A 113231-nucleotide genomic window follows, 5' to 3' on the forward strand; every position below is an offset into this window, starting at 1 on the left:
TGGAACAATGTGTTCTAGAACCAATTGAGCAGGACAAGAAGAAGAGGGCAGGCCATACTAGATTTAGTGATGAGTAATGAGCCAGACTTAGTTAATAATCCAACAGGAAGGGAACATTTATCTGACAGTGATCACAATATCATCGAGTTCCATGTTAGATTTGAAAAGGAGAAACGTCACACAGTTACTTAGATTCTAGATTTTGGGAATGTTAACGGGATGAGACAGAGACTGACGACGGCAAACTGGTCAAAACTGTTATCGGGTAAAACTACTGATGAACAGTGGGAGGTGATCAAAAATAATTTCGCTTAATACAGGACCAGTGTATAAGCCTAAAGGGCAAGAGCTCTACTTCCCAAATAAAACAGCCATGGTGGACAAAAGAAGTGAGAGATAACATAAAACGAAAGGAAGGAGCATATAAAAGTGCAAAGAATCTCATAGATCCAGGGGCCTGGGAGAGACAGCAAGAACAGCAAAGGAAGACAAAAAAAGATAGTGAGAGCTGCAAAAAAAGAATAATAAAAGAAACTTGGGAGGGATATCAAGATTAACACAAAAAGTTTTTACAATTATATTGGAAGAAAAGGGGTCGTCAATGGTAACGTGGGTCCTTCCGAAACAGATGTGGGTAATGTTGCAAATGAAAAAATAGAAACGGCAGAATTGTTGAATAATTACTTTTGGCATAATTTTAGCTCCGAGCCGGGAAGGTGGGTGGAGGCGCTGGGTTGGTCGAATTGCGAACGGGAAACCCGGAAATACGGGTTTCCAAGATGTCCTTATGATTTTGACGTCAGGACATTTTTTTTTTTGTCTTTTTCCCGTCTCTCAGACGAGACTGATTGACAGGCTGGACTCAATCGGACGGGAGAAGAGCAAGGAAGAGGTAAGTGAACAGATAAATCTTAGATTGTGTGGATGGGGGGGCAGCATGGTGGGGGAGTCGCGATCGTCGGGGGGAGGGGGTCGCAGTAGGTCGGCCTGTTGGGTCTGGGGGAAGCACTCCTGCTTCTCCGTGCGCACAAACTGTGCGATAAAGGAACTTACCTGCAGTTTCGGGTGTTCTCCTCCTCCTCTCACATGGCCTGAAGGAGAAGGCCTGGGAATCCTGGCCCCCAGAGGTTGAAATCGCAGAACCTTTCAAAATGGAGGCCCGCAGCCTCCTTGGAAGGTTTTAGTGACCAACCCGCCTCCTGGGAATGGGTTGGTTCCCCGCCCCTCGTCCCGCCCCTTGTCCCGGCCCCGTGAAAACCAGAAATGGGCGAGTTGGAGGTGGGTCTGAAATTGTTACAATTTTCAATGCCCCCCCGCCCCCAGCCCACCCGTTTTTCCCACTTAATATCCTGCACTTTGTATCAGTCTTCACAGTAGAGGAAGAGGATAATATATCTGACATTCCAGGGAAACTAAAAATAAGTCAAAGTCTGGAACTTACCAAAGTTAACATAAGCAAGAAAATAGTATCAGCAAATAAAGCTCCCATCTACACAACACTGCACGAAAGGCTGACAAATCCCCAGGACCTGATGGTTTCCACCCCAGGGTTTTAAAGGAAGTAGGTTAGGAAATTGCAGATGCTTAAGCCATAATCTTCTAAAGTTCTCTCCATTCAGGAATTGGATTGGAACATTGCAAACATAACTCTATTATTTAAGAAAGGTGAGAGAGAGAAACCAGAATTGGCCTGATAGTCTAACATCTGTTGTGGGGAGGCTATTGGAATCTATAATTAAGGACAAATTGAGTGAACACTGAGAGAAATTTGAGCTGATTAGAGAGAGGCAACATGGCTTTGTAAAGGATTGGTCATGTCTAATTAACCTAATTAAATTTTTTCAGGAATATCTATGGATGTAGGTTATATGGACTTCCAGAAGGCATTTGATGAAGTTCCTCACAAGAGACTGGAAGCAAAAAGTAAAGCTCATGGAATTGAAGGCGAATTATTGACCTGGTTAGGGGATTGGTTCGGCGGTAGAAGAGAGAGGGCTCTAAATTGGGTCGTGTAGCGCCCATTGTTTCGGCACAACACGGCCTCTCCGACATCCAAGATGGCGTCTTGGATGCGCACGCACGTTTCCAGCATGACATGCACCAGATGTCATCTTGGTATAGGAGTTTGCACAGGCGCAGATGGCGAACACTGAAATCATGTAAAGTAGGGAGAAAATGGATAAAATCAGTGTGCAACGCTGATTTAAAGTGATAGACACCATTTTGTGACTTAACGCTCAACTCAACGCACAGTCTTAACCCCGACCATCTGAACGTATCGTAGAGTTCCTGGAGGACCCCCCATCGGCGCTATTTAAAAGAGACCTTGCAGGATTTACAGGTTTGTGGCTAGATTTTTGCTTCTGGCTGCCGAGACATTTTAAACTGTTTTTAGAGGTCTCCTAGACTTGAATACTAGGACGCGGGGACATAGCCTAACATTTAGAGCCAGGACGTGCAGGAGTGAATTTAGAAAATGCTTCTACACACAAAGGGTGAGAGACATTTGGAACATTCTTCTGCAGATGGTGATGCTAGCTCACGAGTGAAAGTTAAATCTGAAATTGATAGATTTCTGTGAACCAAGCGTATTAAGGGATGGAGCTAAGGCGGGTATATGGAGTTAGATCACAGGTCCACCATGATCTTATTGAATGGCGGAACAGGCTCGAGGGGCTAAATGCCACTGCCACTTGCTGCCTCTTGATATGCGCCACCTTCTCCTGCAAGAATGCGTGTTGTCTGGGTGATGTGCCTGTTATGGTTGAATAGCTGCCAGCTTGTGGCTTGTGAGTTGTGGGTGGGCGGCTTGAAACAGTGGTAATGTGTGAAGGTGAGAGGAAGCATCTGGTTGGAAGAGTTGAGTACTGATGGAAAGAGTTTGTTGGTGTGTGGGTGATGGGTGTGTGGTACATTGTGCAGTTGGTAGGAGACACTACTTAAAGTTGACCTCACTCACCTTGACCAATCATGTCAAAGCACTGAACTTCTTCCTGCACTGCATCCATGTTCATGATGCTGTGCGCCTGGCACTGACTTCGTCCCCTACTGCCTCCCACTGCCGTTTGGGTGTATGTCTAGAGGGACTATTGCCCCCCTCCCTCCCCCCACTGCAGATATAGGATGCCCCTCTTTTTGTCCAGCTCTTGCACCAACGCCCTTGGTGCATCAGCAGAGAACTTTGGTGCACACCATCTCGCAGGCCTCGTACAAACTCAGATCAGCAGATTGGTGAGGTCTGGCATGCAGATTGGAGGATGTGGGATTTAGTGGTGCACATCCTTTATTCAATGTGTTAACATAACTCAGTGTGTAAACATAGGGACGGGACCTGCATCTGTGCTTTACGTGTGCGATGCCTGATCTCCGTTCAGACTCCGTGCAGACGTTATTTTCAGCAAATAAGAGGTACCAGCTACATTGAAGAGCTTTCTAACAGACAGTCTGCCTTTAAGAGATTGAGCTCCCCCGGTGGTGGAAAGTGTGAATTGCACTGATTCCATGAGCAAGGCCCGGAATGGAACGCTGATTGCAATTGAGTCCACCGCGCCAGGAAACTTGCGTCCTGCCTGCGCAGGAACCATTGGGCGCGGGGTAACAGCACATCATGCTATCCTGGCCCAAAAACGGCCACTGTCCAATTTGTCCCCCAGAGAGTCTTGTAATGTGTACTCGAATTGGAAGAAAATGACTAGTGGTATCCCAGGGATCTCTGCTGGGGTCTTAACTATTCACTACATTTATTAATAACTTAGAATACAAGTTAGAGAGCCATATATCCAAGTTTGCCAATGAAACAAAGATGGGTGGCATAGTAAGTAGTGTAGAAGGGAGCTTAAAATTACAGAGACATTGATTGATTAAGTGAATGGGCATAACTGCGGCAGATGGATTTCAATGCAGGAAAATGTGAGGTCATCCATTTCGGAACAAGAAAACATCGATCTGAGTATTTTTTAAATGGTGAAAATCCAGGAACAGTGGAGGTTCAAATAGATTTGGGGGCCCATGTACATCGATCACTATAATGTAGTGGTCAGGTACAAATTATAATCATAAAGGCTAATGGAATGTCAACCTTTAAAGCTGGAGGGCTGGAATATAAAGGGGAGGAAGTTACGTTACAGCTATAAAAGCCCTGGTTGGACCACATTTGGGGCACTGTGTACAGTTCTGGGCACCGCACCTTAGAAAGGATATATTGGCCTTGGAAGGAGTGCAGCGCAGATTCACCAGAATGTTACCAGGGCTCCAAGGGTTAAATTATGAGGAGAGATTACATACATTAGGCTTGTATTAGCTTGTATAGAAGGTTAAAGGGTGATGTGATTGAGGGTTTTAGGAAATGAAAGGAATCGATAGGGTCGATAGAGAGAAACCTTTTTTGCTTGCAGGGGAGTCTAGGACAAAGGGGCCTATCATTAAAATCAGAGCCAGGCCATTCAGGAGACTTCAGGAAACACTTCTTCACATAAAGGTTGGAGAAGTGAGGAACTCTCTCCCACAGAAAGCAGTAGATGCTAGTTCAATTAATAATTTTAAATCTGAGATCGATAGATTTTTGCTAGCCAAGAGTATTAAGGGATTATGGAGCCAAGGCGGGTGGATGGAGTTAGGATACAGATCAGCCATGATCTCATTGAATGGCGGAACAGGCTCCAGTGGTTGAATGGCCTACACCTGTTCCTATGTTTTCTAGTCTCTCCATGCAACTGAATTCCCGCATTCCTGGTACCATTCTAGTAAATATCCTCTGCACCCTCTCTAAGGCCTTGATATCCTTTCTAAAGTGTGGTACTCAGAATTGAACATAATACGCCAGCTGGGACCTAACTAGTGATTTATAAAGGTTTAACAGAACTTCCATGCTTTTGTATTCTATGCCTCTGTTTATAAAATCCAGGAACCCATATGCTTTTTTAACAGCCTTCTTAACTTGTCCTGCCATCTTCAAAAGATCCCCAGGTCTCTCTGTTCCTGCACCCCCTCCAAAATTGTACCATTTAGTTTATATTGTCTCTTCTCATTCTTCCCACCAAAATGTATCACTTCACACTTCTCTGCTTTAAATTGTCTCTGCCATGTGTCCACCCATTTCACCTGTCTCTCTCTGTCCTCCTGAAGCCTTTTACTATCATCGTCACTATTTACTACATTTTCGAGTTTCATGTCATCTGCAAACGTTGAAATTATATCCTGTATACACGAGTCCAGGTCATTAATATAGATCAAAAAGAGCAGTGGTTCTGATAACGACCCCTGGGGGACATGGCTGTGTACTTCACTCCAGTCTGGAAAACAACCATTCACCAATACTCTCTACTTTTGTCTCTTAGCCAATTTTGCATCCAAGCTGCCACTGCCCCTTTAATCCCATGGACTTCAATTTTGCTAACAAGTCTATTATGCGGTACTTTATCAAACACCTTTTGAAAGTCCAGATACACCACATCAACCGCACTACCCTCATCAACCCTCTCCGGTACTTCATCAAAGAACTCAATCGAGTTAGTCAAACAGTATTTGAGTTTAACAAATCCGGGCAGTCTGTCATTTATTAACCCATATTTTTCCAAGTGACAATTAATTTTGTCTCAGATTATTGTCTCTAAAGGTTTCCCCACCACCGTCATTAGGCTGACAGGCCTGCAGTTACCGGGTTTATCCCTCTCCCCTTTTTTGAACAGGCGTGTAACATTTGCAATCCTCCAGCACCACTCCCCTATCCAAGGAGGATTGAAAGATTGTGGCTAGAGCCTCAGCTATTTCCACCCTTACATCCCTCAGCATCCGAGGATGCATCCCATCCAGACCAGGTGACTTTTCACCTTTCAGTGCTGCCAACCTTTTCAGCATCTCCTCTTTATCTATTTTTATCCTATCCAATTTCCCTACTATCTCCTTCTTTACTGTGACATTGGCAGCATCCTCCTCTTTAGTGAAGACAGACGGAAAGTACTCATTTAGTACCTCAGCCATGCCCTCTGCCTCCAAACGATGATCTACTTTTTGTACCCTAATCGGCCCTACCTTTCCTTTGACTGCCCTTTTAGTATTTATATGTTTACAAAAGACTTTTGGGTTCCATTTTATGTTGTCCGCTAATCTATTCTCATACACTCTCTTTACCCCTCTTATGTTCTCCTCTGGTTTAACATTTCATCTGAAAGACGTTACCTCCGACAGTGTAGCACTCCCTCAGTACTGTACAGGAGTATCAGACTGGATTCCGTGTTCACGTCTCTAGAGTGGGACTTAAACCAATGAACTTTCAACTTCGAGGCGATAGTGCTAACTCTGAGCTAAGGCTGGAACCGAAAATTCGGAGAGACCTGAGGAGTCCACGGTTTTAGATCTTGCGGATAATGAGCATGACCACAAGGAGATGATGACCCTTGATTTAAACCCAGTGCAGATTGATAGAGCGGAGGGAAGAAGAATGTACGGGTCATTAAGGTAAGAGGAAGAAGAGATGAATAACTGTAAATATATTGACACAATAGAAGACAAAAGAAAGGCTACAACGCAGAGAGACAGAGATAGAGAAGGAGGTAGAAATAGAGACAGTGGCAGATAGACTACACAACAGAATGGTCTTCTCTTTATAAGACAATAGGCTCCTGCTAGGATCCTCTTATTAGTTTGTTAGAAAATAAGTTTGTGTGTGAGCACGTGTGTGAGAGAGCGTACCAATGTCTGTCTGAGTGTATGAGCGTGTGTGTGTGTGACTGAGTGCTTGAGTGTGTGAGTGAGACTGCTTGAGTGTGAGTGTGTGTGTGTGTGAGAGTGCATAAGTGTGAGTGTGAGAATCAACCGTGTGTAACACTGGAACTCTTAACTTTGTTTTGTACGACCCTACAGGAAGTGAGAGCGCAAAATCATTGGCAGTGTGAAAATACCGGGGGATAAATTCCTCTTGCGCGGTGGCACAAACCGAGTGATAGTGAATCGGCCGCCCGTTTCACGCCACGCTCGTTTCACACCCCGCCATTGAAGACGATGGAAATGAAAACACTACTGCTAAGCCGAATTAATTCCTCACCATGCCGAGGGAGTCTACGGGATGATATTTGACCTGCCGCCAGTCCTGAGCACCCGTTATAGACACCGCCCGATACCACTCAGATGGTGAAGACAAAATCTACCCAGCGGGGAAATTCCACTTCTTTGCTCCTGTGCACACAGTTCTTCATCCATTTATTTAATGAAATCAAACATCGCAGGCTGACGAGTACAGGATCGAAATATCTACCCCATAATCATTGGTCTAATTAAAGTGATATTATATTCTCACGGTACGATGAACTCTCACCTGTTCCTCTTGACTAGTGATCACCACAAGATGGGATTTGTTCCCACTGCAATACTTGGCACTTGCAGTCCAATTTCGTCGTTCAGTTGAAAAAAAGTAACAACTTCCGTTAAAAAAACTTCCATTCCTTTGGACAAAATATCTCATCACACTCTGTAAGACAACAGGTTTTGTTGGCATATTTCACTAGAGATAGAGAAACAATTGGATTATATAGAACGATAGATAGAGAGAGAAATAGATGGGCAGATAGAAATGAACCCTAGTGCTTGATTTGCCTTTTTTAAAGCCTTATTAACCTGCGCTGTTACTTTTAATGATTTGTGTATCTGTACCCCGTGATCCCTTTGCTCCTCTATCCCATTTAGACTCTGATTATGCAAGCAGTATGTGGCCTCCTTATTCTTCCTACCAAAATGCAGCACCTCACACTTACCAATATTGAAATTCATTTGCTAATTACATGCCAATTCTGCACGTTTATTAATGTTCTCTTACATTTTGATGCATTTTTCCTTTGTATTAACTACACCCCCCAATTTGGTTCATCCACAAATTTTGAGATTGTACTTCCAATTCCCGAATCCCTGTGGAACACCACTTCCAACCTTCTGCCAGTCTGAGTAGCTACCCTTAACTGCTGCTCTGTTTTCTGTTTCGTACCAACTTGCTATTCATTCTGCTACCTGTCCCGTGGCTCTACCTGCTCTGACCTTAGCCATGAGTCTACAATGTGGCACCTTATCAAAGGCCTTTTGGAAATCCAAATATATTACATCCACTAAATTACCTTTGTCTACTCTTTCTGTTACTTCTTCGAAGAATTCAATAAGGTTGGTCAAGCATGACTTTCCCTTCTGAAATCTGTGCTGACTATTCTTTATTATATTTTCATTCTCCAGATGTCTTTCTATTACATCTTCAAGTAAAGATTCCATTATCTTTCCTACCACCAGCGTTAAGCTAACTGGTCTATAGTTGCCTGGACTTATTCCATTTACCTTTTTAAATATAGGAATAACATTAACTGTCTCCCAGTCCTCTGGCACTACTCCTTTTTCTAGTGAATTTATATATATGTAACAGTGCCTCTGCTATCTCCTCCCTAACATCTTTTAATATTCGCCGATGCAATCCATCCAGACCAGGGGTCTTATCCTCCCTAAGTTCAATTAGTTTATCAATTAACTCACCCCTTTCTATCTGAAGTGTTTAAATATCTTTTTCGACTTCTTCTAATGTCCTGTCCACCTTGTTAGTTTCCCTGGTAAATACGGAGGCAAAGTAACTGCTCAATATTTCTGTCATTTTGCTGTCATTACCTGTGAGTTTATCTTGTGCATCCCTTAGTGGCCCTATCCCTATTCTGTTTTTCCTTTTGTTATTTATGTGCCTGTAGAATACTTTACTATTTGTTTTTATATTTTTTGATAAATTAATCTCGCAGTTCCTCTTTGCTTTCCTAATTGTTTTGTTTTACTTATTTCCTAACCTCTTCGTATTCCCTTTTGTCATCCTCTCCTTCATTGTCTATGTCATTTGTGTATGCATGTTTCTTTAGTTTCAATTTTACCCTTATTTCTTTATTCATCCATGGTGTTTCATTACTGGCGAGTTTGTTCTTGCTTTTCAGAGGTATATATTTCTCCTGAACTCTATTGATCACCGTTTTGATTTTCAGAGGTATATATTTCTCCTGAACTCTATTGATCATCGTTTTGATTATTACCCACTGCTGTCCCATTTCTTTGTCTGTCTAATTTTTTTCCAGTTTACCTTCCGTAGTTCCACTCCCATCCCCTCAAAATTCGCTTTTTTCCAGTCAATTACTTTGGCCTTTGTCTTATTATGTCTTTCTCAATCATTACTTTAAACTTTATTATGTTATGATCATTATTGCCAAGATAGAACCATAGAATCATTACAGCACAAAAGGAGGCCATTTGGCCCATCGAGCCAGTGCTGGATCTTTGTAAGAGCAATCCAGTTAGTCCGATTCCCCCGCTCTTTCCCCGCAGCCCTGCAAATTATTTCCCTTCAAGTATTTGTCCAATTCCTTTTTGAAAACCACAATTGAATTTGCTTCCACTACCCTTTCTGGCAGTGCATTCCGGATCATAACTATTCGCTGAGTAAAAATAAATTTCCTCATGTCGCCTTTGGTTCTTTTGCCAATCACCTTAAATCTCTGGCTCTGGCTCTTGACCCTTCTGCCAATGGGAACAGTTTCTCTCTATTTACTTTATCTAAACACTTCATGATTTTGAACACTTCTATCAAATCTCCTCTCAACCGTCTCTGTTCTAAGGAGAACAACCCCAGCTTCTCCAGTCTATCCACGTAACTGAAATCCCTCATCCCTGGAACCATTCTGGTAAATCTTTTCTGCACCCTCTCTAAGGCCTTCACATCGTTCCTAAAGGGCGGTGCCCAGAATTGTACACAATACTTCAGTTGTGGCCGAACCAGTATTTAATAAAGTTTCAACTTAACTCCGTTGCTTTTATACTCTTTGCCTCTGTTCATAAGCTCAGGATCCCGTATGCATTTTTAACTGCTTTCTCAACCTGTCCTGCCACCTTCAAAGATTTGTTCACATATACCCCCAAGTATCCCTGTTCCTGCACCCCCTTTAGAATTGTACCATTTAGTTTATATTGCCTCTCCTTGTTCTTCCTGACAAAATGTATCACTTCGCACTTCACTGCATTAAATTTCACCTGTCTTGTTTCCGTCCATCCCACCAGCCTGTCTATGTCCTCTTGAAGTCTATTACTCTCCTCCTCACTGTTTACTACACTTACAAGTTTTGTGCCAAGCGTAAATTTTGAAATTGTGTCCTGTACACCCAAGTCCAGGTCATTAATATATCAACAAAAGCAGTGGTCCTAGAACCGACCCCTGGGGAACAACACTGTACATCTTCCTCCAGTCCGAAAACTGTTCACCATTATTCTCCATTTCCTGTCACTTAGCCAATTTCGTATCCATGCTGCCACTGCCTCTTTTATTCCATGGGTATCAATTTTGCTGACAAGCCTATTATCTGACACTTTATCAAATGCCTTTTGAAAGTCCATATACACAACATCAATCGCATTGCCCTCATCAACCCTCTCTGTTACCTCATCAAAAAACTCAAATCAAGTTGGTTAAACACGATTTGCCTTTAGCAAATCCGTGTTGGCTTTCCTTAATTAATCCACACTTGTCCAAGTGACAATCAATTTTGTCCCGGATTATCGTCTCTAAATGTTCCCTACCACCGAGGTTAAAATGACTGGCCTGTCTTAGCCGGGTATATATTTACACCCTTTTTTGAACGAGGGTGTAACATTTGTGTGTTGTGAACATTGTAAGATGTTCCCCAATTCTTACTTTCCTTATCTGTTCTAGTTCATTTCCCATTAGTAGATCCAGCAGCGATTCCTCTCTTGTTGGGCTTCTCACATACTGGATAAGAAAGGAGTCCTGTACACACTGTAAAAACTCTATTCCCCTTTCTCCTTTCCCTGCCTCTCTTCTTGCCAGTTTATTTAGGGGTAGTTGAAATCTCCCATCATTATTATTCGATGCTTTTTATTCATTTCATAGATTTGCGTACATATTTCTTCCTCCACTTCCCTTCCACTATTAGGTGGTCTGTAGAATACCCCTATTAACGTGATCGATCCCTTCTTATCCTTTGTCTCAATCCATAAGGATCTAGTTTCTATCCTAAAGTTACTTATGTCCCTTTTTTCTATTTCCATTATGTTGTCTCTAATTAGTATGGCTACCCCAAACCCTCCCACCTTCCTTCTCTCTCCTTTCTAAATACATTATACCCTGCAATATTTAACTGCCATTCCTGTTCCGTTTGTAACCATGTTTGAGTTATCCCTTTCACATCTGGCTCCTCGCTATGAATTATTGACTCCAATTCCCCCGTTTTATTTCGGACACTGTACACATTGCTGTACAGGCAATTTAATTTGTTTTCAGTAATTGTTCCCATCCCTTTGTTTCTAAGTCATTTTGCACTCATGTTCTGTAACTGTATTTGTTCCCTGACCGTTTGTTACTGATATTCCTTAACTTGGTCTGACCTTTTCTCTCATTTCCTATTTCTTTTTCCTTCAGACTTATGTTCTCTTCCCCAGATCCCTCCTCCCGTCCTACGAGTTTAAAGTCCTATTGATAGCCCTATGTATCCTTTCCGCTAGGACACTGTCTCATTCCGGTTCAGGTGGAGCCCATCCCAACGGTACAGCTCCTTCTTGTCCCAGTACTGGTGCCAGTGTCCCATGAAATGGAACCCCTCCTTCCCACCCCAGTCTTTCAGCCACACATTCACCTTCCTGATCTGTCTATCTCTATGCCAATTAACTCATGGCTCGGGTAGTAATCCCGGGGTAACCATCCTTGAGGTCCTGCTTTTTAATTTAGTTCCCAACTTCTGACATTCTCTTAGCAGGACCATATATACATACATACATACATACATAGATTGATAGATACATAGATGGATAATAGATAGACAGCCAGACAGACAAAAAAACAAGTTAATAACCAAATGGGTGTATATGTATGGATAAGGGAATGAATCGGTGGGGACATGGATGAGTGGCTGGTTACGTCAATAGGTGGAAGGATGAATAGATTCCTAAAATATGAATAATTATTATACATACCTGGAGCACGATTCTGATCACAAAACCTCATCCAAAGTTGCATGTATTTTTCCTGGAGGTGTATAAAATTGCCGTTCACTTTCTCAAGTTCCTTGTTAACGAAATAGCCTTAAAATAATGAGAAACTCTTTACAATGTCAAAAATAACTCACAATTAACGTGAAATAAACACGGAACCTAAGATAAACTATAAAACAAGCTTGGTGATATATTGGGGCAGAAATTGCTTGTAAAATTATTGTGAGCTCAGTAGCACTCTCCGTTGTTAGTGGTGAAATGGAGGAGCAAGTTTCAGTGTTCACAGATGCACAGTGAAGCGTGAAAATCCAGAACTTACTCCTACTGGTTCGCCGGCGATAAGACAGCTTTGAATTAAAGGTATATCGCCCGCTGCAATCAGAGAAATCATTGAAAATGCGCCAACTTGATTATCTGCCCAGCTGGAAATAAACTAATATCGCTACAAAACAGGTACGCTTAAAAATACCAGATCTAAACTAAGTTTTAACAGTGCAGTAAGTCTTAATGACTGCCAAACAACTAAAAATTAACTTTTAAAAATGTGGAGTCTCATTAGTCCTTATTTTCATAGTTTTTGGTCACTAAAAAAAAAACTTTATTGTTTTTACTTTTCCCTTCTGTCTCTTATTTAATTAAATTGTTTCTTACGCTCTCTTTTTTCGCTGATTATAACAATTCTACAATGATTTTAATGTTGCACCTTTCACTTCCTGGTTTTCAAGTTGGAAGGTAGAGCAGGAATCCCCTGGGGCCATCTCCCTCTCAAACAGATATTCTGCTTTGGATACTGTTGGGGGAGATGGCTTATCAGGGGAAAGCAGCAAGAGCCAAGTTTGGGGCACCACGGGTGGCTCTGCTGCACAGGAGGGGAGGAAGAAGAGTGGCAGGGCTATTGTGATAGGGGATTCAATTGTAAGGGGAATAGATAAACGTTTCTGCTGCCGCAAATGTGACTCCAGGATGGTATGTTACCTCCCTGGTGCTAGGGTCAAGGATGTCACTGAGCGGCTGCAGGGCATTCTGGAGAGGGAGGGTGAACAGCCAGTCGTCGTGGTCCATATTGGTACCAACGACATAGGTAAAAAAAGGGATAAGGTCCTGCAAGGTGAATTTAAGGAGTTAGGAGATAAATTAAAAAGCAGGACTTCAAAGGTAGTGATCTCAGGATTACTACCAGTGCCACATGCTAGTGAGTATAGGAACAGGAGAATAGACAGGATGAATGCGTGGCTGCAGGGATAGTGTAGGAGGGAGGGATTTAGATTCCTGGGACATTGGGACCGGTTCTGGGGAAGATGGGACCTGTACAAGCGGGACGGGTTACACCCGAGCAGGACCGGGACAAATGTCCTCGCGGGGGTGTTTGCTAGTGCTGTTGGGGAAGGTTTTAACTAGAGTGGCAGGGGGATGGGAACCTGAGCGGGGAGTCAGAAGGGAATAAATTTGAGAGCAGCAAGAGAGGGGAATACCCAGGGGAAATTTATAATACAAATAGTTAAAAAACATTTGTTCAAGAACAAGTGAAGGGGAAAAGCGTAGAGCAGCGGAAAGAAAGTGTACTTTAGGCACAACAGATAAAATTAAAACTAGAAGGCGTAAGGTGATTAACCCAGCATCAAAGCTGAAGGTCAGGCTTGGGTGTAGCCCAACTAAGAATTCTATATACAAATGCACGGAGTATAAGGAATAAATTAAATGAACTACAGGTTCAAATTCAAATTGGAGGGTATGACATGATAGCTATTACTGAGACATGGCTGCAGGATGGTCAGGATTGGGATCTAAATATACCGGGTAAAAAGGTCTACAGGAGAGATAGGGAAAATGGAAGAGGGGGAGGAGTAGCCTCAATGACTGGAGATGAAATCACTTCAATGATAAAGGGGGATATAACGAGAGGTAAGCAGCCAACAGAGACCTTATGGGTTGAACTGAGAAATAGGAAAGGATCTAAGACTATAGTGGGAGTTGTATATAGGAGCCCTGGCAGCAGCTCTGAAGTGCTAGATTGTATAAATGCAGAGATTAGACAAGCGTGTAAGAAAGGCATAGTGGTCTTAATGGGGGACTTTAACATTCACATTGATTGGGAAAAGCAGACTAGCAACTGTCAGAAAGGTAGTGAATTTCTTGAGTGAGTCCAGGATAGTTTTCGACAGCAGTATGTCCTAGAGGCAACAAGGGGGCAAGCCATACTAGATTTAGTAATGAGTAATGAACCAGATTCAGTTAACAGCTTAACTGTGCGTGAACATCTATCCAATAGTGATCATAACATGATCGAGTTCAATGTAGTGTTTGAAAGGGAAAAAAGTGAATCAGCTGCTAAGATTCTAGACTTGGGCAAGGCCGACTTCAATGGGATGAGACAGAGACTGTCCACAGTAAACAGCAAATCTGTTAATGGGTAAAACGACTGACGATCAGTGGGAAATGTTTAAAGAAACATTTAACGTGATACAGAATCAGTTTATACCCCTGAGGGGCAAGAACTCTACTTGCCAAAAAAAACAGCCATGGACAGTATAAGACATAAGGAAAGGGCATACAAAAAGGCAAAAATGGCACAGATCCTGGCGAATGGGAAAGATACAAAGATCAACAAAGGGTCACAAAACAGATAGTAAGGGTTATGAAAAGAAACTCGCAAGGGATATCAAAACCAATACGAAGAGCTTTTGTAGTTATATTAGGAAAAAGAGGGTGGTCAGGAGCAGTGTTGGCCCCTTAAAAACTAAAAGTGGGGATATTGTCATTGACAATGGGGAAATGGCGGACATGTTGAACAATTACTTTACGTCAGTATTTACAGTCGAAAAAGAGGATAGCATGCCGGAAATCCCAAGAAAACTAATATTGAATCGGGGACAGGGACTCGATAAAATTAACATAAGTAAAGCAACAGTAATGAGGAAAATAACAGCACAAAAGAGTGACAAATCCCCAGGACCAGATGGTTTCCATCCCAGGGTTTTAAAGGAAGTAGGTGAGCACATTGCGGATGCCCTAACTACAATCTTTCAAAGTTCTCTAGATTCAGGAACTGTCCCTCTAGATTGGAAAATTGCACATGTCACTCCGCTTTTTAAGAAAGGAGAGAGAGAGAAACCGGGGAATTATAGACCAGTTAGCCAAACATCTGTTGTGGGGAAAATGCTGGAGTCTATAATTAAGGATAGGATGACTGAACACCTCGAGAATTTTCAGTTAATCAGAGAGAGCCAGCATGGATTTGTGAAAGGTAGGTCGTGCCTGACAAACCTGATTGAATTTTTTGAAGAGGTGACTAAAGTAGTGGACAGGGGAATGTCAATGGATGTTATTTATATGGACTTCCAGAAGGCATTTGATAAGGTCACACATAAGAGATTGTTAGCTAAGATAGAAGCCCATGGAATCGAGGGAAAGGTACGGACTTAGGCTGAGCGAAAGGTGACAGAGAGTAGGGATAATTGGAAGGTACTCACATTGGCAGGATGTGACGAGTGGAGTCCCGCAGGGATCTGTCTTGGGGCCTCAATTATTCACAATATTTATTAACGACTTAGATGAAGGCATAGAAAGTATCATATCTAAGTTTGCCGATGACACAAAGATTGGTGGCATTGTAAGCAGTGTAGATGAAAACGTAAAATTACAAAGCGATATTGATAGATTAGGTGAATGGGCAAAACTGTGGCAAATGGAATTCAATGTAGACAAATGTGAGGTCATCCACTTTGGATCAAAAAAGGATAGAACAGGGTACTTTCTAAATGGTAAAAAGTTAAAAACAGTGGATGTCCAAAGGGACTTAGGGGTTCAGGTACATAGATCATTGAAGTGTCATGAACAGGTGCAGAAAATAATCAGTAAGGCTAATGGAATGCTGGCCTTTATATCTTGAGGACTAGAGTACAAGGGGGCAGAAGTTATGCTGCAGCTATACAAAACCCTGGTTAGACCGCACCTGGAGTACTGTGAGCAGTTCTGGGCACCGCACCTTCGGAAGGACATATTGGCCTAGGAGGGAGTGCAGCGTAGGTTTACTAGAATGATACCCGGACTTCAAGGGTTAAGTTACGAGGAGAGATTACACAAATTGGGGTTGTATTCTCTGGAGTTTTGAAGGTTAAGGGGTGATCTGATCGAAGTTTATAAGATATTAAGGGGAACAGATAGGGTGGATAGAGAGAAACTATTTCCGCTGGTTGGGGATTCTAGGAGTAGGGGGCACAGTCTAAAAATTAGAGCCAGACCTTTCAGGAGCGAGATTAGAAAACATTTCTACACACAAAGGGTTGTAGAAGTTTGGAACTCTCTTCCGCAAACGGCAATTGATACTAGCTCAATTGCTAAATTTAAATCTGAGATAGATAGCTTTTTGAAAATCAAAGGTATTAAGGGGTATGGGCCAAAGGCAGGTATATGGAGTGAGATCACAGATCAACCATGATCTTATCAAATGGCGGAGCAGGCACGAGGGTCTGAATGGCCTACTCCTGTTCCTAAGTTCCTAAGTCTGCAGAGAGAGTCACGCGACTTGACAAAAGTGCTGTGATCTGACAGGGCGAGGGGAGAGATCGACCCTCTTGCTTCTCCCAGGGTCGGAGCTTCGCTTGAACTGACGCTGGACTCTTCTCCACTTCCTATTCGAGGAAGTGCCCGAAGAAACGACGGCGGTAAGTTAGAGGGTTCGTATAAATCTATGGAGCGGCGAGCGCTGTTGGTTCGCCGCTCCGAGCAATTTCTGCTCCAAAGCTTCACTGTTTCTGAAATCCTTTGAAATTATATAACATTGCAAATATTGAGAGGCATTTGTGGACTTCAATAATACGATAGCAACAGTTGGAAAATGTTGTGGGGAAAAACTGTATCTCGAGACTTTACATTGCTTCTAACCTGCTTTACAGGACACTGTAATGAAGATGATAATCTGCATCTAACCCGTGCTCTACCTGATAAGGAACGATTGTTGAGGAAATTTATTCCATATTAAATCTGAAGTGTATCAGTCTGGGACGCATTTCACAGGGAAACTGTTTGGATCGAACATGTGGTGTAGTGCCCTGGGAGTGTTTGATGGAGCAGTGTAGAGGGAGCTTTACTCTGTAATTCGTGCTGCAGCTGAGCTAGAAGTGTTTGATGGGACAGTGTAGAGACAGCTTTACTCTGTATCTAACCCGCAATGTACCTGCCCTGAGAATATTTGATGGGTTAGTGTAGAGGGAGCTTTACTCTGTATCTAACCTGTGCTGTACATTTCCTGGGATTATTTTGATGGGATAGAGACAGCTCTAATGATCCCTCCTCCCCCGTTGGGCCAACAGTGTGAACCAGGATGAATTAGGAATGAGTGATGAAGAGAAAAATAATAAAATTAATTTTACTGACCAGTTATTATTTGTGAAACAAGTGCTGCTTTTAGAGCAGAACAGATGACCAGAAGGACTATTGCCAGCACTTTCCAGGAGGCAGGTTTCTTGGTATCTAAAATTAGAAATGGTTTGACGAATGAAAAAATACAACAAATACTGGAACGTACACGGCTCTGGGCTGATCATTTAAATCAAAGGAGTTTAGGAAACTTTCAAGAGCAACTAAAATAATTAGCATCAGAAATAATTTGTTGGTGACGCGTATCACAAACTATTTGTGTGAAGGAGGAAGTGAGCACTGAACTTATCATTTTAAGGCCATGGATTTGGTAATCAGGAAATGTTTTGTCCCGTATTGAGAGACGGTGTTTGATGAAGGACAGTTGAAGTATTTGGGTGTGAGGAGTTTATGATTTTCGGGAATGCTGGGGATACTGGGCTTGATCTGTTTGGAAAAATCCCAGGGGGTAATTTTAACTTTTAGCGATGGTGTAAAACGGGTGATATCAGATCCACCGCCCATTATACATCATCGCTGAAATTTAAAATGACCCCCCAGACTTCGAGATATTGGGGTACATTGTCAACTTGCCACTCGGGCGTAAGTTGAAAAGGGGTGATTTTAACCCACGTCACCCGGCGTAGTTCACCTTCTGTCCTCTCTGCTTATCCTCATGTGCCTCGGTCACATTCTCCCCTTCCCAGTTCACCGTAATGGGCCACAATTCACTGTAGCCAGCGAACAAACGGCGTCCATCGTTCATTAGACTTGCCTGTGCCCGTTCCGTTTCCATGAGCTTTTGTACAGCAAGTTGCTGTAAGTGAGAGAGCCAAACAGCGCGGCGCCCTCTGCAGGGCACGTGGGACCTCTGTGAACAGGACAAGCAACTGTGTATCTCCTTAATCAATCGGATTAAAGCATCGTTAATGAACAGTGCAGAGTCTGAACCAGGAAATGTAAGTGAGAATAGTGAATTCAATGTCAAATCAGTTACAGAAAGTGAAATAAAGAGGGAAATGAAAGATTGGACTAAGAGAGAGAAAAAAAGCAAAACAAAAATTTAATTTAAAAAAAAATCTCCAACAATTAAAAGCTGAAAGAATGAGACTCCACACTGGTAAAAGTTAATTTTCAGTACCAGAGAGGTAGATTGGCAGTAATTAAGACTTATCACGCCATTAAAATCGGTACTTAGACTGAAATGGACAAGCCCTAACTTTCTGTGGTGAGTTTAGTTCCTATCACCCACACAAATACAGGAACTTCACGCTGTTCAATGTAACTGTCAGTCAGACAGCGAGATGCTGTTTCGTGCTGCATCTCGGACAGCAACTTCCGGATCTTCGTGTTTAACACTCGAGGGTCGCTCTCCAGTCGGATCAGCAATTTGTTTTCGGTACTGTTCCTAAAATAATATTCTAAGGAATATCCACTGATGCGGACTCTTTAATCCCCTGCCACCCCATATGTTAGGGAAGAGTTTGCCAAGAGAAGTTGGGGTTGTGCTCCTTAGAGCGGGGAAGGTTAAGGGGAGATTTGATAGAGGTGTTCAAAATCATGAGGTGTTTTGATAGAGTAAAGAAGGAGGAACTGTGTCCAGTGGTTAAAGGGTCGGTAACCAGAGGACGCAGATTTAAAGTAATTGGCAAAAGAGCCAGAGGTGAGTTGAGGAAAAATGTTTTTACGCAGCGAGTTTTTATGATCTGGAATGCACTGCCTGAAAAGGTGGTGGAAGTAATTTCAATAGTAACTTAAAAAATGGAATTGGATAAACACTTGAAGGGGAAAATTTTGCAGCGCTATAGGGAAAGAGCAGGGGAGAGGGACCAATTGGACAGCTCTTTCAAAGAGTCGGCACAGGCATGATGGGCCAAGTGGCCTTCTTCTGTGCTGTATCATTCTATGATTCTGATCCAAGCATCTGCCCCTCACCTGCAGTTGCTGTGCGATTTGCACATAAACAACAGTGAGAGTCATTAACCTCACCATTATTCTGACAGTAAATTCTGACCGTAAATTCTGACCCATTACCTTTCTATTGCAATTTCTCAACTGCCAAGTTCACGCTCTCCCTTGTCTGGTTCATCTTCCCAGCTGTGCACATCACATCCTCACTCATCTGGCTTATCTTCACATCTGTCTACTGCACCACCTCATTTATCCTGTTCTGCTTTTCACACGCCAAGGAACATTGTCACTTTCCCAGTTCAGCTTATGTCCAGCTCACCTTCTCTCATGTATTAGTTGCCCTTCAGAGATGTCCAGGTCATCCTCTCACCTGTGAAGTCCATACTCACTTTTGTCTAGTTCACCTTCTGAACATTTATGCCTCACCTTTTCATCCAACCAGTTCACCTTCTCACTTCTCTATGTCACCTTCCCACATACCTTTTCTCTTGTGTACTTCCATCTTCTCATCTGTGTATCTCACATTCGCACTTGTATGAGTAACTCACCTTCTCGTTCTCCTGCCAACCTATCAAATTCACCTCATCACCTGTTCAGTTCAGATTCCGGACTTACAAATTCACCTTCTCACCTGTATAGGCCTCCTCCTCCCTCATCTGTTTCACCTTCTCACTTTACTAATTCACTATCTCGCGTGTAGACCAACTGCCCTGTTCACCATCGCACTCGTCTTCTTCACCTTCTCACCTGCTAATTCACCTTTTTACTGTCGGGTTTATCTACTCACCTGAACAGTTCACATACTCACCTGTTAATTCACATTCTCACCTGCTTAGCTCATCATTTCACCAGCCTATTCAATCTTATCTCTTGTCTAGTTCACCTTCTTACCTGGCTAGTTCACTTTCTTACTTGTCTTGTTCAACTTCTCACTCATCCAGTTGACTTTCTAATTGGCCCCTTGGGTTGACAAGTTAACCGGTAGACACACATCCAGTCACTCAGCCACTTTCTCCAGCATCGACCTAATCTAGAGATTTCAGCTAAGACTGTGGATTGGGTGAAGGAATTCCCACGAGTCATGTTCAATCACCCCAGAAATGCGATGCAGGATTACTCTGATGCGCCAGGTGATGGACATGAACAAGAAGATATGGTCATCAGATCTTCCGCTTCCAACAAAGCTTGGCCTGTATTAAACTTGCATCATTCCAATTCTCCTGTATACATCAGAGACTTGAACTGTCTCGCAAGCACACCAGGCAAACATTGATATACAGTGAACCAGTGGCGTCAATGCTGCATCTACTATATTCAGTGGTGTGACATAGGACGTTAGTCGCAGTTTGGGCATGTGGTCAGGCTTGACGGCACGCGGCACATCCAGGATACTCACAGCCTGTCGTCCGAAGACCTGGAAATGTTGCCGAAAAGTCTCAGAAGCACCTGGCTCTCTGACCGTTACAGCTGACCTCAGATCCCAGAATATAGGGCTCATCTCCGCCATGATGAGAGCTGAGGACTGAGAGAGTTGGAGACGTGCGATCCACCAAGCAACACTCCGAAAGAGCATGTTCCAATCACCATCGTGTTCACCATCTCAGCTGTGTAATTCACCTAGTCACCAGTCAAAGTTCATCTTCTTAGTTAATCTGGTTCAACATCTATTACATCTGATTCACTTTCCCACTTTTCGAGCTCACTTTCTCACCGGCCAAGTTTTTCTTCTCATGTGTATGATTCACCTTCTCATATGTGTGGGTCTCAAAATCAAATGTTTAGTTCACCTTCGCACCTGGTTAGTTTAGTTTAACGTTTATCTGGTCTCTTTCATCTTCTCACCTATCTGGGTCACCTTATCACCTGAATCATTAATCTATCCCCTGCCTCATTCACCGTCACACCTGAATCAATCATCTCTCACTTGTCTGGTTCACCCTCTCACCTAAATCGTTAATGTCTCACCTGCCTGGGTCACCATGTTACCTGTCCAGGTCACCGTCTCACCTGAATATTTAATCTCTCAATTGTCTTGTTCATTGTCTCACCCGTCTGGGTCACCGTGTCACCCGTCTGGGTCACCGTGTCACCTGTCTAGTTTGCCTTCTCATCTGTTTACTTCATCTACTCACTTCTCTTCCTCACCTGTCAGTTGAGCTTCTCTTGTGTCCAGTTCACATTCTCCCCTATCTAGTAAACCTTTTCATCTGTCTATGGCACCTGATTATTTGTCTCGTTCCCTTTCTATCCTGTGTGGTTCACCCTGTAACCTATATTTTTCAGTATCACGTCAGACAGTACATTTACTGGATGATAAGCGGGTAGCAACATTATTGTTCTTAGAATCATAGTATGATACAGCACAGAAGGAGGCCATTCAGCCCATTGTGCCTGTGCCAGTTCTCTGAAAGAGCTACCAATTAGTCCCACTCTCCTGCTCTTTCCCTGTAGCCCTGCATTTTTTCCCTTTTAAATATATATCCAATTCCCTTTTGAAAGATACTATTGAATCTGCTTCCACCACCCTTTCAGGCAGTGCATTCCAGATCATAACATCTCACTGATTAAAAAAAATGTCTCCTTATTCCCCCCTGGCACTTTTTTTGCCAATTATCTTCAGTGTCCTCTGGTTACCGACCCTTCTGCCAATGGAAACCGTTTCTCCTTATCTACCCTACCAAAACTTTTGAACACCTCTATTAAATCTCACCTTAACCTTCTGTGTTCTCAGGAGAACAATCCCAGCTTCTCCAGCCTCTCGACATAACTGAATTCCCTCATCCCTGTAAACATTCGGGTAAATCTTCTCTGCACTCTCACCAAGGCTGTGACATCCTTTCTGAAATGTGGCGCCCAGAGTTGGACACAATACTCCAGCTGAGGTCTAACCAGTGATTTATAAATGTTTACCAGAACATCCTTGTTTTTGTACCTTTTCCCTTTATTAATAAACCAAAGGATTTTTTATGCTTTGTTAACAGCCTTATCGACTTGTCCTGCCACCTTCAAAGATTTGTGTAAGTGAACCCCCAGGTCTCTCTGTTCCTGCAAACCCTTTAAAATTTACTTTATGCTGCCTCTCCTTTTTCCTTCCAAAATGCATCACTTCACACTACTCTGAGTTCAAATTCATCTGCCTTGTGTCTGCCTCTTACACCGGTCAGTCTATGTCCTCCTGAGTCTCTTACTATCCTCCTCACTGTTTGCTACATTTCCAAGTTTTGTGTCATCCGCAAACTTTGAAATTATGCCCCCTTTACCCGTCCAGGTCATTAATGGCAAGAGAACCATGAGAAAAAACTTTTTACACAGTGAGTGGTTATGATCTGGAATGCACTACCTGAGGGGGCGGTGGAGGCAGATTCAATCGTGGCTTTCAAAAGGGGATTGGATAAGTACTTGAAGGGAAAAAAATTGCAAGGCGACGGGGATAGGGCAGGGGAGTGGGACTAGCTGGATTGCTCTTGCACAGAGCCAGCATGGACTTGACGGGCCAGATGGCCTCCTTCCATGCTGTAACCATTCTATGATTCTATGTGTATCAAAAAGAGCAGTGGTCCTAATACTGACCTCTGAGGGAGAACAACATAGACTGCCCTCCAGTTTGAAAAACATTATTCACTATTGCTCTTTGCTTCTGTCTCTCGGCCAATTTTGTATCCATGCTGCCAGTGCCCCTTTAATTCCATGGGCTTGAATTTTGCTAACAAGTCTATTATGTGGCACTTTATCAAATGCCTTTTTTAAAGTTCATATGTACCTCATCAACTGCACAACCTTCATCAACTATCTGTTATTTCCTCAAAGAATTCAATGAAGTTAGTCAGGCACGATTTTCCTTTAACACATCCGTGTTGGCTGTCATTATTTTTTTATTTGTTCATGGGATGTGGGCATCACTGGCAAGGCTGGCATTTATTACCCATCCCCAATTGCCCTTGAGAAGGTGGTGGTGAGCAGCCTTCTTGAACCGCTGTCGTCCGTGTGGTGAAGGTTCTCCCACAGTGCTGTTAGGTAGCGAGTTCCAGGATTTTGACCCAGCGACGATGAAGGAACGGCGATATATTTCCAAGTCGAGATGGTGTGTGACTTGGAGGGGAACGTGCAGGTGGTGTTGTTCCCATGTGCCTGCTGCCCTTGTCCTTTAGGTGGTAGGGGTCGCGGGTTTGGGAGGTGCTGTCGAAGAAGCCTTGGCGAGTTGCTGCAGTGCATTCTGTGGATGCTACACACTGCAGCCAAGGTGCGCCGGTGGTGAAGGGAGTGAATGTTTAGGGTGGTGGATGGGGTGCCAATAAAGCTGGGTGCTTTGTCCTGGATGGTGTCGAGCTTCTTGAGTGTTGTTGGAGCTGCACTTATCCAGGCAAGTGGAGAGTATTCCATCACACCCCTGACCAGTGCCTTGTAGATGGTGGAAAGGTTTTGGGGAGTCAGGAAATGAGTCACTCGCCTCAGAATACCCAGCCTCTGACCTGCTGTTGTAACCACATTATTTATGTGGCTGGTCCAGTTAAGTTTCTGGTCAATGGTGACCCCCAGGATGTTGATGGTGGGGGATTCGGCGATGGTAATGCCGTTGAATGTCAAGAGGAGGTGGTTAGACTCTTTCTTGTTGGAGATGGTCATTGCCTGGCACTTGTCTGGCGCGAATGTTACTTGCCACTTATCAGCCCAATCCTAGATGTTGTCCAGGTCTTGTTGCATGCGGGCACGGACTGCTTCATTATCTGAATGGTTGCGAATGGAACTGTAACCCATGTTCTTCCAAGTGACAGTTAACTTTGTCTCGGGTTATTGTCTCCAAACGTCTCACCACCACGGACTTTAGGCTGACTGGCCTGTAGCTAGCGGGTTTACCTCTCTCCCCTTTTTTGAAAAGGGGTGTAACATTTAGAACCCTCCAGTCTTTCTGGTACCACTCCCATATCCAAGGAGGATTGACAGATTGTGACCAGAGCCTCTGCTATTTCCACCCTTACTTCCTTCAGCAACCTCGGATGCATTCCATCCGGACCGGGTGACTTTTCTACCTTGGGCGCTGCCAAACTTTTAAGTACCTCCTCTTTATCTATTTTTATCCGATCTAATTCTTCTAGCCCTCCTCCTTCTCTGTAACATTGGCACCATCCTCTTCTTTGGTGAATCCAGATGCAAAGTATTTATTTAGAACATCAGTCATTCCCTCTGACTCCACAAGAAAATTTAATTTTTGGTCCTTAATCAACCCCACCTTTCCTTTGACTATACATTTGCTCTTTATGTGTTTGTTTCCCACTAATCTTTCCTCAAATATTATCTTTGCCCCTCTTATTTCCTTTTCCAGTTCTCCTCTGCTCTCTTTGTATTCAGCTTCATTCTCTACTGTATTGTGAACCTGACATTTATCATAAGCCTCCTTTTTCTGTTTCCTTTTAACTTCTATTTCTTTAGTCACCCAGGGAGCTCTGGTTTTGGATGCCCTTCCTTCCCCCCTCATTGAAATGCATCCATTCTGTACCCGAACTATCTCACCTTTGAAGATTTCCCATTGCTCATTTACTGTTTTATCTGCCAATCTTTGTTTCCAATCCACCTGGGCCAGATCCATTTTCAACTCACTGAAATTCACCCTCTTCCACTTGAGTATTTTCACCATTCGTTTTTCCTTGTCCTTTTCCACAGCTACTCTAAACCTAATAATATTGTGATGACAATTTCCCAAATGCTCTCCCACTGAAACTTGCTCCACTTGCCCCACTTTATTCCCCAGAACTAGATCCAGCACTGCTTCCTTCCTCATTGCACTGGAAACATACAAGAAAGTTATCTTTTACACATTTCAGGAATTCCTTCCCCTCTTTGCCCTTTACACTGTTTCTTCCCGAGTCTATGTTCGGATAATTGAATTCCCCCATTATCACTACTCTATTGCGTTAACATCTATCTGAAATTTGCTCCATCTCCTTCCCACTATTTGGTGGTCCACAGTAAACACCCAGCAGTGTAACAACTCCTCTGTTTTTCCTTATCTCTCGCCAAATAGATTCTGTCCTCGAAACCTCAAACACACCATCCCTTTCCAGGGCCGTAACAGTATCTTTGATCAATTCTTATTTGCAAAATATGAATTTTAATGAAACAGTCGTGAAATAATCAGCAGCTGGTAAGGAAAAAAATAAAACCTTCTCAGTAACGATGTTGCAACTTCCCTTTGTTCTCCTGATGCTCAGGAAACCTCTGTTCTAGACCATGACCATGTCGTCAAATCAGGAAGTCACTGCAGACCACAACAGTTATGTGAACCACCGATAGCGGCAGGTTCCTGGTTCTGTACATAAGTAACGTTCAAAACATGATGTTGAACAGGATAAGGTTCACATCAGTCACCAAAGGCTAGTGCTACTGATCCTGGGAGTGCAGAAATGAAAAGGCCATGGAAGGTTACAGGAGGACAACAGTATGCTTTGGCTCACTGAGAGCTAGCACTGCTCGAAATATAGTGCCAGGTTGAGTTACCATAGACACACACTAAAGAAAACAAATACATATGCGGATAGAAAAATCCACGATGTGCCTAAAATATCTCCCCCCTACTCCCGCAAAAAAACCCTCCTTTACCCTCACTTCAATCAGATCTGAACATTGTTTTATTGACATCGGTGATGTTTCTGGTCGCTGGCCCGAGCGGTCATTCTTCCTGTAGGAGCCGGTCAGTGAGCGTTGTCTGAATATTTAAGCCTGAGGGAATCCCGACCAATGTAGCTCCCATTAGGGCCTCTCACCCACTGTTTCCTGCCAGAGTAACTGGATGGCAAACCCGCAGCTCCAATCCTCGCTCACCCTCCTCCCTAAAACGAGAGCCCTCCGATCCTTAATATTTCGCTGTCAGGACCGTGTCCCGGATCAGCAAACTCTGAGGAGAACAGGCTTCCTACCTGGAACCTCCGTGGCCCTTTGTGACTTCGGTGCCGCTCCGAAACTCTCAAGAATCTCAGAGATAAACTGGCACGAGTTCAAAAGGTGACAATAAAATGGGACATTCCTGTCCGCAGAGCACCGCAGTGAAACTAAAATAACAGCCTGGTCACATTAAAGCTACGTTACTATTGACTGAACAGGTGGGTCAGGTACCTGCATTGCTGGGAGAAGGTGCTGGAAGTTGTTGCTTCAGAGAAGATTGAGAGAACCTCAGATCTGCATCAATTCCATGAGCTTCCATTCCACCGATCAGCCTGCAGCATCTGTGAAGCTGTATTGTTGAGGGGCGGTGTGATAGTGAACAGTGTCAGACAGGATGGGACGTTAGTCAGAGGCGGGGTTCACTATTTCTCCTTTTCTCTCCTTTGCTGAAGATGTGACGGGTTTTTGGAGGTTTTACAAGTGTCTCGAACATCTGTTGCAACAGAGACCAGTTTTGTTTCATTAAATTATAACAGAACACGGTTATAATTATTAGATTTTACTTCATTATAAACATCATGGGGGGAGGATTTTACTTGAGCGGTGGCTCAAAACCAGCGGTCTGGTTTTTATCGCCCGTTCCAGGCCCCGCCCGATATACAGTTCTATTGGCCTCGATATTAAACCCCCCGCCCACCCTCCCACGACCGGCGGAAGAGGGTCTGGGGATTGGGGGGGGGGGTTTAAAAATCAAATAATGGGGAACGTGTCCCCACCCCGCTGCGTAAACAACAGTTGTCGGTTTCACGGTGGTGGGTTTCATGGCGTCTGTGCAGCCCAACTTGGACTCCTCATTAACATATAAATAGAGGCATAGAGCACAAAAGCAAGAAAGTTAAGTTGAACCTTTATGAAACACTGGTTCGGCCACAACTGGAGTATTGGGCTCGATATTAGGAGGGCGGCGGGTTCTCAGCAGGGGGTCGACTGAGCGCGTGGGTAACGCACCCGGTGAAATCAGTGTGCTCTGCACGGAATCGCAGGCTAATTGGAGCCACTAACCTGTGCTCACAGGTTTCCCACTGCAAAGCTGCGCGTCGGGCGGACTGCGCATGCGCAGCAAGGTCTGTCAGCTGGAGGAGCTCTATTTAAAGGGGCAGTCCTCCACTGACTGATGCTGCAGAAAATAGAAAAAATTACAGCATGGAGCAGCCCAGGGGGAAGGCAGCTCCCAGTTTAATGATGCTTAACTCCAGGTATCAATGGATGGGGTGGGGAGGAGGGGGAGGACAGAGATCTTCCCCACGGCGGGCGGGAGGAAGCAGCCTGCTTCTGCCACCAGGAAGGCCTGGCTCGAGGTGGCAGAGGAGGTCACCAGCACCACCAACATATCGCACACCTGCATACAGTGCAGGAGGCGCTCCAATGACCTCAGTAGGCCGGCCGAAGTGAGTACACTTACTCATTCCCCTCCCCTCTGTCTGCCACATCACCGCCCCCACCCCACATCTCCTTCTGCACAGCCAACACTACTCTGTCACATCACCCCTCACACCCACTCAAACCTCATCCTCATCTTACCTGCACTTACTCACCTCCCAGTACTCATCCCGCCACTACCACTCAACCCAATCCTCATACAATATCATGGCTCTATCTCATTCTCACCCTCTCGTGCATCTCTTTCACGGTCAGCTTCACTCAACCTGGCACTACCTGAGCTGCAGCCACAGGGCATGCATCACATATGTGCAGTAGGAAGCGTAAGGCAAACGTGTCGTGAGCATGAAGGGGATGCACAAGGGTGTTTGAGGGTTTGTCAAGGTGTTTACCGATATTTAATTTCTAATCAACTCATATAACATATTATATTACATTGTCACCATTACTGCCACGTCTTTGCGAATCTTGTCTGGTTTGTGCAATAATGCCCTTTCCTGAGGATCACTAAGACCCACAACTGATGCCACCCATTGTGTCACTGCAGATTGGGTGTAGGTGTATTTGCAGGGCTCTTTTGTGCAGATGACTGAGAGATGTCGGCGATGTCCCCGGTGGCACCCTGGAAAGATGCGGAGGAGAAGTTGTTGAGGGCAGTGGTGACTTTGACAGCGACAGGTAAGAAGATGGTGCTCGGGCCAGCCAGGAGCAGCTCGGCATGAAGGAGGCTGCAGATGTCGAGTGACTCTGAGCCTCCGTGTGCACTGCTGCTCAGAGAGATCCAGGAAGCTGAGCCTCGGTCTGTGGACCCCGTGGCGAGGGTAGTGCTCTCTGCGACGCATCTATCTCTGCGGTTGCCCTCCATCCTGCTGTGCAAGTGGATGTGTCACAGCACTGTGTTGTGGAGCTCCACGTGTCAGAGGTGGATGGCGTGGCTGGTGATGCTGTTCGCCCTCCGAGGAGGTCATGACTGCAGCTACGGCGGCCCCACAGCTGGAAGATGTACATTTGAGGGGGTCCGCAAGGTCGGTAAATGTGTCTGGACACCGGGGTAAGTGTGCAAGTTGGTGAATTTTATTGTTAGGAGGAGGGTGGTGGAGGCCAAACTTTGTCCAAAGTGACAGAGTGGCTTCCTACAATGAGTGAGGGTCTCCCCCCTCACCTGTCAAATGGACCTTTGCAGCTGCCACAGGCTGATGGCTGCAACACGTCCATTTGAACTGGGAGTGTTTCCCCCAGTACGGGAAACAGTCTCAGTTAATTTCAAAATCCCATCCCTCCTAAAATATCAGGTCAATCAGGTCTGTAAATGACCTGAAGTACCTGTTTTAGTACTTTAAATGGCACCCCGCCGGCTTTAATTGCCGGCGGGAGTCCCACATGCGGGGGCTGCGTACGCATGTCAGCGCGTCACTGGGGAACACGGAAGTGGGTTGGAGCCGGGCTCCAGACCCGCCCCAGGAATCCCCGATTTCCGCAGCCCCCCCCCCCCCCCCCCCCGCCACGAATGCACCCGATCACGGGTGCGAAAATCGAGCCCATTTTGTCCACTGAACTTTAGGAAGGCTGTAAAGGCCTTAGAGAGGGTGCAGAGAAGATTTACTTGAATGGTTCCAGGGATGAGGGGCTTTAGTTACATCAATAGACTGGAGAAGCTGGGTTTGCTCTCCTTGGAACAAAGAAGGTGGAGAGGAGATTTGATAGAAGTGTTCAAAATCATGAAGGGGTTAGACAAAGTAAATAAAGAGAAACAATTCCCAATGGCGGAAGGGTCCAGAAGAGAGGACACAGATTTAAGGTGATCGGCAAAAGAACCAAAGGCGACATGAGGAAAAACTTTCTTAAGCAGCTATGACCTGGAATGCGCTGCCTGGAAGGGTGTTGGAAGCCCTTTCAATCGTGGCTTTCAAAAAAGGAATTCGATAAATACTTGAACGGAAAAATGTGCAGGTTTGCGGGGAAAGAGCAGGAGAATGGGACGAACTGGATTGCTCTTACAAAGAGTCAGCACGGGCTCGATGGGCCAAATAGCCTCCTTCTGTGCTGTAACCAATGTATGATTTTGTGATTCAATGAGAAAGAGCTGGGCATCGTCAGTTCTACATGGGGAATCTGACACTGTGTTTTCAGTTGATGTCACCGATGGGCAGCATGAAGATGAGAAACAGGAGGGGGCCAATGATAGATCCTTGGGGGACTCCAGAGGTAACGGTTCAAGAACGGGAAGAGAAGCCATTGCAGGCGATTCCCTGGCTATGACTGGATAGATAGGTATGGAACCAGACGATGGCAGTCCCACCCAGCTGGACAACGGAAGAGAGGCATTGGAGGAGGATGGTGTGGCCAACTGTGTCATAGGCTGTAGGCAGGTCGAGCAGGATGAGGAGGGATAGTTCACCACGGTCACAGTCACAGAGGATGTCATTTGTGACTTTGCTGAGGGCTGTTTCAGTGCTGTGGCAGGAGTGGAAACCTGATTGGAGGGATTCAAACATGGAACATAGTAACAGGAGTAGGCCATTCAGCCCCTCAAGCCTTTCAATTCGATCATAGCTGATCTGTATCTTAACTCCATCAACCAGCCTTAGTTCCCTAACCTTTAATACCTTTGCCGAACAAAAATCTATCAATCTCAACATCTTTTTGGTGGAGAGTGTTCCATATTTCCACCGCCCTTGATGTGAAGAAGTCATTTCTGACATCAGCCCTGTACGGCCTACCTCTAATTTTAAGGTTATGCCCCCTTGTTCTGGACTCCCCGTCTGCCCCGCCCCCCACCAGAGGAAATACTTTCTCTCTATCTACCCTATCAACTCCTTTGATCATCGTGAACACCTCAATTAGATCACCCCTTAATCTTCTGTACTCAAGGGAATACAGGCCTAATCTATATAACCTGTCCTCAATATTAACCCTTTTAGCCCCGGTATCATTCTGAATCTGTGCTGCACCCTCTCCAAGGTCAATACATCCTTCTCGAGGTGCGCTGCCCAGAGCTGAATGCAGTCCTCCAGATGGGGTCTAACCATGGCACTCGACAGCTATAACATAACTTCCAACCCTTTGCATTCCAGCCCTCTTGAGATAAAGGCAAACATTTACATTATTTTTAATACCTGTCCACTAAATTTTATTGATTTTCGCACTTGGATCCCTATATCTCTCTGCCCATCCACAGTTCCGAGCTTCTCACCATTCAGATAATACTCTGATCTATCTTTCTTAGGGTCAAAGTTGATGAGCCTGTACTTTCCCACGTTGAATTCCATCTGCCACCGTTTTTCCCACTCACTTAATCTATCAATGTCCTTTTGCAACTTTCTGTTCCCATCTGCACTATTTAGTGCGACCTAACTTACTGCCGTCAGCAAACTTAGATATACGGCTCTCTATTCCTTCATCCAAGTCATTTATAAATACAATGAAAAGCTGAGGCCCCAGTACAGATCCCTGGGTGACATCACTAGTCACATCCTGACAATTTGAGCACATACCCATTATCCCTACTCTGTCTGCTACCTCCTGACCAATTCCCGATCCAAGCCAATGAGTTGCCACCAATTCCATGCGCTCTCACTTCAGTTAACTTTCTCTTATGTGGAACCTTGTCGAATGCCTTCTGGAAGTCTATTTAAATATCAATAGATACTCCTTTATCGACCACTTTTGTTACCGCCTCAAAAAACTCAACTCGGTTCATTAAACATGACTTACCCTTTACAAATCCATGCTGGCTTTCTCCGATCAGCTCATATTTGTTCAAATGCTCAGTCACTCTGTCCCTAACAAGAGATTCTAGTAACTTCCCCACTACTGACGTTAGACTAATAGGTCTGTAACTTCCTAGTTTATTTCCCCTACCCTTAAACAATGGAGTTATATTGGCAGTTTTCCAATCCAAGGGAACAATTCCTGAATCAAGAGAGTTTTGGAAGATCTTGAAGCATCAACAATTTCCTCACCTACACTGGGATGGAAACCATCGGGTCCTGGGGTTGTGGGAGAGATGGGCACAGATAACAGAAAAGATGGAGAGAGAGTCTGTGTGTATAATGGAATTGGTGGAGAGAGAGTCTGTGTGTATAATGGAATTGGTGGAGAGAGAGTCTGTGTGTATAATGGAATTGGTGGAGAGAGAGTCTGTGTGTATAATGGAATTGGTGGAGAGAGAGTCTGTGTGTATAATGGAATTGGTGGAGAGAGAGTCTGTGTGTATAATGGAATTGGTGGAGAGAGAGTCTGTGTGTATAATGGAATTGGTGGAGAGAGAGTCTGTGTGTATAATGGAATTGGTGGAGAGAGAGTCTGTGTGTATAATGGAATTGGTGGAGAGAGAGTCTGTGTGTATAATGGAATTGGTGGAGAGAGAGTCTGTGTGTATAATGGAATTGGTGGAGAGAGAGTCTGTGTGTATAATGGAATTGGTGGAGAGAGAGTCTGTGTGTATAATGGAATTGGTGGAGAGAGAGTCTGTGTGTATAATGGAATTGGTGGAGAGAGAGTCTGTGTGTATAATGGAATTGGTGGAGAGAGAGTCTGTGTGTATAATGGAATTGGTGGAGAGAGAGTCTGTGTGTGTAATGGAATTGGTGGAGAGAGAGTCTGTGTGTATAATGGAATTGGTGGAGAGAGAGAGTGTGTGTGTATAATGGAATTGGTGGAGAGAGAGTCTGTGTGTATAATGGAATTGGTGGAGAGAGAGTCTGTGTGTATAATGGAATTGGTGGAGAGAGAGTCTGTGTGTATAATGGAATTGGTGGAGAGAGAGTCTGTGTGTATAATGGAATTGGTGGAGAGAGAGTCTGTGTGTATAATGGAATTGGTGGAGAGTCTGTGTGTATAATGGAATTGGTGGAGAGAGAGAGTCTGTGTGTACAATGGAATTGGTGGAGAGAGTCTGTGTGTGAGAGAGAAAAGAGGAGGCAGAATCTGAGAGAAGGGGAGAGAGTGTATCAGTGAAAGAAGGGACAGAGAGCTTGTGTGTCAGAGCGAAGGGGAGAACAAGTCAGGGTGTATGAAAGAGGTGATTTTAAACCCCAAGAACGGGTGGGTTGTGGGCGGGTGGGAGTTGAAAGTAGTTTTTTGGGTCATGACCGCAACTCGGCTTTATTTCTGGGTTTAGCGTCAGCGTGTAAAAGTACAGGCTTCCCATTGGGGATGCAAAGTCCGAAAATTTTGCGGTGGCGACCCAAAAACACAACTATTTTCAACTCCCACCAGTCCCCAACCGGCCGATTCTTGGGGTTTAAAATCAACCCCCTAGGTGTCTGTGCAAGAGATGGTAGAGAGAATCTGTGTATAAAGGAGGAGACCGAGGACCTGAGTACAACAGTGTGAGATAGTGAGTCTCAGAGAGTCTGTGTATGAGGGAGTGAGTCTTTGAGACAGACTCTCAGAGAGTCTGGATGTGGATGAGGGAGAGTCTGAGAGGTAGGGTGGGAGGGAGATATGGGGCTCGCTATTAGGAGGGAGGAGGGTTGGCAGTGGGGGGTCGACTGGGCGCGTGGGTAACCCGCCCAGTGAAATATGTGGGTTTGGCACGCGATCGTAAGTAAATTGAAGCCAATTACCTTGGCTTCTGGGTTTCATGCTGGAAAGCTGCACAGTGGGCGGACTGCGGACCCGCATCATATGCTGTCAGCTGGAGGAGCCCTATTTAAAAGGGGCAATCCTCCACTGACTGATGCCGCAGAAAATAGGCCCAGGGGGAAGGCTGCTCCCAGGTTTAACGATGCCTCACTCCAGATCTTACTGGATGGGGTGAGGAGGAGGAGGAGGAGGGAGATCTTCCACCCAGCGGACGGGAGGAAGTCGCCTGCCTCTGCCACCACGAAGGCCTAGCTCAAGGTAGCAGAGGAGGTGACCAGCACCACCAACATATCGCCCACCCGCATACAGTGCAGGAGGCGCTTCAATGACCTAACCAGGTCAGCCGAAGTGAGTACTCTTACTCATTCCCCTACACTCCGTCTGCCAATCACCGCCCCCACCCCACATCTCATTCTGCACTGCCAACACTTCTCAATCACAATACTCCTCACACCCACTGAACCCTCATCCTCATCTTACATGCACTTCCTCACTTCCCCAGTATTTATCTCACCACTACCACTCAACCCAATCCGTAAACAATCTCATGGCTCTGTCTCATACTCACACTCTCATGCATCTCTTTCACGGTCAGTCTTGCCCCACCTGCCACTACCTGTGCTGCAGCTACAGGGCATGTATCATGTATGTGTAGTTGGAAGCATAAGGCAAACGTGTCGTGAGCATGAAAGGGATGCACAAGGATGTTTGAGGGTTTGTCATGGTTTTTACTTATATTTGATTTCTGATCAACTCACATTACATATTATATTGTCATCACTACTGCTACATCTTGGCCATTCCTGACTGGCTTGTCCAATCAGGCCCTTTCATGAGGTTCTCCATGAAAACCCTTGATGACACCCATTCGGTCACCCGACAGTGGGTGTATGTGTAGTTGCATGACTACTTTGTGCAGGTGCCTGTTGCGCAGCACTGTGTTGTGTAGCTCCATGTGGCAGAGGTGGATGGCGTGCCTGGCGAGGCTGGTGATGTTGCTCGTCCTCCAATGGAGTGATGAATGCAGCTATGGAACCCCCCACCCCCATCCTGACGCTGTGAGTGTGAGGGGGTCCGCAAAGTAGGTAAATGTGTTTGGACAGCAGAGTTTAGGGTATGATGTAATAATTTTGAGTGTGGATACAACGGTGTGGCAGACAAAACTTTGTCTGAGGTGGCAGAGTGCCCTGCTGCAATGAATGAGGTATTCCCCCCAACTGTCAAGGAATCCTCTGCATCTTCCAATGGCTGCTGACTGAAACACGTCTGCAACAACAGGGAGTATTTCCCACAGCATGGGAAACACGCTGAGGATAGTCCAAAATCACATCCCTGCTAAAATCTCTTCCCAATGAGGTGTGTCAACGACCTCAAGTACCTCCCTAACTATCTAAACTGTCATCCCGCCGGCTTTAATTGGCGGTGGGAGGCCCGCACGCGGGGGCTGCGCACGCACCGATTCGCGTCATTGGGGAAACTAGAAGTGGGCAGGTTGGAGCCGGGCTCCGGACCTGCTCCGGGATTCCCCAATTTTAGGAACCCCCCCGCCACGAACGCACCCGCTCGGCCATCCTAAAATTGACCCCATGGTGTGTGTATACAAGAGTGAGAAAGGAAAAGAGAGGATACGGGAGACAAGGGAGAGAAACAGTCTGTGTGTATGAAAGAGAGGAAAGGGGAAGCGAGTCTGTTTGTGTATGAGAACTGAGGGATAGAAATATGAGAAGTTGGAGAGAAGAAATGAGAGAGAGGGAGAGAGAGGGGATGGGGAAAGGACAGAAAATTGAGAGTTGTGGTTAACAGATGTTTCTTGCACTGGAAGGGTTCAAACCGTGGTGATCCCCGGGGTCAGTGTTGGCACCATTGCTTTTCTCAATATCTGTGGATAGAAATGATCTGGACCTGGGTGTAGGGGGCACAATGTCAAAATTTGCAGCTGCCACAAAGATAAGGAGTGAGATTAACCACGAAGAGGATTGTCAACAACTTCAGGAGGAGGCAGACAGGTGAGCAGATTGGGCAGGTAGATGTGAGATAGAATTTAATGGGAAGAGATGTGAGGTGAGGAGAATGAGGAGAGGAAATAGACACTATACTGTAAAACTGTAAAAGGAGTAGAGGAGCAGAGAGATTTAGTGATTCAGATACACAAATCTTTAAAAGTGGGAGGACAAGTTGATAAAGCTGTTTTACAAAAAACCCCATGGGATCAGAGGATTTATAAATAGGGGCATAGAGTATAAAAGGAAAGAGTTGATGCTACACCTGGACAAATCATTGGTTAGGTCACAGTCAGAATACTGTGTCCAGTTTTTGGTGCATTACTTTAGTAAGAATGTCGCGGCCATGGAGAGGGGCAGAAGAGATTCACTAAGATGATCCCAAGGATGAGAGTCTTCACATAACTTTTGATGAGAGCAGAGAAGTTTAAATAAGATCTGAGAGTGGGGATCAAAATTATGAGGGGGTTTTGATAAAGTAAATGAGGGAAATCTATTTCCACTGGAGGGCATCAAATTAAGACCAAAAGAATGAAGTGAGAGGTTGGTTTTCTTTTTGATGCAGAGGGTTCTTAGGACAATGGAATGTCCGACCAGAAACACCGAGGGAAGCAGAATTTAAAAAGGAAGTGAATAAATATCTGAAAAAGAAAACCTTGAAAGGCCTTCGATAAGGTATCGCATAGTGGACTCATGACCAAGGTCAGAGCTTGTGGAGTCAGGGAACAGGTAGCAGAATGGATAGCAAGCTGGCTACAAAACAGAAAACAGACAGTAGGGATTAAAGGTAGTTACTCAGATTGGCAAAAGGTGGGAAGTGGTGTTCCACAGGGATCGGTGCTGGGAACACTGTTGTTCACTATTTGCATAAATGATTTGGACTCAGGAATCGGGAGTACAATTTCAAAATTTGCTGACGACACCCAATTGGGAGGTACAGTTAATACTGAAGAGGACTGCGACAAAATACAGGAAACCATTAATAAATTTGCAAAATGGACGTGTAATTGGCAAATGAATTTCAATGTAGATAAGTGTGAGGTGGTACATTTTGGTCGGAAGAATAAGGAGGCCGCATACTGCTTGGATAATAAGAGTCTAAATGGGGTAGAGGAGCAAAGGAATTTCGGGGTACAGGGACACAAATAATTAAAAGTAGCAAAGCAGGTTAATAAGGCATTAAAAAAGCAAACAAGGCACTTGGGTTCATATAAAAATGATAGAGGCACCGGAGAAGGTGCAAAAAAGATTTACTAGGATACCACCAGAAATGAGAGGTGACACCTATCAGGAAAAAGTGAACAGACTGGGGCTCTTTTCTCTACAAAGGAGAAGGCTGGGGGGTCGGGGGGCGGGGTGCACTTGATAGAGGTTTTTAAGATTATGAAAGGGTTTGATAGGGTCGAGGTGGAGAAGAAGTTTCCACTTGTGGGGGAGACCAGAACTAGGGGCCATGAAAATAAAATAGTCACTAATAAATCCAGTAAGGAATTCAGAAGGAAATTATTTACCCAGAGAGTGGTTGGAATGTGGAACTTGCTAACACATGGAGTTGTTGAGGCGAATAGCATAGACGCATTTAAGGGGAAGCTCAGTAAGTACATGAGGGAGAAAGGAATAGAAGGATATCCAGATAGGGATAGATGAAGTGAGGTGTGAGGAGGCTCGTGTGGAGCATAAACACCAGCACAGACCAGTTGAGCCGAATGGCCTGTTTCTGTGCTGTAAATTCTATGTAATTCTAAATGGTCCATAAATACGGAGAATAAAAGTGGGCCCAGCACTGACCCCTGGGGTAACCACTTCCAACCCTTCTCCAATCTCAGCAACTCCCATTAACCCGGACCCTCTGTTTCCGGTCCCCAGACAACTTTCTCCCCGCACTGTTCCATTTCCTTTTAAACGGCCCTCCTGAACAGACTGGGCATTACCCCGGGGATCCCCCAGTTACCTTCACACCGTTGCTCGCCATGTCCCTGATTTCACTTGACATCCTTCACAGTCTCATCGAAATGTCTTGGTGCCACCCGGCCGTGTGAACATCCAAAGAGATTTCCAGTCAGCCTCAAGTATTTTCCAGCAGATTGTTTCAAATCCGGCGCGGTTTTCCTCAAAACTCCTGGAAGTTCAGGCATGAATTTACCTGTGGAAGAAAATCACATCGTGTTAAGGGAAGGAAGAATCAACGACCCTTCTGAAGTAATCGGTGTCGGCCTTGGCTCATTTGTATCACTCTCTCACCCCTAGAATCATAAAGATTGTGGATTAAAGCTCCCCTCCAGAGACCTGAGCACAAAATCTAGGCTCACACTCCAGTGCAGTACTGAGGGAGTGCTGCACTGTCGGAGGGGCCGTCTTTTCCACGAGCCGTTAAACCAGTCCGGCCCCTCAGGTGGATGTAAAAGATCCCGTGACACTATTCGAAGAAGAGCAGGGGAGTTCTCCCCGGTGTCCTGGCCAATATTTAATCCTCCACCAACACCTATAAACAGATTATCTGGTCATTTATCACATTGCTGTTTGTGGGATCTTGCTGTGCACAAAATGGCTGCCCACATTACAACAGTGACCTCATTTCCAAAGCCCCCCATTGGCTGCGAGGCTTTGGGTGGTCCTGAGGATGTGACAGGCGCTGGAGAAATGCAAGTTCCCCCTCCCCGGGGCCGCCCTCCGCTCTAATCCCATTGCCCGTCTCTCGGTCCTGTCCCCGGGCTCGGGGACTCTCGGCCGGTCCAGGGCCCTTTAAGAGGGACGCGCCACACTGCGCATGTGCGCCGTTTATTTAAATCAAACCGCGCGATTCAAAGGAAAAGTGACGTCAGTTTCCGTCACAATAAAAACCGCTCGTTCTCAACCGAAAAAACGGAAAGTTTGTCTCGCGACACAACAGGAAGCGGTCGCTGATCCGGCGGGTGATGTGCGCATGTGCGAACATTCTCCCAGAGTGCAGCGCGGCCTGTCTCACAGATGGGGCCTTTTCTCTGCCGCTCTGCATTGTGGGAGATTCGGCCGCCATGACGGGCCCGGGTCACCGAGTTCATCCAATCACAGGTGAAGCTTCCCGGATTGGTGGAACCGACAGAGTGCAGGTGGTCTGTGGAGCGAGAGAATCTCTGAGAAGAGGGGCAGCCAATTGGGGAAATCACAGGAGGTGGTGACCGGTCATAAACCAATCGGTGAATGACGGATTGAACCAAGGAAAGGAATGAAGAAACTCGACTGGGACCTGTGGGAACAGGCGGACTAATAAATTTAACCCGTGTCCAGTTCAGGTCACCACATTACAGGAAAGATGGGATTGAACCAGAGAGGGTCCAGAGGAGATTTACAAGGATGGTCCAGGAGTGGAGAATTTTAGCTGTGAGGAAGGATTGGATCGGCTGGAGTTGTTTTCATTGGAACAGAGGAGGCTGAGGGGGGATTTAATTGAGGTGCTTAAATTATTGAGGGACAGACGAACTGCATCACTTCAAGAAGGCAGCTCACCACCACCTTCCCAAGGACAATTGGAGATGGGCAATAAATTCTGCCCTTGCCAGCGACACCCACATCCCATGAACAAATAAAAAAAGGATATTAAGGTCCTATATCCCTTAGCAGAGAGGCCAATAACCAGGGGGCATATATTTCAAATAATTGGTAGAAGGATTGGAGGGGATCTCTGGATAATTTTTTTCACCCAGAGGGTGGTGTGGGTATGGACCTTACTGGCTGAAAGGGTGGTAGAGGCAGAAACCCAATTCGCTTTTTAAAAAGTACTTCGATGTGCACTTGAAGTGCCGTCACCGACAAGGCTGCGGACCAAGACCAAGAGTGCGATTAGGCTGGATAGCTCTTTTTCAGCTGGCATAGACACAATGGGCCGAATAGCCTCCTTCTGTGCTGTAAATTTCTATGATTCTATAACTCCTAGTGTCAAATGTGACATGGCAAAAGATACTTGTTCATGATTCAAAAAAAATCTTTACAGAGAGGAAAGAAACAATGTAGAGCTCTGCCTGAAAGTGTTGTTCAGACAGACTCCATGAATTATTTTAAATTGGAGTGGTATAGGGACCTTGGAACAGAGGATCATTAAATTGGATGAGGGGAGAGGAAAGTCACCTGTTTCTGCACTGCAAGATCCTAAGCTTCATTGAGAATGAATTCTTGAAGCATTTCTACATGGTATTTTTTGCAACATTGTAAAAATATCCCAAAGTAGTTCTCCTGGTGACCTGGCCACTTTGTAAAGTCTCCCTGAAATGTTTACATGTAAATCAGACAACAGTCAGAAGAGGGTAGGATGGACCAACACTGCACTTGAATGTATTGTCATCTATTGGGTTTAAAGTTTCCAAACACTATTTATCAATAGTGTGAGGAAGCTCAGAGCGAAAGTGAGGAGGGGCCGTCTGACTGTAGTTTCCACTGGAAGAAAAATCACCTTCAGTGTGTACAGTGAGCAGAAATGAATTGCTATTGTTAAAAGTTCCCACTAACTTATTGTTATTCTACTTTAACAGAACGAGCCTGGATCTCCTGCTATGTTTAAACACTAACATTCAGTGATTATAGCTTAAGTAAAATATTACTATGATTTGATTTAAATGGAGAAGTGGTTTCCACCTGCCAAAGAATGTTGTCTGAAGCGAGGGTGTTTACTGCTAACAGCTCCCATCCTGTTTAATAGACCCCCTGAATGTCTGATTTACCAGAAAGAAAAACTCAGCTCAGTAAAGTTAAACATTCTCTTATTAATCTGAATATTTTATGAACAAATTTCAGTATTTCACAAGGCAAGGGTGTCCCAGACATGGATTGGACCCAATTCACTGTAAAGATATAAAAACAGCCAGTTTCGCGACCAGGGGACATCACCTAAAAAATAGAATCAGGACTTTCAGGAGTGAAGTGAAGAGACACTTCGACACGGAAAGAGTGGGAGAAGTTAGGAACACTCTTCCACAAAGGGCAGTTGATGCTCGCTCAATTGTTAAATCTATTATCTCAGCTTAAAATTTTGTTAAGCAACAAAAGGTAAGGGATATGACTATGGCAGGTATATGGAGTTATGTCACAGATCAACCATGATCTCATTGAATGGTGGACCAGGCTCGAGGGGCTAAGTGACCTGCTCCTGTTCCGATGACCACCCTTCAAATACAGTGAATGATAAACAATGTAATTTGAAAATAGGACGAACTACTTACAAGACAATCTTGAGGGCCTGTCGTGAGGGGAAGCTGAGGATAAAGAAACTTCAATCTGTGCTCACAAGAGGACAGGTGAAATTCAAATCCAACAGAGTTAAATCACAACCGCTGGGCTCCCCGTCCCTCACACTCACTGTGCCTGGACCCAATGGGCACAACATTGCCCCCCGTGTACATTAACCATGAAACTGAACATTTGAAATCTACCTGGAGCCCCACCCCCACTAAACAAGAATCTTTACACCAGAGGCAGAGATCTTCAATCTTGGAGGAGTTCCAAGTCCACCAACTTTCAATACTATTGGTGTTTGGACAATGAGCTCCAAAAGGGAAAGTTTAACTGGAGTTTGGAGCCCGTGTGGGATTCGAGTGATCAATGGCCACGGGACACCAAGGGAATGATTGGGCCGTCAACCAGCCGGCACCAGTACCCCAGGCCAGTCCCACTGTCCCTTCAGAGTTCATTGACCTGCACAATGAGGGCCTGGCAAGCCTACACCCATTGCTGCAGCCATCCCTGGACAGGGCCTGGAAACACTATTACCAGCCATTCTGCCACTACTTACATGGACCCATTTCAACCCATTTCACTAACAGGAGGAACTGTGGAGGAGTGCAGTGTGTTACGAACAGTATTGAGCACTTGTTGCATGCTGATTGGAACCAGATAATGAAAAATGAGCAACCAGCCATTAGAAGATATAAGTAGTCACTGCTTTATTGGTCATTTGATAACTAGTTGAACTGGGTTTGCTTGTGTTTCCTGTACAGGAACAAGGCGATCAAAGAAGCAGAGATCAGAGAGACAGCGGTCACAGTCAGGGCCAGGATCAGGACCACCTCAGACTCCACACCTAAAAAGCAACAAGAAACCAATGGTTAGTGAAGGAAATACTGAGGGGAAAATGGAAACTAGCAGTCAACCAACTCACCACCCGGAGACCTCTCCTGCATCCTTTGCTCAACCTCATTAAGGGGCTCAGTTGCCAGGTCTGTCACATCAGGATCCAGAATGACCAGGGGTCCAAGTGAGGCCTCACCCTCCCACTTCAATTCAGCATCACTCCCTGCAATATCAAACATTCCAGTTAGAGAGGGTAAAGGGTGACCTCCAACATAGAGGGGATCAATGTCCTACCAGGTCCAGATGCAAGATCCCTCCTTCCTCTGGAATCAAGTCGGAATTCCCTCGTGGCACTACAGCTGCCCAGATGACAACAGGCGCACACATCATTGGTAGATTTTTCTAATGGGGTCCAGCTAAACCAGAGAATCAGTTTATCAACCAGGTTGTCCATCACCCTTTAATACAACACATCCCTGAGCGAGAGAGGGAACTTACATATTCTGGAAAGTACAAGCTTTGTTCATTGAATCTCTCTGATCCACTGCAGCAACTTTCAGGTGACAGGTGATGAAAATCTGAGGGACACATTCAATACAAGTTGTTATTTAGTGACCTCCTCCCAACATGGGGAACCCAATGTTTGGCTTCCTCTTACCAAGGAACGGTCATCTCCAAAGAAGCGGAATGCATCCAGATCAAACTGGAGTTTGTCCAGCTCACGTTCACCTCTTGGCAACACAAAGGTTGAAAAGGAGTCCCCAGCTTTGCTGTCCAGGAGGCAACTGAAGAAAGATTAAAAAAGGGACAAAGTGAATAAAGTGAACCTATTGAGACATAACCAGCTGGAGAAAGCAGAGAGCTCCTTACCCATGGTAGTCAATGATGTTGTATCTTGGGGTGGAATCCTTGTCTGGGCTCAATGTTGCTGCACAGCTGTCAATGTAGAGCTTCAAGGGCATGTGGTTGGTCATTGAAACAGAGGCCTCAATGTGAATGAGGTCACCCAGGTAGTAGACAGTCGAGGTGCGCTCTGTAAGCCAGTCATCTGAAGTACAAGAGGACAAGGGTTGGAGACAGTGGGTGTAACTCCCAGTGGGAAACGACAGAAAAGCACTCCCCATCCACCCATCACATACCGTTCATAAGACGCAGTGAGAATGACAGAAGCCCTTCTCCAGACTTGGTCGAGCTGAATGGGATCCAGGTGGGCTTGATAGGGTCACTGCTCACATTGCCCTTCCTGGAAGGACAGTAGATAATTTCAGGACAACTTCATAGAACTGCACCTGCTGTAGACCTTACTTGCCACAGAGTAAAGATTCTTACCTAAAATAGTGGCACTCAATGGGAATGATGGCTCCATTAGTTCTCACAATGACAGATCCACGAGCATTTGGGGTGTGGTTCAGGTGGGTAGTGTAGACCAGGAAATCTCCAGCCATCTGAAAGACATCAGGTTAAGGAATGAAGAGCTGGTCTCATTGGACAAAAGCTATTTCTGGTCATTTTCCTGCCCTGTTAAGCAGCAGTTTGAGGAGTTTCAGTTGTTCCTCAATGACACATGATTGAAGCAGCTCCACCATTGGTTGAAGTTGCCTGGAGTAGCCTCTGTTACTCGACTCAGTCCACCTTCTATTACAGGGGACTTCAGGCCTGCAGTCAGAAACCCTGAAATGATTGGCACTGCCAGATTTGATGAGCATTCTTTCCCATATAGAATAGAGCTTTCACCTTAAGGGGCTTCAAGTTACCCCTGATATGGAGCACAAAACACATCACTTTTAAATCTCATCTGTGTCCATTAAAACAAGGGGATTGGCAGGTGTAATAACCAAAAGTGGAGTTCCCCTTTAATACATTGGGATACAATTATTATTCCACTTGTTTCATCATTTAAGAGCAGTCTCAACAGGAACTTCCACACTGAACATTCATTGACCACAAGTTGAGGCAACAGGCCAGAATATCCACAGGAAGGAACAGAAAAGATAAATCAATTGAGGCACAAGAGAACAGAGTGGTTTGGAGAAATGTAGGTGAAGGTTCAAGGTCAATAGAATTGAATCTCAGAGTTAGAGAGTGGTAATGACCCATTTAAGAAAGATGCAGTCCCTCAGTGACAAGTTGAAGTTCTTTTTAAATATAAAGCTAAGATTAACATGTCAATATAAAGAAAGTAGTTTCACACAGGGTGATATTTAACAGTGGGCAAGAATTTATACACTGATTTCATTCAGGGATCTCCTCAGTGGCTGGAATTTCACCTGATGTTAATGAGCTCAGAGTGGGCAGTAATCCACACAGTGAAATTGGAGCAAGAGTTGAGGAATCACATTACCTGCAATCTGCTACCACATTCATGGAGCCCATAGTCAAAGAAGACAGTGTGGTTCTGAGAGGAGATCCCAGTTGGCCGACAACCTGCTGTCCCCAGGGTCAGGTCAGCAGCTTTAATCAGGTGCCTGGTTCTAAATAAATCCATGTCTACCCTCACCAGCAGGTTCTGCTCTCCACACTGCACCATCACAGTCTGCAGTGGAGACAGACTTCTCCCCTCAGACACACTGAAATGGGAACCAAAGGGAGGGACAGGGGTGGGTTTTACTCTTCTCCATGGAAATCTCTGCCCTCTAAACTGTTGCCAAATATCAGAGCAACAAACCACTCCAACTAACACCAGCACCGAGAACAAACCTCTCACCACAAAATCCCCCATGATACCAAACAACTCAACGATCACTTTATCCACCAACCAGCACCTTTTATACAAAACCTGCAGTCACCTGACTCCAATTCAATGAGTCGCTGTTGTGATACGATTGGATGTCTTTCAGAAAAAAAACTCAATGTCTTTAGAATCCTCCTTTCATTCAATCACTTCCATTGTCCTATTTCATAAGTTTCATTCGAAAGAAAGGAAAAAAAAGAAAAGAAAAAAAGATGGAGACAGTGAGCGGTGTAACTGAGTACAGAGATACAGAGAGACACCAGCAGAGGGAGGTAGAGAGCGGTGTAACTGAGTACAGAGATACAGAGAGACACCAGCAGAGGGAGGTAGAGAGCGGTGTAACTGAGTACAGAGATACAGAGAGACACCAGCAGAGGGAGGTAGAGAGCGGTGTAACTGAGTACAGAGATACAGAGAGACACCAGCAGAGGGAGGTAGAGAGCGGTGTAACTGAGTACAGAGATACAGAGAGACACCAGCAGAGGGAGGTAGAGAGCGGTGTAACTGGGTACAGAGATGCAGAGAGACACCAGCAGAGGGAAGTAGAGAGCGGTGTAACGAGGTGCAGAGATGCAGAGAGACACCAGCAGAGTGTCCAGGAAACCAACCTTTTATCTGAAATCTGAGGCGGGATCTAAACTGCACAGTAGAGGAAGCATTACTGTATATCTAACCCGTGTTGTACCCTCCCTGGGAGTGTTTGATTTGACAGTGTCGAGGGAGCTTTGCTCTCTATCTAACCCGTGTTGTAACTGCCCTTCTACAACTGGAAAGTTTCTCCTTCTTTCCTCTATGAAAACCCTTCACAATTTTGAACACCTCTATCAAATCTCCCCTTTACGTTCTGTGCTCTCAGGAGAACAGCCCCAGTTTCTCCAGTCTCTCCACATAACTGAAGTCCCTCATTCCTGGCACCATTCTCGTAAATCTCTTCTGCACCCTCTCTAAGGCCTTGACATCCTTCCTAAAGTTTGGTGTCCTGAATTGAACACAATACTCCAGCTGAGGTCTAACCAGTATTTTATCAAGGTTTAGTATCAATTCCTTGCTTTTGTATTCTATGCCTCAATTAATAAAGCCAAGGGCCCCATTTGCTTTCTTAACAGCCTTCTCAACTTGTCCTGCCACCTTCAAAGATTTGTGTAACTACACCCCCAGGTCTCTCTATTCCCCCACTCCATTTAAAATTGTCCCATTTAGTTTATATTACCTCTCCTCATTCTTCCTACCAAAATGTATCACTTCACAATTCTCTGCATTAAATTTCATCTGCCATGTTTCTGCCCATTTCACCAGTCTGTCTATGTCCTCCTGAAGTCTGTTACTATCCTCAACATTGTTTATTACATTTCTGAGTTTCGTGCCATCTGCAAACTTTGAAATTATACCCTGTACACCCAAGTCCCGGTCATTAGTATATATCAAAATGAGCAGTGCTCCCAATACCGAGCCCTGGGGGACACCACTGTATACTTGCCTCCAGTCTGAAAAACAACCGTTCACCACTACTTTCTATTTTCTGCCCCTTAGCCAGTTTTGTATCCACGCTGCCATTGTCCGTTTAATCCCATGGGCTTCAATTTTGCCAACAAGTCTATTATGTGATTCTTTATCTTGCCTTAATCTCTCCCCGCATAGAAACTCCCCGACCCATATTCATGGCCGCCCCCTCGACCTTGCAATCACGTGGCCTCTCTACTCACGATCGTGTCAATCATGGATAAGGCCATCTCTGATCACATCCTTGTATCCCTCTCCATCCACATCGAATCAAAGAATCATAGAAAGGTTACAGCACGGAAGGAGGCCATTTGGCCCATCGAGTCCTTCCCGGCTCGATGCAAGATCAATCCATGTTGTCCCACTCCCCCAATGCACATCACAGAATGAACTCAGGAATCCCACGCCACTTTCTATGAGCGGTAACAGGCTGCGGTTATGGTGAAGACCGGGACCCAGGGCTGAGGCTGTGGTCATCAGTTACTCTGGGAGTGGCACAGTCTGTTTCATGACGAGCCGGGGGTGAGAGTAACCCCAGGGAGTCAGGCTGGTGTTTCGAAGGGTGTGGGTTCCAGCTCCCGTTCCAGGACTGGGACACATGATCCAGACTGACTGTGTCGTTCTGAGAGGGAGCTGCATCGTGAGAGGTGCTGTCCTTTGAATGAGGTGTTAAGTGGTAATTTGTGAAGAGCAGGGAGTTCTCCCGGTGTCCTGGCCAATATTCTTTCCCCAACCATCAGCACCCAACAAACAGGAGGTCTGCTCAATATATCATCACTGTTTGTGGGATCTTGCTGTACACAACTTGGCTGCTACGTTCTCTTATATAACGATAGTGACTGAACTTCTAGTGAAGTGCGTTGGGATGTCCTGAGGATGTGAAAGGTGCTATACAAATGCAAGTTCCTTGTTTCTCACAGTGGGCCGTGTCTCTTTCCTTGTCTCATTGAGACTCTCAGTTAATTGGTCCGTTCTCTCCGCAGATGGGGCCCGACCCGCTGAGTGTTTCCAGATTGTTCTGTGCGTGTTTCACTCAGACTCGGGTTTTACAGTAAATAATAAAAGGACTGCAGTCAGACACTTGGCCATGAGCTGCTGAGTGACCTGTCGGGACATTGTTGCTTGCTTCCCTTCAGCTTGTGGGACTGGGTTTTTGGTGCACTGTCCCTTCAAGTGCTGTGGTTTGCCTCATTTCTCAGTGTGATTGTGGTGCGAATTCAGAAGCAGCCACAGTCCGGACTGCAGGCAAATTGGGAGGCTGGGACTAAAAGTTCACAATTCCCACACCGGGAGTCGAACCCGGGCCGCCTGGGTGAAAACCAGGAATCCTCACCGCTAGACCATATGGGAACTGAAAAACCGACTAGCAAGAAGGGCACTGAGACTACAACCGGAAAGTTAACGGACGATTCAAAGGAGGTATTCACAATTATGAAAGGTATTGACAGAGTATTTAAGGAGAAATTGTTTCCAGTGATGGAAGGGTTAATAACCAGAAGAGAAAGATTTAAGGTAAATTGAAAGACAGTCATGGGGGGTGTGACTAAGATTGAGACCATTCATTCAGCTGCCTCTGCAGCTCCCCTCCCTTCCCCGAGCCCACCAAGTTTCTCTCCTACCTCCCCTCATGCCCTCTCTGAGCTCTCTTGACCATGAGACCCACCTCCTGCTCCCTCGACCCCAAACTGCTGACCACCCAACCTCCCTTCCTGGCCCCATGTCAGCTGACATTGTTAATGTTCTCCTCTCCTCAGGTACGGTCCACCTCCCGATCAAATCTTCCATCATCACCCTCCTTCATAAAAGACCCACCCTTGACCCCTGTGTCCTTGCAAACTACCACCCCATCTCCCACCTCCCTTTCCTCTTCAAAGTGTTGTCGCCTCCCAAATCCATGTCCATCTTTCCCACAACACCATGTTTGAAACCCTCCAATCAGGTTTCCACTCCTGCCACTGTCCTGAAACGGCCCTTGTCAAAGTCACAAATGACATCCTCTGTGACTGTGTAGAGGGAGATTTAATCTTGATCGAACCCTTGATGCACCTGCCCCCGGAATGTTTGATGGCACAGTGTAGAGGGAGCTTTACTCTGCCATGTACTGTACAGTATCAGTCTGTGATGGAGCAGAGCCCTGCTCTTTAATAGAAATTATTCTTTCGATGAGCCACTGAGCCCCTAAAGCAGCCTCCGAGACCCAAAGTCTGATTTCCATCCCACAGTTCCAGCAGTTTGCGAGGGCTGGGCCACGTTAGCAGCAGCTCTCTGTTCCTGGTCTGGAGCTGAGGTGTTGTGTATTGTCCCTGACACAGGGACCAGACGGTGAGCTGCTGGCTCCTATTGTTCTGGGATCATTCCCTGCTGCTCTGTTCTCACCTCTTCACTGGGTCTCAGATTATTACCAGCCATCTTACTGATCAATAAACAATCGGCAGTCTGACCGCGGAGATTTGAAATGTGTGAAACATTTCATGTGTCTCATCCCTGTCCCTGGACACAAATAAATCGGCCGTCATGAAATGTTCACAGTCCGTTTCTTGAGCCTTCTCCTTCTGAGGAGAATCTTTTAAACTCCTTGCTAAAGTGACCATTGATCTTAATGTCCTGTTTTGCGGTATGTTCTAGATTGTTCCAGGTCAGCATTGTAATAATTCGGGGTAGTTGAAAAGTGGGATCATTATATTATATCTCGATATTTATCACAGCCCCGCCCCCAAACATTCAAACCACCGACATTGGCTCCCAGTCCACCAACATCTCAAATTTTAAATTCTCATCCTCGTCTTCAAATCCCTCCATGACCTCGCCCCTCCCTATCTCTGTAACCTCCTCCACCCCGACAACCCTCCGAGATCTCTGAACTCCTCCAATTCAGGCCTCTTGCGCATCCACGATTTTCATCGCTCCACCATTGGCGGCCGTGCCTTCAACCGACTGGGCCCAAAGCTCTGGATTTCCCTCCCTAAACCTCCCGCCTCTCTACCTCTCTCTCCTCCCTTAAGACACTTAAAACCGACCTCACCTGTCCCAATATCTCCTTATGTGGCTCCGTGTCACATTTTGTTTGATAATCGCTCCTGTGAAGCGCCTTGGGACGTTTTACTCCGTTAAAGGCGCGATATAAATGCAAGTTGTTGTTGTTGTTGGGGTGGAGAAAGGGTTTTCTTTCTTTTTATGACTCTTTTCTATCTCTCTATTTCTTTCCTTTCTCGGACTCTGTTTTCCGGGTCTGTTTACTGACACACATTACAATCTGTGTCACTCGGTGTCTAACAATGTGAGGCAATGTGTTTTATTCCCGCTGTGTTATCTCTCTGGCGGTTTGCTGATAAATGTTTAACTCGCGGCCTGTTCCCGTTAATGGTCACAAGCAGTAACAGACAGACAGAGCGTGACTGACCGCCCTGAGATGTAGAAAAGGCATCAGTTTAGGACAAATGCATCAAATCAAATGTTCATCGGGCACCGAGAGAAACAAAAACCAGAGAGAAAGGCAGAAGGAAATAGAGAAATAAAAGCTAAATACAGACATCCTTGATGTCTCTCTATTCCATCCCCAACCGTTCAGTGTCGGGTAAAAATGTCAGTGTAAATAAATGTTCGAGAATCGGCCCAAAGAAGAAGAAACAAAATAACCCAAAACTGCCAAAACCCAAGATCGAGTGAGGGACCTTTAGATCTTCAGTCTAACGCTCTCCCAACTGAGCTATTTCAGCCCCACATCAAACTGGTCTTTGGGTCATCCTCTTGGAATAAAATATAACCCCGGGTGGAATTGCCCCTCCCGCTCATTCCTCACTTCGGGAGAATGAGACCGACCATCAAGGAGAGATTTTCTGATCCTGTCGTTGAATCTCATTTATATTAAACATTCCTTGAACTGTCTGCCGGGGGGATTCAGAGCTGGGGTTCGCCATGAACCAGCTTCCCCTCAATTCCCAGTTTTATCAGTGAATCGACCAACAAACGCACGACAGAGCTCAGGTTATGTTAATAATACAAACAGAAAATGCGGGAAACACTCAGCAGGTCAGGCAGCATCTGTGGAGAGAGAAACATCCTTTCAGGCCGATGACCTTTCATCAGAACTCTCTCCACAGATGCTGCCTGACCTGCTGAGTATTTCCAGCATTTTCTGTTTTTACTTCAGATTTCCAGCATCTGCAGTATTTAGCTTTTGTTTTACAGCTTGTATTAATTTTCTGCTGATGATATCTTAATATTATCTTGTTTTTGGGCAACTTAAATCAGGTTCATGGACAAATTCTTCCATCATCCCTTCTCCCACATCGCTTCTCTCTCTCATTCATTCTTTTCTCCTTTCAATCTAGAAGAGGGCGGGAATCAGATCTCACCCCCCGAACCCTCCGCACACAGACCCCCGTCGACCACCCCGTGTGATCCAAGAGACAATTCAATACATTGCACTCTGTCTGAATACAGGGGAGATCACACTGTTCTGGACACGGAGTGAAATAAACTGGTGTTTATAAAAAGTTACGTATCACAACACGTGTCTCTGTCTCTCTCCGCCATCCCGGCCTGTGCTGTGTTATCCGTTCTCACCCAATGTGTTACTGGTAATTTTGTGGAAGTGCATGAAGGGATACGTGACCATATTAACTCTTTATTAACTCACATGATAGGATTAGCCACAAACACAAAGTAAGCACAATTGTGTAATTGCGTTTGAGCCTTGGTATGTTGATAATTAGGCCTAGCACAGCCTGGCCTTCCTTGAGATAAGGACAGAATATAATAATAATAGAGTTGATGAATGGCCATGAAGCCTTACTTATAACAAGGAAAAGGAATGTAGAGAGAAAGAAAGTAGCTGAAATCTGCTCAGGCCTACGTGATGGCTATGGATGTTCGGGGGCTGGCTCACTACTTGATTGACCAACTACCTGAGCAAATAAAGAATGTACGTGTACGCCCATATTCTGTAACAGGTGGGCGTTGCCGAATGAATTGTATAAACATGAGCTGTTTCATTGACTCGGCGAAGTTGCACCCTCAACCATTGTTTGAGGTGCACTTCCACTTGTATACAAGTTGGGGTTCAATAAAGTTTCTCCTTGTACTACTTGTTTGGGTGTTAATGCATTTGTATAGTGTTAAGTTTCGACAGTTTTCATCAACATCTTTGACTGTGGCAGCACAAGTTTGTGAAACCGTTGAAACAGCATCCGGTTCCTTGGCTTAATAATAGAGAAATAGAGCACAAAAGCAAGGAAGTTATGTTAAACGTTTATAAATCATTGTTCAGGCCTCATCTGAAGTATTGTGTCCAATTCTGGGCACTATAATTTATTAAGGAGGTCAAGGTCTTGGAGAGGATGGAGAGGAGATTTACCAGAATTATACCAGGGATGGGGTTTAGTTGTGTGGAGAGACTCGAGAACCTGGGATTGTTCTGCTTCGAGCAATGAAGGTTAAGGGTAGAAGTAATCCACGTGTTCAAAATTAAGAGGGGTTTTGATCGAGTAAATAAGGAGAAACTTCACCCACTGGCGGGAGGGTCGGCAACCAACGGACGCAGATTTAAGATAATTGGCAAAAGAACCAGAAGGGAAATAAGGAGATTTTTTTACACAGCGAATTGTTATGATCTGGAACGCACTGCCTTAAAGGATGGTGGAGCTCGATTCAATCGTAACTTTAAAAGGAGAATTGGATAAATACTTGAGTATCTCTCCACAGATACTACCTGACCTGCTGAGTGTTGCCAGCAGTTTCTGGGTTTATTTTTGAGCTTTCACTATCGCAGTTTTCCTGACAACCTGCAACTTGCCTCAAGGGCGCAGCTTCAAGCACAACTTTCTTGTGCTCTTCTCACACACAAGATCGCACTTTACTTTCCTACACACGCGCTTTAAAATCTGCCGTTTCCGCACACAGCGTCCTGCGCCACGAGAATTTGAAAGACCTTTCGCTCATGGCCTGTACTCGCTCCTTTTTCCCCACAGGCGCTCTTTACATTTATCCTCTACTCGATTCAATCACAGGTTTCAACAGAACTATTCAGATCAAGGCGGAACACTTCCGATCTTACTGCACCGCCCCAACTTGCCAAATGTGAACCTTTCAACCGCCATTCGCAGCTCTGCAGCGCTGCCCGTCACTCACACAACTCAACTGCTGAGAGAAAAGAGCGAAAAAGCATCAAAACAAAAACCAGTTCTTCAGTTACCATCCCCTGGATCACAAGATTCCCCAAGTAAATTGCGTGTACAATCGGGCGGCTGTCTTTCCAGAGACCAGCCCTGCTTTCGTCGTGTTTGTCTGTCGAGCGGTCACGCAGATCGAAATGTATCGACTGATTTCAAGGTACAAATGAACATTGGTGCGAATGGGACATGTGCCCAATAGAAACAGCGGTCGGAGCAGAGCAAAATTAAAGGAGTGAGATCGTGAAAGTGAATGTTCGAGTCGGCAATGCCGCATGAAATGGAAGGAGGAAAGGAAAGGCGGCCTATTGACTGTGGAAGGAAGAAAAAGCTGGGAGAAGAGGCGGGTTTGAACTGTGGAACATCAAGTACAGGCATGTGAGAGAGGTGGGATTTGATGGAATAAATAGGTTTTCGACACAACAAAAAATGTTTTTCTCATGTGTTAAATATTGATATATTGTTTTATATTCGCAAGCGCGGGAGAGAACAAAAGAAGCAGCGCACACTATGCCGTGATTCGGATTCGAACCGAGGTTGCTGCGGCCACAACGCAGAGTACGAACCACTATACGATCACGGCGCCACACTTCTGTGGCTGAGTTTCTGCCTGAACTATTTAAATAGTGCCTTTAACGTAGCAAAACGTCCCAAGGCGCTTCACAGGAGATTTTTTTAAACAAAATTTGACACCGAGCCACAGAAGGAGATATTAGAAGCAAAATACTGCGGATGCTGGAAATCTGAAATAAAAACAGAAAATGCTGTAAATAATCACCAAGTCAGGCAGCGTCTGTGGAGAGAGAAACAGAGTTAACGTTTCAGGTCGATAATCCTTTGTCAGAACTGGAAAAGGTTGAAGATTAAACAGTTTTTAAGCAAGTACAGAGTCAGGAAAAGGGATGGGGGAGGAAGGGGAGGGGAGGAAAGAACAAAAGGGAAGGTCTCTGATCGGGTGGAGGGCAGGAGTGATTAAATAACAAAAGGGATGATGGTGCAAGGCAAGGAGGGTGGTAATGGGACAAGTGAAGAAACAAAAGATGGGTCTAGAGGAGCTGTAAATGGCAACATTAGAACCATAACCAGCACTTGATCTCCGAAAAAAATGTGATCAGTGTTTTAGATCTGAAGTTATTGAAATTAATGTTGAGTTCAGAAGGTTGTAAAGAGCCTGATCGAAAGATGAGGTGCTGTTTCTCGAGCTTATGTTGAGCTTCATTGGAACGGAGTCGGAGGCCGAGGACAGAGAGGTCAGAGTGGGATTGGGACGGGGAATTAAAATGGCAAGAGACCGGAAGCTCAGGGTCACGCTTGTGGACTGAGCGGATGTGTTCAGCAAAGCAATTACAAATAAATTGCTGTTTCACCTGGAAGGAATGTTTGGGACCCTGGAAGGTGGGAAGGGAGGAGGTGAAAGGGCAGGTGTTGCATCTCCTGCACTCGCATGGGAAGGTGCCGTGGGGAGGAGATCGGGTGTTGGGGGTGATGGAAGAGTGGACCGGGGTGTCGTGGAGGGAACGGTCCCTTCGGAATGCTGAAAGTGGAGGGGATGGGAAGGTGTTTTTGGTGGTGGCATCGCGCTTGGACGTGGTGGAAATGGCGGAGGATCATACATTGAATGTGGAGGCTGGTGGGGTGGAAGGTAAGGACAAGGGGGACCTACCGTGGTACTGGGAGGGAGTGGAATGGGAAAGGGCAGAAGTGAAGGAAATCGGATGGACACAGTCGAGGGCCCAGTCAACGACAGTGGAGGGGAACCCTAGGTTGAGAAAAAGGGAAGACATATCGGAAATACTGGTGCGCAAGGTGGCATCGCCAGAACAGACACAACGGAGATGGAGAAACTGAGAGAAGGGAATCGGGGCCTGACAGGAAGCGGAGTGGGAGGAAGTGTAATCAAAGTAGCTGTGCGGGTCGGTGGACTTATAATAGATTTTGGTTGACAGCCTATCCCCGGAAATGGAGAAAGAGGAAGGGAAGGGAAGGTTCGGAGATGGACCGTGTGAAGGCGAGGGGAAGGGTGAAAATTGGAAGCAAACTTGACTGGGGCGAGAGCAGGAAGTGACATCGATACAGTCATCAATGTACCGGATAAAGAGGTGAGGGAGGGGACCTGAGTAGGACTGGAACAAAGAATGTTCCACCTCTCCCACAAGTTCAGCCAGGCAGAGGAGGGTGGTGGAGGATGGGGATTGGTTGGACCTTCGTTCATGGAAGAGGCAGGGGGCCCGCAGGCCGTCCTGTTGGGGGATGGAGGTGTAGACGGACTGGACGTCCTGGGTGAAAAGGAGAGGGTTAGGGCCGGGGAACTGGAAATTGTTCAAGTGGCGGAAGGCATCGGATGAGTTGCGGATAGAGATCGGAATAAATTGGACGACGGGAGAGAAAGAAGAGTCGAAATAGGAAGAAATTTGTTTCGCGGGGCAAGAACAGGTTGAGACGATGGATCTCCTGGGACAGTCCAGTTTTTGGATCTTGGGAAGGAGGTAGAAGCGGGCTTGGGGGACTATGAGGTTGGAGGCCGTGGGGAGAAGTTCTCCACAGGAGATGAGATCTGTGATGGTCTGCGAAACGATGGATTGATGTTGGGTGGTGGGATCACGGTCCTGGGGAAGGTAGGAGGATGTCGAGAGTTGGCGTTCAGCCTCCGCAAGGTAGAGGTCTACTCACCTCACAACAACAACAGAGCCGCCATTGTCAGCAGGTTTAATGACAATGTCAGGGTTGGACTCGAGAGAATGGAGCACTGCAAGTTCAGAGGGAGGGAGGTCAGAGTGAGTGAAGGGAGCAGAGAAATTGAGACGGCCGATGTCACGCCGGCAGTTCCCAATGAAAAAAATCAAGAGAGGGTAAGAGGATAGAGGGAGGGGTCCAGGTTGAATGAGAAATCTGAAGATGGGAGAAAGGGTCCGCTGTGCGGGGGGAAGACTCCTGGCCAAAGAAATGGGCGCGGAGGTGAAGGCGACGGAAGAAGAGCTCAGCATCGAGTCCAGCTCGAAACTCATTGAGGTGGGGGCATAAGGGGATGAAGCTGAGTCCTTTGCTGAGGACTGACGTTCGGGGTCAGAGAGGGGAAGGTCAGAGTGAATGGTGAAAACACGACAAAGAGATTGGAGGGAGGGATGGGGTCAGAGGAAAGTGAAGGGGAAGAAGGATCGGGAGAGGTGTTGGTATCTAAGAGTTGTTGAAACTTGCGGTCCTTGACACCTGAAAGGAAGGAAAAAAGTTTTTTGTTGAAGCGCCGGATGAGGCGAAGGATGAAATGGAACTGCGGACCAGGACAGCTCTGAAGTAGAGAGAGTCGGTGCTGCTGAAGAGAGAGTGTTTGATCAGGTTTCTACTAAAACTCACTTTCACAGACACATCTCCTTCCTCAGCAACTGTGTCCGGCTCCGACTTATTCCACGTGGATTCCAACTTAAATTCCACCCTTCATGTTTCGGATCCACCCATGATTCCAGATATCTCCATGATATTCAGCGTTCCTCCAACCACTGCTCCCGCCGCTTCCTGAGATCCACGCTCAACGCCACGCACCACCACATGCTCACTCTCGACCTCTCTCTCCACGCATGGTTTTTATCCCATCCGCGCCATTATTGCATTTACCGTTTGATGTGTTGGTTCCTTCATTATATTCATCCAGAAGTCCTGGGTTTCAGTCCAATCCGAAGCCACGGTGGATGAATTTTGCATTGCTCACTGAACTCTGCTCAAATCAGCAAAGTCCTGATTGGCGCCCGGAGGTGTTGCGAGTGTAAGATGTGAATAACGTGAAGTATCAATCAAAGTGCACAATGGCGCCCCGGTAAAGCGAGTATCTCTCCACAGATACTCCCTGACCTGCTGAGTGTTGCCAGCAGTTTCTGGGTTTATTTTTGAGCTTTCACGATCGCAGTTTTCCTGACAACCTGCAACTTGCCTCAAGGGCGCAGCTTCAAGCACAACTTTCTTGTGCTCTTCTCACACACAAGATCGCACTTTACTTTCCTACACACGCGCTTTAAAATCTGCCGTTTCCGCACACAGCGTCCTGCACCACGAGAATTTGAAAGACCTTCCGCTCATGGCCTGCAATCGCTCCTTTTTCCCCACAGGCGCTCTTTACATTTATCCTCTACTCGATTCAATCACACGTTTCAACAGAACTATTAAGATCAAGGCGGAACACTTCCGATCTTACTGCACCGCCCTAACTTGCCAAATGTGAACCTTTCAACCGCCATTCGCAGCTCTGCAGCGCTGCCCGTCGCTCACGCAACTCAACTGCTGAGAGAAAAGAGCCAACAAGCATCAAAACAAAAACCAGTTCTTCAGTTACCATCCCCTGGATCACAAGATTCCCCAAGTAAATTTCGTGAACATTCGGGCGGCTGTCTTTCCAGAGACCAGCCCTGTTTTCGTCGTGTTTGTCTGTCGAGCGGTCACGCAGATCAAAATGTATCGACTGGTTTCAAGGGACAAATGAACATTGGTGTGAATGGGACATGTGCCCAATAGAAACAGCGGTCGGAGCAGAACAAACTTAAAGGCGTGAGATCGTGAAAGTGAATGTTCGAGTCGGCAATGGAGCAGGAAATTGTCCATGAAATAGAAGGAGGAAAGTAATGAGGCCTATTGACTGTGGAAGGAAGAAAAAGCTGGGAGAAGAGGCGGGTTTGAACTGTGGAACATCAAGTACAGGCATGTGAGAGTGCTGGGATTTGACAGAATAAATAGGATTTCGCCACCAACGCTGTTACACGTGTCTCTCCTCCACTGTTGGTGTCTCGCTGTTTCACTCACTGTACTCAGACACACTTCTCTCGATCTCCCTGCTGGTGTCTTCTGTATTGATCGAAATTACGAGAGAATATTTAATCCAGAAGCTGTTTTCTTAATGCTGCCGATCGTGAATGTGTGTCGGTGATGCAGTGAATGTTGCAGAAAGACACCACCAGAGGGAGGTGGAGAGGGGATAACTGAGCATGGTGAGTGATGCAGAGGGACCTGCAAACGGAGGGAGAGAGAGAGAGGGAAGGGCTCTGATTTGGGCCAATCTGGTTCAATAAACCCAAAAGTGTTCAGCGACTAAAATAACCGATCAAAAGGAAAGTTTTTAAATTGTGCAATCTTTAATAGAACGTCTTGGGAATGTGGAGCTGATCAGTCAGTGCCTGCAGGAGAAAGTGCCCGACTCAGGATATTGTGGAAGGGGCTCTCCAGGAATATTCAGCTCTCTGATTGACCTGCTGTTGATTTCCATCATTCTCGGGTTTTAATGCAAAAAAGGACAGAAATCATCAGGCGAGTCGGGCACTTCCGCTGTTCGTCTCTTTGTCTGATTCTGTTCAACTCACAGCGACATCCACAAAACTAACGCTGCACAAGAGCGGTTGATTTTCGTTCACAAATCCATTTCCAATGCCCGGCGCAGCAATCGTCGTTCCAGCCCCAGTTATTGGTGGTGGCGCAGTTCTCACCCTCACAGTGTGCGCTCTTGTGGTTATCTGGTTGATGGCTGCGCCAAAATCTGTACAGACCAATTAAAAATCCACACAAATAAGTACAGGGGAAATGTTCCTTTTCGTTAAATGGAAGTGAATATTTAGTTTCTCTGATTGGAATCCAGTTCCTCAGTTATAGAAATTGACCTCCTCATAAACTCAATCACTCGGCACTGTAGGTGTCTCAGGGGCTCAGTCCCCTTTCCAGGGACTAATGTGCTGCACAGGAACAGAAGGCCCTGGGTTCCAGTGCTGGCTTGTCTGGAGTCAGCTGATTGGAAAGGTTGGTGGTGGGTGATGGATTTATCCTCAGTCATCCCTGAGCACAGGGTGGATTCAGACCCCTGACCCAATCCCAATCGCTGCCCAGTGGCCTCGGCTGCAAACCAATGAGGTGAATGTTTGAGGTTCTCCGACTGCGCGGCCGTAACTTTGGTGGGATTTCGGCGGAAACCCCATTCACGTGTCTAAATGGACGTCAGGCAAAGTTACAGCAGCAGAGTGGGAACGTCTGGAGGAAATTCAGCCCCACATGTCTGAGGGCCATCAGTACAGGGGAGGGAAGGATCTGCTCCGCTGGGTCCTACGGGCAGAGCCTGTCAAAGCTCATTGCGGGGTGAATTCACCATCGACAGTGGCACAAAACGGGCGGCAGTGAATTGGGAGCAGGTCCGAGAAATTACCGAATATCTGGGGGTTTCTGCCGATCTTCTGCCGATGTTACTGGTGGCCGATCAGGAGAACCACGGAGGGAATTACCAGCAAATATGAACTACCATTTCCCATTGGTACAAAAGTATAGGGTTTATAGGGCATGGCACTGTAAAGGTTATGGGGCATGGTCTTGTAAGGTTTGAAGATACGGTAGTTATTGCTATAAGGTGCAGCAACGCAGGGGCCACAGGGGACGGCAGCGCAGGGGGTATAGGGAATGGTAGTGTAGGGGTTATAGTTTCCGGAGTGTCAAGGTTATAGGGTACGGCAGCTTTGGGGTTATAGGGTACGGTAGTACAGAACCTTCAGGGTATGGTACAATAGGGGTTATAGGGTAAGTAGTTTAGGGGTTATAGGGTACGGTAGTGAACGAGTTATAGATTACGGTAGTGTACAGGTTATAGATTACAGTAGTGTATAGGTTCTGGGTAAGGGAGTGTAGGGGTTGTAGTTTACGGACGGTCGGGGTTATCGGGTATGGAATGTATGGGCTATGGTCTACGGTAGTGTAGGTGTTATAGGGTACGGTAGTTTAGAGGTTACAGTTTCGGCAGTGTAGGAGTTGTAGCGTACGGTAGTCTAGGGGTTATAGCATATGTTAGTGTAGGGTTATGGGGTACGGCAATGTATTGGTTATAGTGAATGTTATTGCAGCGTAGGAACTATAGGATATGGTAGTGCAGGGGGGTTATAGGGTACGGTAATGTAATGGTTATAGCATATTTTAGTGTAGTGGTTATGGGCTACGGTAGTATAGTGTAGTGGTTAGAGAGTATGGCAGTGCAGGCGTTATAGGAGCCGCAGTGTAATGGTTACAGGGTGTTGTAGTGTAGGGGTTACAGGGTCCGGTATTGCTGAAGTTATAGATGGCAGCAGTGCCGGGGCCATGGGACGCGGCAGTGCAGGGGTTATAGGTTACTGTAGTGTAGGTGTTACAGAGAACGGTAGTGTAGTCGTTATCGGGTACGGCAGATAAGGTGTCATAGAGTACGACAGCATAGGGGTTATAGGGTACAGCAGTGGAGGGGTTATAGGATGCAGTAATGTAGAAGATATAGGGTACGGTAGTGTAGTGCTTATCGGGTATGGAACCGCAGGGGTTATAGGGTATGTTAGTATTGGTGTCATAGGGTAAGGTTATATAGTAGTTAAAGGGAACAGCAGTGTAGTGGTTACAGCGGACATTTATGTAGGGGGTATAAGGTACGGTAGTTTAGTTGTTATGAAGTATAGTAGTGTAGGGGTTATAGTTTACGGTAGTGCAGGGGTTATAGTTTACGGTAGTGTAGGGGTTATAGTTTATGGTAGTGTAGGGGTTATAGTTTACCGTAGTGTAGGGGTTATAGTTTACAGTAGTGTAGGGGTTATAGTTTATGGTAGTGCAGGGGTTATAGTTTATGGTAGTGTAAGGGTTATAGTTTACAGTAGTGTAGGGGTTATAGTTTATGGTAGTGCAGGGGTTATCGCATATTTTAGTGTAGGTATTATCGGGTATGGTAGCTTAGGAGTTATAGGCTACAGAAGTTTAGTGGTTATACGTAGTATGGGGGTTATCGGTTTCGGCAGTGTAGGGGCTAAAGGAACAGCAGTGTAACGGTTAGAGGTACATTAGTGTAGGGGTTATAGGGTGCGGTAGTATAGGGGATATATGGCATGGTAGTTCAGGGGATATAGGCTACGGTAGTTTAGGGGTTATATGGTATGGTAGTGTAGGGGATAAAGTATACGGTAGTTTAGGGGTTATATGGTATGGTAGTATAGGGGATATAGGGTACGATAGTTTAGGGGTTCTATGGTATGGTAGTGTAGGGGATAAAGTGTACGGTAGTTTAGGGGTTATATGGTATGGTAGTGTAGGGGATATAGGGTATGATAGTTTAGGGTTATATGGTATGGTAGTGTAGGGGATATAGGGTACGATAGTTTAGGGTTATATGGTATGATAGTGTAGGGGATATAGGGTACGATAGTTTAGGGTTATATGGTATGGTAGTGTAGGGGATATAGGGTATGATAGTTTAGGGTTATATGGTATGGTAGTGTAGGGGATATAGGGTATGATAGTTTAGGGTTATATGGTATGGTAGTGTAGGGGATATAGGGTACGATAGTTTAGGGTTATATGGTATGGTAGTGTAGGGGATATAGGGTATGATAGTTTAGGGTTATATGGTATGGTAGTGTAGGGGATATAGGGTACGATAGTTTAGGGTTATATGGTATGGTAGTGTAGGGGATATAGGGTACGATAGTTTAGGGTTATATGGTATGGTAGTGTAGGGGATATAGGGTACGATAGTTTAGGGTTATATGGTATGGTAGTGTAGGGGATATAGGGTACGATAGTTTAGGGTTATATGGTATGGTAGTGTAGGGGATATAGGGTATGATAGTTTAGGGTTATATGGTATGGTAGTGTAGGGGATATAGGGTACGATAGTTTAGGGTTATATGGTATGGTAGTGTAGGGGATATAGGGTACGATAGTTTAGGGGTTATATGGTATGGTAGTGTAGGGGATATAGGGTACGGTAGTTTAGGGTTATATGGTATGGTAGTGTAGGGGATATAGGGTACGATAGTTTAGGGTTATATGGTATGGTAGTGTAGGGGATATAGGGTACAATAGTTTAGGGTTATATGGTATGGTAGTGTAGGGGATAAAGTGTACGGTAGTTTAGGGGTTATATGGTATGGTAGTGTAGGGGATATAGGGTACGATAGTTTAGGGGTTATATGGTATGGTAGTGTAGGGGATAAAGTGTACGGTAGTTTAGGGGTTATATGGTATGGTAGTGTAGGGGATATAGGGTACGGTAGTTTAGGGTTATATGGTATGATAGTGTAGGGGAAATAGGGTACGATAGTTTAGGGTTATATGGTATGGTAGTGTAGGGGATATAGGGTACGATAGTTTAGGGTTATATGGTATGGTAGTGTAGGGGATATAGGGTACGATAGTTTAGGGTTATATGGTATGGTAGTGTAGGCGATATAGGGTATGATAGTTTAGGGTTATATGGTAGTGTCGGGGATATAGTTTACAGTAGTGAAGTGATTATAAGGTACGGTAATGTAGGGGTTATTGGATATCATAGTTTAGGGGTTATCGGGTTCGGTACTTTAGTGGTTATAGGTTACGGGGTGTATGGGCTATAGGGTGCGTAGTATAATCATTAGAGTGCGCTAGTGTAGAGGCTACAGGCTGCGAAAGTGTTAGGTTTACAGGGTCCAGTAGTGCTGGAGTTATAAGGTATGGTATTGTACGGGTTATAGATTCTGGTAGTGTATGTGTTCTGGGTACAGTAGTGCTGGGGTTATAAGGTATGCTAGTGTAGGTCATATAGAGCGCAGTAGTTTATGGTTTATCATGTCCGGTTCTGTAGGGGTTATTGGGTACGGTAGTGTAGGGGCTATCGCGTGTGATAGTATAGGGGTTTCGGGTGAGGCAGTGTATGGGTTTTAGGGTAAGGCAGTATAGGGGTTATATGGTTCTGTATTGAAGGGGTTATACGGTGGGGTAGTGTTGGAGCTATTGCATACCGTAGTGCAGAGGTTAATGGGTATGGTCACGTAGGAGTTAGAGTAAAGTTCTGTAGGGCTATAGTCTACTTCGATGTAGGGGTTATAGGGAATGGTGATCTAGGGGCTATAGGATATGGTAGTGTAGGGGTTATAGGGGACAGTAGTGTAGGTGTTATAGGGGATGGTAATGTAGTGATTAAACAGTACAGTAGTTTAGTCGTTAGATTATAGGGTGCAGCTGTTTCATGGTTATAGAGTACAGCAGTACAGGGGTTGTAGGGTACGGTAGTGTAGGGGTTATAGTTTATGGTAGTCTGGGGTTTTGGGTATGGTCGTGTCGGGTTATAGTTTATGGTAGTCTGGGGTTTTGGGTACGGTAGTGTAGGGTTATAGTTTATGGTAGTCTGGGGTTTTGGGTATGGTCGTGTAGGGTTATAGTTTATGGTAGTCTGGGGTTTTGGGTACGGTAGTGCAGGGGTTATAGGTTACGGAGTTCAGCGGTTATAGGTTATAGGTTTTGGAGTTTAGGGGTTATGGGGACAGTGGTGGGGTGGGTGTTGGGGACGGTAGTGTAGGGGTTATGTGACTGGACTAATAATCCCGAATCCCAGACTGATAATCCAGAGAACGTGAGTTCAAATCCCACCATGGCAGTTTGAGAATTTGAATTCAGTGAAAAAAGGCCTGTTAATGAAAGGCTGGTATTGGTGAAAGTGACCGTGAAGCTGGCGGATTGTGGTAACAACACAACTGGTTCACTAATGTCCTTTAGGGAAGGAAACCTGCCGCCCTGACCCGGTCCGGCCTATATGTGACTCCAGTCCCACACCGTCCTGCTTGACTCTGAAGTGGCCTCGCAAGTTACTCAGTTGTATCAAACCGCTACCATTCGAAGTATAATGACCACCACCTTCTCAGGGTAACTGGGGCGGGCAATAAATACCCACCTCGCCAGCAACGCCCACATCCCCAGATTGAATCATTTATTTTAAATATCCTTTTATCATTTCCTACTGCAGTTGATAATTCAGTCGGGAACTACACACCGTGCGGTTCATTTTCATTCTTCCCGCCCGACGGTAAACGGGTGACAGGAGATCCGCCGCCCGGCTGACATTCCGCTCGATAGTCGTTCCCATCGAAGTGAGTGGAGATTAAAATCGTACAGAATGTAAAACCACCGGCCGATTCGCTCCCGCCCGTTTTATCCCGACGGTAAAAGTGAACATTCAGCCCAGAATGGTTTCTCAGGCCCCACCCCCGGCCCAGGGGCGAATTTTAACATTTTCACAAAGACAATTGGAAAGGAAAATGGTGGGAGGTGTAGAACGGGCGGCCGATCCGATATCGCCCGTTTTACACTATCGCCTGAAGTTAAAATGAAGCCCAGACTGTTCCTTGTGCAGTCAGACTGTGCAGACTAATCACACAGTGAACACTGGAACCGACAAACACACGGGATTTTATTCCGGGAATCTGATTGGATTTGAGGTCAAGCTCCGAAGATCACTGAGCCGAGGTCTCACCACCCAGTTTCCCGGGAATATTGTTCTGCGTCCCCTCCATTCACTCACACCTCTCAGTACTCACTCAGGTTCAGAGAGCGGGCCTGCACCATCCACCCATTGCCAGGTGCCTTCCTTTTCCTCGTCCGTCAATCCAATCCAGTGTGGATCATCTCCGCCTTTAACAAAATCCTTCAGGGAATGTGAAAATATTACACAGCTTGTAAGATTATTATTAATTGAAAAACTAGGAGCAGGGCCAGTGCTTATTGTGTAACACTGCTCAATGGTTATAGACAGTAAGGAAGGAGACAAGGCAATTAAATAACAGTGAGTGTGTGACGTTTAACTCGTGTTTTAAAGTATGTTGATTGTGGGAGGAAGAGAAAGAAAGAAACCTAAGAACGACCTGACATTTATACAGCGCCTTTCATGACCCCAGGACGCACCAAAACGTTTCACAGCCAATGAAATGCATTTAAAGGTCAGTGACTTTTGAAATGAGGGGAAACTCAGCAGCCAGTTTGAGCACAGCAGGTCATCACAGTAATTCGATAATGACCAGATCAACTGGTTTAGTGATGTTGGTTGAGAATAAGTAATAGCCAGGATGCCGGAAGATCTCCCCTGCTCTTCTTCGAATAGTGCCACAGGATCCTTTACACCCACCTGAGAGGGCAGATGGAGACTTGGGGCCCGATATTACCATGGCGGCGGGGGGTCGATTGGACGCGTGGGTAACGCACCCGGTGAAATCAGTCTGCTCCGCGCGCAATCGCAGACTGATTGGATCCACTTACCTGTTCTCCGCGGCAGGTGGACTGCGCATGCACAGTAAGGTTTGCCAGCTGGAGGAGCTCTATTTAAAGGGGCAGTCCTCCACTGACTGATGGTGCAAGAAATCGGAAAAATTGCAGCATGGAGCAGCCCAGGGGGAAGGCTGCTCCCAGGTTTAATGATGCCTCACTCCAGGTATCATTGGATGGGGTGAGGAGGAGGGGGAGGACAGAGATCTTCCCCCTGGCGGGCTGGAGGAAGCAGCCTGCTTCTGCCACCAAGAAGGCCTGGCTCGAGGTGGCAGAGGAGGTCACCAGCACCACTAACATATCGCCCACCTGCATACAGTGCAGGAGGCGCTGCAATGACCTCAGTAGGTCAGCCAAAGTGAGTACACTTACTCATTCCCCTACACTCCGTCTGCCACATCACTGCCCCCACCCCACATCTCCTTCTGCACAGCCAACACTACTCTGTCACATCACCCCTCACACCCACTCAAACCTAATCCTCATCTTACCTGCACTTACTCACCTCGCCAGTACTCATCCCGCCACTAACACTCAACCCAATCTTCATACAATCTCATGGCTCTATCTCATACTCACCCTCTCATCCATCTCTTTCACAGTCAGCCTCACCCAACCTACCACTACCTGTGCTGCAGCCACGGGGCATGCATCACATATGTGCAGTAGGAAGCGTATGGCAAACGTGTCGTTAGCATGAAGGGGATGCACAAGGGTGTTTGAGGGTTTGTCATGGTTTTTACTTACATTTAATTTCTGATCAACTTACATTACATATTATATTGGCACCACGACTGCCACGTCTTTGCGAATCTTGTCTGGTTTGTGCAATAATGCCCTTTCCTGAGGATCACAATGAAGACCCACAACTGATGCCACCCATTGTGTCACTGCAGAGTGGGTGTAGGTGTATTTGCAGGGCTCTTTTGTGCAGACGACTGAGAGACGTCGGCGATGTCCCCGGTGGCACCCTGGAAGGATGCGGAGGAGGAGTTGTTGAGGGCAGTGGTGACTGTGACAGCAACAGGTAAGAAGATGCTGCTCGGGCCAGCCGGGAGCAGCTCAGCATGAAGGAGGCTGCAGATGTCCACGACGACATGTCGAGTGACTCTGAGCCTTTGTGTGCATTGCTGCTCAGAGAGGTCCAGGAAGCTGAGCCTCCGTCTGTGGACCCTGTGGCGAGGGTAGTACCCTCTGCGACGCATCTCTCTTTGCGGTTGCCCTCCCTCCTGCTGTGCAGGTGGATGTGTCACAGCAATGTGTTGTGGAGCTCCACGTGTCAGAGGTGGACTGCGTGGCCGGTGATGCTGTTCGCCCTCTGAGGATGTCATGACTGCAGCTACGGCAGCCCCCATCCGGAAGATGCACATCTGAGGGGGTCCGCAAGGTAGGTACAAGTGTCTGGACACCGGGGTAAGTGTGCAAGTTGGTGAGTTTTATTGTTAGGAGGAGGGTGGTGGAGGCCAAACTTTGTCCAAAGTGACAGAGTGGCCTCCTGCAATGAGTGAGGGTCTCCCCCCACCCACCTGTCAAATGGACCTTTGCAGCTGCCACAGGTTGATGGCTGCAACACGTCCATTTGAACTGGGAGTGTTTCCCCCAGTACGGGAAACAGTCCCAGTCAGTTGCAAAATCCCATCCCTGCTAAAATAACTGGTCAATCAGGACTGTAAACGACCTGAAGTACCTGTTCAATTACTTTAAGTGGCACCCTGCCGGCTTTAATTGCTGGCGGGAGTCCCACATGCGGGGGCTGTGCGTGCATGTGAGCGCGTCAGTGGGGAACCCGGAAATGGGGCGGGTTGGAGCCGGGCTCCCGCCCCGCCCCGGGAATCCCCGATTTTCGCAGCCCCCTCCCCGCCACCAACGCACCCGATTGCGAGTGCGAAAATCGAGCCCTGGGTTTCATTGCTTCATAGAATCATAGAACGATGCAACACAGAAGGAGGCCATTCGGCCCATTGTGCCTTTGATTGAGCTATCCGATTAGTCCCATTCCCCTGCCCTTTCCCCATCGCCCTGCAAATTTTTCCCCTTCAACAATTTATCCAATTCCTTTTTGAAAATTATTATTGAATCTGCATCCGCCATCCTTTCAGGCAGTGCATTCTAGATCATAACAACTTGCTGTTTAAAACAATTTCTCCTCATCTCCCCTCTGGCTCTTTTGCCAATTACCTTAAATCTGGGTCCTCTGGTTACTGACACTTCTGCCACTGGAAACAGTTTCTCACTTATTTAGTAAAACCCTTCATGGTTTTCAACACCTCTAATAAATCTCCCCTTAACCTTCTCTGCTCGAAGGAGAACAGTCCCAGTCTCAAAAAGAATTGAGGAATAAGAGAGGACTTAAAACTATAAATGGGAGTTGTCTACAGACCTCCTGATAGCGGCAATGAAGTGGTAGAATGTATTAATTCAGAGATTAGAGAGGCTTCGAGCAAAAACTGAGACTTTAATTTTCAAATAGATTGAGAAGAGCAGACTAGCTCAAGTCAGAAAGGTAGTGAATTTCTTGAGTGCATTCAAGATAGTTTTCTGGAACAATGTGTTCTGGAACCAATTGAGCAGGACAAGAAGAGGAGGGCAGGCCATACTAGATTTAGTAATGAGTAATGAGCCAGACTTAGTTAATAATTCAACAGGAAGGGAACATTTATCTGACAGTGATCACAATATCATCGAATTCCATGTTAGGTTTGAAAAGGAGAAACGTCACACAGTTACTTAGATTCTAGATTTTGGGAATGTTAACGGGATGAGACAGAGACTGACGACGGCAATCTGGTCAAAACTACTGATGAACAGTGGGAGGTGATCAAAAAATAATTTCGCTTAATACAGGACCAGTGTATATGCCTAAAGGGTAAGAGCTCTACTTCCCAAATAAAACAGCCATGGTGGACAAAAGAAGTGAGAGATAACATAAAACTAAAGGTAGGAGCATATAAAAGTGCAAAGAATATCGTAGATCCAGGGGACTGGGAGAGACAGAAAGAACAGCAAAGGAAGACAAAAAAAAGATAGTGAGAGCTGCAAAAAGAGAATAATAAAGGCAACTTGGGAGGATATCAAGATTAATACAAAAAGATTTTACAATTATATTGGAAGAAAAGTGGTCATCAATGGTAACGTGGGTCCTTCCGAAACAGATGTGGGTAATGTTGCAAATGAAAATAAGGAAATGGCAGAATTGTTGAATAATTACTTTAGGCATAATTTTAGCTCAGAGCCGGGAAGTTGCGGGGTGGGGGGGGGGGGAAGGGCACGGGGTTGGGGGGGGGGTTGCGTGGGGTTGGTCGAATTGCGAATGAGAAACCCGGAAATACGGGTTTCCAAGATGTCCTTACGATTTTGACGTCAGGACATTTTTTTTTGTCTTTTTCCCGTCTCTCAGACCAGCCTGATTGACAGGCTGGACTCAATCGGACGGGAGAAGATCAAGGAAGAGGTAAGTGAACAGATAAATCTTAGATTGTTTGGATGGGGGGGGGGGGGGGGGGGGGGCGGCAGCATGGTGGAGGGGTCGCGATCGTCGGGGGGAGGGGGTCGCAGTAGGTCGGCTTGTTGGGTCTGGGGGAAGCACTCCTGCTTCTCCGTGCGCACAAACTGTGCTATAAAGGCACTTACCTGCAGTTTTGGGTGTTCTCCTCCTCCTCTCACATGGCGTGAAGGAGAAGGCCTGGGAATCCTGGCCCCAGAGGTTGAAATCACAGAACCTTTCAAAATGGAGGCTCACAGCCTCCTTGGAAGGTTTTAGTGACCAACCCGCCTCCTGGGAATGGGTTGGTTCCCCGCCCCTCGTCCCGCCCCTTGTCCCGGCCCCGTGAAAACCAGAAATGGGCGGGTTGGAGGCGGGTCTGAAATTGTTACAATTTTCAATGCCCCCCACCCCTAGCCCACCTGTTTTTCCCATTTATTATCCTGCCCTTTGTATCAGTCTTCACAGCAGAGGAAGAGGATAATATACCTGACGTTCCAGGGAAACTAATAATAAGTCAAAGTCTGGAACTTACTAAAGTTAACAAAAGCAAGAAAACAGTATTAGAAAATAAAGCTCCCGTCTACACAACACTGCACGAAAGGCTGACAAATCCCCAGGACCTGATGGTTTCCACCCCAGGGTTTTAAAGGAAGAAGGTGAGGAAATTGCAGATGCTTAAGCCATAATCTTCTAAAGTTCTCTCCATTCAGGAATTGGATTGGAACATTGCAAACATAACTCTATTATTTAAGAAAGGTGAGAGAGAGAAACCAGAATAGGCCTGATAGTCTAACATCTGTTGTGGGGAGGCTATTGGAATCTATAATTAAGGACAGATTGAGTGAACACTGAGAGAAATTTGAGCTGATTAGAGAGAGGCAACATGGCTTTGTAAAGGATGGGTCATGTCTAATGAACCTAATTAAATTTTTTGAGGAATATCTATGGATGTAGGTTATATGGACTTCCAGAAGGCATTTGATAAAGTTCCTCATAAGAGACTGGTAGCAAAAAGTAAAGCTCATGGAATTGAAGGCGAATTATTGACCTGGTTAGGGGATTGGTTCGGCGGTAGAAGAGAGAGGGCTCTAAATTGGGTCGTGTAGTGCCCATTGTTTCGGCACAACACGGCCTCTCCGACATCCAAGATGGCGTCTTGGATGCGCACGCACGTTTCCAGCATGACATGCGCCAGATGTCATCTTGGTATAGGAGTTTGCACAGGCGCAGATGGCGAACACTGAAATCATGTAAAGTAGGGAGAAAATGGATAAAATCAGTGTGCAACGCTGATTTAAAGTGATAGACACCATTTTGGGACTTAACGCTCAACTCAACGCACAGTCTTAACCCCGACCATCTAAACGTTTCATCGAGTTCCTGGAGGACCCCCCATCGGCGCTATTTAAAAGAGACCTTGCAGGATTTACAGGTTAGTGGCTGGATTTTTGCTTCTGGCTGCCGAGTCATTTTTAACTGTTTTTAGAGGTCTCCTAGACTTGAATACTAGGACGCGGGGACATAGCCTAACATTTAGAGCCAGGGCGTGCAGGAGTGAAGTTAGAAAATATTTCTACACACAAAGGGTGAGAGACGTTTGGAACGTTCTTCTGCAGATGGTGATGCTAGCTCACGAGTGAAAGTTAAATCTGAAACTGATAGATTTCTGTGAACCAAGGGTATTAAGGGATGGGGCTAAGGCGGGTATATGGAGTTAGATCACAGGTCCACCATGATCTTATTGAATGGCGGAACAGGCTCGAGGGGCTAAATGCCACTGCCACTTGCTGCCTCTTGATATGCGCCACCTTCTCCTGCAAGAAAGCGTGTGTCTGGGTGATGTGCCTGTTATGGTTGAATAGCTGCCAGCTTGTGGCTTGTGAGTTGTGGGTGGGCGGCTTGAAACAGTGGTAATGTGTGAGACTTGAGTACTGATGGAAAGAGTTTGTTGGTGTGTGGGTGATGGGTGTGTGGTACATTGTGCAGTTGGTAGGAGACACTACTTAAAGTTGACCTCACTCACCTTGACCAATCATGTGAAAGCATTGAACTTCTTCCTGCACTGCATCCATGTTCATGATGCTGTGCGCCTGGCACTGACTTCGTCCCCTACTGCCTCCCACTGCCTTTTGGGTATATGTCTAGAGGGGCTATTGCCCCCCTCCCTCCCCCCACTGCAGATATAGACTGTCCCTCTTTCTGTCCAGCTCTTGCACCAACGCCCTTGGTGCATCAGCAGAGAACCTTGATTGAGAGATTGAGCTCCCCCGGTGGTGGAAAGTGTGAATTGCACTGATTCCATGAGCAAGGCCTGGAATGGAACGCTGATTGCAATAGAGTCCTCCATCCCAGGAAACTTGTGTCCTGCCTGCGCAGGGACCATTGGGCGCGGGGTAACAGCACATCATGCTAACCTCGCCTAAAAACGGCCACTGTCCAATTTTTCCCCCAGAGAGTCTTGTAACGGGTACTCGAATTGGAAGAAAGTGACTAGTGGTGTCCCAGGGATCTCTGCTGGGGTCTTAACTATTCACTACATTTATTAATAACTTAGAATACAAGTTAGAGAGCCATATATCCAAGTTTGCCAATGAAACAAAGATGGGTGACATAGTAAGTAGTGTAGACGGGAGCTTAAAATTACAGAGACATTGATTGATTAAGTGAATGGGCATAACTGCGGCAGATGGATTTCAATGCAGGAAAATGTGAGGTCATCCATTTCGGAACAAGAAAGCATCGATCCGAATTTTCTTTTAAATGGTGAAAATCCAGGAACAGTGGAGTTTCAAATAGATTTGGGGGCCCATGTACACAGATCACTAAAATGTAGTGGTCAGGTACAAAATATAATCATAAAGGCTAATGGAATGTCAGCCTTGAAAGCTGGAGGGCTGGAATATAAAGGGGAGGAAGTTTCGTTACAGCTATAAAAGCCCTGGTTGGACCACATCTGGAGCACTGTGTACAGTTCTGGGCACCGCACCTTAGAAAGGAAATATTGGCCTTGGAAGGAGTGCAGCGCAGATTCACCAGAATGTTACCAGGGCTCCAAGGATTAAATTATGAGGAGAGATTACAGACACGAGGCTTGTATTCCCTGGAATATAGAAGGTTAAAGGCTGATGTGATTGAGGTTTTTCGGAAATGAAAGGAATCGATAGGGTCGATAGAGAGAAACCTTTTTTGCTTGTAGGGGAGTCTACGACAAAGGGGCATAACATTAAAATCAGAGCCATGCTATTCAGGAGAGACTTCAGGAAACACTTCTTCACACAAAGGATGGAGAAGTGTGGAACTCTCTCCCACAGAAAGCAGTAGATGCTAGTTCAATTAATAATTTTAAATCTGAGATCGATAGATTTTTGCGAGCCAAGAGTATTAAGGGATTATGGAGCCAAGGCGGGTGGATGGAGTTAGGATACAGATCAGCCATGATCTCATTGAATGGCGGAACAGGCTCCAGTGGTTGAATGGCCTACACCTGTTCCTATGTTTTCTAGTCTCTCCATGCAACTGAATTCCCGCATTCCTGGTACCATTCTAGTAAATATCCTCTTCACCCTCTCTAAGGCCTTGATATCCTTTCTAAAGTGTGGTACTCAGAATTGAACATAATACGCCAGCTGGGACCTAACTAGTGATTTATAAAGGTTTAACAGAACTTCCATGCTTTTGTATTCTGTGCCTCTGTTTATAAAATCCAGGAACACATATGCTTTTTTTAACAGCCTTCTTAACTTGTCCTGCCATCTTCAAAAGATCCCCAGGTCTCTCTGTTCCTGCACCCCCTCCAAATTTGTACCCTTTATTTTATATTGTCTCTTCTCATTCTTCCCACCAAAATGCATCACTTCACACTTCTCTGCGTTGAATTGCCTCTGCCATGTGTCCACCCATTTCACCAGTCTCTCTCTGTCCTCCTGAAGCCTTTTACGATCATCCTCTCTATTTACTACATTTTCGAGTTTCATGTCATCTGCAAACATTGAAATTATATCCTGTATACACGAGTCCAGGTCATTAATATAGATCAAAAAGAGCAGTGGTTCTGATAATGACCCCTGGGGGACATGGCTGTGTACTTCACTCCAGTCTGGAAAACAACCATTCACCAATACTCTCTGCTTTTATCTCTTAGCCAATTTTGCATCCAAGCTGCCACTGCCCCTTTAATCCCATGGACTTCAATTTTGCTAACAAGTCTATTATATGGTACTTTATCAAACACCTTTTGAAAATCCAGATACACCACATCAACCGCACTACCCTCATCAACCGTCTCCGGTACTTCATCAAAGAACTCAATCGAGTTAGTAAAACACGATTTGAGTTTAATAAATCCGGGCAGTCTGTCATTTATTAACCCATATTTTTCCAAGTGACAATTAATTTTGTCTCAGATTATTGTCTCTAAAAGTTTCCCCACCACCGTCATTAGGCTGACAGGCCTGTAGTTACCGGGTTTATCCCTCTCCCCTTTTTTGAACAGGCGTGTAACATTTGCAATCCTCCAGCACCACTCCCCTATCCAAGGAGGATTGAAAGATTGTGGCTGGGGCCTCAGCTATTTCCACCCTTACATCCCTCAGCATCCGAGGATGCATCCCATCCAGACCAGGTGACTTTTCTACTTTCAGTGCTGCCAACCTTTTTAGCATCTCCTCTTTATCTATTTTTATCCTATCCAATTTCCCTACTATCTCCTTCTTTACCGTGACATTGGCAGCATCCTCCTCTTTAGTGAAGACAGATGGAAAGTACTCATTTAGTACCTCAGCCATGCCCTCTGCCTCCAAACGATGATCTACTTTTTAGTCCCTAATCGGCCCTACCTTTCCTTTGACTGCCCTTTTAGTATTTATATGTTTACAAAAGACTTTTGGGTTCCATTTTATGTTGTCCGCTAATCTATTCTCATACACTCTCTTTACCCCTCTTATGTTCTCCTCTGGTTTAACATTTCAACTGAAAGCCGTTACCTCCGACAGTGTAGCACTCCCTCAGTACTGTACAGGAGTATCAGACTGGATTCCGTGTTCACGTCTCTAGAGTGGGACTTAAACCAATGAACTTTCAACTTCGAGGCGATAGTGCTAACTCTGAGCTAAGGCTGGAACCGAAAATTCGGAGAGACCTGAGGAGTCCACGGTTTTAGATCTTGCGGATAATGAGCATGACCACAAGGAGATGATGACCCTTGATTTAAACCCAGTGCAGATTCATAGAGCAGGGGGAAGAAGAATGTACGGGTCATCGAGGTAAGAGGAAGAAGAGATGAATAACTGTAAATATATTGACACAAAAGAAAGGCTACAATGCAGAGAGAGACAGAGATAGAGAAGGAGGTAGAAATAGAGACAGTGGCAGATAGACTAAACAGAATGGTCTTCTCTTTATAAGGCAATAGGTTCCTGCTAGGATCCTCTCATTAGTTTGTTAGAAAATGTGTTTGTGTGTGAGCACGTGTGTGAGAGAGCGTACCAATGTCTATCTGAGTGTATGAGCGTGCGTGTGTGTGACTGAGAGCTTGAGTGTGTGAGTGAGACTGCTTGAGTGTGAGTGTGAGTGTGAGAATCAACCGTGTGTAACACTGGAACTCTTAACTTTGTTTTGTACGACCCTACAGGAAGTGAGAGCGCAAAACCTTTGGAAGTATGAAAATACCAGGGCATAAATTCTCTTGCGCGGTGGCACAAACCGAGTGACAGTGAATCGGCCGCCCGTTTCACGCCACGCCATTGAAGACGATGGAAATGAAAACACTTCTGCCAAGCCAAATTTATTCCTCACCATGCCGAGGGAGTCTACGGGATGATATTTGACCTGCCGCCAGTCCCGAGCACCCGTTATAGACACCGCCCGATACCACTCAGATGGTGAAGACAAAATCTACCCAGCGGGGAAATTCCACTTCTTTGCTCCTGTGCACACAGTTCTTCATCCATTTATTTAATGAAATCAAACATCGCAGGCTGACGAGTGCAGGATCGAAATATCCACCCCATAATCATTGGTCTAATTAAAGTGATATTATATTCTCACGGTACGATGAACTCTCACCTGTTCCTCTTGACTAGTGATCACCACAAGATGGGATTTGTTCCCACTGCAATACTTCGCACTTGCAGTCCAATTTCGTCGTTCAGTTGAAAAAAAGTAACAACTTCTGTTAAAAAACTTCCATTCCTTTGGACAAAATATCTCATCACACTCTGTAAGAAAACAGATTTTGTTGGCATATTTCACTAGAGATAGAGAAACAATTGGATTATATAGAACGATAGATAGAGAGAGAAATAGATGGGCAGATAGAAATGAACCCTAGTGCTTGATTTGCCTTTTTTATAGTCTTATTAACCTGCGCTGTTACTTTTAATGATTTGTGTATCTGTACCCCGTGATCCCTTTGCTCCTCTATCCCATTTAGACTCTGATTATGCAAGCAGTATGTGGCCTCCTTATTCTTCCTACCAAAATGCATCACCTCATACTTACTAGTATTGAAATTCATTTGCTAATTACATGCCAATTCTGCACGTTTATTAAAGTCCTCTTGCATTTTGATGCATTTTTCCTTTGTATTAACTGCACCCCCTAATTTGGTTCATCCGCAGATTTTGAGATTGTACTTCCAATTCCCGAATCCCTGTGGAACACCACTTCCAACCTTTTGCCAGTCTGAGTAGCTAGCCTTAACTGCTGCTCTGTTTTCTGTTTTGTACCAACTTGCTATTCATTCTGCTACCTGTCCTGTGACTCTACCTGCTCTGACCTTAGCCATGAGTCTACAATGTGGTACCTTATCGAAGGCCTTTTGGAAATCCAGATATATTACATCCACTAAATTATCCTTGTCCACTCTTTCTGTTACTTATTCGAAGAATTCAATAAAGTTGGTCAAGCATGACTTTCCCTTCTGAAATCCGTGCTGACTATTCTTTATTATATTTTCATTCTCCAGATGTCTTTCTATTACGTCTTCAAGTAAAGATTCCATTATCTTTCCTACCACCAGCGTTAAGCTAACTGGTCTATAGTTGCCTGAACTTATTCCATTTACCTTTTTAAATATAGGAATAACATTAACTGTCTCCCAGTCCTCTGGCACTACTCCTTTTTCTAGTGAATTTATATATATGTAACAGTGCCTCTGCTATCTCCTCCCTAACATCTTTTAATATTCGCCAATGCAATCCATCCAGACCAGGGGTCTTATCCTCCCTAAGTTTAATTAGTTTATCAATTAACTCACCCCTTTCTATCTTAAGTGTTTAAATATCTTTTTCGACTTCTTCTAATGTCCTGTCCACCTTGTTAGTTTCCTGATAAATACGGAGGCAAAGTAACTGCTCAATATTTCTGTCATTTTGCTGTCATTACCTGTGAGTTTATCTTGTGCATCCCTTAGTGGCCCTATCCCTATTCTGTTTTTCCTTTTGTTATTTATGTGCCTGTAGAATACTTTACTATTTGTTTTTATATTCTTTGATAAATTAATCTCGCAGTTCCTCTTTGCTTTCTTAATTGTTTTGTATTACTTCTTTCCTAACCTCTTTGTATTCCCTTTTGTCATCCTCTCCTTCATTGTCTATGTCATTTGTGTATGCATGTTTCTTTAGTTTCAATTTTACCCTTATTTCTTTATTCATCCATGGTGTTTCATTACTGGCTAGTTTGTTCTTGCTTTTCAGCGGAATATATTTCTCCTGAACTCTATTGATCACCATTTTGAATATTACCCACTGCTGTCCCATTTCTTTGTCTGTCTAATTTTTTTCCAGTTTACCTTCCGTAGTTCCACTCCCATCCCCTCAAAATTAGCTTTTTTCCAGTCAATTACTTTGGTCTTTGTCTTATTATGTCTTTCTCAATCATTATTTTAAACTTTATAATGTTATGACCACTATTGCCTAGATAGAACCATGGAATCATTACAGCACAAAAGGAGGCCATTTGGCCCATCGAGCCAGTGCTGGCTCCTTGTAAGAGCAATCCAGTTAGTCCTATTCCCCCACTCTTTCCCTGTAGTCCTGCAAATTATTTCACTTCAAGTATTTATCCAATTCCTTTTTGAAAACCACAATTGAATCTGCTTCCACTACCCTTTCAGGCAGTGCATTCCAGATCATAACTACTCGCTGAGTAAAAGAAAATTCTCCTCATGTCGCCTTTGGTTCTTTTGCCAATGACCTTAAATCTGTGGCTCTATTTCTTGACCCTTCCACCAATGGGAACAGTTTCTCTCTATTTCCTTTATCTCAGCCCTTCATGATTTTGAACACTTCTATCAAATCTCCTCTCAACCTTCTCTGTTCTAAGGAGAACAACCCCAGCTTCTCCAGTCTATCCATGTAACTGAAGACCCTCATCCCTGGAACCATTCTGGTAAATCTTTTCTGCACCTTCTCTAAGGCCTTCACATCCGTCCTAAAGTACGGTGCCCAGAATTGGACACAATAATTCAGTTGTAGCCAAACCAGTGTTTCATAAAGGTTCAACTTAAATCCCTTGCTTTTATACTCTATGCCTCTATTCATAAGCTCAGGATCCCGTATGCTTTTTTAACCACTTTCTCAACCTGTCCTGCCATCTTCAACGATTTGTGCACATATGCCCTCAGGTATCCCTGTTCCTGCACCCCTTTTAGAATTGTACCATTTAGTTTATATTGCCTCTCCTTGTTCTTCCTGCCAAAATGTATCACTTCTCACTTCACTGCATTAAATTTCACCTGCCTTTTGTCCGTCCATCCCACCAGCCTGTCCATGTCCTCTTGAAGTCTATTACTATTCTCCTCATTGTTTACTACACTTCCAAGTTTTGTGCCAAGTGTAAATTTTGAAGTTGTGCCCTGTACACCCAAGTCCAATTCATTAATAAATCAAAACAAAAGCAGTGGTCCTAGTACCGACCCCTGGGGAACAAACTGTATATCTTCCTCCAGTCCGAAAACAACTGTTCACCATTATTCTCCATTTCCTATCACTTAGCCAATTTCGTATCCATGCTGCCACTGCCTCTTTTATTCCATGGGTATCAATTTTGCTGACAAGCGACACTTTATCAAATGCCTTTTGAAAGTCCATATACACAACATCAATCACATTGCCCTCATCAACCCTCTCTGTTACCTCATCAAAAAACTCAATCAAGTTGGTTAAACACGATTTGCCTTCAACAAATCCGTGTTGGCTTTCCTTAATTAATCCTCACTTATCCAAGTGACTATCAATTTTGTCCCGGATTATCGTGTCTAAATTTTCCCCACCACCGAGGTTAAAATGACTGGCCTGTCTTAGCCGGGTATATACTTACACTCTTGTTCAAAAAAGGGCCTAACATTTGTGTGTTGTGAACATTGTAAGATGTTCCCCAATGCTTACTTTTCTTATCTGTTCTGGCTCATTTCCCATTACTAGATCCAGCAGTGATTCCTCTCTTGTTGGGCTTCTCACATACGGTGTAAGAAGGGAGTCCTGCACACACTGTAAAAACTCCATTCCCTTTTCTCCTTTCCCTACCTCTCTTATTGCCAGTTTATTTAGGGGTAGTTGAAATCTCCCATCATTATTATTCGATGCTTTTTATTTATTTCATAGATTTGCCTCCATATTTCTTCCTCCACTTCCCTTCCACTATTAGGTGGTCTGTGGAATACCCCTATTAACGTGATCGATCCCTTCTTATCCTTTGTCTCAATCCATAAGGATTCTGTTTCTATCTTAATGTTACTTATGTTCCTTTTTTCTAATTTCATTATGTTGTCTCTAATTAGTACAGCTACCCCACCCCCCACCTTCCTTCTCTCTCCTTTCTAAATATATTCTACCCTGCAATATTTAACTGCCAGTCCTGTTCCGTTTGTAACCATGTTTGAGTTATCCCTACCACATCTGGCTCCTCGCTATGAATTATTGCCTCCAATTCTCCCGTTTTATTTCGGACGCTGTGCACATTGCTGTACAGGCAATTTAATTTGTTTTCAGTAATTGTTCCCATCCCTTTGTTTTTAACAGTCATTTTGCACTCATGTTCTGTAACTGTATTTGTTCCCTGACCGTTTGTTACTCTTATGCCTTAACTTGGTCAGACCTTTTCTTTCATTTCCTATTTCTTTTTTCTTCAGACTTATGTCCTCTTCTCCAGTTCTCTCCCCCGCTCCCCCCCCCGCCACCCCCCGTCTTACAAGTTTAAAGTCCTTTGACAGCCCTATTTATCCTTTCCGGTAGGACACTGGTCCCATTCCGGTTCAGGTGGAGCCCGTCCCAACGGTACAGCTTCTTCCAGTCCCAGTACTGGTGCCAGTGTCCCATGAAATGGAACCCCTCCTTCCCACCCCAGTCTTTCAGCCACACATTCACCTTCCTGATCTGTCTATCTCTATGCCAATTAGCTCGTGGCTCGGGTAGTAATCCCAAGGTAACCATCCTTGAGGGGTCCTGCTTTTTAATTTAATTCCTAACTTCTGATATTCTCTTAGCGGGGCCTCCTCACTTTTCTTTTCGATGTCATTGGTCACAACATGGACCACGACAACTAGATCTTACATCTCCCCTTTCAAGCTCCTCTCCAGCTGATTCAAGATACCCTTTACACTTGCACCAGGCAGGCAACACACCCTCCTGGACTCTCGGTCGTGACTGCAGAGGACACTATAATATATATATTACATACATAGATTGATAGATACATAGATAGATATTAGATAGACAGCCAGACAGACAGAAAGACAAATAAATAACCACATGGGTGTATATGTATGGATAATGGAATGAATCGGTGGGGACATGGATGAGTGGGTGATTACGTAAATAGGTGGATGGGTGAATAGATTCCTGAAATATGAATCATTATTATACCTACCTAGAGTGCAATTCTGATCACAAAACCTCATCCAAAGTTGCATGTTTTTTTCCTGGAGATGTATAAAGTTGCTGTTCAATTTCTCAAATTCCTTGTGGGCGAAATATCCTTAAAATAATGAGGAACTCTTTACAACGTCAAAAGAATAACACACAATTAAGGCGAGATAAACAAGTAACCTAAGATAAACTATAAAACACGCTTGGTGATATATTGGGGCAGAAATTGTTTGTAAAATAACAGTGACTTCAATAATACGATAGCAACAGTTGGAAAATGTTTTTGGGAAAAACTGTATCTCGAGACCTTACATCGCTTCTAACCTGCTTTATGGGACACTGTAATGAAGATGATAATCTGCATCTAACCCGTGCTCTACCTGATTAGGGACAATTGTTGAGGAAATTTATTCCATATTAAATATGAAGTGTATCAGTCCAGGACGCATTTCACAGGGAAACCGTCTGGATCGAACGTGTGGTGTCGCTGAGCTGGGAGTGTTTGATGGGGCAGTGTAGAGGGAGCTTTACTCTGTATCTAACCCTTGCTGTACCTGCCCTGGGAGTGTTTGATGGGGCAGTGTAGAGGGAGCTTTACTCTGTATCTAACCTTTGCTGTACCTGCCCTGGGATTGTTCGATGGACCGTGTAGAGGGAGCTTTACTCTGTATCTAACCCATGCTGTACCTGCCCTGGGAGTGTTTGATGGGGCAGTGTAGAGGGAGCTTTACTCTGTATCTAACCCGTGCTGTACCTGCCCTGGGAGTGTTTGATGGGGCAGTGTAGAGAGAGCTTTACTCTGTATCTAACCCATGCTGTACATTTCCTGGGATTATTTTGATGGGATAGAGACAGCTCTAATGATCCCTCCTCCCCCGTTGGGCCAACAGTGTGAACCAGGACGAATTAGGAATGAGTGATGAAGAGAAAAATAATAAGATTAATTTTACTGACCAGTTATTATTTGTGAAACAAGTGCTGCTTTTAGAGCAGAACAGATGACCAGAAGGACTATTGCCAGCACTTTCCAGGAGGCAGGTTTCTTGGTATCTAAAATGAGAAATGGTTTGACGAATGAAAAAATGAAACAAACACTGGAACGTACACGGCTCTGGGCTGATCATTTGAATCAAAGGAGTTTAGGAAACTTTCAAGAGCAACTAAAATAATTAGCATCAGAAATAATTTGTTGGTGATGCGTATCACAAACTATTTGTATAAAGGAGGAAGAGAGCATTTATCATTTTAAGACCATGGATTTAGTAATCAGGAAATGTTTTGTCCCGTATTGAGAGACAGGGAGTTTGATGAAGGACAGTTGAAGTATTTGGGTGTGAGGAGTTTATGATTTTCTGGAATGCTAGGGATATTGGGCTTGATCTGTTTGGAAAGAAAATCCCAGGGGGTAATTTTAACTTTTAGCGATGGTGTAAAACGGGTGATATCAGATCCACCGCCCATTATACTCCCGCCCATTTTACATCATCGCTGAAATTTAAAATGAACCCCCAGACTTCGAGATATTGAGGGACATTGTCAACTTGCCACTCGGGCGTAAATTGAAAAGGGGTGATTTTAACCCACCCCACCCGGCGTAGTTCACCTTCTTTCCTCTCTGCTTATCCTCATGTGCCTCGGTCTCATTCTCCCCTTCCCAGTTCACCGTAATGGGCCACAATTCACTGTAGCCAGCGAACAAACGGCGTCTATCATTCGTTAGACTTGCCTGTGCCCATTTAGTTTCCATAAGCTTTTGTACGACAAGTTGCTGTAAGTGAAATGTCCAAAGGGACTTCGGGGTTCAGGTACATAGATCATGGAAGTGTCATGAACAGGTGCAGAAAATAATCAATAAGGTTAATGGAATGCTGGCCTTTATATCTAGAGGACGAGAGTACAAGGGGGCAGAAGTTATGCTGCAGCTATACAAAACCCTGGTTAGACCGCACCTGGAGTACTTTGAGCAGTTCTGGGCACCGCACCTTCGGAAGGACATAATGGCCTTGGAGGGAGTGCAGCGTAGGTTTACTAGAATGATACCAGGACTTCAAGGGTTAAGTTACGAGGAGAGGTTACACAAATTGGGGTTGTACTCTCCAGAGTTTAGAAGGTTAAGGGGTGATCTGATCGAAGTTTATAAGACATTAAGGAGAACAGATAGGGTGGATAGAGAGAAACTATTTCTGCTGGTTGGGGATTCTAGGAGTAGGGGGCACAGTCTAAAAATTAGAGCCAGACCTTTCAGGAGTGAGATTAGAAAACATTTCTACACACAAAGGGTGGTAGAAGTTTGGAACTCTCTTACGCAAATGGCAATTGATGCCAGCTCAATTGCTAAATTTAAATGTGAGATAGATAGCTTTTTGGCAACCAAAGGTATTAAGGGATATGGGCCAAAGGCAGGTATATGGAGTTAGATTACAGATCAGCCATGATCTTATCAAATGGCGGAGCAGGCACGAGGGGCTGAATGGCCTACTCCTGTTCCGATGTGAGAGAGCCAAATAGCGTGGCGCCTTCTACAGGGCATCTGGGACCTCTGAACAGGACAAGCAATTGTGTATCTCCTGAGTCGATCAGATTGAAGCATCCTTAATGAACAGTGCAGAGTCTGAACCAGGAAATGTCATTTAGAATAGTGAATTCAATGTCAAATCAGTTACAGAGAGGGAAATGAAAGATTGAAATGAGAGAGAAAAAAAACAGAAAGAAAAAAGTAAAACAAAAATATAATTTAATTTTTAAAGACATCGCCAACAATTAAAATCTGAAGGAATGAGACTCCACACTGGTAAAAGTTAATTTTCAGTGCCAGAGAGGTAGATTGGCAGTAATTAAGACTTATCACGCCATTAAAATCGGTACTTAGACTGAAATGGACAAGCCCTAACTTTCTGTGGCGAGTTTAGTTCCTCTCACCCACACAAATACAGGAACTTCACGCTGTTCCATGTAACTGCCAGTCAGACAGCGAGATGCTGTTTCGTGCTGCATCTCGGACAGCAACTTCCGGATTTTTGCGTTTAACACTCGAGGGCCGCTCTCCAGTCGGATCAGCAATTTGTTTTCGGTACAGTTCCTAAAATAATATTCTAAGGAATATCCACTGATGCGGACTCTTTAATCCTCTGCCACCCCATATGTTAGGGAAGAGTTTGCCAAGAGAAGTTGGAGTTGTTCTCCTTAGAGCGGGCAAGGTTAAGGGGAGATTTGATAGAGGTGTTCAAAATCATGAGGTCTTTTGATAGAGTAAAGAAGGAGGAACGGTGTCCAGTGGTTAAAGGGTCGGTAACCAGAGTACGCAGATTTAAAGTAATTGGCAAAAGAGCCAGAGGTGAGATGAGGAAAAATGTTTTTACGCAGCGAGTTTTTCTGATCTGGAATGCACTGCCTGAAAGGGAGGTGGAAGTAATTTCAATGGTAACTTTCAAAAGGAAATTGAATAAATACTTGAAGGGGAAAATTTTGCAGTGCTACAGAGAAAGAGCAGGGGAGAGGGACCAATTGGACAACTCTTTCAAAGAGTCGGCAAAGGCATGATGGGCCGAATGGCCTCCTTCTGTGCTGTATCATTCTATGATTCTGATCCAAGCATCTGCCCCTCACCAGGATTTGCGCATAAATAACAGTGAGTGTCATTAAACTCACCATTATTCCGACAGTAAATTCTGACCCATTACCTTTCTATTGCAATTTCTCAACAGCCAAGTTCACGCTCTCTCTCCCTTGTCTGGTTCATCTTCCCAGCTGTGCACATCACATCCTCACTCATCTGGCTTATCTTCACATCTGCGTACTACACAACCTCATTTATCTAGTTCTACTTTTCACACGCCAAGGAACATTGTCACTTTCCCAGTTCAACTTATGTCCAGCTCACCTTCTCTCATGTATTAGTTGCCCTTCAGAGATGTCCAGTGCACCCTCTCCCCTGTCCAGTGTGCCCTCTCCCCTGTGAAGTCCATATTCTCTCTTGTCTAGTTCACCTTCTGAACATTTATGCCTCACCTTCTCATCTATCCAGTTCACCTTCTCACTTGTCCATGTCACCTTCCCACATACCTTTTCTCTTGTGTACTCCTATCTTCTCATCTGTGTATCTCACATTCGCAATTGCCTGAGTAACTCACCTCCTCACTTGTCTTGTTCTCCTGCCCACCTATCAAATTCACCTAATCACCTGTTCAGTTCAGATTCCGGACTCTCAAATTCACCTTCTCACTTGTGTAGTTCAACATCTCACCTGTAAAGGCTTCCTTCTGTGAAACGATTGTTTCTTTTAACGACAATCTCGAAACTTTCCTAGCTATTTGTTCTGGGCCTATTACACAAATTCCCAGATTGATTGAATTAAATTTAAACAGTTAGTCCTGGTGAGATTTCAGTTCCTGGTCTCTAGGTTTCTAGCTCAGAACCATAACCACTGGGCTCCCGTTTATCTTCTCAACTGCCCTGTTCACCATCGCACTCGTCTTCTACACCTTCTCACCTGCTAATTCACCTTTTTACTGTCCGGTTTATCTACTCACCTGAACAGTTCACATACTCACCTGTTAATTCACCTTCTCACCTGCTCAGTTCATCATTTCACCAGCCGATTCAATCTTTTCTCTTGTCTAGTTCACCTTCTTACCTGGCTAGTTCACTTTCTCTTGTCTTGTTCAACTTCTCACTCATGGTGTTGACTTTCTAACTGGCCCCTTGGGTTTACAAATTAACCGGTAGACACACATCCAGTCACTCAGCCACTTTCTCCAGCATTGACCTAATCTAGAGATTTCAGCTAAGACTGTGGATTGGGTGAAGCAATTCCCACGAGTCATGTTCAATCACCCCAGAAATGCGATGCAGAATTGCTCTGATGCGCCAGGTGATGGACATGAACAAGAAGATATGGTCATCAGATCTTCCGCTTCCAACAAAGCTTGGCCTGTATAAAACTTGCATCATTCCAATTCTCCTGTATACATCAGAGACTTGAACTGTCTCGCAAGCACACCAGGCAAACATTGATGCAGTGGACCATTGGCGTCACTGCTGCATCCACCATATTCGGTGGTGTGGCTGTGTCACAAATAGTCAGGTCTGAATGACGATCGCCCAACCTTCCCCAAGTGCTATAGGACGTTATTCACAATTTGGGCATGTGGCCAGGCTTGACGGCACACGGCACCTCCAGGGTACTCACAGCCTGTCGTCTGAAGACCTGGAAATGTCCCCTCAAAGTCTCAGAAGCACCTGGCTCTCTGACCGTTACAGCTGACCTTAGATCCCAGAATATAGGGCTCATCTCCGCCATGATGAGAGCTGAGGACCAAGAGAGTTGGAGACGTGCGATCCACCAAGCAACACTCCGAAAGAGCATGTTACAATCAACATCGTGTTCACCTGCTGCACTGACTAGTTCACCGTCTCAGCTGTGTAATTCACCTAGTCACCAGTCAAAGTTCATCTTCTTAGTTGATCTGGTTCAACATTTATTGTGTCTGGTTCACTTTCCCACTTTTCTAGCTCACTTTCTCATCAGCCAAGTTTTTCTTCTCATGTGTATGATTCACCTTCTCATATGTGTGGGTCTCAAAATCAAATGTTTAGTTCATCTTCGCACCTGGTTAGTTTAGTTTAACGTTTATCTGGTCTCTTTCATCTTCTCACCTATCTAGGTCACCTTATCATCTGAATCATTAATCTATCCTCTGCCTCGTTCACCGTCACACCTGAATCAATCATCTTTCACTTGTCTGGTTCATCGTCTCACCTAAATCGTTAACGTCTCACCTGCCTGGGTCACCATGTTACCTGTCCAGGTCACCGTCTCACCTGAATATTTAATCTCTCAATTGTCTTGTTCATTGTCTTACCCGTCTGGGTCACTGTGTCACTTGTCTGGGTCACCGTGTCACCTGTCTAGTTTGCCTTCTCATCTGTTTACTTCATCTACTCCCTTTTCTTCCTCACCTGTCAGTTGAGCTTCTCTTGTGTCCAGTTCACATTCTCCCCTATCTAGTAAACCTTTTCATCTGTCTATGGCACCTGATTATTTGTTTCGTTCCCTTTCTATCCTGTGCGGTTCACCCTGTAACCTGTACTTTTCAGTATCACGTCAGACAGTACATTTACTGGATGATAAGCGGGTAGCAACATTATTGTTCTTAGAATCATAGTATGGTACAGCACAGAAGCCGGCCATTTGCCCCTTTGTGCCTGTGCCAGTTCTCTGAAAGAGCTACCAATTAGTCCTACTCTCCTGCTCTTTCCCTGTAGCCCTGCATTTTTTCCCTTTTAAATATATATCCAATTTCCTTTTGAACGATTCTATTGAATGCCATAGCATACAAGGCTACGGACCAAATGCTGGAATATGGGATTAGAGTAGACAGGGCTGATGGCCGGCGCGGACACGATGGGCCGAAGGGCCTCTATCCGTGCTGTATGACTCTATGACTCTATGAATCTGCTTCCACCACCCTTTCAGGCAGTGCATTCCAGATCATAACATCTCGCTGATTTAAAAAAATGTCTCCTTATTCCCCCCTGGCATTTTTTTTGCCAATGATCTTCAGTGTCCTCTGGTTACCGACCCTTCTGCCAATGGAAACCGTTTCTCCTTATCCACCCTATCAAAACCCCTCATAATTTTGAACACCACTATTAAATCTCACCTTAACCTTCTGTGTTCTCAGGAGAACAATCCCAGCTTCTCCAGTCTCTTTACATAACTGAATTCCATCATCCCTGTAAACACTCAGGTAAATCTTCTCTGCACTCTCACCAAGGCTGTGACATCCTTTCTGAAATGTGGCGCCCAGAGTTGGACACAATACTCGAGCTGAGGTCTAACCAGTGATTTACAAAGGTTTACCAGAACGCCCTTGCTTTTGTACCTTATGCCTCTATTAATAAACCAAAGGATTTTGAATGCTTTGTTAAAGCCTAGTCGACTTGTCCTGCCATCTTCAAAGATTTGTGTATGTGAACCCCCAGGTTTCTCTGTTCCTGCAACCCCTTTAAAATTTACTTTCTGCTCCCTCTCCTTTTTCCGTCCAAAATACATCACTTCACACTACTGTGAGTTCAAATTCATATGCCTTGTGTCTGCCTCTTACACCAGTCAGTCTATGTCCTCCTGAGTCTCTTACTATCCTCCTCACTGTTTACTACATTTCCAAGTTTTGTGTCATCCGCAAACTTTGAAATTATGCCCCCTATACCCGTCCAGGTAATTAATGGCAAGAGAACCATGAGAAAAAACTTTTTACACAGTGAGTGGTTATGATCTGGAATTCACTGCCTGAGGAGGCTACGGTGATAGGGCAGGGGAGTGGGACTGGCTGGATTGCTCTTGCATAGAGCCAGCATGGACTCGACGGGCCAAATGGCCTCCTTCCATGCTGTAACCATTCTATGATTCTATGTATATCAAAAAGAGCAGTGGTCCTAATACTGACCGCCGAGGTAGAACAACACAGACTGCCCTCCAGTTTGAAAAACATTGTTCACTATTGCTCTTTGCTTCTGTCCCTCGGCCAATTTTGTATCCATACTGCCAGTGCCCCTTTAATCCCACGGGCTTGAATTTTGCTAACAAGTCTATTATGTGGCACTTTATCAAATGCCTTTTCAAAGTTCATATACACCTCATCAACTGCACAACCTTCATCAACTATCTGTTATTTCCTCAAAGAATTCAATGAAGTTAGTCAGGCACAATTTTCCTTTAACACATTCGTGTTGGCTGTCATTATTTTTTTATTTGTTCATGGGATGTGGGCGTCGCTGGCAAGGCTGGCATTTATTACCCATCCCTAATTGCCCTTGAGAAGGTGGTGGTGAGCCGCCTTCTTGAACCGCTGTAGTCCGTGTGGTGAAGGTTCTCCCACAGTGCTGTTAGGTAGCGAGTTCCAGGATTTTGACACAGCGACGATGAAGGAACGGCGATATATTTCCAAGTCGAGATGGTGTGTGACTTGGAAGGGAACGTGCAGGTGGTGTTGTTCCCATGTGCCTGCTGCCCTTGTCCTTCTCGGTGGTAGGGGTCGCGGGTTTGGGAGGTGCTGTCGAAGAAGCCTTGGCGAGTTGCTGCAGTGCATTCTGTGGATGGTACACACTGCAGCCAAGGTGCACCGGTGGTGAAGGGAGTGAATGTTTAGGGTGGTGGATGGGGTGCCAATAAAGCTGGGTGCTTTGTCCTGGATGGTGTCGAGCTTCTTGAGTGTTGTTGGAGCTGCACTTATCCAGGCAAGTGGAGAGTATTCCATCACACCCCTGACCTGTGCCTTGCAGATGGTGGAAAGGTTTTGGGGAGTCAGGAAATGAGTCACTCGCCTCAGAATACCCAGCCTCTGACCTGCTCTTGTAACCACAGTATTTATGTGGCTGGTCCAGTTAAATTTCTGGTCAATGGTGACCCCCAGGATGTTGATGGTGGGGGATTCGGCGATGGTAATGCCGTTGAATGTCAAGAGGAGGTGGTTAGACTCTTTCTTGTTGGAGATGGTCATTGCCTGGCACTTGTCTGGCGCGAATGTTACTTGCCACTTATCAGCCCAATCCTAGATGTTGTCCAGGTCTTGCTGCATGCGGGCACGGACTGCTTCATTATCTGAAGGGTTGCGAATGGAACTGTAACCCATGTTCTTCCAAGTGACAGTTAACTTTGTCTCGGGTTATTGTCTCTAAACGTCTCACCACCACAGACTTGAGGCTGACTGGCCTGTAGCTAGCGGGTTTACCTCTCTCCCCTTTTTTGAAAAGGGGTGTAACATTTACAACCCTCCAGTCTTTCTGGTACCATTCCCATATCCAAGAAGGATTGACAGATTGTGGCCAGAGCCTCTGCTATTTCCACCCTTACTTCCTTCAGCAACCTAGGATGCATTCCATCCGGACCGGGTGACTTTTCTACCTTGGGCGCTGCCAAACTTTTAAGTACCTCGTCTTTATCTATTTTTATCCGATCTAATTCTTCTAGCCCTCCTCCTTCACTGTAACATTGGCACCATCCTCTTCTTTGGTGAATCCAGATGCAAAGTATTTATTTAGAACATCAGTCATTCCCTCTGACTCCACAAGAAAATTTAATTTTCGGTCCTTAATCAGCCCCACCTTTCCTTTGACTATACATTTGCTCTTTATGTGTTTATGTTTCCCGCTAATCTTTCCTCAAATATTATCTTTGCCCCTCTTATTTCCTTTTTCAGTTCTCCTCTGCTCTCTTTGTATTCAACTTCATTCTCTACTGTATTGTGAACCTGACATTTATCATATGCCTCCCTTTTCTGTTTCCTTTTAACCTCTATTTCTTTAGTCACCCAGGGAGCTCTGGTTTTGGATGCCCTTCCTTCCCCCCTCATTGAAATGCATCCATTCTGTACCCGAACTATCTCACCTTTGAAGATTTCCCATTGCTCATTTACTGTTTTACCTGCCAATCTTTGTTTCCAATCCACCTGGGACAGATCCATTTTCAACTCACTGAAATTCACCCTCTTCCACTTGAGTATTTTCACCATTCGTTTTTCCTTGTCCTTTTCCATAGCTACTCTAAACCTAATAATATTGTGATGACAGTTTCCCAAATGCTCTCCCACTGAAACTTGCTCCACTTGCCCCACTTTATTCCCCAGAACTAGATCCAGCACTGCTTCCTTCCTCATTGCACTGGAAACATACAAGAAAGTTATCTTTTCCACATTTCAGGAATTCCTTCCCCTCTTTGCCCTTTATACTGTTTTTTCCCCAGCCTATGATAGGATAATTGAATTCCCCCATTATCACTACTCTATTGCTTTAACATCTATCTGAAATTTGCTCCATCTCCTTCCCACTATTTGGTGGTCTACAGTAAACACCCAGCAGTGTGACAACTCCTCTATTGTTCCTTATCTCTAGCCAAATAGATTCTGTCTTTGAAACCTCAAACACACCATCCCTTTCCAGGGCCGTAACAGTATCTTTGATCAATTCTTATTTGCAAAATTTGAATTTTAATGAATCAGTCGTGAAATAATCAGCAGCTGGTAAGGAAAAAAATAAAACCTTCACAGTAACTATGTTACAACTTCCCTTTGTTCTCCTGATGCTCAGGAAACTTCTGTTCCAAACCATGACCATGTAGTCAAATCAGGAAGTCACTGCAGACCACAACAGTTATGGTTCCTGGTTCTGCACATAATTAACATTCAAAACGCAACGTTGAACAGGATAAGGTTCACATCAGTCACCAAAGGCTAGTGCTACTGATCCTGGGAGTGCCGAAATGAACAAAGGCCATGGAAGGTTACAGGAGGACAACAGTATGCTTTGGCTCACTGAGAGTTAGCACTGCTCGAAATATAATGCCAGGTTGAGTTACCATAGACACACACTATATATAAATAAATACATATGGGGATAGAAAAATCCATGATGTGCCTAAAAATCTCCTCCCCACCAAAAACTCCCCTCCTTTACCCTCAGTTCAATCAGATCTGAACATTGTTTTACTGACATCGGTGATGTTTCTGGTCGCTGGCCCGAGCGGTCATTCTTCCTGTAGGAGCCAGTCAGTGAGTGTTGTCTGGATATTTAAGCCTGAGGGAATCCCGTCCAATGCAGCTCCCATTAGGGCCTCTCACCCACTGTTTCCTGCCAGAGTAACTGGATGGCAAACCCACAGCTCCAATCCTCGCTCACCCTCCTCCCTAAAACGAGAGCCCTCGGATCCTTAGTATTTCGCTGTCAGGACCGTGTCCCGGATCAGCAAACTCTGAGGAGAACAGGCTTCCTACCTGGAACCTCCGTGGCCCTTTGTGACTTCGGTGCCACTCCGAAACTCTCAAGAATCTCAGAGATAAACTGGCACGAGTTCAAAAGGTGAGAATAAAATGGGACATTCCTGTCCGCAGAGCACCGCAGTGAAACTAAAATAACAGCCTGGTCACATTAAAGCTACGTTACTATTGACTGAACAGGTGGGTCAGGTACCTGCATTGCTGGGAGAAGGTGCTGGAAGTTGTTGCTTCAGAGAAGATTGAGAGAACCTCAGATCTGCATCAATTCCATGAGCTTCCATTCCACCGATCAGCCTGCAGCATCTGTGAAGCTGTATTGTTGAGGGGCGGTGTGATAGTGAACAGTGTCAGACAGGATGGGACGTTAGTCAGAGGCGGGGTTCACTATTTCTCCTTTTCTCTCCTTTGCTGAAGATGTGACGGGTTTTTGGAGGTTTTACAAGTGTCTCGAACATCTGTTGCAGCAGAGACCAGTTTTGTTTCATTGAATTATAACAGAACACGGTTATAATTATTAGATTTTACTTCATTATAAACATCATGGGGGGAGGATTTTACTTGAGCGGTGGCTCAAAACTAGCGGTCTGGTTTTTATCGCCCGTTCCAGGCCCCGCCCAATATACAGTTCTATTGGCCTCGAAATTAAACCCCCCGCCCACCCTCCCACGACCGGCGGAAGAGGGTCTGGGGATTGGGGGTGGGGTTTAAAAATCAAGTAATGGGGAACGTGTCCCCACCCCGCTGCGTAAACAACAGTTGTCGGTTTCACGGTGGTGGGTTTCATGGCGTCCGTGCAGCCCAACGTGGACTCCTCATTAACATATAAATAGAGGCATAGAGCACAAAAGCAAGAAAGTTAAGTTGAACCTTTATGAAACACTGGTTCGGCCACAACTGGAGTATTGGGCTCGATATTAGGAGGGCGGCGGGTTCTCAGCGGGGGGTCGACTGAGCGCGTGGGTAACGCACCCGGTGAAATCAGTGTGCTCTGCACGGAATCGCAGGCTAATTGGAGCCACTTACCTGTGCTTCCGGATTTCCCGCTGGTAAGCTGCATGGCGGGCGGACTGCGCATGCGCAGCAAGGTCTGTCAGCTGGAGGAGCTCTATTTAAAGGGGCAGTCCTCCACTGACTGATGCTGCAGAAAATAGAAAAAATTACAGCATGGAGCAGCCCAGGGGGAAGGCAGCTCCCAGTTTAATGATGCTTCACTCCAGGTATCAATGGATGGGGTGGGGAGGAGGGAGAGGACAGAGATCTTCCCCACGGCGGGCGGGAGGAAGCAGCCTGCTTCTGCCACCAGGAAGGCCTGGCTCGAGGTGGCAGAGGAGGTCACCAGCACCACCAACATATCGCACACCTGCATACAGTGCAGGAGGCGCTCCAATGACCTCAGTAGGCCGGCCGAAGTGAGTACACTAACTCATTCCCCTCCCCTCTGTCTGCCACATCACCGCCCCCACCCCACATCTCCTTCTGCACAGCCAACACTACTCTGTCACATCACCCCTCACACCCACTCAAACCTCATCCTCATCTTACCTGCACTTACTCACCTCCCAGTACTCATCCCGCCACTACCACTCAACCCAATCCTCATACAATATCATGGCTCTATCTCATACTCACCCTCTCGTGCATCTCTTTCACGGTCAGCTTCGCTCAACCTGGCACTACCTGAGCTGCAGCCACAGGGCATGCATCACATATGTGCAGTAGGAAGCGTAAGGCAAACGTGTCGTGAGCATGAAGGGGATGCACAAGGGTGTTTGAGGGTTTGTCAAGGTGTTTACCGATATTTAATTTCTGATCAACTCATATAACATATTATATTACATTGTCACCATTACTGCCACGTCTTTGCGAATCTTGTCTGGTTTGTGCAATAATGCCCTTTCCTGAGGATCACTAAGACCCACAACTGATGCCACCCATTGTGTCACTGCAGAGTGGGTGTAGGTGTATTTGCAGGGCTCTTTTGTGCAGATGACTGAGAGATGTCGGCGATGTCCCCGGTGGCACCCTGGAAAGATGCGGAGGAGAAGTTGTTGAGGGCAGTGGTGACTTTGACAGCGACAGGTAAGAAGATGGTGCTCGGGCCAGCCAGGAGCAGCTCGGCATGAAGGAGGCTGCAGATGTCGAGTGACTCTGAGCCTCCGTGTGCACTGCTGCTCAGAGAGGTCCAGGAAGCTGAGCCTCGGTCTGTGGACCCCGTGGCGAGGGTAGTGCCCTCTGCGACGCATCTATCTCTGCGGTTGCCCTCCCTCCTGCTGTGCAAGTGGATGTGTCACAGCACTGTGTTGTGGAGCTCCACGTGTCAGAGGTGGATGGCGTGGCTGGTGATGCTGTTCGCCCTCCGAGGAGGTCATGACTGCAGCTACAGCGGCCCCACAGCTGGAAGATGTACATTTGAGGGGGTCCGCAAGGTCGGTAAATGTGTCTGGACACCGGGGTAAGTGTGCAAGTTGGTGAATTTTATTGTTAGGAGGAGGGTGGTGGAGGCCAAACTTTGTCCAAAGTGACAGAGTGGCTTCCTACAATGAGTGAGGGTCTCCCCCCTCACCTGTCAAATGGACCTTTGCAGCTGCCACAGGCTGATGGCTGCAACACGTACATTTGAACTGGGAGTGTTTCCCCCAGTACGGGAAACAGTCTCAGTTAATTTCAAAATCCCATCCCTCCTAAAATATCAGGTCAATCAGGTCTGTAAATGACCTGAAGTACCTGTTTAAGTACTTTAAATGGCACCCCGCCGGCTTTAATTGCCGGCGGGAGTCCCACATGCGGGGGCTGCGTGGGCATGTCAGCGCGTCACTGGGGAACCCGGAAGTGGGTTGGAGCCGGGCTCCAGACCCGCCCCGGGAATCCCCGATTTCCGCAGCCCCCCCCGCCACGAATGCACCCGATCACGGGTGCGAAAATCGAGCCCATTTTGTCCACTGAACTTTAGGAAGGCTGTAAAGGCCTTGGAGAGGGTGCAGAGAAGATTTACTTGAATGGTTCCAGGGATGAGGGGCTTTAGTTACATCAATAGACTGGAGAAGCTGGGTTTGCTCTCCTTGGAACAAAGAAGGTGGAGAGGAGATTTGATAGAAGTGTTCAAAATCATGAAGGGTTTAGACAAAGTAAATAAAGAGAAACAATTCCCAATGGCGGAAGGGTCCAGAAGAGAGGACACAGATTTAAGGTGATCGGCAAAAGAACCAAAGGCGACATGAGGAAAAACTTTCTTAAGCAGCTATGACCTGGAATGCGCTGCCTGGAAGGGTGTTGGAAGCCCTTTCAATCGTGGCTTTCAAAAAAGGAATTCGATAAATACTTGAACGGAAAAATTTGCAGGTTTGCGGGGAAAGAGCAGGAGAATGGGACGAACTGGATTGCTCTTACAAAGAGTCAGCACGGGCTCGATGGGCCAAATAGCCTCCTTCTGTGCTGTAACCAATGTATGATTCTGTGATTCAATGAGAAAGAGCTGGGCATCGTCAGTTCTACATGGGGAATCTGACACTGTGTTTTCAGTTGATGTCACCGATGGGCAGCATGAAGATGAGAAACAGGAGGGGGCCAATGATAGATCCTTGGGGGACTCCAGAGGTAACGGTTCAAGAACGGGAAGAGAAGCCATTGCAGGCGATTCCCTGGCTATGACTGGATAGATAGGTATGGAACCAGACGATGGCAGTCCCACCCAGCTGGACAACGGAAGAGAAGCATTGGAGGAGGATGGTGTGGCCAACTGTGTCATAGGCTGTAGGCAGGTCGAGCAGGATGAGGAGGGATAGTTCACCACGGTCACAGTCACAGAGGATGTCATTTGTGACTTTGCTGAGGGCTGTTTCAGTGCTGTGGCAGGAGTGGAAACCTGATTGGAGGGATTCAAACATGGAACATAGTAACAGGAGTAGGCCATTCAGCCCCTCAAGCCTTTCAATTCGATCATAGCTGATCTGTATCTTAACTCCATCAACCAGCCTTAGTTCCCTAACCTTTAATACCTTTGCCGAACAAAAATCTATCAATCTCAACATCTTTTTGGTGGAGAGTGTTCCAGATTTCCACCGCCCTTGATGTGAAGAAGTCATTTCTGACATCAGCCCTGTACGGCCTACCTCTAATTTTAAGGTTATGCCCCCTTGTTCTGGACTCCCCGTCTGCCCCGCCCCCCACCAGAGGAAATACTTTCTCTCTATCTACCCTATCAACTCCTTTGATCATCGTGAACACCTCAATTAGATCACCCCTTAATCTTCTGTACTCAAGGGAATACAGGCCTAATCTATATAACCTGTCCTCAATATTAACCCTTTTAGCCCCGGTATCATTCTGAATCTGTGCTGCACCCTCTCCAAGGTCAATACATCCTTCTCGAGGTGCGCTGCCCAGAGCTGAATGCAGTCCTCCAGATGGGGTCTAACCATGGCACTCGACAGCTATAACATAACTTCCAACCCTTTGCATTCCAGCCCTCTTGAGATAAAGGCAAACATTTACATTATTTTTAATACCTGTCCACTAAATTTTATTGATTTTCGCACTTGGATCCCAATATCTCTCTGCCCATCCACAGTTCCGAGCTTCTCACCATTTAGATAATACTCTGATCTATTTTTCATAGGGTCAAAGTTGATGAGCCTGTACTTTCCCACGTTGAATTCCATCTGCCACCGTTTTTCCCACTCACTTAATCTATCAATGTCCTTTTGCAACTTTCTGTTCCCATCTGCACTATTTAGTGCGACCTAACTTAGTGCCGTCAGCAAACTTAGATATACGGCTCTCTATTCCTTCATCCAAGTCATTTATAAATACAATGAAAAGCTGAGGCCCCAGTACAGATCCCTGGGTGACATCACTAGTCACATCCTGACAATTTGAGCACATACCCATTATCCCTACTCTGTCTGCCACCTCCTGACCAATTCCCGATCCAAGCCAATGAGTTGCCACCAATTCCATGCGCTCTCACTTCAGTTAACTTTCTCTTATGTGGAACCTTGTCGAATGCCTTCTGGAAGTCTATTTAAATATCAATAGATACTCCTTTATCGACCACTTTTGTTACCTCTTCAAAAAACTCAACTCGGTTCATTAAACATGACTTACCCTTTACAAATCCATGCTGGCTTTCTCCGATCAGCTCATATTTGTTCAAATGCTCAGTCACTCTGTCCCTAACAACAGATTCTAGTAACTTCCCCACTACTGACGTTAGACTAATAGGTCTGTAACTTCCTAGTTTATTTCCCCTACCCTTAAACAATGGAGTTATATTGGCAGTTTTCCAATCCAAGGGAACAATTCCTGAATCAAGAGAGTTTTGGAAGATCTTGAAGCATCAACAATTTCCTCACCTACACTGGGATGGAAACCATCGGGTCCTGGGGTTGTGGGAGAGATGGGCACAGATAACAGAAAAGATGGAGAGAGAGTCTGTGTGTATAATGGTATTGGTGGAGAGAGAGTCTGTGTGTATAATGGAATTGGTGGAGAGAGAGTCTGTGTGTGTAATGGAATTGGTGGAGAGAGAGAGTCTGTGTGTATAATGGAATTGGTGGAGAGAGAGTCTGTGTGTGTAATGGAATTGGTGGAGAGAGAGTCTGTGTGTATAATGGAATTGGTGGAGAGTCTGTGTGTCTAATGGAATTGGTGGAGAGAGTCTGTGTGTATAATGGAATTGGTGGAGAGTCTGTGTGTCTAATGGAATTGGTGGAGAGAGAGAGTCTGTGTGTATAATGGAATTGGTGGAGAGAGAGAGTCTGTGTGTATAATGGAATTGGTGGAGAGAGAGTCTGTGTGTATAATGGAATTGGTGGAGAGTCTGTGTGTCTAATGGAATTGGTGGAGAGAGAGAGTCTGTGTGTATAATGGAATTGGTGGAGAGAGAGAGTCTGTGTGTATAATGGAATTGGTGGAGAGAGAGTCTGTGTGTATAATGGAATTGGTGGAGAGAGAGAGTCTGTGTGTATAATGGAATTGGTGGAGAGAGAGTCTGTGTGTATAATGGAATTGGTGGAGAGAGAGTCTGTGTGTATAATGGAATTGGTGGAGAGAGAGTCTGTGTGTATAATGGAATTGGTGGAGAGAGAGTCTGTGTGTATAATGGAATTGGTGGAGAGAGAGTCTGTGTGTATAATGGAATTGGTGGAGAGAGAGAGTCTGTGTGTACAATGGAATTGGTGGAGAGAGAGTCTGTGTGTATAATGGAATTGGTGGAGAGAGAGTCTGTGTGTATAATGGAATTGGTGGAGAGAGAGTCTGTGTGTATAATGGAATTGGTGGAGAGTCTGTGTGTCCAATGGAATTGGTGGAGAGAGAGAGTCTGTGTGTATAATGGAATTGGTGGAGAGTCTGTGTGTATAATGGAATTGGTGGAGAGAGAGTCTGTGTGTATAATGGAATTGGTGGAGAGAGAGTCTGTGTGTATAATGGAATTGGTGGAGAGAGAGTCTGTGTGTATAATGGAATTGGTGGAGAGAGAGTCTGTGTGTATAATGGAATTGGTGGAGAGTCTGTGTGTATAATGGAATTGGTGGAGAGAGAGAGTCTGTGTGTACAATGGAATTGGTGGAGAGAGTCTGTGTGTGAGAGAGAAAAGAGGAGGCAGAATCTGAGAGAAGGGGAGAGAGTGTATGAGTGAAAGAAGGGACAGAGAGCTTGTGTGTCAGAGCGAAGGGGAGAACAAGTCAGGGTGTATGAAAGAGGTGATTTTAAACCCCAAGAACGGGTGGGTTGTGGGCGGGTGGGAGTTGAAAGTAGTTTTTTGGGTCATGACCGCAACTCGGCTTTATTTCTGGGTTTAGCGTCAGCGTGTAAAAGTACAGGCTTCCCATTGGGGATGCAAAGTCCGAAAATTTTGCGGTGGCGACCCAAAAACACAACTATTTTCAACTCCCACCAGTCCCCAACCGGCCGATTCTTGGGGTTTAAAATCAACCCCCTAGGTGTCTGTGCAAGAGATGGTAGAGAGAATCTGTGTATAAAGGAGGAGACCGAGGACCTGAGTACAACAATGTGAGATAGTGAGTCTCAGAGAGTCTGTGTATGAGGGAGTGAGTCTTTGAGACAGACTCTCAGAGAGTCTGGATGTGGATGAGGGAGAGTCTGAGAGGTAGGGTGGGAGGGAGATATGGGGCCCGCTATTAGGAGGGAGGAGGGTTGGCAGTGGGGGGTCGACTGGGCGCGTGGGTAACCCGCCCAGTGAAATATGTGGGTTTGGCACGCGATCGTAAGTAAATTGAAGCCAATTACCTTGGCTTCTGGGTTTCATGCTGGAAAGCTGCACAGTGGGCGGACTGCGGACCCGCATCATATGCTGTCAGCTGGAGGAGCCCTATTGAAAAGGGGCAATCCTCCACTGACTGATGCCGCAGAAAATAGGCCCAGGGGGAAGGCTGCTCCCAGGTTTAACGATGCCTCACTCCAGATCTTACTGGATGGGGTGAGGAGGAGGAGGAGGAGGGAGATCTTCCACCCAGCGGACGGGAGGAAGTGGCCTGCCTCTGCCACCACGAAGGCCTAGCTCAAGGTAGCAGAGGAGGTGACCAGCACCACCAACATATCGCCCACCCGCATACAGTGCAGGAGGCGCTTCAATGACCTAACCAGGTCAGCCGAAGTGAGTACTCTTACTCATTCCCCTACACTCCGTCTGCCAATCACCGCCCCCACCCCACATCTCATTCTGCACTGCCAACACTTCTCAATCACAATACTCCTCACACCCACTGAACCCTCATCCTCATCTTACATGCACTTCCTCACTTCCCCAGTATTTATCTCACCACTACCACTCAACCCAATCCGTAAACAATCTCATGGCTCTGTCTCATACTCACCCTCTCATGCATCTCTTTCACGGTCAGTCTTGCCCCACCTGCCACTACCTGTGCTGCAGCTACAGGGCATGTATCATGTATGTGTAGTTGGAAGCATAAGGCAAACGTGTCGTGAGCATGAAAGGGATGCACAAGGATGTTTGAGGGTTTGTCATGGTTTTTACTTATATTTGATTTCTGATCAACTCACATTACATATTATATTGTCATCACTACTGCTACATCTTGGCCATTCCTGACTGGCTTGTCCAATCAGGCCCTTTCGTCAGGTTCTCCATAAACACCCTTGATGCCACCCATTCGGTCACCCTACAGTGGGTGTCTGTGTAGTTGCATGACTACTTTGTGCAGGTGCCTGTTGCGCAGCACTGTGTTGTGTAGCTCCATGTGGCAGAGGTGGATGGCGTGCCTGGCGAGGCTGGTGATGTTGCTCGTCCTCCAATGGAGTGATCAATGCAGCTATGGAACCCCCCACCCCCATCCTGATGCTGTGAGTGTGAGGGGGTCCGCAAAGTAGGTAAATGTGTTTGGACAGCAGAGTTTAGGGTATGATGTAATAATTTTGAGTGTGGATACAACGGTGTGGCAGACAAAACTTTGTCTGAGGTGGCAGAGTGCCCTGCTGCAATGAATGAGGTATTCCCCCCAACTCTCAAGGAATCCTCTGCATCTCCCAATGGCTGCTGACTGAAACACGTCTGCAACAACAGGGAGTATTTCCCACAGCATGGGAAACACGCTGAGGATAGTCCAAAATCACATCCCTGCTAAAATCTCTTCCCAATGAGGTGTGTCAACGACCTCAAGTACCTCCCTAACTATCTAAACTGTCATCCCGCCGGCTTTAATTGGCGGTGGGAGGCCCGCACGCGGGGGCTGCGCACGCACCGATTCGCGTCATTGGGGAAACTAGAAGTGGGCAGGTTGGAGCCGGGCTCCGGACCTGCTCCGGACCTGCTCCGGGATTCCCCAATTTTAGGAACCCCCCCGCCACGAACGCACCCGCTCGGCCATCCTAAAATTGACCCCATGGTGTGTGTATATAAGAGTGAGAAAGGAAAAGAGAGGATACGGGAGACAAGGGAGAGAAACAGTCTGTGTGTATGAAAGAGAGGAAAGGGGAAGAGAGTCTGTTTGTGTATGAGAACTGAGGGATAGAAATATGAGAAGTTGGAGAGAAGAAATGAGAGAGAGGGAGAGAGAGGGGATGGGTAAAGGACAGAAAATTGAGAGTTGTGGTTAACAGATGTTTCTTGCACTGGAAGGGTTCAAACCGTGGTGATCCCCGGGGTCAGTGTTGGCACCATTGCTTTTCTCAATATCTGTGGATAGAAATGATCTGGACCTGGGTGTAGGGGGCACAATGTCAAAATTTGCAGCTGCCACAAAGATAAGGAGGGAGATTAACCATGAAGAGGATTGTCAACAACTTCAGGAGGAGGCAGACAGGTGAGCAGATTGGGCAGGTAGATGTGAGATAGAATTTAATGGGAAGAGATGTGAGGTGAGGAGAATAAGGAGAGGAAATAGACACTATACTGTAAAACTGTAAAAGGAGTAGAGGAGCAGAGAGATTTAGTGATTCAGATACACAAATCTTTAAAAGTGGGAGGACAAGTTGATAAAGCTGTTTTACAAAAAACCCCATGGGATCAGAGGATTTATAAATAGGGGCATAGAGTATAAAAGGAAAGAGTTGATGCTACACCTGGACAAATCATTGGTTAGGTCACAGTCAGAATACTGTGTCCAGTTTTTGGTGCATTACTTTAGTAAGAATGTCGCGGCCATGGAGAGGGGCAGAAGAGATTCACTAAGATGATCCCAAGGATGAGAGTCTTCACATAACTTTTGATGAGAGCAGAGAAGTTTAAATAAGATCTGAGAGTGGGGATCAAAATTATGAGGGGGTTTTGATAAAGTAAATGAGGGAAATCTATTTCCACTGGAGGGCATCAAATTAAGACCAAAAGAATGAAGTGAGAGGTTGGTTTTCTTTTTGATGTAGAGGGTTCTTCGGACAATGGAATGTCCAACCAGAAACACCGAGGGAAGCAGAATTTAAAAAGGAAGTGAATAAATATCTGAAAAAGAAAACCTTGAAAGGCCTTCGATAAGGTATCGCATAGTGGACTCATGACCAAGGTCAGAGCTTGTGGAGTCAGGGGACAGGTAGCAGAATGGATAGCAAGCTGGCTACAAAACAGAAAACAGAGAGTAGGGATTAAGGGTAGTTACTCACACTGGTAAAAGGTGTGAAGTGGTGTTCCACAGGGATCGGTGCTGGGAACACTGTTGTTCACTATTTGCATAAATGATTTGGACTCAGGAATCGGGAGTACAATTTCAAAATTTGCTGACGACACCCAATTGGGAGGTACAGTTAATACTGAAGAGGACTATGACAAAATACAGGAAGACATTAATAAATTTGCAAAATGGACGTGTAATTGGCAAATGAATTTCAATGTAGATAAGTGTGAGGTGGTACATTTTGGTCGGAAGAATAAGGAGGCCGCATACTGCTTGGATAATAAGAGTCTAAATGGGGTAGAGGAGCAAAGGAATTTAGGGGTACAGGGACACAAATAATTAAAAGTAGCAAAGCAGGTTAATAAGGCATTAAAAAAGCAAACAAGGCACTTGGGTTCATATAAAAATGATACAGAGGCACCGGAGAAAGTGCAAAAAAGATTTACTAGGATGATACCAGAACCGAGAGGTTAAACCTATCAGGAAAAAGTGAACAGACTGGGGCTTTTTTCTCTCGAAAGGAGAAGGCTGATGCGGGGGGTGCACTTGATAGAGGTTTTTAAGATTATGAAAGGGTTTGATAGGGTAGAGGTGGAGAAGAAGTTTCCACTTGTGGGGGAGACCAGAACTTGGGGCCATGAAAATAAAATAGTCACTAATAAATCCAGTAAGGAATTCAGAAGGAAATTATTTACCCAGAGAGTGGTTAGAATGTGGAACTTGCTAACACATGGAGTAATTGAGGCAAATAGCACAGATGCTTTTAAGGGGAAGCTCAGTAAGTACATGAGGGAGAAAGGAACAGAAGGATATACAGATTGGGACAGATGAAGAGAGGTGTGAGGAGGCTCGTGTGGAGCATAAACACCAGCACAGACCAGTTGAGCCGAATGGCCTATTTCTGTGCTGTAAATTCTATGTAATTCCAAAGAGTCCATAAATACGGAGAATAAAAGTGGGCCCAGCACTGACCCCTGGGGTAACCACTTCCAACCCTTCTCCAATCTCAGCAACTCCCATTAACCCGGACCCTCTGTTTCCGGTCCCCAGACAACTTTCTCCCCGCACTGTTCCATTTCCTTTTAAACGGCCCACCTGAACAGACTGGACATTACCCCGGGGATCCCCCAGTTACCTTCACACCGTTGCTCGCCATGTCCCTGATTTCACTTGACATCCTTCACAGTCTCATCGAATTGTCTTGGTGCCTCCCGGCCGTGTGAACATCCAAAGAGGCTTCCAGTCGGCCTCAAGTATTTTCCAGCAGATTGCTTCAAATCCAGTGCGGTTTTCCTCAAAACTCCTGGAAGTTCAGGCACGAATTCTCCTGTAGAAGAAAGTCACATCGTGTTACTGGACGGAAGAATTAACGACCCTTCTGAAGTACTCGGTGTCGGCCTTGGCTCATTTGTAGCACTCTCTCACCCCTAGAATCATAAAGCTTGTGGGTTAAAGCTCCCCTCCAGAGATCAGAGCACAAAATCTAGGCTCACACTCCAGTGCAGGACTGAGCGAGTGCTGCACTGTCAGAGATGTCGTTTTTCAGATGGAACATTAAACCGAGGCCCCGTTTGCCCTCTCAGGTGGCTGTAAAAGATCCCATGACACTATTTGGAAGAAATGCAGGGGAATTCTCCCCAGTGTCCTGGCCAATATTTATCCCTCAACCAACATCACTAAAACAGATTATCCGGTCATTATCACATTGTTGTTTGTGGGATCTTGTTGTGCAAGAAATGGTTGCCTACTTTCCAACAGTGACATTATTTCCAAAGCCCCCGATTGGCTGTGAAGATTTGGGACACGAGGATGTGAAAGACGCTGGAGAAATGCAAGATCCCCCTCCCCCTATCCGGGGCCGCCCTGCCCTCTAATCACATTTCCCATCTCTCAAATCTAGGCCACTGCAGGGCCCTTTAAGAGGCCTCGGGCCGATCTCCGGGGTCAGGGTCCTGAGTCAGGGTTCATAGGCTGGGCTCTTTAGCGCTGAGTGGAGGATGGAGACGGTCTGTAACCTCTGACCCTGAATCCAGGTGAGAATCCGCCAATCACGGGACCCATGATGCCACAGAAAGATTGTGGCGTCATCCACCGCGTGACGGCCATGTTTGCGTGACGGTCACACTGCGCATGTGCGCCGTTAATTTACATAGAATTACATAGAATGTACAGCACAGAAACAGGCCATTCGGCCCAACTGGTCTATGACGGCGGTTGTGCTCCACACGAGCCTATTCATCGAACCCTATCAGCTTAACCTGCTATTCCTTTCTCCCTCATGTGTTTCTTTAGCTGCCCTTTAAATGCATCTATGTTATTTGCCTCAACTTCTCCTTGTGGCAGCAAGTTCCACATTCTGACAATTCTTTGGGTAAAGAGGTTTCTCCTGAATTCCCAATTGCATTTATTAGTGACGATCTTATATTGATGACCCCTTGTTTTGGTCTCCCCCACAAGCAGAAACATTTTCTCTGCATCTCCCCGATCAAACCCTTTCATTATCTGAAAGACCTCGATCAGGTCACCCCTCAGCCTTCTCCTTTCTCGAGAAAAGAGCCCCGGCCTGTTCAATCTTTCCTGATAACTCGATCCTCTCAGTTCTGGTATCATCCTTGTGAATTAGTTGGGTGTTATTGATTGATTGCTGTGATTTGTTTAGTGATTGATTATTGATTAGTTGGGTGTTATTGATTGATTGCTGTGATTTGTTTAGTGATTGATTATTGATTAGTTGGGTGTTATTGATTGATTGCTGTGATTTGTTTAGTGATTGATTATTGATTAGTTGGGTGTTATTGATTGATTGCTGTGATTTGTTGAGTGATTGATTATTGATTAGTTGGGTGTTATTGATTGATTGCTGTGATTTGTTTAGTGATTGATTATTGATTAGTTGGGTGTTATTGATTGATTGCTGTGATTTGTTTAGTGATTGATTATTGATTAGTTGGGTGTTATTGATTGATTGCTGTGATTTGTTTAGTGATTGATTATTGATTAGTTGGGTGTTATTGATTGATTGCTGTGATTTGTTGAGTGATTGATTATTGATTAGTTGGGTGTTATTGATTGATTGCTGTGATTTGTTTAGTGATTGATTATTGATTAGTTGGGTGTTATTGATTGATTGCTGTGATTTGTTGAGTGATTGATTATTGATTAGTTGGGTGTTATTGATTGATTGCTGTGATTTGTTGAGTGATTGATTATTGATTAGTTGGGTGTTATTGATTGATTGCTGTGATTTGTTGAGTGATTGATTATTGATTAGTTGGGTGTTATTGATTGATTGCTGTGATTTGTTGAGTGAGTGATTATTGATTGCTGCTCTGCCCATACCTGATGTCTGTCAGGAGCCTGCGGTCGAAGGCTGCGTGTGCGGAGCCGCAGAAGGTCAGGGCCCAGGCGCGGATCCTCAAGGTTTTGGCGGAAGTTTTTTCTTCTTTGTTTCATGGCGCCTCGAACTCGAGAGACTGGAGGCGGCGGTGAGACTGGAGGCGGCGGGTGTCGCCATTCTCCGCCCAGGGCCGCAGCGGCTCACAGGCCTCGCCCGTCACCCCCGGCAACGGCCCCTCCGCACCCGGCGGGTGATTTGCGCATGTGCGAACATTCTCCCAGAGTGCAGCGCGGCCTGTCTCACAGATGGGGCCTTTTCTCTGCCGCTCTGCATTGTGGGAGATTCGGCCGCCATGACGGGCCCGGGTCACCGAGTTCATCCAATCACAGGTGAAGCTTCCCGGATTGGTGGAACCGACAGAGTGCAGGTGGTCTGTGGAGCGAGAGAATCTCTGAGAAGAGGGGCAGCCAATTGGGGAAATCACAGGAGGTGGTGACCGGTCATAAACCCAATCGGTGAATGACGGATTGAACCAAGGAAAGGAATGAAGAAACTCGACTGGGACCTGTGGGAACAGGCGGACTAATAAATTTAACCCGTGTCCAGTTCAGGTCACCACATTACAGGAAAGATGGGATTGGACCAGAGAGGGTACAGAGGAGATTTACAAGGATGGTCCAGGACTGGAGAATTTTAGCTGTGAGGAAGGATTGGATCGGCTGGAGTTGTTTTCATTGGAACAGAGGAGGCTGAGGGGGGATTTAATTGAGGTGTTTAAATTATTGAGGGACAGACGAACTGCATCACTTCCAAAACAGCAGCTGACCACCACCTTCTCAAGGGCAATTTCGGATGGGCAATAAATTCTGGCCTTGCCAGCAAAGCCCACATCCCATGAACAAATTAAAAAAGGATATTAAGGTCCTATTTCCCTTAGCAGAGAGGCCAATAACCAGGGGGCATATATTTCAAGTAATTGGTAGAAGGATTAGAGGGGATCTGTGGATAATTTTTTTTCACCCAGAGGGTGGTGTGGGTATGGACCTTACTGGCTGAAAGGGTGGTCGAGGCCGAAACCCACATCGCTTTTTTAAAATAGTTGGATGTGCACTTGAAGTGCCGTCACCTGCAAGGCTGCGGACCAAGACCAAGAGTGCGATTAGGCTGGAGAGCTCTTTTTCAGCTGGCACTGACACAATGGGCCGAATTGCCTCCTTCTGTGCTGTAAATTTCTATCATTCTATAACCCCTTGGGTCAAATGTGACATGGCAAAAGATACATGTTTATGGTTCAAAAAAAATCTTTACAGAGAGGGAAGGGACAATGTAGAGTTCTGCCCGACAGTGTTATTGACAGAGACTCCATGAATTATTTTAAACGGGAGTATAGAAACATAGAAAATAGGAGCAAGAGTAGGCCATTCAGCCCTTCGGGCCTGCTCCACCATTCAAAATGATCATGGCTGATCTTCTAACTCAGTATCCTGTTCCCGCTTTTCCCCCTTACCCCTTTACCATTAATAAATATATCTACCTCCTTCTTGAATACATCTAATGACTTGGCCTCCACTGCGTTCTGTGGTAGAGAATTCCACAGGTTCACCACCCTCTGAGTGAAGAAATTTCTCCTCATCTCTGTTCGAAATGGCATACCCCGTATCCTGAGACTGTGACCCCTGGTTCTGGACTCCCCAGCCATCGGGAACATCCTCCCTGCATCTAGTCCTGCTGGAATTTTATATGTTTTGATGAGATCACCTCTCATTCTTCTAAACTCTACTGAATATAGACCTCGTCGACCCAATCTCTCCTCATACGTCAGTCCTGCCATCCCAGGAATCAGTCCGGTAAACCTTCATTGCACTCCTTCCATGGCAAGGACATCCTTCCTCAGATAAGGAGTCCAAAGCTGCACACAATACTCCAGATGTTGTCTCACCAAGACCCGTATAACTGCAGTAAGACATCCCTGTTCCTATACTCAAATCCTCTTGCAATGAAGGCCAACATACCATTCGCCTTCCTAACTGTTTGCTGCACCTGAATGCTCGCTTTCAGCGACTGGCGGACAAGGACACCCAGGTCTCGTTGCACCTCCCCTTTTCCAAATCTATCTCCATTCAGATAATAATCTGCCTTTCTGTTTTTACAACCAAAGTGGATAACCTCACATTTATTCACGTTATATTGCATCTGCCATGTTCTTGCCCACTCACACAACTTGTCTAAATCACATTGGAACCTCTTTCCATCCTCCTCACAGCTCACATTCCACCCCAGCTTTGTGTCGTGTCCAGGGACCTTGGAACAGAGGAACATTAAATTGGATGAGGAGCAAGAGGAAAGTCACCTGTTTCTGTACTGTAAGATCCTAAGCTTCATTGAGAATGAATTCTTTAAGCATTCCTACATAGTATTTTTTTGCAACATTGTAAACAAAATCCCAAAGTAGTTCTCCTGGTGTCCTGGCCAGTATATCTAGTTTGTAAAGTCTCCCTGAAATGTTTACATGTAAATCAGACAACAGTCAGAAGAGGGTAGGATGGACCTACACTACACTTGAATGTATTGTCATCTATTGGGTTTAAAGTTTCCGAACACTATTTATCAATAGTGTGAGGAAGCTCAGAGTGAAAGTGAGGAGGGGCCGTCTGACTGCAGTTTCCACTGGAAGAAAAATCACCTTCAGTGTGTACAGTGAGCAGAAATGAATTGCTCTTGTTAAAAGTTCCCACTAACTCATTGTTATTCTACTTTAACAGAACGAGCCTGGATCTCCTGCTATGTTTAAACACTAAACTTCAGTGATTGGAGCTCAAGTAAAATATTACCATGATTTGATTTAAATGGAGGCGTGGTTTCCACCTGCCAAAGAATGTTGTCTGAAGCGAGGGTGTTTACTGCTAACAGCTCCCATCCTGTTTAATAGGCCCCCTGAATGTCTGATTTACCAAAAAGAAAAACCCAGCTCAGTAAAGTTAAACATTCTCTTATTAATCTGAAGAACATTTTATGAACAAATTTCAATATTTCAAAGTAAAGGGTGTCCCAGACATGGATTTGGCCCAATTCACTGTAAAGTTATAAAAACAGCCAGTTTAGCGACCAGGGGACATAACCTAAAAATTAGAATCAGGACTTTCAGGAGTGAAGTGAAGAGACACTTCTACACGCAAAGAGTGGGAGAAGTTAGGAACACTCTTCCACAAAGAGCAGTTGATGCTCGCTCAATTGTTAAATCTATTATCACAGAATAAAATTTTGTTAACCGAGAGGTAAGTGATATGACTAAGGCAGGTATATGGAGTTATAGAGTCATGGAGTTATACAGCACGGATAGAGGCCCTTCGGCCCATCGTGTCCGCGCCGGCCATCAAGCCCAGTCTAATCTAATCCCATATTCCAGCATTTGGTCCGTAGCCTTGTATGCTATGGCATTTCAAGTGCTCATCCAAATGCTTCTTGAATGTTGTGAGGGTTCCTGCCTCCACAACCCTCTCAGGCAGTGAGTTCCAGACTCCAACCACCCTCTGGGTGAAAAAGTTCTTTCTCAAATCCCCTCTAAACCTCCCACCTTTTACCTTGAATCTATGCCCCCTTGTTATAGAACCCTCAACGAAGGGAAAAAGCTCCTTAGTATCCATCCTATCTATGCCCCTCATAATTTTGTACACCTCAATCATGTCCCCCCTCAGCCTCCTCTGCTCCAAGGAAAACAAACCCAATCTTCCCAGTCTCTCTTCATAGCTGAAGCACTCCAGCCCTGGTAACATCCTGGTGAATCTCCTCTGCACCCTCTCCAAATCGATCACATCCTTCCTGTAGTGCGGCGACCAGAACTGCACACAGTACTCCAGCTGTGGCCTGACCAGTGTTTTATACAGCTCTATCATAACCTCCTTGCTCTTATATTCTATGCCTCGGCTAATAAAGGCAAGTATCCCATATGCCTTCTTTACCACCTTATCTACCTGTTCTGCTGCCTTCAGGGACCTGTGAACTTGCACACCAAGATCCCTCTGACCCTCTGTCTTGCCTAGGGTCTTCCCATTCATTGTGTATTTCCTTGCCTTGTTAGTCCCTCCAAAGTGCATCACCTCGCACTTTTCCGGGTTAAATTCCATTTGCCACTGTTCCGCCCATCTGACCAACCCATCGATATCGTCCTAAGACTGAGGCTATCCTCCTCGCTATTTACCACCCTACCAATTTTTGTATCATCAGCGAACTTACTGATCATACCTTTTACATTCATATCCATGTCGTTAATGTCGACCACAAACAGCAAGGGCCCCAGCACAGATCCCTGTGGTATCCCACTGGCCACAGGCTTCCAGTCACAAAAACAACCTTCGACCATCACCCTCTGCCTTCTGCCACTAAGCCAGTTTTGTATCCAAAGTGCCAAGGCACCCTGGATTCCATGGGCTCGTACCTTCTTGACCAGTCTCCTGTGGGGGACTTCATCGAAGGCCTGACTGAAATCCATGTATACCACATCCACTGCGTCACCCCCTCAAAAAATTCAATCAAATTAGTCAGACATGATCTTCCCTTGACAAAGCCATGTTGACTATCCCTGATTAATCCTTGCTTCTCCAAGTGGAGACTAATTTTGTCCTTCAGAATTTTTTCCAATAATTTTCCCACCACTGATGTTAGGCTCACTGGCCTGTAGTTCCCCGGTTTTTCCCTACTCCCCTTCTTGAATAATGGTACTACATTAGCGGTTCTCCAGTCCTCTGGCACATCCCCTGTGGCCAGAGAGGTTCTGAATATATGTGTTAGAGCCCCCGCAATCTCCTCCTTTGCCTCACACAGTAGCCTGGGATACATTTCGTCCGGGCCTGGGGATTTATTCATTTTTAGGCCTGCTAAAACCACCAATACCTCCTCCCGCTCGATGTTATGTCACAGATCAACCATGATCTCATTGAATGGTGGACCAGGCTCAAGGGGCGAAATAGCCTAATCCTGTTCCTGTGAACACCCCTCAAATACAGTGAACGATAAATAATGTAATCTGAAAATAGGACTAACTACATACAATAAAATCCTGAGGGCCTGTCGTGAGGGGAAGCTGAAGATATCGAAACTTCAGCCTGTGCTCACAAGAAGACAGGTGAAATTCACATCCAACAGAGTTAAAACACAACCGCTGGGCTCCCCATCCCTCACACTCTCACTGTGCCTGTACCCAATGGGCACAACATTGCCTCCCGTGTACACATTTACACTGAGCATTTGAAATCGACCCGGAGTCCCAGCCCCACTAAACAAGAATCTTTACACCAGGGGCAGAGATCTTCAATCTTGGAAGAGAGTTCCAAGGCCACTGACTTTCAATTGTATTGGTGTTTGGACAATTAGATCCGAACGGGAAAGTTTAACTGGAGTTTGGAGCCCGTGTGGGGATTCGAGTGATCAATGACTGCAGAGCACCAAGGGAATGATTGGGCAGTCAACCAGCCGGCACCAGTACCTCAGGCCAGTCCCACTGTCCCTTTAAAGTTCATTGACCTGCACAATGAGGGCCGGGCAAGCCTTCACCCATTGCTGCAGCCATCCCTGGACTGGGTCTGGATACAATATTACCAACCATTCTGCAAATAATAACATGGACTCATTAAAACCTATTTCACTAACAGGAGGAACTGTGGAGGAGTGCAGAGTGTTACGAACAGTATTGAGCACTCATTGCATGCTGATTGGAGCCAGATAGTGAAAAATGAGCAACCAGCCATTAGAAGATACAAGTAGTCACTGATTTATTGGTCATTTGATAACTAGTTGAACTGGGTTTGCTTGTGTTTCCTGTACAGAAACAAGGCGATCAAAGAGGCAGAGATCAGAGATACAGCAGTCACAGTCAGGATCAGGACCACCTCAGACGCCACACCTAAAAAGGAACAAGAAACCAATGGTCAGTGAGGGAAGGAAATACTGAGGGGAAAATGGAAACTAGCAGTCGGCCAACTCACCACCAGGAGACCTCTCCTGCATCCTTTGCTCAACCTCATTAAGGGGCTCAGTTGCCACGTCTGTCACATAAGGATCCAGAATGACCAAGGGTCCAAGTGAGGCCTCACCCTCCCACTTCAATTCAGCATCACTCTCTGCAATATCAAACATTCCAGTTAGAGAGGGTAAAGGGTGACCTCCAACAATCAAGAGGATCAATGTCCTACCAGGTCCAGATACAAGATCCCTCCTTCCTCTGGAATCAAGTCGGAATTGCCTCCTGGCACTGCAGCTGCCCAGATGACAACAGGCACACACATCATTGGTAGATTCTTCCAATGGGGTCCAGCTAAACCAGAGAATCAGTTTATCAACCAGGTTTTCCATCGCCCTTTAATCAACACATCCCTGAGTGAGTGAGAGAGGGAACTTACCTATTCTGGAAAGTACAAGCTTTGTTCATGGAATCTCTCCGATCCACTGCAGCAACTTTCAGGTGACAGGTGATGAAAATTTGAGGGACACATTCAATACAAGTTGTTATTTAGTGACCTCCTCCCAACATGGGCAACCCAATGTTTGGCTTCTTCTTACCAAGGAACGGTCATCTCCAAAGAAGCGGAACGCATCCAGGTCAAACTGGAGTTTGTCCAGCTCACGTTCACCTCTTGGCAACACAAAGGTTGAAAAGGAGTCCTCAGCTTTGCTGTCCAGGAGGCAACTGAAGAAAGATTAAAAAAGGGACAACGTGAATAAAGTGAACCTATTGAGACATAACCAGCTGGAGAAGGCAGAGAGCTCCTTACCCATGGTAGTCAATGATGTTGTATCTTGGGGTGGAATCCTTGTCTGGGCTCAATGTAGCTGCACAGCTGTCAATGTAGAGCTTCAAGGGCATGTGGTTGGTCATTGAAACAGAGGCCTCAATGTGAATGAGGTCACCCAGGTAGTAGACAGTCGAGGTGCGCTCTGTAAGCCAGTCATCTGAAGGACAAGGGTTGGAGACAGTGGGTGTAACTCCCAGTGAGAGACGACAGAAAAGCACTCCCCATCCACCCATCACATACCGTTCATAAGACGCAGTGAGAATGACAGAAGCCCTTCTCCAGACTTGGTAGAGCTGAATGGGATCCAGGTGGGCTTGATAGGGTCACTGCTCACATTGCCCTTCCTGGAAGGACAGGAGTGTAATTTCAGGACAACTTCAGAGAACTGCACCTGCTACAGACCTCATTTGCCACAGAGTAAAGATTCTTACCTAAAATAGTGGCACTCAATGGGAATGATGGCTCCATTAGTTCTCACAATGACAGATCCACGAGCATTTGGGGTGTGGTTCAGGTGGGTGGTGTAGACCAGGAAATCTCCAGCCATCTGAAAGACATCAGCTTAAGGAATGAAGAGCTGGTCATTGGACAAAAGCTATTTCTGGTCATTTTCCTGCCCTGTTAAGCAGCAGTTTGAGGGGTTTCAGCTGCTCCTCAATGACATGATTGAAGCAGCTCCACCATTGGTGGAAGTTGCCTGGAGCAGCCTCTGTTACTCTGCTCAGTCCACCTTCTATTACAGGAGACTTCAGGCCTGCAGTCAGAAACCCTGAAATGATTGGCACAGCTAAATTTGATAAACATTCTTTCCCATATAGAATAGAGCTTTCACCTTAAGGGGCTTCAAGTTACCCCTGATATGGAGCACAAAACACAACATCACTTTTAAACCTCATCTGTGGCTGTGGAATCAAGGGAATTGGCAAGTGTAAAAACCAAAAGTGGAGTTCCCCTTTAATACATTGTATCCCAATTATTATTCCACTTGTTTCATCTTTCAAGAGAACTCTCAACAGGAACATCCACACTGAACATTCATTGACCACAAGTTGAGGCAACAGGCCTGAATATCCACAGGAAGGCACGGAAAAGATAAATCAATTGAGGCACAAAAGAACAGAGTGGTTTGGAGAAATGTAGGTGAAGGTTCAAGGTCAATAGAATTGAATCTCAAAGTTAGAGTAGTAATGACCCATTTCAGAAAGATGCAGTCCCTCAGTGACAAGTTGAAGTTCTTTTTAAATGTAAAGCTAAGATAGACATGGCAACATAAAGTAGTTTCACACAGGGTGATATTTAACAGTGGGCAAGAATTTATACACAGATTTCATTCAGGGATCTCCTCAGTGGCTGGAGTTTCACCCAATGTTAATGAGTTCAGAGTGGGCAGTAATCTACACAGTGAAATTGGAGCAAGAGTTGAGGAATCACATTACCTGCAATCTGCTGCCACATTCATGGAGCCCATAGTCAAAGAGGACGGTGTGGTTCTGAGAGTAGATCCCAGTTGGCCGACAACCTGCTGTCCCCAGGGTCAGGTCAGCAGCTTTAATCAGGTGCCTGGTTCCAAATAAATCCATGTCTACCCTCACCAGCAGGTTCTGCTCTCCACACTGCACCATCACAGTCTGCAGTGGAGACAGACTTCTCCCCTCAGACACACTGAAATGGGAACCAAAGGGATGCACAGGGGGAGAGACTCTCTGGGGCACAGGGGTGGGTTTTACTCTTCTCCATGGAAATCTCTGCCCTCTAAACTGTTGCCAAGTATCAGAGCAACAAACCACTCCAACGAACACCAGCAATGGGAACAAACCTCTCACCACTAAACCCCCCATGATACCAAACAACTCAACTATCATTTTACCCACCAACCAGCACCTTTTATACTCAACCTGCAGTCACCTGATTCCAATTCAATGATTCGCTGTTGTGATCCGATTGGATGTCTTTCAGAAAACAACTCAATGTCTTTAGAATCCTCCTTTCATTCAATCACTTCCATTGTCCTGTTTCATAAGTTTCTTTCGAAAAAAAAATAAAAAAAAGAAAAGAAAAAAAGATGGAGATCGTGAGCGGTTCAACTCAATGCAGAGATACAGAGAGACACCAGCAGAGGGAGGTAGAGAGCGGTGTAACTGAGTACAGAGATACAGAGAGACACCAGCAGAGGGAGGTAGAGAGCGGTGTAACTGAGCACAGAGATACAGAGAGACACCAGCAGAGGGAGGTAGAGAGCGGTGTAACTGAGTACAGAGATACAGAGAGACACCAGCAGAGGGAGGTAGAGAGCGGTGTAACTGAGTACAGAGATACAGAGAGACACCAGCAGAGGGAGGTAGAGAGCGGTGTAACTGAGTTCAGAGATACAGAGAGACACCAGCAGAGTGTCCAGGAAACCAACCTTTTATCTGAAATCTGAGGCGAGATCGAAACTGCACAGTGTGGAGGAAGCATTACTGTGTATCTAACCCGTGTTGTACCTGCCCTGGGAGTGTTTGATTTCACAGTTTAGGGGGAGCTTCATCTGCATATAACCCATGCTGTACCTTCCCTGGGAGTGATTGATGTCTCAGTGGAGAGGGAGCTTTGCTCTCTGTCTAACCCGTGTTGTCACTGCCCTTCTGCAACTGGAAAGTTTCTCTTTCTTTGCTCTAATAAAAGCCATGATGTGGAGATGCCGGTGATGGACTGGGGTGGACAAATGTAAGGAATCTTACAACGCCAGGTTATCGTCCAACAATTTTATTTCAAAATAAAATTGTTGGACTATAACCTGGTGTTGTAAGATTCCTAACAAAAGCCCTTCATGATTTTGAACCTCTATCAAATCTCCCCTTTATGTTTTCTGCTCTAAGGAGAACAGCCCCAGTTTCTCCAGTCTCTCCACATTACTGAAGTCTCTTATCCCTGGCACCATTTTAGTAATTCTCTTCTGCACCCTCTCTAAGGCCTTGGCATCCCTCCAAAAGTTTGGTGTCCAGAATTGAACACAATACTTCAGCTGAGGCCTAACCAGTGTTTTATCAAGGTTTAGTATCAATTCCTTGCTTTTGTATTCAATGCCTCAATGAATAAAGCCAAGGGCCCCATTTGCTTTCTTAACAGCCTTCTCAACTTGTCCTGCCACCTTCAAAGATTTGTGTAAGTGCACCCCCAGGTCTCTCTATTCCCCCACTCCATTTAAAATTGTTCCAATTAGTTTAAATTGCCTCTTCTCAATCTTCCTACCAAAATGTTTCACTTCACAATTCTTTGCATTAAATTTCATCTGCCATCTTTCTGCCCATTTCACCAGTCTGTCTATGTCTTCCTGAAGTCTGTTACTATCCTCAACATTGTTTATTACATTTCTGAGTTTCGTGTCATCTCCAAACTTATACCCTGTACACCCAAGTCCCGGTCATTAATATATATCAAAAAGAGCAGTGGTCATAATACCGAGCCCTGGAGGACACCACTGTATACTTGCCTCCAGTCTGAAAAACAACCGTTCACCACTACTCTCTGTTTTCTGCCCCTTAGCCAATTTTCTATCCACGCTGCCATTGTCCATTTAATCCCATGGGCTTCAATTTTGCTAACAAGTCTATTATGTGATACTTTATCCTCCCTTAATCTCTCCCTGCATAGAAACTCCCCGACCCATATTCATGGCCACCCCCTCGACCTTGCCATCTCACGTGGCCTCTCTACTCCCGATCGTGTCAATCATGGATAAGGCCATCTCTGATCACTTCCTTGTATCCCTCTCCACCCACATGGAATCATAGAATCATAGAAAGGTTACAGCACGGAAGGAGGCCATTCGGCCCATGGAGTCCATCCCTGCTCTCTGGAAGAGCAATCCATGTCTTCTCACTCCCGCAATGCACATCACAGAATGAACTCAGGAATCCCACGCCACTTTCTATGAGCGGTAACAGGCTGCGGTTATGGTGCAGACCGGGACCCAGGGCTGAGGCTGGGAGTGGCACAGTCTGTTTCATGACCAGCCGGAGGTGAGAGTAATACCAGGGAGTCAGGTTGGTGTTTAGAAGGGTGTGGGTTCCAGCTCCCGTTCCAGGACTGGGACACATGATCCAGACTGACTGTGTCGTTCTGAGAGGGAGCTGCATCGTGAGAGATGCTGTCCTTTGAATGAGGTGTTTAATGGGGGTCCCTTCTTTCTGCTCCGAAGTGTAAAAGATCCCATGGCAATTTGTGAAGAGCCGTGTCTTGTTCCTTGTCTCATTGAGACTCTC

The 113231-nt window shown here is 45.5% G+C and overlaps 3 protein-coding genes and 1 non-coding gene across 7 annotated transcripts; all 4 read right to left on the reverse strand.

Annotated features, from left to right (window-relative positions):
- Positions 1–37159: 37159 nt before the first annotated feature.
- Positions 37160–42422, reverse strand: LOC137302266 (zona pellucida sperm-binding protein 3-like). The gene is made up of 7 exons (XM_067971913.1): positions 42356–42422; positions 42087–42264; positions 41875–42001; positions 41715–41794; positions 41511–41632; positions 41305–41439; positions 37160–37320 (listed from the first exon to the last, which is right to left on the reverse strand). The coding sequence occupies exons 1-7, from the start codon at positions 42360–42362 to the stop codon at positions 37160–37162; spliced, it is 810 nt and encodes a 269-aa protein (XP_067828014.1). The 5' UTR covers positions 42363–42422.
- Positions 42423–46725: 4303 nt separating this feature from the next.
- trnae-uuc (transfer RNA glutamic acid (anticodon UUC)) lies at positions 46726–46797 on the reverse strand. The gene has a single exon. It is a non-coding gene; the product is annotated as a tRNA-Glu (tRNA).
- A 9915-nt stretch (positions 46798–56712) lies between these two features.
- Positions 56713–102450, reverse strand: LOC137302107 (asialoglycoprotein receptor 1-like). Of its 4 annotated transcripts, none has more exons than XR_010958426.1 (8): positions 102202–102450; positions 99998–100189; positions 88968–89229; positions 78957–79052; positions 78004–78130; positions 73201–73352; positions 62933–63039; positions 56713–57129 (listed from the first exon to the last, which is right to left on the reverse strand). XR_010958426.1 is itself a non-coding variant. In XM_067971782.1 (8 exons), exons 3-8 carry the CDS (start codon positions 89053–89055, stop codon positions 56973–56975), a joined length of 708 nt encoding a protein of 235 aa, XP_067827883.1. In that variant the 5' UTR covers positions 89056–89229; positions 99998–100189; positions 102202–102450; the 3' UTR covers positions 56713–56972. The 4 variants fall into 4 exon arrangements, 2 of the variants coding, with proteins under 2 accessions (XP_067827883.1, XP_067827884.1); XM_067971782.1 differs by having other exon boundaries at positions 78004–78111; XR_010958427.1 differs by lacking the exon at positions 88968–89229 and having other exon boundaries at positions 78004–78111.
- A 5492-nt stretch (positions 102451–107942) lies between these two features.
- LOC137302108 (zona pellucida sperm-binding protein 3-like) lies at positions 107943–108668 on the reverse strand. Its single transcript, XM_067971784.1, has 4 exons — positions 108595–108668; positions 108388–108509; positions 108181–108315; positions 107943–108098 (listed from the first exon to the last, which is right to left on the reverse strand). Exons 1-4 carry the CDS (start codon positions 108621–108623, stop codon positions 107986–107988), a joined length of 399 nt encoding a protein of 132 aa, XP_067827885.1. The 5' UTR covers positions 108624–108668; the 3' UTR covers positions 107943–107985.
- Positions 108669–113231: the final 4563 nt, after the last annotated feature.

The sequence above is a fragment of the Heptranchias perlo genome, chromosome 35, assembly GCF_035084215.1.
Source record: "Heptranchias perlo isolate sHepPer1 chromosome 35, sHepPer1.hap1, whole genome shotgun sequence".
NCBI classification, from domain to species: Eukaryota; Metazoa; Chordata; class Chondrichthyes; order Hexanchiformes; family Hexanchidae; genus Heptranchias; species Heptranchias perlo.

Excerpts from the sequence above, each read along its gene's own strand:
- LOC137302266 (XM_067971913.1), bottom strand. Across the intron at positions 42,002-42,086 it reads AACATCATTGACTACCATGG|TTGCCTCCTGGACAGCAAAG; the intron begins GTAAGGAGCTCT and ends ATCTTTCTTCAG. Across the intron at positions 41,795-41,874 it reads TTGGAGATGACCGTTCCTTG|ATTTTCATCACCTGTCACCT; the intron begins GTAAGAGGAAGC and ends TGTGTCCCTCAG.
- LOC137302107 (XM_067971782.1), bottom strand. The coding sequence starts at position 89,055 with ATGGAAGCTCATGGAATTGATGCAGATCTGAGGTTCTCTCAATCTTCT. Across the intron at positions 63,040-73,200 it reads TCACTAGTCAAGAGGAACAG|GATTTTGTTAAAGGCGGAGA; the intron begins GTGAGAGTTCAT and ends CATTCCCTGAAG. Across the intron at positions 57,130-62,932 it reads GGCCCGCTCTCTGAACCTGA|ATTTTGGCGCAGCCATCAAC; the intron begins GTGAGTACTGAG and ends TGGTCTGTACAG.
- LOC137302108 (XM_067971784.1), bottom strand. The coding sequence starts at position 108,623 with ATGAACAAAGCTTGTACTTTCCAGAATAG. Across the intron at positions 108,316-108,387 it reads GGATCTTGTATCTGGACCTG|AGAGTGATGCTGAATTGAAG; the intron begins GTAGGACATTGA and ends TTGATATTGCAG. Across the intron at positions 108,099-108,180 it reads GCAGGAGAGGTCTCCTGGTG|GTGTGGCGTCTGAGGTGGTC; the intron begins GTGAGTTGGCCG and ends GTTCCTTTTTAG.